The sequence below is a fragment of the Rhinoraja longicauda genome, chromosome 7 (genome assembly GCF_053455715.1).
Source record: "Rhinoraja longicauda isolate Sanriku21f chromosome 7, sRhiLon1.1, whole genome shotgun sequence".
NCBI lineage: Eukaryota > Metazoa > Chordata > Chondrichthyes > Rajiformes > Arhynchobatidae > Rhinoraja > Rhinoraja longicauda.
Window position 1 is genome coordinate 52,720,605 of NC_135959.1, and position 121,102 is coordinate 52,841,706.

Genomic DNA, 121,102 nt, shown 5'->3' on the forward strand with positions numbered 1-121,102 from the left:
TTTTGGTCTCCTAATTTGAGGAAGGACATCGTTGCTTTTGAGGCAGTGCAGTGTGGGTTCACGAGATTAATCCCTGGGATGGAGGGACTATCATATGAGGAAAATTTGAAAGACTGGGTTCGTATTCACTGGAGTTTAGAAGGATGAAAGGGAATCTTATAGAGACGTATAAAATTATAGAAGGACTGGACAAATGAGGTGCAGGAAAAATGTTCCCAATGTTGGGGGAAGTCCAGAACCAGGGGCCACAGTCTAAGAATAAAGGGGAGGCCATTTAAAACTGAGGTGAGAAGAATCTTTTTCACCCAGAGAGTTGTGAATTTGTGGAATTCTCTGCTACAGAAGGCAGTGGAGGCCAATTCACTGGATGAATTTAAAAGAGAGATAGATAGAGCTCTAGGGGCCAGTGGAATCAAGGGATATGGGGAGAAGGCAGGCACAGGTTACTGATTGTAGATGATCAGCCTTGATCTCGATGAATGGCGGTGCTGGCTGGAAGGGCCAAATGGCCTCCTCCTGCACCAATTTTCTATGTTTCTATGTTTTTATGTTTATACGTTCTTCCCGTTAATGCATGGGTTTACTCCGAGACCTTCGGTTTCCTCCCATACTCCAAAGACGTACAGGTTTGTAGGTTAATTGGCTTGGGTTTATATACTTGGTAAATTGTCCCTAGTGTGGTAAGGCTTGTGTTAATGTGTGAGGATCGCTGGTCGGTGCGGACTTGGTGGCAACGTTTCCGAAGGGCTCGTTTCCGCGCTGTATCTCTAAACTAAACTAAACCAAACTAAACCCTGCAAACCCAATCTGCCATGATAATGATGGACTGATTATACTGCTCCCTCTTCCTCGTTGCACCCTTCTGCCATCCAATGTATAGTGAGGACACCAAGAAGTAGCTTTAAAATATGTCATTGACACTACCTGGTAAGAAGTGGAAAAATAACATTGGCATAATTCCATATGTTTCATTTATAGAGACATAGATATAGAACTGTACAGCACAGGAATGGGTCCTTTGGCTCACACCCCGCCTCGGCAAGGCCAGCAGCATAATCAAGGATGAGTCTCACCCCGGACAATCCCTCTTCTCCCCTCTCCCATCTGGCAAAAGATATGGAAGTGTGAAAACGCACACCTCCAGATTCAGGGAAAATGTCTTCCCTGCTGTTATCAGGCAACTGAACCATCCTACCACAACTAGAGAGCGGTCCTGAGCTACTATCTACCTCACTGGACACCTTCGGACTATCTTTGATTGGACTTTATCGTGCACTAAACGTTGTTCACGTTATTCCCTTTAGCATGTACACTGTGAATGGCTTGATTGTCATCATGTATTGTCTTTCTGCTGACTGGTTAGCACACAACAAAAGATTTTCACTGTACCTCGGTACACGTGAAAATAAATTAAATTAAACTAAACAATGTTTGTTACGAACATGATGCCAAGTTAAACTGATCTCATCTGCCTGTACTTGATCCATATCTCTCTATTCCCTGCACTTCCATGAGCCTATCCAAAAAACCCTTAAATGCCACGATCATATCTGCCTCCACCCCCATCCCTGGCAGTGCGTTCAAGGTCCCCACCACACTCGGTGTAAAAATCCGTACCCCACACATCACTGTTAAACTTTCCCCCTCTTACCTTATAGCTATACCCTCTAGTGTTGGACATCTCCACCCTGGGAAAAAGGTTCTGACTGTCTACACCATCTATGCCTCTCATCATTTTATATACTTATATATAGTCTTCTCTCAACCTCCAACATTCCAAATTTATCGACTTTATCTTGCACTGCTGGTCTATTGTTTAAAGAATGAACCTCATATTAGTTTTTTACTTTGCAAGACGTTTTCGATTTCCAGGAAGAATTTACTGGCTGGCTTCAAGGTCGCTGGCAAAATATTCTCTCAGTCTATTATTACACACTCAGCTGGATTTTATATCTAGAAAGTGCAACTCATTCTACATTTTTTAGTGAAAAATTACATTAAAAATCATGTACACTGAGGATTGTCATCTGATAATTACTCTTGTGTTGCTTTTGTCTTGACGAAAATAATGTGCCTTTTAAAAAAATTATGTTGTGCGTTTTCAGGAAATATTCAACACAGACCGTTTGATGAGTAAGCAGGAGATTTTTGAAAGTCAGTTCTTTGTTGTATTAATGCTTCTTTCATCTGTTTGCTTATGAAGATAAATGTTCAAACACAGGAGTTTTATGGCTGCAAATTCCAGCAGCAATTTATGTGAGGGATACTGTTAAGCAAAAACATTTTGTTAGACTGACGTTCAGATATCTTTCAAGCCTCAGGTACTACATGACTCAAATGCTGCTGCACTTTTATCTTGTTTTAGCCATGCTGAAGATTGTAATGAGAAATTACCGCATATAAAAGCAAAAAAAATCTTACAAGGAGGTAGAGGTTAATAATAATGTCTGTAGTTTGCAGATTAAATATTTTAATTCACTTTCTATAACAAGAACTTCTTTCCTATTTCGTCTAACTCTCATCAACCCCGTACATATTTATTTCCTTGTTGCAACTTAAGCAATAAGGAATACAAATGTTTAGAGATGCAAATAAATGTATTGCTCTTTTACTTTCAGCTATCAGTATGTAAATAATTTTCACTGGCTTGACTGATTTCGCATCCTGTTTCGGAAATGCAGAGGCTAAACTGAATGTTCAATCCGTAAGCAAATTTGTTTATCTGGGAGAAAATAAACTAGTTTAAAAGAGTTTAAAAGTGCTTGTTCCATGCACGCAATTTGGCCACAACGAGATGCAATATTTCTGCATGGTGTTGATTTTGCCAGACAATAAAAGTGTCATTGGAGAATAATGTTTTTAGGGTCTGGAACTCTTGGGGGTTCATGCTCCCAGAAATATAGCAGGGGTCAGTTGCTGCTTGCCAGCATAAAGATATTCAAGTCAAGTCAATTTTATGTGTATAGCACATTTAAAAACAACCCACGTTGACCAAAGTGCTGTACATCTGATTAGGTACTAAGGAAAAAAATGAAACATACAGCAAACATAACAGCACATACAAAACAGTTCACAGCGCCTCCTCAATGAGCCTCAAACGCTAGGGAGTAGAAGTAGGTTTTGAGCCTGGAAGAAGTAGGTTTTGAGCCTGGTAACAGGTACAGCCATCAAGGTTATCTGTTTCATCTGCAACTCCAAGGGCTATCACCAGTACCTCCTTTTCATCACAAACAGAATGTCCAAGCAGCATTATTGCAGTTATGATAACTGATAGGCACACTGATAAATTGCCTTGGAGTAAAAGAGTATGGAAACAGGTCGTTCAGTTCAACTTGTCCATGCGACCAAGTTTATACTGGTGGGTAAGGAAAAGCAGCGCCTTTACCACCTTAGACAGCTGAGGAAATTCAGAGTGTCTCTGAGGATCCTTCATTGCTTCTACTCTGGGGCTGTAGAGAGCATCCTGTCCGGCAACATTACAGTCTGGTTTGGGAACAGTGCCCAGGACAGGATGGCCCTGCAGAGAGTAGTGCGTTTGGCAGAACGCACCATGGGAACTACACTCGTCCCCCTGCAGGACCTATACATCAGGAGGTGCAGATCCAGAGCAAGCAAGATTATGAGGGACCCCTGCCACCCCAGTAACGGACTGTTCCAGATGCTACGGTCAGGCAAACGCCTCCGTCAGATGCTACGGTCAGGCAAACGCTGTGAAAACGGAGAGGATGAGACGGAGTTTCTTCCCACAGGCCATCAGGACTGTCAACTTTTATAACTCCAGAGACTAATTTTTTGTCTACACTATAGTAACTTATTAACTTTATTTATAGGCTGTAACTGTAATTCTTTTTTGTGCACAATCCGCAGGCATTGCCACTTTCATTTCACTGCACATCGTGTATGTGTATGTGACAAATAAACTTGACTTGACTTGACTTTAGAGATACAGTGTGGATCAGGCCATCTGACCCACTGAGTCCACGCTGACCAGGGATCACCTCGTACATTAACACTATCCTACACACGAGGGACAATGTACAATTTTACCGAAGCCAATTAACCTACAAATCTGTACGTCTTTGGAGAAAACCCACGCAGTCACAGGGAGAATGTACAAACTCCGTACAGATAGCATCCGTAGTCTGGATCGAACCTGGGTCTCTGGGACTGTAAGGCAGCAACTCTACTGCTGTGCCGTCACTAATGTTGTCTATTTTGTCTACCCCATTTGCCAGCGTTTCACCTCTACCCTTCTAAAATGTATCTAACCATGTGCCTCTCCTAATGTCTTTAAAACCTTGTAATTGAACCTATCTCTATCTATTCCACTGGCAGCTCGTTCCATGCACTCACCACCCTCTATATGAATATGTTTTCCATCGGCTTCACTTGAAATCGTTTCCTTCTCACCTTAAATGAATGCCCTCTAGTTTTAGACTCCAACACCCTGTGAAAAAGACTGGGAACATTCACCTTCTTTTGATTCCTCTTCTCCCAATATTGTAGGCATTCCAATTGAAAAGTAAAGTTCTGGGCTTTTTCCCAACCCTGTTTCTGATATGATCTGAGCTCTTTGTGGAAATCATGGATGATGGACATAGCCCACATTGACACCTGACTTCCCCAAGACATGGTAGAATATAAAATTAGGACATAACAAGGTTCCAACCCATTTCCTGGGTCCACAAAGGACAATTACCAGGACACTCCTGCAAATCTACAAATGTAATTTTAATATTCATTTAATGGTCAATCTTTCTGACCAAAGCACAAACATTAAGGGCCGCATTGCAATATCTTTAATAACAAACATGGCAAAGCTAATGTACAGAATGGCACCAGGAAAAACAGATCAGGAAATAATAAATTTAAACACAACATAAAATCAGACATATCTTCAGCTATTTCTCTTTTATCTTACATTTTTTGCAACTACAGAATTTTGATTTTGCTAGAGAGGAAAGTGAGGTACTTTGACTGTATTTCCCTGTATCCTTTATACAATGTAGGAGTGTTCTTATCACCAGATCATACTTAATACAAAATTAATAATATTACTGTGAAGAACAGAAATCATGGGTATGTTAGCCTAGTGGTTTGGAGATTGGAAAAGAAAAATAGGTTGTAGATTCAGATGTGTGCATGTGCGTGCGTGTGTGTATTAACCGATATTGTGAAGTAGTTTGCGTTGAGTCTGAGAAAAGAAAAGAGCCATCTTTGGGTCTTCTGGCCCCACAATGGGGACAGGACCATTCTCATAGAGCCATACAGTGTGGAAACAGGTCCATCGACCCAACTTGCCCATGATGACCAACATGCCCTATCTACACGAGTCCCACCTGCCTGCTTTTGGCCCGTATCCCTCTAAACCTCTCCTATTCCTGTATCTGTCGAAATGTTTCTTAAGCATTGAGATAGTTCCGGCTCCTGACATTTATTTCACTAAAAATCTTCTGAAAGTCTATGAGCCTTCTCCTTCTCATTCTCCTATCTCCCTCTCCCCTTTGCAACTAAGGGAGTATGCCTTTAAGAACTGATGCCACATGACATGGGTACAGAAAGGTGAAGGCACCTGTGCTAAACTGAGTGAACTTGTGCCATCAGCAAACATGTAACCCCTTTGTTAGTGCTTATTTGGTGGGGTAAAGCACTCCAACTCTGTCATATGAATTTTAGAGCAATTTTACAATTTAATGAGGGGGATCCAATTTTAACACCGCTGCAAAGCCGTTTTAAGATACCAAGAAATAAGTGAAATCCAATTTCTAGCCATATTTTCTGGTTCCTTCTTGTCTTCCAACATTTTTATATTTGTATCTCTAATAGTCCCCCTGGGTCTGTATACTCATATTATATCTTTTGAGCGCAACTTTAATAATTAATAAATATATATGGCTGGGATCAATTGTGGAACGCACACAAATATAGAACTATCATACCTGAAATAAATGTATTTCCTGTCCCCATATTTATTTCATTACTTGAGTAGAAAAGTAGCTCATGCTGTGAGCCTAAAGCAAATGTTAATGTGCAGTTTAAAGCCAAGAGTACATTTAATGACATTTTTCCAGGAGGGAAGATTAAAATGCCTTCATGCCTTCATGTTCATGCAGACTACAGGTTCAGTCAGTAATTGTTTCAGATAGAGAAGTTTCAAGGATGCAGAATTGGATTCAAAGACAGTCAGATACTAAAAGGAATAAAAATTAAAGAACTTCACAAAAGATGTGTAGGAAGGAACTGCAGATGTTGGTTTACAATGACGATAGACACAAAATCCTGGAGTTTATTAATCGTTTATTAATCGTGATAAAGAAGAATGGAGCAACACAGTTGGACAGCGGTAAAGTTGCTGCCTTGCAGCGCCAGAGACCTGGGTTCGATCCTGACTATGGGTGCTGTCCGTACGGAGTTTGTACGTTCTCCCCTTGACCGCGTGGGTTTTCACTTTCAGTTTCCTCCCACACTCCAAAGATGCACAAGTTTGTAGGTTAATTTGGTTTCAGTAAAAATTGTAAAATTATCCCTAGAGTGTAGGATATTGTTAGTTGACAGGGATCGCTGGTCGGTATGCACTCAATTGGCCGAAGGGCCTGTTTCCACGCTGTATCTCTTCTATTCTAAAGCTAAATCTGTTCCACTCCTGTTGTTGTGAAAGGCATGCAACAGCTCCCTCTAGTGTCTATATTTGGATTATATTTTGAATTTCATTTGCTATTTTAACTTTATTTGAAATCTTCCCTTGATGTAATGTATTAATGTAATGTAAGAAAAGGCCTACAGTATGAAAAGCTTAAATGTACCATAGTTGCAGCGTGCAAGAAAATTGAACCAATGTCAAACGTCTCTTTAACATTCTCTATTGCGACATGTATTTTAAACAGATTAACATTATGTGAATATTTACTTCTAAATCCAGAGTTTTGCGGTGGCACAGTGACACAGCCCTGCTTGCGACTGCGGATATCCAGACCAGACCAACCCATCCCAAAGAGGCGGAAAGACTCTAAGGGGAGTAAAAGACACCTGTGGCTGACGAGGGAAGTCAAGGACAGCATAAAAATTAAGGAGAGGAAGTATAACATAGCAAAGAACAGTGGGAAGACAGAGGATTGGGACTCTTTTAAAGAGCAACAAAAGTTAACTAAAAAGGCAATACGGGGAGAAAAGATGAGGTACGAGGGTAAACTAGCCAATAATATAAAGGAGGATAGCAAAAGTTTTCTTAGGTACGTGAAGAGGAAAAAAATAGTCAAGGCAAATGTGGGTCCCTTGAAGACAGAAGCAGGGGAATTTATTATGGGGAACAAAGAAATGGCAGACGAGTTAAACCGTTACTTTGGATCTGTGTTTACTGAGGAGGATACACACAATCTCCCAAATGTTCTAGGGGCCGGAGAACCTAGGGTGATGGAGGAACTGAAGGAAATCCACATTAGGCAGGAAATGGTTTTGGGTAGACTGATGGGACAGAAGGCTGATAAATCCCCAGGGCCTGATGGTCTGCATCCCAGGGTACTTAAGGAGGTGGCTCTAGAAATAGTGGAAGCATTGGAGATCATTTTTCAATGTTCTATAGATTCAGGATCAGTTCCTGTGGATTGGAGGATAGCAAATGTTATCCCACTTTTTAAGAAAGGAGGGAGAGAGAAAACGGGTAATTATAGACCAGTTAGTCTGACATCAGTGGTGGGGAAGATGCTGGAGTCAATTATAAAAGACGAAATTGCTGAGCATTTGGATAGCAGTAACAGGATCATTCCGAGTCAGCATGGATTTATGAAGGGGAAATCATGCTTGACAAATCTACTGGAATTTTTTGAGGATGTAACTAGGAAAATTGACAGGGGAGAGTCAGTGGATGTGGTGTACCTCGACTTTCAGAAAGCCTTCGACAAGGTCCCACATAGGAGATTAGTGGGCAAAATTAGAGCACATGGTATTGGGGGTAGGGTACTGACATGGATAGAAAATTGGTTGACAGACAGAAAGCAAAGAGTGGGGATAAATGGGTCCCTTTCGGAATGGGAGGCAGTGACCAGTGGGGTACCGCAAGGTTCGGTGCTGGGACCCCAGCTATTTACGATATACATTAATGACTTAGATGAAGGGATTAAAAGTACCATTAGCAAATTTGCAGATGATACTAAGCTGGGGGGTAGTGTGAATTGTGAGGAAGATGCAATAAGGCTGCAGGGTGACTTGGACAGGTTGTGTGAGTGGGCGGATACATGGCAGATGCAGTTTAATGTAGATAAGTGTGAGGTTATTCACTTTGGAAGTAAGAATAGAAAGGCAGATTATTATCTGGATGGTGTCAAGTTAGGAAGAGGGGATGTTCAACGAGATATGGGTGTCCTAGTGCATCAGTCACTGAAAGGAAGCATGCAGGTACAGCAGGCAGTGAAGAAAGCCGTTGGAATGTTGGCCTTCGTAACAAGAGGAGTTGAGTATAGGAGCAAAGAGGTCCTTCTACAGTTGTACCGGGCCCTGGTGAGACCGCACCTGGAGTACTGTGTGCAGTTTTGGTCTCCAAATTTGAGGAAGGATATTCTTGCTATTGAGGGCGTGCAGCGTAGGTTCACTAGGTTGATTCCTGGAATGGCGGGACTGTCGTATGTTGAAAGGCTGGAGCAATTAGGCTTGTGTACACTGGAATTTAGAAGGATGAGGGGGGATCTTATTGAAACGTATAAGATAATTAGGGGATTGGACACATTAGAGGCAGGAAACATGTTCCCAATATTGGGGGAGTCCAGAACAAGGGGCCACAGTTTAAGAATAAGGGGTAGGCCATTTAGAACGGAGATGAGGAAGAACTTTTTCAGTCAGAGAGTGGTGAAGGTGTGGAATTCTCTGCCTCAGAAGGCAGTGGAGGCCAGTTCGTTGGATGCTTTCAAGAGAGAGCTGGATAGAGCTCTTAAGGATAGCGGAGTGAGGGGGTATGGGGAGAAGGCAGGAACGGGGTACTGATTGAGAGTGATCAGCCATGATCGCATTGAATGGCGGTGCTGGCTCGAAGGGCTGAATGGCCTACTCCTGCACCTATTGTCTATTGTCTATCATGAATGACTGCTCACTGAGGCTTTTCCCTGGTGGCATCAAGGCCATCCACCCAGCAACTAATGCTGCCCTGGCCTGGATATCTACCCTTGACCTACAACTTTAGGCTGTGCACGCCATACACAAGAGGATGAAGAAGAAGTGGCACAGCTGGTAGAGTTGCTGCCTCACTGCACCAGAGACCCGGGTTCAATCCTGACTTCAGGTACTGACTGTGTGGAGTTCTCCCAGCGACTGCATGTTTTTTTGGGGTGCTCCAGTTTCCTCGCACATCACAAAAACATGGGGGTTAGTAGTTTAATTGGCTTCTGTAAATTACCCCCAGTGTCTTGGGAGTAGATGCAAAAGTGTGATAACATAAAACTATTGTGAATGGGTGATCGATGGTCGGCGTGGACTGGGTGAGCCAAAGGGCCTGCTTCCAAGCTGTATCGTTCAATTCATCAATTTGAAGATTTATGGTTTCAGAGGAAGGGTCTGAGGAAGGGTTCCGACCCAAAACATCACCCATCCTTTTTCTCCAGAGATGCTGCCTGACCCGTTGAGTTACTCCACCATGTGTATCTCAAGGGTTTTAGAGAATGATTTCAAACCTGCTACAAATGTATTTCGTGGGAGAATGCGTGTACTGAATAAGTTCTTTCTGCCAAATTAAAGGGGGTAGTCTTTTGAAAGATACAAAATGGAAAAAGGCCCTTCAGCTCACCCACCAAATTCAAGCCAACCATCGACCAATTAGCGTACAAACCTGCACATCTTTGAGATGTGGGAGAAAACTGGAGCACCCGGGGAAAACCCATGCGGCCACAGGGAGAACATGAAAACTCCACGCAGACAGCACCTGAGGTCAGGACCAAACTTAGGTCTCTGATGCTGTGAGGAAGCATCTCTACCCGCTGCACCATTATGCCTCCCTAGTCTTCCAAAATGTATTTTTTGCCTCATTTCTTGGTGAAATTTGGTGTTGGTGGGAGAGAACAGTTTATGGGGATTTTGTTTAATGTGTTTCATAATTGTGTGGAAATTATTAGGAGAATTGTCTGGGAAAGACCTATCGGTTCATACAGAATGAAGAGTTTAATTTAGTTAAGTTTAGTTTAGTTTAGTTTAGTTTAGTTTAGTTTAGTTTAGAGATACAACATGGAGACAGGCCCTTCAGCCCAGAGTCCGTACCCACCAGCGATCCCCGCACATTAACACTACCATACACACACTAGGAACAATTTACATTTATACCAACCTAATTAACCTGCAAACCTGTGCGTCTTTGAAGTACGGGAGGAAACCAGAGATCTCGGATTAAACCCACGCAGGTCATGGAGAGAATGTACAAACTCCATACAGACAGCACCTGTAGTCAGGATCAAACCCGGGCCTCTGGCGCTGTCAGGCAGTAGCTCTACCACTACTCCCCCCAAGAGATTGAACACAACCCCCAATTATCTTGCTGTTCCAATTGTAAGTGTTAATTCTACTCTTACACTGACAGGGTGGCTCAAGTCAACTTGCTGTTATCTCTCTGCTTATGTAATGTTTCATAAAGAATTGAAAGAAATAGGCAAAAAAAGAACCCCAGAGTCAAACCTCAAGATCACTTCTCATTTATTAGAAACATAGAAAATAGGTGCAGGAGGAGGCCATTCGGCCCTTCGAGCCTGCACCGCCATTCAATGTGATCATGGCTGATCATCCAGCTCAGTAGCCTGTACCTGCCTTCTCTCCATACCCCCTGATCCCTTTAGCCACAAGGGCCACATCTAACTCCCTCTTAAATATAGCCAATGAACTGGCCTCAACTACCTTCTGTGGCAGAGAATTCCACAGACTCACCACTCTCTGTGTGAAGAAATGTTTTCTCATCTCGGTCCTAAAAGACTTCCCCCTTATCCTTAAGCTGTGACCCCTGGTTCTGGACTTCCCCAACATCGGGAACAATCTTCCCGCATCTAGCCTCTCCAACTCCTTAAGAATTTTATATGTTTCAATAAGATCCCCCCTCAGTCTTCTAAATTCCAGCGAGTATAAGCCTAGTCTATCCAGTCTTTCTTCATATGAAAGTCCTGCCATCCCAGGGATCAATCTGGTGAACCTTCTCTGTATTCCCTCTAAGGCTAGAATGTCTTTCCTGTAGGCATACTGGTGGTGGATACTGCAGTTAACATTCCGCATCTTCTTTGCACAGTTAAAAATTCAGATATGCTTACACAGTTGTACTTGAATAAATGAAACAGACATGAGTTTTCATCCTCATAAAAAGAATGACATTTTCTTGTACAATGGGCTCCTGCCCCAGGCATTCCACATAACAAAGCCATGGTGGCAGACCCATGCTAAAGCTGGATTCTAGTTTATTGCCATTATGTAGAATTTCAATAGGAAACTGCAACTATTGGTCTTACTACTTGTCTCTGTTTCCTGACACACCAAAACAAGGCCACATTTCACTGGCATCTCTTACATTTAATCACATACTGATACATTCATTAACAGCCTTCAGAACCTGCCTTAAGTGTTGTGATAATTCCTACTGATTTATTATGTGCACTTAATGGGCCATTGTTTACAGTTAAAATAAATCTAACTTTGTATCTTCAGTAAAATATGGTAAACAAATATTAAAAGACCCACTAAGAGGGACGTATATTATCACGTTGACCTGGCCATTTGGATTCAGAACAGCCTTGCTCATAGAAGACAGAAGGTTATGGTGGAATGACAATATTCAGGCTGGATGTTTGTGGCCAGTGGAGCTTTGCAGGGATCTGTGCTGGAACCTCTGTTGTCTGTATGCACATGAATGATCTGGGCATAAATGTAAAAGACACAAAATGCTGGAGTAACTCAGCAGGTCAGGCAGCATCTCTGGAGAGAAGGAATGGGTGACGTTTCAGGTCTAGATCCTTCTTCAGATTGAGTCTGAAGAAGGGTCTCGACCCGAAACGTCACCCATTCCTTTTCTCCAGAGATGCTGCCTGTCCCGCTGAGTTACTCCGGAATTTTGTGTCTATCTTCGGTTTAAACCAGAATCTACAGTTCCTTCCTACACTTCCTGGACATAAATGTAGATGGATTTGTAAGTTTGCAGTCGACACCAAGATTGCTGGAGTTACGCACATTGAGGAAGGCTGTCAAAGTATACAGCAGGATATAGATTTACAACACGAATGGGTGGAGAAATGATAGTTGGGGGTTTAATCTGAGCAAGTCATGATACAACTCTGTAAGAATTCGAAAAAAGACAAAGTGCTGGAGTAACTCAGTGGGTCAAGCAACATTGCTGGAGAACATGGATCAGTGACATTTCGGGATGGGACCCTTCTTTAGACTGATTGTGGTTGGTGGAGGAGAAAGCTGGAAGAGAGGAGGGTACGACAAAGCCTGGCACATGATGAGGGGAGACTTCTTAGTCGACACAGGAGACAACTTTGCAGATGACACTAAAGTGGTGATACTGCAGATGGTGACGATGGTTGTCAAAAGAGCCCGTTCCTGTGCTGTACTTATCTTTGTTCTATGTTCAGTTGCAATCTAATTAACACCCCTCATTTTTTTCCAGAAAGATTCTTTCCTGATTCTTTCTTCCAGTGCACCTTATTGGATTATAACTTAAATCTCGTTCATCTAAAGATGAGAAGCGGCATTTTCTAACCTGAAGATGAACTGCTGATGTGTCGGGGAGTTCCTCGGTGCATCTGTGGATTAAATGAAAATAGCGATCTGGCAGCTGAAACAGGAGTCTCCAAAGTGGCAGGTACTAGCTGACAATGTCACGGCTATCAGCTCTCCCGATTTTGATAACCAGACACTGGCTGTTTCACGTGGGAGAATGGTCTGATACCTGATGAGGTCTCGAGAGATCACATTGGGTCAAGCCACAAAAGATAATCAGATTTATGTTGACCTTTCTTTTGGAACCAGCATGGAAATTTTCCAGAAGGCAAGGTATAATAAAGCTGAAGAACTATGGAGACCTCTTCATTGCCAATGAAGGTCGACATCCCTTCGACATTGATGGCAGGCCAGTACTGAATGGAAATAAATTGAAATTGAATAACATAGGTTTAAGGTGAAGGGAAAAGAGGGGTAACTTTTTCACACAAAGGTTGGTGGGTGTATGGAACGAGCTGTCGGAAGAGATAGTTGAGGCAGGTACTATTGCAATGTTTAAGAAATAATTAGACAGGTACATGAATAGGGCAGGTTTAGAGGGATATGGGCCAAAGGCAGGCAGGTGGGACAAGTGTAGATGGGACACGTATGGGCAAGTTGGACGAAAAGGGCTGTTTCCACACTGTATGACTCTATGACTATGACTCATCAGAAATAAATCATAAAACATAATCAGATTGCTTCCAGTGTAAACTGTGGCCAAAATTGCTATCTAATAAGTATCCCAAACCAAATTACAAATAGAATATAATCAAATAGAAAAATTAAAACTAAAGCATTATATGTTGTGGCAAACAATGCAGTCGTTTATATTTATAACATTCTGACCAAAACTGATTGTTACCATCATTCTTCATCAAAATTCAACTATTCGTGTCAAACCAAAGTATTTAATTATTGAAGGTAGACACAAAATGCTGGAATAACTCAGGGGGTCAGGCAGCATTTCTGGAGAGAAGGAATGGGTGACGTTTCGGGTCGAGACCCTTCTTCAGACTGATCACATGGGAGGGGCAGGACAAAGATAGGATGTAGGAGGAGACGGGAAGACTAGTGGGAGAACTGGGAAGGGGGAGGGGAAAGAGAGGGACAGAGGAACTATCTGAAGTTAGAGAAGTCAATGTTCATACTGCTGGGGTGTAAACTGCCCAAGCGAAATATAAGATGCTGTTCGTCCAATTTGCGCTGGGCCTCACTATGACAATGGAGGAGGCCCAGGACAGAAAGGTCAGACTGGGAATGGGAGGGGGAGTTGAAGTGCTGAGCCACTCAGAGATCGGGTTGGTTAAGGCGGACTGAGCGAATGTGTTGAGTGAAACAATCGCCGAGCCTGCGTTTTGTCTCGCTGATGTAGAGAAGTTGACATCTGGAACAGCGGATACAATAGATGAAGTTGGAGGAGGTGCAGGTGAACCTGCCTCACCTGGAAAGACTGTTTGCATCCTTGGATGGATTCGAGGGGGGAGGTAAAGGGACAGGTGTTGTATCTCCTGTGGTTGCAGGGGAAAGTACCTGGGGAGGGGGTGGTTTGGGTGGGAAGGGACGTGTGGACCAGGGAGTTATGGAGGGAACGGTCTCTGTGGAAAGCAGAAATCGGTGGAGATGGGAAGATGTGGCCAGTAGTGGGATCCCGTTGGAGGTGGCGGAAATGTTGGAGGATAATTAGGTAGTTGCTGATGTGGTTTGTGAACATGCTTGAGCATTGGAGGCTGCTCTCTGAGCTTTGATTACACACATATGAATTGTTAGCAGGCCATCATTCATACCTAAGTGCAAATCACACACTGTTCTTTTGTTAAACATTATCGAGAGAGAAAAATCCAGCCTTACTTTACTCTGCTCGTGGAATTCGCTGTCAAGATTTATTTTAAATCACAAAGTTTGATGACTTGAAGGTTAATTGACAGTAGGCTCCATTGTTAATTCTTGAGTGTCCTACATTAGTCTTTCGTTTTAACTTGCCATGTAACAATTAATTCTGACAGGACTCGTGCAGTACAAATTAAGCGAGCAGGAAAAGTATTGCTGGTGTGTAGTGGTGGGTGAAGAAAGGAGCAAATTATGACTGGGTCTCTTCTGGGTCAGTCGCCACTTCATTGTGAAAAACATAAGTGACTATCCGAGCTGGCACATGGCAAATGCTCACTTGATGTATTGTAATTTTACATTACACCAGCATTTGTGGGCATGAGCACATCCAGCCATTGTTTCCTGCTGATAGGACCATCACGTCAAGATTGACATTAGCAATCTGATTATCCCTAGTGGGCCAATTTGGAAATGAAGCTGAATTCACACCTGACCAAGCTGAACGTTAGATGGCACTGTTCACTAGCAATTTGAGCCCAGAATAACAAATTCCAATGGGCAATAATCGCAGTCAAACTCTTTGGGCATACCAGAGTTTACCTTCACTGAGGATTTAATTTTTCAGCTGAATTACCTGTCTCAGGATAGTCAATTAGATGTCACCAGGATGGAAAGGTAACAAGAATAAAAAGATTCAATACAGCTTTATACAAATAAGTAACCTTGAAATGTAGATGACAAGAATTGATTTCCATGAGCAACTTCACCTCTTCAAAGCATTGTCTTGAACTCTCAAAATCCCTTTCTCCAATCCAATGGACCCACAGACTGTAGCTCGGTACATGTGACACTAAAGTACCACTGAACAGACTTTCATCATTTGCTTCAGTCCCACCAACCCCACCAAGGGGTTACGGGGAGAAGGCAGGAGAATGGGGTTGAGGGGGAAAGACAGATCAGCCTTGATTGAATGGCAGAAGAGACTTGATGGGCCGAATGGCCTGATTCTGCTTCTATAACATATGAAATGAAGTCGGCATGAGCTTGCAAACGCCTCTGTTCATACAATTCTTATGGAATTGAGACACAAGAGATTCCGATGCTGTAATCTGGAGCAAGAAACAAACTGCTGGAGGAACTCAGTGGGCCAGCACCATCTGTGGAAGCAGAAGGATGGTCAACACTCCGGGTCAAGACCTTGAACAATAAAATTATATCTTTATATGAATATTACTTCTCCTTGCTCTTCTTACAAGAACCTTTGATCTTCAGTACTAAACTTCAGCTTCTTCCCTCAATTACTCTGCTGGGGGGATTGTTTCTGGAATGAGGTGTTCCCACTCAAGATGGACATGGGAAGAGTATCTTCTCTCAGAGATTTGGGAATCTTTGAAATGTGTTACCCCAAAGGGCAATGGAGGCTGTATTATTGAATAAATTCAAAGCTGAGATGGATAGATTTTCAATCAAAAAGGTTATGCAGAATAGGCAGGAAATGTGATCAATATGAGTTATCATCTCTGATTTTATACACTGGCAAAAGTAGCATGCAGCAAAAGCTTTTCACTGTACTCCGGTACATATGACGATAAACGGCTTGATATGCTTTTTTTATGTTCTATTATTTTTTGCCATTCTGCTTATGTTAGGCGGTTTAAATTTCCTATAGATCGCTCTCTTCTTTTCACTAAACTAAATCCTTTGCCACTTACTTACCCTTGATGTGAGTACAAGGGGCAGGTGGAGCTCATCCCATCAGCACGGCTCCTTCCATTAAGTTACACATAGCAGCACGGAAACAGGCCCTTCGGCCCACTGAGTCCACATCGACCCGCGTTCACCCGTACACTAGTTCAATCCTACACTCTAGGGACAATTTATAGAGGCTAATTAACCTACAAACCTGTACGTCTTTGGGGTGGGGGAGGAAACCGGAGCAGCCACGCAGTCACAGGAAGAAGATACATACTCTGAACGGTCAGCACCAATAGTCAGGATCAAACCCAGGTCTCCTATCCCAGAAATGTGCCAGGGTCCCTCAAAAATGACTCTCTTTTCCACATCAAACCATTACTGTAGCCACAAGCTAATTCCCCTCATCAATTTATTCACAAAATGCTGGAGAAACTCAGCAGGTCAGGCAGCATCTCGGGAGAGAAGGAATGGGTGACGTTTCGGGTCGAGACCCTTCTTCAGACTGACCCTCATCAATTTGTTTGTAGCACAGCTCACACACAACTAGGGCAATAATCCAAAAAGGAAAAATAACTCCGTCATATTCAGTGCAGAATTATGCAGATATATATAATCTGTGTAAGAGATCAAGTGTAAGAGGACCAATGAATGGAAATGTAAGTGCTGAGTAATATTTCCCAGAGGTATTTCACAAATAATTGCAAATATTCAGCAATATATCTCTATTGTCTGTATCAGTAAGCCACCATTTGTCAAGTTCAGGCACAGATTAATGGAGGTCTCCATAACAATTCTCTTAATTTCTGTTGTACGTAACCACAAAGAGCCTGAGAAAAATAATCTCTATGGAGCTACCAACGATGAATAAGAATGTTCCATTTCTATCAACTTGGACAGAGGAAGTTAGAACAAGATGCCTGAGTAATCACATTTGTATTATCTTGCAGTGACAGTGGTAAATACTTTAACACTTAGTAGGCATTGCAAAGTTTGAACTTCTCCCACAAGTTTTATCAGAAACCAATTTTAAATGTATTTCTTATTATGGATGGTGATGTACTGGGTCAATTGAAACATTCAGTATTAAGGAGGAGAATACTTGGGTGCAGATAGAGAAAAAATGCTGGAGTAACTCCATGGGTCAGGCAGCACCTCTGGAGAAAACATAGAAACATAGAAAATAGGTGCAGGAGGAGGCAATTCGGCCCTTCGAGCCAGCATCGCCATTCATTGTGATCATGGCTGATCGTCCCCAAGCAATAACCCGTGCCTGCCTTCTCCCCATATCCCTTGATCCCACTAGCCCCCTAGAGCTCTATCTAACTCTCTCTTAAATCCATCCAGTGATTTGGCTTCCACTGCCCTCTGTGACAGAGAATTCCACAAATTCACAACTCTCTGGGTGAAAATGATTTTTCTCACCTCAGTTTAAAATGGCCTCCCCTTTATTCTAAGACTGTGGCCCCTGGTTCTGGACTCGCCCAACATTGGGAAAAATTTTCCTGCATCTAGCTTGTCCAGTCCTTTTATAATTTTAGGTTTCTATAAGATCCCCTCTCATCCATAACCTCCCCCCTCCTCTACCGCCCCCCCCCCCCCCCCCCCCCCTCCCTCCTCTCCTGGGAACAGACATTGCGACCTCCTCAATTCACTGTCGCACCGAACACCACTGCACCACCCAGCTCCGACATGCCCTGCAAGGAGTGGTTCGCCCTGAACCGGCTCCGCACAGGGGTCAGCCGGTTCAATGCCGCGCAGCAACGGGTGGTTGTTAGCAGCAGCAGCTGTTGCTGCTGTTGCTGCTGCTGCTGCTGCTGCTGCTGCTGCTGCTGCTGCTGCTGCTGCTGCTGCTGCTGCTGCTGCTGCTGCTGCTGCTGCTGCTGCTGCTGCTGCTGCTGCTGCTGCTGCTGCTGCTGCTGCTGCTGCTGCTGCTGCTGCTGCTGCTGCTGCTGCTGCTGCTGCTGCTGCTGCTGCTGCTGCTGCTGCTGCTGCTGCTGCTGCTGCTGCTGCTGCTGCTGCTGCTGCTGCTGCTGCTGCTGCTGCTGCTGCTGCTGCTGCTGCTGCTGCTGCTGCTGCTGCTGCTGCTGCTGCTGCTGCTGCTGCTGCTGCTGCTGCTGCTGCTGCTGCTGCTGCTGCTGCTGCTGCTGCTGCTGCTGCTGCTGCTGCTGCTGCTGCTGCTGCTGCTGCTGCTGCTGCTGCTGCTGCTGCTGCTGCTGCTGCTGCTGCTGCTGCTGCTGCTGCTGCTGCTGCTGCTGCTGCTGCTGCTGCTGCTGCTGCTGCTGCTGCTGCTGCTGCTGCTGCTGCTGCTGCTGCTGCTGCTGCTGCTGCTGCTGCTGCTGCTGCTGCTGCTGCTGCTGCTGCTGCTGCTGCTGCTGCTGCTGCTGCTGCTGCTGCTGCTGCTGCTGCTGCTGCTGCTGCTGCTGCTGCTGCTGCTGCTGCTGCTGCTGCTGCTGCTGCTGCTGCTGCTGCTGCTGCTGCTGCTGCTGCTGCTGCTGCTGCTGCTGCTGCTGCTGCTGCTGCTGCTGCTGCTGCTGCTGCTGCTGCTGCTGCTGCTGCTGCTGCTGCTGCTGCTGCTGCTGCTGCTGCTGCTGCTGCTGCTGCTGCTGCTGCTGCTGCTGCTGCTGCTGCTGCTGCTGCTGCTGCTGCTGCTGCTGCTGCTGCTGCTGCTGCTGCTGCTGCTGCTGCTGCTGCTGCTGCTGCTGCTGCTGCTGCTGCTGCTGCTGCTGCTGCTGCTGCTGCTGCTGCTGCTGCTGCTGCTGCTGCTGCTGCTGCTGCTGCTGCTGCTGCGTCCCAAATGGAAATGCTCGCCGCCCTCAAAACGCTCCCTTCTCCTCAAACACAGGTGTTCTTCTCTTCATCCATTACTTGCCCGCGGGTGGGCGTCTCTCCACCGCCCACGACCACGCCAAGGGGAGGAGGCTCATCCCTCCTTCAATCCACAAAATAACACTCTCACACTCCCTCACCTTCTTTTCTTCCACCGTCCCTTTTTTTTTGTTGCCCATTAAACATCATCACCATCTTTTTACAGGGGGGAGTGGAGGAACCCACCGGAAGCTGCGGCACCCACAGCACCCATGGCAACAGCGCTGTAGGCCGCAGGCTCCGGGTTGTTGTGAAAAAGGGAAATGATGCTGATGTTGAAAATTCCTGCATCAAGAAATCCTATTAATGTTCAAATTGTTATATTTTGTTATTCACATTTTAAAGTTTAATAAATCCCTTTTCTACTTGCTGTGCCCGTCAGCCGCCCATGCGCAGTAATACCTCCATGTTTGACGTCACAATGGAAACCCGACGGGCGGGAGGAGATAAGGGGGGGATGGAGTGGGTGAATGGGGTGTGGGAGGGGAAGGGGGGGAGTGGGTGGGGAAGAAGAGGGGTTGTGGGGATGGAGTGAGGGGGGGAGGGGAGGGTGCTAGACCAATGCAGAAAAAAAAACATTTAAAAGAAAATTTGCGATTTTTCCCAACATCACAATGGCAACCCAATGAGTTATGGGCCCTTGATCTAGCTTATATATATTATCTGCCAAGCATCTGCCCACTCACTCAACCTGTCCAGGTCACCCTGCAACCTCCTAACATCCTCTTCACAGTTTACACTGCTACCCAGCTTTGTGTCATCCGCAAACTTGCTAGTGTTGCTTCTAATTCCCTCTTCCAAATCATTAATATATATGGTAAACAGTTGCGGCCCCAACACCGAGCCTTGCGGCACTCTACTCGCCACTGCCAGTCATCCTGAAAAGGATCTGTTTACTCCTACTCTTTGCTTCCTGTCTGCCAACCAATTTTCTATCCATGTCAACTCCCTACCCCCAATACCATGTGCTCTAATTTTAGTCACCAATCTCCCGTGCGGGACCTCATCAAATGCTTTCTGAAAGTCTAGATACACTACATCCACTGGCTCCCCTTCATCCATTTTACTTGTCACGCCCTCAAAAAATTCCAGAAGATTAGTCGAGCATGATTTCCCTTTCTTAATCCATGCTGACTTGGACTTAACCTTTTACTGCCATCCAAATGCACCGTTATTACCTCTTTAATAATTGACTCCAGCATCTTTCCCACCACCGATGTCAGGCTAACTGGTCTGTAATTCCCCGTTTTCTCTCTCGCTCCTTTCTTGAAAAGTGGGATAACATTAGCTATCCTCCAATCCACAGGAACTGATCCTGAATCTATTGAACATTGGAAAATGATCACCAATGCGTCCACTATTTCTAGAGCCACCTCCCTGAGGACCCTGGGATGCAGACCATCAGGCCCAGGGGATTTATCATCCTTCAGTCCCATTAATCTACCCAATACTATTTCTCACCTAATGCAAATTTCTTTCAGTTCCTCTACCCCCCTAGATCCTCTGTCCTCCAGTACATCTGGGAGATTGATTGTGTCTTCCTTAGTGAAGACAGATCCGAAGTACCTGTTCAACTCTTCTGCCATTTCGTTGTTACCCATAATAATTTCACCCGTGTCTGCCTTCAAGGGACCCACATTTGTCTTTGCTACTCTTTTTCTCTTAACATATCTAAAGAAGCTTTTACTCTCCTTTATATTCTTGGCCAGCTTCCCCTCGTACTTCATCTTTTCAGCCCGTATTGTCCGTTTTGTTACCTTCTGTTGTCCTATGAAAGTTTCACAATCCTCTGGCTTCCGGCTACGCTTTGCTGTGTTATACATTTTTTCTTTTAGTTTTATTCCATCCCTAACTTCCCTTGTCAGCCACGGTTGCCTCCTACTCCCCTTAGAATCTTTCTTCCTTTTTGGAATGAAATGACCCTGCGTCTTCCGGATTATGCTCAGAAATTCCTGCCATTGCTGTTCCACTGTCAATCCTGCTAGGATCCGTTTCCAGTTTCCTTGGCCAGCTCCTCTCACATGCCTCCATAGTCCCCTTTGTTCAACTGCAACACTGACACTTACGATTTAACCTTCTCTTTCTTAAATTGCAGATTAAAACTAATCATATTATGATCACTACCTCCAAGCGGCTCCTTTACCTTGAGTTCTCTTAAAAGGAATAGGGTTGAAAACCTCCTTCAGGCGATTGATGGGTTTTGACCCAAAATGTCATGTATTCCTTTTCTCCAGGCTGACCCGCTGAGTTACTCTAACATTTTGTGTAAACCTTTGGTGTAAACTAGCAACTGCAGTTTCTTCCTACGTAATTAAACAGTTAGGTTTATCAGGCTAAGAAAGCACACCAATTCCACAGAATCCCACACCAATGACTTCTAATTTCGCACCAGGCAAATGATTGGTACCAATTTCTATGGATGCACTGTAGAATGCATGTTATCAGGATGCACCACAGCCGGTATGGGAACTCATCTGTCCACGACTGCAAGAAATTGCAGAAAGTTGTGAATACAACCCAGTCCACCACACAAATGAACCTCCTCACCATCTGATCATAACAAAACATTCAATCTTTAATCACTCTTTACAGAAGTCATTTGCAACCAAGTAATCTGTTGTTACCTGTATCTGTAATATGTAATATCTGTAATATGTAAGAACACCTGAATTTAAAAAAAATCCAATTTCTTTTCACTGCCTTGTAGAATGTATGTGTAAATAATGTATAATTTATGATTTTTTTTCTATGTGATCTATGTGCCTATGATGCTGCTGCTGCATGATTTTCATTGTACTTGCACCTCACCATACCTGCACATAAACAACAGACTAACTTGACTTGACTGTGTTTAACCCATTTTTCATTTAAATGCCTTTCTGCAGAGATTAATTGTCTCAGAAAATAGACTACAGGGCAGTTTATCTCCAAAGATGCCAAACAATCCCTTTCCTACATTCATTTCAGCATCTTTTTCATGAAGAAGTGTCCCGAACCAAAACATCACCTATCCCTGATCTCCAGAGATACTGCCTGACCCCCCGAGTTACTCCAGCACTGTGTCTATCCAATTAACCAAAAGCTTTTGTACTCTGAGAAAACATGGGATTTAGTATGAAGACATAAAATGTTGGATAGCACAGAACTTGCTACAGCTGAACGAGGGCAAGTCTGAAGTCATCCTATTTGGCCCCCCTGACTCCATCAAAGTGATAACCAACAACCTTGGTAACCTATCCACCCTCGTTAAACCTCATGTCAAAAACCTTGGTGTGATATTTGATTCCGCCTTTAAGTTTCACAAGCAAGTAAATTCAGTGGTACAAGCCAGTTTCTTCCAGCTTTGCACCATATCTAAAATCAAGCCATTCCTCTCATTCAAAGATCTGGAGAAAGTCATCCACGCCTTTATATCCTCTCGCTTGGACTACTGCAACTCCCTGTACACTGGGATCAGTCAGACATCCCTGTCCTGCCTGCAATTGGTCCAGAACGCTGCAGCAAGGCTCCTTACAGGTATCCGAAAGGGGGACCATATTACCCCTATTCTGGCCTCTCTCCACTGGCTGCCAGTACGGTTCAAAATCGATTTCAAGATTCTCTTGTCTGTATATAAAGCCCTAAACGGGCTTGCCCCCCCCTTACTAATCAAAAATCTGTCAATCTCCACCTTAAAAATATCCATTGACTTGGCCTCCACAGCCATCTGTGGTAATGAATTCCTCATTGTTCCAGTCTTCATCTATGATGTCCCACATGTGCTTGTCCTAAGCCAAACCTGATTGGCACCTAATTGGCAGCATCTGTGAGCATGGGCCCTGCTACAGTGGTCAGTAGGTGTCTGCTCCAAGAATCGGCATGCCACGTTTGACTGATCTGGATAGGGCCCGTGCGATAGGGCAACTTCAAGCTGGTGTTCCGCAAAACCAAGTTGCGGCATTATTTGGAGTGAGCCCTAGTACCATCTCCAAAGTGAAGGCCAAGTTCCATATAACGGGGGATGTCAGAGACAGGCCGCGAAGTGGGCGTCCCAAGAAGACGACACCCGAAGAAGACCGTTTCCTCACCCTGTCAGCACTTAGGAACCGTAGGCTGTCTTCTACAGATTTGCAGTCAAGGTTTGCAGGACGATATGGCCGACGGCTCTCTGCCCAGACAATTCGGAACAGACTGCACGCAGCCGATCTCCGGTCTCATAGGGCTGCCAGGAGGCATGCCATGACTGCCCTTCACCGTCAGGCCCGTTTGCGCTGGTGTCGGCAACACGTGCACTGGAACCTGAACATGTGGAGGAACGTTATGTTCAGCGATGAGTCCAGATTCTGCCTACGGCAGTTGGATCATAGGGTCAAAGTGTGGAAAAGACGCGGAGAACGCTATGCTGATTGCTGCACCGATAGAGTAACATCTTTTGGTGGAGGCAGTGTGATGGTGTGGGGCGGCATCTCCCTCACTGGAAAAACGAGACTTGTCATCATTGGAGGCAATCTCAATGCAGAGAGATATCGAGATGAGATTCTGCAACCAGTGGCAATCCCATATCTCCACAGTCTGGGACCGAACTCTATCCTCCAAGATGACAATGCTCGCCCCCACAGAGCAGGGTTTCTCAGAGACTACCTCCAGAATTTGGGAGTGGAGAGGATGGAATGGCCTGCCAGCAGTCCTGACCTCAACCCCATTGAACACTTGTGGGATCAGCTTGGGCGTGCTGTTCATGCCAGAGTGACCAACACAACCACGTTGGCTGACTTGCGACAAATGCTGGTTGAAGAATGGGATGCCATCCCACAACAGTGTGTGACCAGGCTGGTGACCAGCATGAGGAGGAGGTGCCAGGCTGTTGTGGCTGTGTATGGTCCTTCCACACGCTACTGAGGCTCCTGTTTATTAAATGAATAAATTGTTAAATTGCCAATATGTCTTGTTACTTCAGACTTCAATCATCCAATCCACCAAACAACACCGAACAAGAGTCAATGGCAGAATAAGCTGTTTGGCATTGGCAGAGAAGATTTGGCAGATTTTTCATGGGCGCAACCCACATACTCAGCTCTGCTGCTCATCCCACAAATGCATGTTCCTTACAAATGTGGCACCATTTAAAAGGGAAATAAACAGGCTTTCTAACGGTATAAGATTTATTGCCAAGAAGCATTGTTACAACAAAGAAATAATCTACCAAACACAAATTTCCTTACTTTTTGTGCTATGTTTATAACACTTGAATGCTCAAAAATGTACTTTGATTTACAGTGTATTTTTACATCATGAAGTGCCCCTAATTTCACATGGAACTTCACATTGGAATCTCAACACAAAAACAATTAGTACTGGGAATACAATCCCCTCAGATTCCTATTAAGGTATAAAAGCAGTGCTCAAAATCATGAAGGCTTCAGAGGAAGTGAATATAAAGGAATTATTTACACTGATGGGAAGGTGACAAACCAACAGACACACATTTAATTATATAAGCATTATAAAAATTAAAAAAATATTAAGCTTTGCTTTGCAGATATATTGTTATGTATTATTTCTTTGAAAAACAAGAATGTGTGTCAGAATCCAAATACTTTTCCAAATAGCAAGCACTGACAGAAAGACGTAATTCTCCATTGACTTTCTGTACTTCAAATAATAAGAATGATATTTTACACGTGATCACATTTACAATACAAACAATCTCAGTTAAAAGCCCCTATACACAAAACCACCGTATAACAGAGAAGTAGATAATACAAAATATCTGCATTTAACAAACTACATCTCAGGTGCTTCAGATTCCGTTTTCATCACTCAGACATCGAGAAAACCACAGCAATGATTTCTTCGAGGAGGGGTGAACCTCTACAGTGTGGAAACAAATGTTCCAAATCAAAAATCCTCCTGAAATGATTCAAAATGCTGCGTAGAAAATCAAAGTGGCCCCTTTAGCAAAAGTTGTTTATCATTCTCAGTCATTACAATTGGTATCTTAACAAGCAGGTAATACTACAATGCTCGCAACAACAAACTAATATTAGGTAACAGTGACCCGAGGAACTACAGATGCTGGTTTACCCCCAAAACCCCCACAAATTGTCCGAGTAGCTCAGTGGATCAGGTAGCATCTCTGGAGAACGTGCATATGCAACGTTTCTGGTCGGGACACTTCTATTCTCACTCCATCGGTCTGAAGAAGGGTCCTGACCTGAAACATCATCTATCCACATTCTCCAGAGATGCTGCCTGATCCACTGAGTTACTCCAGCACTTTGTGTATTGTGGAAGGAACATATCAGAATCTAAAAATCCTTAAGGGTACTTTCAGGAAGTAAACAGAAGCTGATTTAATAACAGCTTCCAAAAGGGAATAGATTATGAATTTAAAAAGGAGTCTTTGGCAGGTTGATGGGCAAAGGGTGTCAACTCTGGAGGGTGTTGGGATTGGAGGAACAGGGGGAGCTGTGCAAAGGGTGGAAGGGTGTCGAGGGCATGGGGTAGGGTGCGGGGATCCTGACAGAGGGTTTTCTCAGATATCTTCAAAGGGCCTCAAGAACAATAGAGCAAATCTGCTGTCTGGATCTATGACTTGCATCCGAGAGAAATAGCAGAATCTTGTGCACTATAGAGTTGTGTTGCCTTCAGCACATAACCCATTTGGAACTGATATTTACAATTCCATTCATTAGGTAAATATAATTTGCAATAATATTTTTAATATTTTTAAATGCTGATTATAACATTTTAAAAATCTAATACATTCAGAATTTCATTTGATGTATTTTTATTATGCACCAAATATCATGTTAATAATTACAAAATACAACTAAAACTAATTCCTCAACTAATGATAGTTTGCTTCTTGATTTTTTCGCTGTTGAATCGTGATAATATGGCAATTATTGGGAGTTATAAACTGGGAGTTACAATAATGAAGTAAATTAACCTGAGCTCTTGATTATTTAAAAACATCATTATTTTGGGAATTTGTTACAGACTTTTCGCAGAACCTGTCATCAAGCTACCAAGCCATTTCTCACTCAATGAAATAGAGCAGCTCTCTTCTCCCATAGGAAGAAACTGCCCCAAAGTAACTAATGCATTTTCCCCAGCTTTTTCGATTGTCAAAATAACAACTGTTTCTAAGAGTATGTTCCTTTCAGGAATCAAGGAAACGTTTAAGATGCAATAACATTTTCAAATAACATTTAATGCCAGTAATACAATATAAAATTACATTTTGAATGTAATCAAATGGAGTCCAAATTATCATGTCTCTTCTTTGACATATTTTGCCCCTTCAGCATACAATGACACTTTCCTCATTTAAAAAAAAATTGGTTGCACCCAAAAAATATTTAAATGATGCTGCCACTTTCACTGGGTTCAGTACTAGACAATTTAATGAAAAGAACACCTGCGATTACAGAGAATAACACCGCAAAAGGTGCTGCCATGAACGACCAACCGTAATCCACGCCATAACTCGCATTGCTATTTGCAGAACTGCAATTTGCTATTTCTTTTGCGAGCATCTGAGATATTGCTGATATCCAGAAGGCGTACATGATAATTGACACGGTGAAACAAATACCTAAATACAAAAGAGAGGAAATGTGATGATCAACATTAGAAACATTCTTTAGAGTTCTTTAGAGTTTAGAGTTTGAAGATGTGATGTTGAAACAGGCCCTTCGGCCCAACGAGTCCACGCCAACCAGCGGTCGCCCGTACATTAGTTCTATCCGACACGCTTGGGAACAATTTACAGAAGCCAGTTAACCTACAAACCTGCACGCCTTTGGAATTTGGAATCCCACTCAACAAAACACTGGAGAAAACCCATGCGGTCACAGGGAGAACGTGTAAACTCCGTACAGACAGTATCCATAGTCAGGGTCCTTGTGGCTTATGATCCTACACAGGAATTGAAGTTGGTATGTGATGCAGCAGGTTACAATGCAAGTGCAGTAAATCACATGATGAATGGTGGGCTAAAAGAAAAATAGAATATTTGTGTTCCCAGGAAGGAAAAGGTGGATATATTTTGCTTTGCGTGAGGACAAGCTTGGATATATCTGTACTCAGGCGTGCGAATGGTACTACCATAACATAGGGTACTGTCTATAAGACAATAACTGCAGATGCTGATACAAATGGAAGGTATTTATTCACAAAATGCTGGAGTAACTCAGCAGGTCAGGCAGCATCTCTTGCTGGAGTAACTCTAATTCACTGTCTAATTCACGTCTACCCCATTGTAGACTTTGGACTTTGTTTATGGAACCTTTGCACTACAATACCGAGAACTATAATCTGCACTCTTTGTCTTCCCTTTTGCTCCATCTATTGTACCTGAGATTAACAAGATTGTATTTATGTATAATATATAATATTATACATATGTATAATATATATATATATTACTAAAACTCTCATCTTGTTATTTATATATATATTTATTCTCGAAATACAGCCAAAACGGTACACGATACCGCAACAATTTTAGGCCCACCTTACTCACCATTGGCCTGCGATTCAAATGGTTGTTATATTTTTAAAGTTTTTCACTTTTTAAACTTTAAAAATCACCTCTTTAAACTTTAATAAATCCCTTTTTCACTTACCCTGGCCGTCAGCCGCGTTCGATGTCACAATGGGAACCCAACAGCCTAAAGTGGGCCTAAAAGTAAGGTGGGCCTAAAATTGTCACAGTATCGTGTACCGTTTTGGCTGTATTTCGGGAATAAATATATATACAAATAGTACAGTATTAATAGTATTAACTAGCCGGGCGTGGACCTGTTGGGTCCAAAACTCTCCTGCGGGCCCGGCAACCCTCCATGCAAACCTCTCCCACTCACCCACTCCATCCCCCCTCAATCTGGGCCGAATGGCCTACTCCTGCACCTATTTTTCTATTTTCTATTAGCCTGTCCAGCTGAGTTACTCCTGCATTTTGTGTCTGTTATCTGATCTGATTGGATAGCCTGCAAAGCAATGATTTTCACTGTACTCTGGTACATGTTACAATAATAAACATAAATATTGTATAATTATGTAAGTGGACTTGCATGGATATATTGTTCTTCATAACCATGTGCATGGGCATAGTGTACTTTTGCACGGTGGCTCAGCAGTAGAGCTGCTGCCTTACAGCGCCAGGGACCCGGGACCGATCCTGACTACGGGTGCTGTCTATATGGAGTTTGTACGCTCGTCCCATGACCACATGAATTTTCTCCGGATGCTCCGGTTTCCTCCCATACTCCAAAGACATACAGGTTTGTAATTAATTGGCTTCGGTAAAATTTGAAATTGTCCCTTGTGTACAGGAGAGTGCTAGTGTGCAGAGATCGCTAGTCGGCGCTGACGCAGTGGGCCAAAGGGCCTGTTTCTACGCTGTATCTCTAAAATAAACAGAGTTGTGGGGTTTACCTGCTTTGGAACAACGGTACTGGATGAGGTACATGGTCAGTAGCAGGAACTTGGGTCAAACATACATATCTATATTCATGTTCTCCATGTTCTTTGGAGTTTAGAGATATAGAGTGGAAACTGGCCCTTCGGCCCACCAATTCCACCCCGACCAGCGATTGCCCGTACACCAGTTCTATCCTACACACTAGGGACAATTTACAGAAACCAATTAACCTACGAACCTGCACATCATTGGAATATGGAAACCGGAGCACTGGTATTGTCCAAATAAGCCACATCATTTTTTGAAATATATGCACTTTGCCTTAAAGCATTCGTGAAGACATTATAAATCCCACTCAAGAGTTTATTAATGGAAAGAAAGGAAAATGGGCTCCATTAATGATGTTCAACAGACCCCTAGTTTAATTGTCCTCTTGCAACTATCCAGACACAAAATTAAAAAGCAATGCAGGCGAAAACCTCTCAAAATGTCTCCATTCGTCATTACTCTTTCCATTTGAAATAAAACAAGTTCAGTAGAATTCGAATATCCAGCATGCTCCGGATTTTGGTGGTGCCAGATTGGCAACATTTCCAAATTAATTCATGCAATTAAATATTACAATATTACCTAGTGCATTTTAATTCACTTTACTACACAATATTGCACAGTATTGTTATAAACTGACCAGTATTCCAGGTACGTAGTAGAAAGGGAGCTTGGACATAGAGAGGAGGGGGACACTAGTCAGTCCAAAGAAAGCATGGGAATTGGTGCCTCAGAGGGTGGGAATAATGGATGGAAGTGCAGGAAATGGGGTCTGCAGGTTGGATGAAACATTGGGCCTGGGGCCCATGCAACAGAAGGGAGCACTACAAACATCATCTGCTGAGTCAGATGCTGAACGATTGACCGGGATAGCACAGTGGTGCAGCGGTAGAGTTGCTGCCTTACAGCGCCAGAGACCCGGGTTTGATCCTGACTAAGGGTGCTATCTGTACAGAGTTTGTACGTACTCCCTGTGAACTGCATGGGTTTTCTCCGGGATCACTGGTTTCTTCCCACGTTCCAAAAACATACAGGTTTGTAGGTTAATTGGCTTTGGTAAAATTGTAAATTGTCGCTTGTGTGTGTAGGATAGTGTTACTGTGGGGGAGGGGGGGTCGCTTGTCGGAGCAGACTCAGAGGATCAACAGGCCTGTTTCCGTGCTGTATCTCTAAACTAAACTAAAACTGAACTAAACTTCCCATTGGTCAGAGAGCAGATTATAAGAATTTCACTCGATGACTACTGTTCTAAATAAATCAGCCACCATAATTAATTTAATCTAGTGACAATTCAAATCGGTTGTATATGCTCATGATACATTGTAGAGACCTGACTTTCCAGGAAATATTGCAAAGGGCAGCACACTGGCGCAGCGGTAGAGTTGCTGCCTCACCATGCCAGGGACCCAGGTTCGATTCTGACTACAGGAGCTGTCTGGACAATGTTTGTGCATTCTCCGTGTGACCGTTTGGGTTTTCTCTGGGTGCTCCGGTTTCTTCCCACACTCCAAAGAAGTGCAGGTTTGTAGGTTAATTGGCTTCTGAAAATTGTGCCAAATGTGCGGGATAGAACTAGTGTGCGGCTGATCACTTGTCGGCACGGACTCGGTGGGCCAAACGGCCTGTATCTTTAAACTAATCTAAACATGAGACAGAAGGTAATATTTTAAGACTTAGGACTTAGCCTGGTAGAATAGGTAGATCTATGACAAATTAAGGTCAGTATGTAAGTGTGATGCGATTTGATTATATTTTGGCAGGAAGATAAAGGACAGATAATACTAACCAATATTTAAAAAATCAACTGGTGGCAAGTACTAATAAATGGGAAAAATATACAAAGATTTCACTCACCACCAATGAGGAAAATTGCTCCCACTGTTTTATATGTCCTGTAATTCTGACAGAATGCTTTGTAAATGATGCATATGAATCCAATTGTAATAACAATCACTCCCAAGAACATCAGTGCAGTCCAAAATTCACGATAAACTGGAAAAATAGAGCACAAATTGGCATTAATCTAATAAAAGTGCTGGTATGGGTAAGGTAGCAACTAGCAAAGTTTCATTAATCCCTAACAGATGCATTTACCAGGCAAAAGAAATGGATTATCTGCTATAAACAACAGCTGCATGTCAGTTCATAAGACCATAAGACATAGGAGCAGAATTGGTCCATTCGGCCCATCGTGTCCACTCCGCAATTCAATCATGGTCAATCAGTCTGAAGAAGGGTCCCGACCCGAAATGTCACCGATCCATTTTCTCCAGAGATGTTGCCTGACCTGCTTAATTACTCCAGCATTTTGAATCTATCTTTGGTATAAACCTGTATTTGCAGTTCCATGTTATTAGATACTAGACCAAGTGGACCCGTTGGGCCCAAAACTCTCCTGCATTGGTGCAGCACCCTCTCCTCCTCTCCTCCCCTCCCCCCTATCCACCCATCCCCTCCCCCTTCTTACCCCCTCTCCTCTCCCCCCTCCCCCCCTTCCTCCACCCCACTCCACCCCCCTCTTCCCCCCCTCCCTCCCCCATCACGGAGGTTGTCTCCCAGCCCGACAACCCGCCTCCCAGCCCATGCAGCCGCCATTGGTGGAGCAGGGTGGGGGGGGGGGGGGGTCGCAGGGAAAGAGTCCTGTCCCGTCCCAGTGCGGGGATGTTTAGTGCGATGGGTAGACGGCAGCAGCTCTCCCACTGTTGCTGCGCCGATGCCGCTGGAATTTGGGCGGCGTGGGGAAGGCGCTGAGGCGGCCGGGGAGAGGAGTGGGGACGGCGGAGCTGAGGGCAGGCCCAACGCCAGGCCCAGGCCTCGGCCTCCAACAACACCCGGCCTCACCGCCGCTGCTGCTGCCGCCGCCTTACCCCTTGGCCCACCTCAGGCTCACGGTTACCCGGTCACGTCCAGGCCCAGGCCCAGGCTGCTTCCCCGACACCAGGCCTGGCTCTCCCGCCATTACGGAGCCGGCAAACCCGCCCCCAAGAGACAGGAGGCCAAGCCCTGCTCGTACCCGAGATCAATGGGCCCCATCTGCGCAGGTGCGGACGCATTTGTTCTGCACACATGTGGATGCAGTGGCCATCTTAAGTAAGTGTGCATGTGCGTTTTTTTTAACTTTAAAATGTGAATAACTTAAAAAATATAACACCAATTTGAATGAAACTTCATCCACAGCACAACAGGACAATGGTGAGTAAGGTGGGCCTAAAATTGTTGCACTATCGTGTACCATTTTGGCTGTAGTTCAGGAACAAACAAACAAATGAGAATTTTAGTATATAGATGTAGATTTGGAAGTTCATATCACGGAAAACTCCATTGATAAGTTTTTAAATTGCAGATAAACACAAGCTTTTCTTCCAAAAAGCATCTTTGTCATGCACAAAAAGCTGCAGATTGCAAATTAAAAGTGAAGTTTGTGTCAGATTGTTGTTGGTCAAGTTTTGAATGAAAAAGCAAAGAATGAAAAGGAAGGGGACAAGTTGCAAAAAGCTCTTGGCAGAGCACCCTGTAGGTCTGGCATGGTGAAATCTCCCTAAAATTATTTAGTTAAGAACAACTCTACAGTTCACAGTTGGAAGAATACCTTGCAAAGGAACTGTAAATGAGAGAGTGAGATGTAGTTGCAGAAAATGTCATTTGTAGGTTTTGTTTTTCATTTATATTATTTATTTACATTATTTTACTTGTGGTACGTCCTTGGATTTTAATAAATGTTTTACGTGCCCTGGGTTATGCTTTTTTTTGAGAATTACCTGATTTTCCCATCTGCAGATTTCAGGTCAAACTCAGAGAGTAAAAGTAGATGAAACTGCAAGCAAATATGACTACAGAGTAGTATAATCATCTTAATTCTTAAATGAAATATGTCATATAAGGTTTATATTAAGCGATTGAATAAATGCATCAAATGTTGCTCCACCCTGTAAAACCTGAACTAAGCAGCAAATATCAGTGGGTTAATAACATAAAAATACTTTTTTATTGTGTGCAATAAGTTGCAAAATGTTAAGCACTTACCAAGTGAAGATTGAAATTCGGCATTAATGAACTCTGGTTCGCTTGGAAATGGGGAATAAAAGGCGTGCACACAACACTTTATAGGTGGTTGATTAACTAAACAGAGAAAGCAAGAAATTAATTTCTGAATCAGTTAAACAATATGCCCATAATAACAATGATAAGCCATATAAAAAGGACTAGACGCTCCCACATCAGCAGGCATTTTCTTTGCCACTCCAAATATGCACACATTTTAAATGAGCACTTCGGAGCGATCAAATATAGACACATTTTGTCATTGAGTAAATTCCTCCTTGATATAGAGCCTTTCTTGTATTCCACATCTTTCAGCAATATTGACCACAGATATATGTCCTTCAGAGATGGCTGCATTTGGTATATCCCTCTAAACCTACCTGTTGTGCCACATTATCAGACCTATAACCTAGAGCGCAAGCACTCCAGGCATGAGTGAGATGAAGCAGGATTCCAGAACATTCTTGATAATCATAGTCATACAGCATGGAAAATGCAGAAAAAGGTTTATCAAAATGGACCCAGATATTTGAAAAGACTAGAAACGTTGCAGATTTTCTTTTAGTAGCAGAGAAAGTCGAGTCATAGTCAGTGATACAGCATAGAAACAGGCCCTTCAGCCCAAATTGCCCACACCAGCCAACATGTCCCAGCCAGACAAGTCCCACCTGCTCGTGTTTTGTCCACATCCCTCCAAACCTGTCCTATTCATGTACCTGTCTAATTGTTTCTTAAATGTTGCAATAGTCCCTGCCTCAACTACCTCCTCTGGCAGTTCATTTCATTCACCCACCACCCTTTGTGGGAAATCATTAAACCTCTTCAAAAAAGCCCCCTTTTAAAGCTGTTCAATACCACACAGAGTACCCTCCTAACATGAGGATATAAAAGTCAGGCCAAGAGTCCAGCAGGGAATTTATGCCATGAGCAGGTAGTACAGTAGGGGGAGATAGCAGCCCTGCATTAACCTTGTGGTGCCACAGAACACCACTCACCATCTGACAATCAATCCTCCCCTCATCTGTATCCACCTATCACTTGCCAGGATTTGTCCCCAACTTCTCCCCCCTCCCCACTACTACAGTCAGTCTGAAGAAGTGTCCCAACCCAAAGCATCATCTATCCCTGTCTTTCAGAGATGCTGAGATACTCCAGTTCTTGTTGCCTTACTAACCACGTACAGGAAACACAAACGGTGTAGCGAGCGAGTACCTAGGCCCCAAAAGCCCAGAGCTGCGTCACATTATCCGATGAGCCCCAATCAACCAAAAGACAAAAGATTATAACTCTACAAAATGTAAGTGTTCACTCACTGATAATAAATTTTGAGAGTTGATTGACCGCCTCTTTATCAGTAAATGTGCATCTCCAGAAGAAGCCCTCATGATGGTAAATTAACCTGTGATCCTTCTGTAACATCACACAAAAATAAAGAAAGCCATTTACTAGTTCAAAGATATACAACACAAATTCACTGAAACGATTACAGAAAAGTCACTTCATTCATTTAGATAACTCATTTGCAGTATCATCATAGAATGCCTTGCTCCTTGAATTCTTTGTATTATAGAGCAGAAATTTAAAAGGATTAAGCTGGAGAGGGTTGCAGGATAGGCCTATTTGCTCCAGGTAGGCATTTCTGTATTTTAACTAGGTTTCTGTATACCAGAAAACACTTGGAGTGGTTTGAGAAAAGTAACCAGTGTCCAGGGGGTAATTGAACACAAACTCATTGGGTGTCAATGGGGTTATTACTGTTGTGCAGAATACATCACTCTCAACTGAAGAAGGGCCTTGACCCAAAATGTCACCCATTCCTTCTATCCAGAGATGCTGCCTGCCCCGCTGAGTTACTCCAGCATTTTGTGTCTAACTTCGATGTAAACCAGCATCTGCAGTTCCTTCCTACACATTTTCTGGAGCTGGAGTCCCCTACTGTTCCTCATTTAATAAAATATAGAAATGTGTAAAATGTATAATTTATTATTTGGTGGCTTTATTTGTTTGCCATATAGGTCTTTGATAAGAACACTATTCCTCCATCATTTTCTAAATGGTGCATGAGAGCAGAGAGAGAGAAGAGCCAGTTCACCTCTACCTATAGCTTGGTTTCCATTGTGTCAATGGAGTCAAACTACATTCTCACAAATAGGAAAAGAATAAAGGACATTGAGACAGTCTCAGCCAGCAAAACAAATGCTCATTTGTGATGCTTTCAGATTGTTATGGTCACCATGTCTAATGAGAAGAATGTTAGAGAAAATTTGAAGCAACTTTTAATTTGTTTGAACATATTACTCACCAATAATAGGCTATATTCCGAATAAATATATCTTTTTTTCCTCTGATGTTGTAAAGCTCCATTTTCAGGCATTGATGAGCCCATCGGACTTGATTCGTTTCTTCCAGTCAAAGATCTCTGAAACAGAACCATGTGTATTTTATTGAGCTCGGCAATACAGTCAGTCCCATTCACAAACGGAGACCAGGTGTGGGGGGAGGGGGGTCACCAGGAACAAAGGGGGAAATATTGGGGACTAAATGGAATACTTTGTTACTTTGTCCATGCCCTATATGTGGCCTCTTTGCATGCTTGTGTGTACAAAACAAAGAATCTCAATATGACATTCCACACCTGACACCTCTCACCCTGGCCACAAACACTTTGAAGCACTTCCCTCTGGAAAGCGACTCCGGACTGTCAAAGCAGCCACAGCCAGACATAAAAACAGCTTTTTTTCCGCGAGTAGTAGCTCAACTCAATAACCAAAAGTCTGTAGTCTCTTTTTGCTCTGGTTTATTTCACTCACATGTTTAAACCGTAATGATGTATTCTTAATGTTTTAATGTTTAACGCTTTATTCTTAATTGTTTATGTATATTCATGTTGTTACTTGCGAGCGGAGCACCAAGGCACATTCCTTGTATGTGTATATACTTGGCCAATAAACTTATTCATTCATTCATTCATTCAAAGATTTGTAGGTTAATTGAACAGTAAAATTGCAAATTATCCCTAGTGTGTAGGATAGTGCAAATGTACAAGAGAGATCGCTAGTCAGCATGGACTCGATGGGCCAAAGGGTCTGTTTCCGCACTGTATCTCTGAAGTTTCTATATTTATTGAAACATCTTTGAAACCGAATGCACTGTTTGAGGTTGGAAGACTATTTTGTAAAGGTGGCTCAAAAATTGATGTGTGAATGAAGAATGAAGATGTGTGAATGTCAGATGCCATAATACAGACAATATCCAGTGTGCAGGAAGTTTTTTTCAATTGACTGTATGATTCATTGATAGATACAGCGTGGAAACAGGTCCATCTGCCCACCATGTCCATGCCAACCATTGATCATCCGTTCACATTAATTCTCTGTTTTTCAACTTTCTCATTAACTTCCTATACACAAATGGCAATTTACAGAGACCAATTAACCTACAAAACTACACAGCATTGGGATAGAGAAGGAAACAGGAGAACCCATAGAAAACTCACTTGACAGTGAGGACATGCAAACTCCACAAAGGCAGTGCCGAAGTCAAGATCGAACCCAAGAAGCCGGCACTCTGAGACAGCAGCTCAACCTAGATCAATTTTTCTTTATCAGAATTACCCATGAGATGTACTCTGCAAATTGTTTCTCTGAAAGTGACCAAATAGCAAGAGATGGCCGTGATCAAGTAGAAAACGACTTCTTTGTATTAAAACCTTCCAGGAAACCTAAGAAAATATTAGGTAGCCAAAATTAAATGAGATTTGAGGTAGTGATGACTGGAGAAAATATGACAAGGTCTGATCTGCATGTTGAGGTCTGATCTGACCGAAGAGGGCAGATTAAAAATGAAATTGAACCCTTTCTGAAAGATGTATAATTGAGGAGGAGAGGACTACTAAGCACTGTGATATTATTAAGACTCAGTTTCCCTCTGGGATACTTTTTGCATTCAATATCACTGTTTAATTCACCTCTACCCCATTGAGGACATTAGACATTGGCTCTGGAACTGGTGCACCACAATGCTGAGAACTATAGTCTGCATCTTCCCCTTTGCTCTACCTATTGTATTTAGGTCAGCCATGATTGAATGGCGGAGTAGACTTGATGGGCCAAATGGCCTAATTCTACTCCTATCACATGAACTGATGACCTTTGGTTTGATTGTATTTCTGATTTGATTAGATAGCATACAATGCAAAGCTTTTCACTCTACCTTGTTCATGTGACAATAATAAAAACTAAACCTAAACATACTGACAAAGATAATTTGCAAAGCTTCAAGAAGACAGAAAGGGTTAGGGATAGGTACAGTGCTTGAAATGTTTAAAGTCCTCTTCATGCATTGTAATAATTCTGTGCTTTAAAGAAGGTTGAAACTGAGCATGCATAACTGACACTCCCTGCAGTTTACTTTAGTCAGATTCTGTTATGTTGTCAAACGACAAATGGCAATCAAAAAACAATAACATAAGGTCGAAAGGGTGACAAGACATTTGCTTATCTATAATGGGGTGATTCCCATTTGGCTGTGATTCCCGTTCTGTGTTTTCCGGAAGTGAATGGTCTGTGAGTGTTGTAAAACCATTTGGGAAGAGGGAAAATTCCTAAGGTGCTTGCTATGGAAAACAGAACATCAAAAGGAAAGTCTGTTTGTAAGGAGCAAGTCAAGTCAAGTCAAGTCAAGTCAAATTTATTTGTCACATACACATACTCGATGTGCAGTGAAATGAAAGTGGCAATGCCTGCGGGTTGTGCACAAAAAGAATTACAGTTACAGCATATAAATAAAGTTAATAAGTTACTAAACATAGCACAAAAAGTGTCGACAAAAATTTAGTCTCTGGGGTTATAAAAGTTGACAGTCCTGATAGCCTGTGGGAAGAAGCTCCGTCTCATCCTCTCCGTTTTCACAGCGTGACAGCGGAGGCATTTGCCTGATCGTAGCATCTGGAACAGTCCGTTACTGGGGTGGCAGGGGTCCCTCATGATCTTGCTTGCTCTGGATCTGCACCTCCTGATGTATAGGTCCTGCAGGGGGACGAGTGTAGTTCCCATGGTGCGTTCTGCCGAACGCACTACTCTCTGCAGGGCCATCCTGTCCTGGGCAGAGCTGTTCCCAAACCAGACTGTAATGTTGCCGGACAGGATGCTCTCTACAGCCCCAGAGTAGAAGCAATGAAGGATTCTCAGCGACACTCTGAATTTCCTCAGTTGTCTAAGGTGGTAAAGGCGCTGCTTAGCCTTACCCACCAGTGCGGCAATGTGCGTTGCCCACGTCAGATCCTCTGCGATGCGGACTCCCAAGTATTTGAAACTGCTCACCCTATCCACAATAGACCCATTTATCTCGAGTGGCGTGTACGTCCTTGGATGTTTAGCCCTTCTGAAGTCCACAATCAGCTCCTTTGTTTTAGTGACATTCAAGAGGAGGCTATTGTCCTGACACCAGACTGCCAGATCAGCCACCTCCTCCCGGTAAGCCTTCTCATCGTTGTTGGAGATCCGGCCCACCACCACAGTGTCATCAGCAAACTTGATGATGGAGTTTGAGCTGAACCTGGCCCCACAGTCATGTGTGTACAGGGAGTACAGTAGGGGGCTAAGGACGCAGCCCTGGGGGGATCCTATGTTCAGGGTGAGGGAGCTAGATGTGTGTTCCCCCATCCTGACCACTTGGGGCCTGGCAGTGAGAAAGTCCAGGACCCAGGCACACAGAGGGGTGCTAAGCCCCAGTTCCAGCAGCTTCTCAACCAGTCTGCTGGGGACTATTGTGTTGAATGCTGAACTAAAGTCAATGAACAGCATCCTCACATAGCCCCCCTGGCTGTCCAGATGAGAGAGAGCGGTGTGTAGAACCTGGGAGACCGCATCATCCGTGGACCTGTTCGGACGGTATGCGAACTGTAGTGGGTCCATGTTGCGAGGAAGGAGGGCGCAGATGTGCTTCTTGACTAGCCTCTCAAAGCATTTCATGACAACCGAGGTGAGGGCCACCGGTCGGTAGTCATTTAAACACGCTGGAGAGGCATTCTTTGGCACCGGTACAATGATGGATCTTTTGAAGCATGCAGGGACCACGGACTTTGCCAAGGAGAGGTTGAATATTGTGGTGAGCACTGGAGCAAGTTGAGTAGCACAAGACTTTAGTACTCGCCCAGATATACCATCTGGGCCTCCAGCTTTCCTCGTGTTCACACGCGTCAGAGCCCACCTCACCTCATGCTCGGACACCGAGAATGTGTGCACATCCCCGGCGGTGGATCCCCCTCCAGCCTCGCTAGCCAGCGCCCCTTCGGTGCTGTTTTTAGACGGCGAGCTGGTGGTGTTACCCGTCTCAAACCGTCCGTAAAAAGAGTTCAGGTCATCAGCTAAGGAGGAGCCGGCACTTCCGGTTGAGGGGGTGCTGGACCTGTAGCTAGTTATAGTCCGCAGCCCCTGCCAAAGGCGCCTGGTGTCCTGCTGCTCCATCTGTGACTCCATCTTGTCCCGGTACCTTTTTTTTGCATCCTTCACTGCCCTTCGCAGTCGGTAGGACTCTCCCTTGTAGTCGTCCATGTTGCCGGATGCCAGGCCGGAGTTGTAAGCAGCGGTGCGATCATTCAAGGCCACGCGAATAGACCTGTTCACCCAGGGTTTTTGGTTAGGGAAGATACTGACCCTTACCGTGGCGGCACTGCCCTAGCAGCTGCCGCTCACCTGCGGTCCATTTGTCTTTGTGTTTTTGTTGTTTTTTTTTGTCTTAATTGTAGTTGTGATGTGGTGTTTTTGTGTTTGTGTTCTGTGTGTGTATGTGGGGGGGAGGGGGAAACTAACACTGTAAATATGTGTCCCTTCCGAACGGAGACCCGACCTTTGTTTTCTGGGCCGTGTCTCCGTTCCTGCTGCGGCCTACCATCGGCCCAACTCCTGGAGCTGTCAGCCTCCATCGGACTTACCATCCAAGTCCGTGGATCGGACTTACCATCACCGGAGCCGGCCGTCTTCGGAGGCTGCGGGAGCGGCTGCGACTTGCCTTAGGTTCGGGCCGCGTGGATTCCGACATCGGGAGCTCCGGCAGCGGCAGCGTGTTCGCCCACCCCGGATCGCGGGGCTTGGGGCGCGGACATTTCAACGTCCGGCGCGGCCTAAGATGGCCGCGGGATATTTCTCTGCTGGGCGGGGGTTTCAATGTCGGGAGCCACGACCGCCCCGACGTGCAGCAACAGCGGCAGCGACAGCGTGTTCGCCCGCCCCGGATCGGAATTATCATCAGCGGAGCCGGCCGTCCTCGGAGGCTGCGGGAGCGGCTGCGACGCGACGCGCCTTGGGCTCGGCCCGCTGTGGACCGTCCGGTGCGGCCTGCAACCACAACAACCTGACTGCGGGCGAGGACAGCAGGAGAAGGGAAAGACATCGTGGCCTTCCATCACAGTGAGGAGAGAGAGGACTGGAGGAGACTCACTGTGATGGATGTTTCTTTGATGGATGTTTCTTTTTTGTGTGTTTTTGGGGTTGGGTGGTTTGAGTGCCTGTTTGATGCTTTTATTGTTGGACTGTGTTCTTGGGGGTTTTGGGGTGTGTGATTTGAATGCCTATTTAATGCTTCTATTGTTGGACTGTGTTTTGGGGGGTTTTTGGGGTTGGGTAATTTGGGTGCCTGTTTAGTGCTTTTATTGTTGGACTGTGGGTGATTGAATTAACATTTTGTTCAAGATGGCCGCGCCGTTGTGTTTGGCTGCCTGCCACTGTATGTTTCTTTTTTTCCTAGTCAGATGTGCAGCACTTTGGTCAACGTGGGTTGTTTTTAAATGTGCTATACAAATAAATTGACTTGACTTGACTTGACTACCGTGGGGATGATGGTATCGGCTATTGTGGCAATGAAGTCCGTAACCGCTTCCGCAAACTCATTTACGTCTCTGGAACTTTCTTGGAACATGTTCCAGTCGACTTCGCTCAGTGCATCCTGCAGCATGGCCTCTGAATGGTCAGCCCACCGCTTTACGTCCCTCGTCACTGTCGCTTCCCGTACTATCCGTTGTTTGTACTCCGGCAGCAGGAAAATGGCAGCGTGGTCAGATTTCCCAAAAGGAGGGAGAGAAACGGCCTTGTAGCCTTTCCTGAACGGCGTGTAGCAGTGGTCCAAAGTTCTTTCCCCCCTGGTGACACACGTGATGTGTTGGTAGAAGTTGGGCATGACCTTTTTGAGATTTCCCCTATTGAAGTCTCCAGCCACCAGCACAGCTGCATCAGGGTTCTTGTTTTGGTGTTGACACAACACATCGTGTAGGATGGACAGTGCCACGTCGGTGTCCGCATGCGGTGGGATATAGACGGCTGTGATGATCACCGAGCTGAACTCCCGGGGTAGGTAGAATGGTCGGCATAAGATAGTTAGATGTTCCAGGTCCGGCGAGCAGGAACGAGAAAGCGTCTTAATATTCCCAGGATTACACCAGTTATTATTGGTCAAGAAGCAGACTCCTCCGCCCTTGGATTTCCCGGATTCTTCCGTTCTGTCCGCCCGGAAAACAGTGAAGGACTCGGATGGGCAGATCACCTGGTCAGGCACCAGCGGGGTCAGCCATGTTTCGGTCAGACAAAGGATGTTACAGTTCTTTATGTCCCTCTGGAATCTGATCCTTGCCCTCAGGTCATCCAGCTTCTTCTCCAGGGACTGGACGTTGGCCAGAAGTATGCTGGGCAGAGGTGGACGTAAGACTTGGGTTCTCAGCCTGTTCTGAATCCCCCCTCGCTTCCCTCTGTGTTTTTTCCGACTTTCCCACTGACCTGCGCTCCCACTGCTGCTGCCGCGGTGCGCTCCTTTGATGACCTCTATCGGTATATCGGTGAGTAGATTTCTGTTTAATAGTGCTCCTGTAGCGCTCGAGTTTAATTTTACGAGCGTTTCCCGGTCGTACATTGGTTAATGCTAAGTGCTAGCACACGCTAGAGCACTTAGGGATAATTTTAAAGTAAACATACCAGTTTAAAACGCACAGTTCCCGCAGAGCTATCACGACGGCGACTGGACTGGACCGCGCCATCTCTGAGCAGATTAGATTGCTCCCAGTGATTTCTGTCTTTGGTGCTTTTGAATAAAGACTTGATTGTCTTGCCAAATCATTGTGCTATGTTTTTAAGTTTTCTTTAACAATACAGAAAAAAAAATGCTAAACGTACTGTGGACTGTGGCGAATCCATGCCAGATTTCAGCTCCGTTCCATTGTCAGTCGGTGGTTTCTGCATCTGGCTGTGTTGTGGCCCTTGCAATCCATTGAACAACTGGGCCTCAGCAGACTAATGAGTGCAAGAGATAATTACCCCAATTAAATTAAACAGCAACAACATAATTCATTTTTAATACTCAGACCATGCATTTGGAGTGAAGACTGGGTTTCAAAATCCAACCGACACATTAAAAGGTAAGGAAATAATGAAATTCAACTCAGATGAAAGACACTCGCAGATGTTAAAATACTGTGCTTGGATTGGTTGAATAAGGTGACCATTCTTCAGACAAGAAGGGTCTTGACCCGAAACGTCACCCATTCCATCTCTCCTGAGATGCTGCCAGACCTGCTGAGTTACTCCAGCAATTTGTGAAATAAATACCTTTGATTTGTACCAGCATCTGCAGTTATTTTCTTACACTCTTTCAATTGAAAGTACTTTCAGGAGTATTGGAGGGAGTGGAAGGCACTTTTTTAAATGCCGGTCTAGATTCTGCAGCTCCTAGGGTAAGCTCAAAGACAACAAGTAACATCTGAGACACAAGAGACTGCTGGTGCTGGAATCTGAAGCAAAAAATAAACTGCTGGAGCTGATCCCAATCTCTTTACAACAACTACAATGTACACATCAGTCAGATGTAGTGTGCTAGTGTGAATTGTATACGAGTGGCGATTATGGAGTGTAACTCACTGTCCCCAATGCTGTTCCATTGCCAATGTATTCCTTGTCGTGCTTCAGGAGGAGCTTAAGGCCAATGTAAATATGTGCAAATCTGCACAAGATAGGCCAGATAAGGATGAATCTGTGCTGAAATGAAGGATACACAGCAGCTCAGCAAGCACCAAAGGGAGAGAGAAATCAAGTTGGAGACACAAGGAACCGCAGCAAGGAATATTGAGCAGTGCTGGAGTAAGTGTTGGAGTAAAATGGACACAAAGTGCTGGAGTAACTCAGTGGGTTAGGCAGTATTTCTGCAGAAAAAGGATGAGTGATGTTTCGGGTTGGGACCCTTCTTCAGACTGCTGCACTTTGTGTCTATCTTCAGTATATAGCAGCATCTGCAGTTTCTTTCTACACGAGTGCTGGAGTAACAGCTGGTCAGGCAGCATCGGAGGAGGGAATGAAGAAGCAACATTTTGGCTCAGGATCCTTCTTCAGACTGATTGTGGTAGTCGGGGGATCGCAGACAAAGGAGAGAAGACCGGGTGAAATGTAAAGCTAGAGGGAGGGATATAGGCGGAAGGGAACGATCAGGAGGGGGGTAGGGAAGGGAAAGAGGGCTGGGATTGTGGTTGTAATGGATGCGCATCAGGTTAGGGGGCATGGGAAAGCGAGATTGAGAAGGGAGATGCTACCTACAATCGGAGAATTCAATGTTCATACCATTGGATTGTAATCTACCCATGTGGGGTATAAGGAGCTGTTCCTCCAGTTTACATGTGGTCTCACTCTGGCAATGGCACAAACATCAGTATGGTAATGGATCAGAGAGTTAAAATTATTAGCAACCGGAAGTTCCAGCTGACCTTGGAGGACTGAGCGCAGGTGTTCAGCAAAACGGTCGCCGAGTCTATGCTTGGTCTCGCCGATGTAAAGAAGCTCATATCAGGAGCAATGAATACAGTATCAAGCTGATTGTGACGGGGCGATACCATAATCCAGGGGTGACCATGTATGTCTCTGGATGCATACAGCGTGGATGCTTTGGTAGAGCTTCAGGTAGGGAGTGGATCTTAATGAGAGCAATTGAGGTCCTACTCGAGCAGAATTGGGTGAAGGGCATGTCTTAGGAACAGTCAGTCAAACTGATGGCAATGATTTGATGTCTCTGGGATGAAATCTGTTTGGCAAAAAGGCAGAAGGGAAAGTTCACTCCAGCAAGTGCTCTATCAGATAACACATTTGCAGCGTTAATAAATGACCAAAGTCTGAAGAAGGGTCTCGACCCGAAATGTCACCCATTCCTTCTCTCCAGAGATGCTGCCTATCCCGCTGAGTTACTCCAGCATTTTGTGTCTACCTTTATAGACAATAGACAATAGGTGCAGGAGGAGGCCATTTGCCCTTCGAGCCAGCACCGCCATTCAATGTGATCATGGCTGATCATACCCCGTTCCTGCCTTCTCCCCATACCCCCTGACTCCGCTATCCTTAAGAGCTCTATCCAGCTCTCTCTTGAATGCATTCAGAGAATTGGCCTCCACTGCCTTCTGAGGCAGAGAATTCCACAGATTCACAACTCTCTGACTGAAAAAGTTTTTCCTCATCTCAGTTCTAAATGGCCTACCCCTTATTCTTAAACTGTGGCCCCTTGTTCTGGACTCCCCCAACATTGGGAACATGTTTCCTGCCTCTAACGTGTCCAACCCCTTAATAATCTTATACGTTTCGATAAGATCTCCTCTCATCCTTCTAAATTCCAGTGTATACAAGCCTACTCGCTCCAGTCTTTCAACATATGATAGTCCCGCCATTCCGGGAATTAACCTAGTAAACCTATGCTGCACGCCCTCAAAAGCTTTGGCTGCTGTCCAAGAAAACAAGTCAAGGAGTGCCCAGAACAGATTTAATATACACGGCCTTATTGGAATGGAAGATGGACACAAAAAGCTGGAGTAAATCAGCGGGACAGACAGCAACTCTGGAGAAAAGGAATGGGTGACGTTTCAGGCCGAGACCCTTCGTCAGACTGACATCTGAAAAATGGTCTCGACCCGAAACATCTTTTTCTCCAGAGATGCTGTCTGTTTCTATCTATCTTGGGTTTAAACCAGTTCCTTCCTACACTTATTGGAATAGAACCTACACAACATTTCCAGTAAAATGAAACTGCCTCCAGCCAACTTATGGCAGAAGATGTAACAAAAAAAACATATGACCTTAAAATCAGGTGGTGGGTGGAAGAAGGAGCAGAAAATCCAACGTCTAACTCACGAATCCTCCATTTCAGCACTGATTCATCTTTATCTCATTTTGTACAGGTCTAGTTTCGTTTAGTACAGTAAATCTAATTGTAGACAGTCCGAGGGTCTCCAATGACATAGTCACTCAGGACTGCTCTGTAGTTGTTGGCAGGATTGTCTGATAAGATCTGTATGAATTTATGTTGGTTTTGAACTCCCCTTAAAGGATATTGAGGAATACTCTGCATCCCATTTAAACAGTGTTGTGGAATGCAGTTTAAATGCCGACACTTTCCTTGCAGCTCTTTAGGGGGAGCTAAAAGTCAACACAGATTTGCAGAGCTGTACACAATACTCTTAAGTGCTGACTAACCAAAATGTTTTGTACCTTTGCAACACAACTTCCCATCCATTATGCACAATTCCTCAACTTATAAGGGAAAGCATATTGGAATACCTTCATCACAATCCAATCCATCTATGTCATTACTTTCAAGGAATCTATGAACATGCACTGCTAGGTTGCTCTAGACACCACAACTCCTAAGTTCCCTCCTATTTACTCAGTATATCCGCCCTGAATGTGATGTCCCAAAATGCATTATTTACTTTAGTTTAGTTTAGAGATACATGGCTACATGTCTCACAGATCGGAGAGTTTTAAGAAGTAACAGAAAATTGACACAGGCGGCACAGTATGAGTTATCGGCCAGTCAACTGGTACCTCAATGGCTCACAATGGTCTCCAGCAATCTCACAAGGTCACATGTTATAGGAGTAGAATTAGGCCATTCAGCCCATCATGTCCACTTCGCCATTCAATCGTGGTTGATCTCTGCCTCCAAATCCCACTTTCCTACTTTCTCCCCATTACCCCTTGACACCCATTCCAATCAAGAATTTGTCTATCTCTGCCTTAAAAATATCAACTGAAGGCCTCCACGGCCCTCTGTGGCAATGGGTTCCAAAGATTAACTACCCTCTGACTAAAGAAGATCCTCCTCACAACCTTTCTAAAAGAGCACCCTTTAATCCTGAGGTTATTTATTACCTCTGGTCCTAGACTCTCCCACCAGTGGAAACATCCACAATCTCCTCCCTTGCTTCAATTAGCATCCTGAGATAGATCCTGTCAACCCCTGGTGATTGACTCGCTTTAGTATACTCCCCTTGAACTTCCTCCTTGCTGATATGGATAAACTCCAGAATATCAATATAGTCCTCCCCCCCCCCCCCCCCCCCTCCCCTCCAACCCCCATTTCTTCAATACATTGAGAAATGTTTACTTAGGAACTACCTCATTTCCTGTGGCTCCACAAACAGATTACTTCCCTTAACTATTCTTGTTCTTTCCTTAACTACTCTCTTGGTTCTAATATACTTTTAAAAGATTTTAGGCTTCTCTAATTCTACTTGCCAAGGTCATTTCATGGTCCCTCTTTCTATTAATCTCTTCCTGAAGCTCTCTCCTATATCTTGTGAATGCAGAGTATGTTACCCAAGAGTAGAGGAATCAAGAACCATAGGTTTACGGTGAGAAGGGCAATTTTTAATGGGAACCTGAGGGGCAACGTTTTCACTCAGTGGGCATATGGACGCCTCATGAGCTTTTGAGCCAAGTACTACAACACATTTAAAAGGCACTTGGACAGGTACATAGATTGGGAAGGTTTAGACGGATATGGAACAAACGCGGGCAAATGGGACAACCTTGGATGGGGGACCTTAATCGGCATGGACGCTTGAGCCGAAGGGCCTATTTACCTGCTGTCGGACTCATTACCGCCTACAAACCTCGAGACTCATTCCTTGTCACTTATCCTGACGTGCACACTCTGAACTCTTGCCTTTGTGGGTTTTAAATACCTCCCTCTTATTTCAATCTCTTTTCTCCCTTCTCTCACCAACTTTATCGTAACTTTTCCAATGCGACGTGGGTCGGGGTCTCAACAAGTCAGAACTCATTCATTGCCAACTCTGTGGAATTTGCAACGCGGCCAACTTTTCGGTGCGCTCAAAGGAACTTGTGCAGAGAGAAGCGAGCTGCCTGATGCCCCTCGCTCTAAACACCGCCACACCAGCACCCCACACACACACACACCACAAACACGCCACATACATACACACACACACACACACAAACATGCCACATACATACACACACCACATACACACACCACATACATACACACACCACATGCACACACACAAACACGCCACATACATACACACACCACATACACACACACAAACACCACACACACGCCACACACCACAAACACACCACATACATACACACACCACATACACACACACACGCCACAAACACGCCACATACACACACACCACAAACACGCCACATACATACACACACACAAACACCACACACACGCCACACACCACATACATACACACACCACATGCACACCACATACATACACACACCACATACACATACACAAACACACACACACACACACACCACAAACACGCCACATACACACACACACGTACACACAAGGGATCGGTTGCGTATTAAACAATCTTTAAAGCGAAAAGAGTAAAGCGACCTGTCTGAAGAAGTGTCTCGACCCAAAACGTCACCTATCCGTGTTCTCCAGGGATGTGTAGGAAGGAACTGCAGATGCTGGTTTACACCGAAGAGAGACACAAAATGTTGGAGTAACAGCGGGACAGGCAGCATCTCTGGTTAAAAGGAAGAGGTGACTTTTCGGGTCGAGATCCTTCTTCACCGCCCAGTTACTCCAGCATTTATGTATATTCACAATTCTCTTTCGCCCCTCTTCTCTGTCTATCCCCCCCTCCTCTTCCCCCCCTCTCTCCCCTTCACTCCCTGTCCTCTCCCCTCTTCTCTCCTCCCCTTCTCTCCTCCCCCTCTCCTCTCCTCTCCCCCCCTTTCTCTCCCCCCCTTTCTCTCCCCTTCCCTCTCCACTCCCCCTTTCTCTCCCCCCCTTTCTCTCCCTCCCCCTTTCTCTCCCCTTCCCTCTCCACTCCCCCTTTTTCTCCCCCCCTTTCTCTCCCCCCCTTTCTCTCCCCCCCTTCTCTCTCCACTCCCCCTCTTCTCTCCTCTCCCCCCCTTTCTCTCTCCCCCCCTTTCTCTCTCCCCCCCCTTTCTCTCCCCCCCTTTCTCTCCCCCCCTTTCTCTCCCTCCCCCTTTCTCTCCCTTCCCTCTCCACTCCCCCTTCCCCTCCCCCTTTCTCTCCCCTTCTCTCCTCCCCCTCTCCTCTCCTCTCCCCCCTTTCTCTCCCTCCCCCTTTCTCTCCCCTTCTCTCCTCCCCCTCTCCTCTCCTCTCCCCCCTTTCTCTCCCTCCCCCTTTCTCTCCCCCCCTTTCTCTCCCTCCCCCTTTCTCTCCCCCCTTTCTCTCCCTCCCCCTTTCTCTCCCCCCCCTTTCTCTCCCCTTCCCTCTCCTCCCCCTTTCTCTCCCCCCCCTTTTTCTCCCCCCCTTTCTCTCCCCCCCTTTCTCTCCCCCCCCTTTCTCTCCCCCCCCTTTCTCTCCCTTCACCTTTCTCTCCCCTTCTCTCCTCCCCCTCTCCTCTCCTCTCCCCCCCTTTCTCTCCCTCCCCCTTTCTCTCCCCCCCCTTTCTCTCCCTCCCCCTTTCTCTCCCCTTCTCTCCTCCCCCTCTCCTCTCCTCTCCCCCCCTTTCTCTCCCTCCCCCTTTCTCTCCCCCCCCTTTCTCTCCCTCCCCCTTTCTCTCCCCTTCTCTCCTCCCCCTCTCCTCTCCTCTCCCCCCCTTTCTCTCCCTCCCCCTTTCTCTCCCCTTCCCTCTCCACTCCCCCTCTTCTCTCCTCCCCTCTTCCTCCTCTCTCTTCACCTGCGTTTTGTTGTCGGACCCGCAGGTCACAGCGTGGAGCCAGTAGTTGGTGCAGGAGGTCAGGTAGAAAAAGATCAGCGCCGCTCCCGCGAACAGCCGCGCATTGATCAACATCAGTCGTTGCCGCTTCATGGTGAGTGTGGGTGGGTGAGCTGCGCTGCGCTGCGTTGCGGATGAGAATAAACCAGGGTCCCCACCGGCTTCACACCCTCAAGTCAGGGACAAATTCCCCACGCGTGTCCGTCCAAGAAGTAAAGTCAGTGATCCAGCGGACAAAACTCTTGTGCACTGGCTAGGAAGAGAGAGAGATCCGAGTGGCAACAGCGGCTCTGGTTGCAGAAGAGAGTGAGAGTGAGATGTTTGGGAATGTGATACTAACCAGCTGATTGGATATGTACAAGGGGCACTCCCATTTCCACAAAGCTCTTTAACTACCCTGGGGCTTCGGCTGTGCATCTGCGGCCACGTGGGTCAGGACAGGTCGGCAAAGATCCCCAGAGATATACACGACCAGGAATTTGAATTTTTTGACTCTCTCCACCACCGTCCTGTCAATGAAGACAGATTTGTGGACCTTGGTCCTTCCTCTTCCAAAGCACACAATTAGTTCCTTGGTCTTATTGACATCCGGCTTATCCTATACTCTGGCCCATCTCCCTCCTATACTCTGGCCCATCTCCCTCCTATACTCTGGCCCATCTCCCTCCTATACTCTGGCCCATCTCCCTCCTATACTCTGGCCCATCTCCCTCCTATACTCTGGCCCATCTCCCTCCTATACTCTGGCCCATCTCCCTCCTATACTCTGGCCCATCTCCCTCCTATACTCTGGCCCATCTCCCTCCTATACTCTGGCCCATCTCCCTCCTATACTCTGGCCCATCTCCCTCCTATACTCTGGCCCATCTCCCTCCTATACTCTGGCCCATCTCCCTCCTATACTCTGGCCCATCTCCCTCCTATACTCTGGCCCATCTCCCTCCTATACTCTGGCCCATCTCCCTCCTATACTCTGGCCCATCTCCCTCCTATACTCTGGCCCATCTCCCTCCTATACTCTGGCCCATCTCCCTCCTATATTCTGGCCCATCTCCCTCCTATACTCTGGCCCATCTCCCTCCTATACTCTGGCCCATCTCCCTCCTATATTCTGGCCCATGGTCATCTGCAATTCGTCCAACAATGGTGGGGGTGTTGGCAAACTTGAAGGTAGAGTCTGAACTGTCTGGCTTCAATTTACAATGTTGTAAAACTACATTCAACACTCTGATATTTCTCTCATTGCACTTTACCCTTTGTACTTGTGTATGGCTTGATTGTGTTCATACTTTAGATACTTTAGAGATACAGTGAGGAAACAGGTCCTTCGGCCCACCGAGTCCACGCCTATCAGCGTACACTAGCACTATCCAACACACAAGGGACAATTTACAATTTTACCGAAGCCAATCAACCGATAAACCTGCATGTCTTTGGAGTGTGGGAGGAAACCAGAGCACCTGAAGAAAACCTACACAGTCACAGGGAGAAAGTACAAACTCCATTCAGACAGCACCTGTAGTCAAGTCAAGTCAAGTCAAGTTTATTTGTCACATACACATACACGATGTGCAGTGAAATGAAAGTGGCAATGCCTGCGGATTGTGCAAAAAAAGAATTACAGTTACAGCATATAAATAAAGTTAATACAGAGAAGACAAAATTTAGTCCCTGGAGTTATAATAGTTAACAGTCCTGATGGCGTGTGGGAAGAAACTCCGTCTCATCCTCTCCATTTTCACAGTGTGACAGTGGAGGCGTTTGCCTGATCGTAGCAGCTGGAACAGTCCGTTACTGGGGTGGCAGGGGTCCCTCATAATCTTGCTTGCTCTCGATCTACATCTCCTGATGTATAGGTTCTGCAGGGGGCGAGTGTAGTTCCCATGGTGCGTTCTGCTGAACGCGCTACTCTCTGCAGGGCCTTCCTGTCCTGTCAGTATCGAATCCGGATTTCTGGCGCTTTACCGTTTACCGTTTGGGCCACAGTGCCGCCCAGTGTATACGCTGTGCCATAGTGCTGCCTTAATGGTGTATACACTGTGCCGCTGAGCTGCCCTGCAGGTGTATACGCTGTGCCATTGTGCCGCCCTACAGGTGTATACACTGTGCCACTGAGCTGCCTACAGGTGTATACGCTGTGCCATTGTGCTGCCCTAAAGGTGTACACACTGTGCCTATGTGCCGCCCTACAGGTGTACACACTGTGCCACTGTGCTGCACTACAGGTGTATACACTGTGCCTATGTGCCGCCCTACAGGTGTATACACTGTGCCATTGTGCTGCCCTAAAGGTGTACACACTGTGCCACTGTGCTGCACTACAGGTGTATACACTGTGCCTATGTGCCGCCCTACAGGTGTAGTATACACTGTGCTACTGTGCTGCCCTACAGGTGTATACACTGTGCTGCCCTACAGGTGTACACACTGTGCCACTGTGCTGCCCTACAGGTGTATACACTGTGCCACTGTGCTGCCCTACAGGTGTATACACTGTGCCACTGTGCTTAACATTGCCCGAGTAAATGTCTGTTTAGTCCAAGAAGGCAGAATTATTGCCTGTAGATCCTAATTAATGATCTGGTTCCAATCATAACATGCTTTAATTCCAGGAACTCATGCCAACTATTTCTTGTTTTGTTAACTGTCGCTGAGTATGAGATAATAAACAGATGTTAAACAGATTGCACGAACTTCAGTGAAATTGGGGGATTTCAGCAATTTTCATGTTAAAGAGGTGCTTTTCAGATCAACTGGAGTAGGACGTTTCCAGTAATTGGTAACACATTAAGGAAACGATGAACAGAGGGACTCTGGGGTCCAAGTTCATACTGTAGATCCTTTAATAAGCAACAAGAGGTAATTAGGCCAGGACAAAGAATATAAAAGTTGGGGGGTTATGTTGCAATTTTACAAAACTGGTTGAACTGCAAATGATGTACTGTTATGTTCCTGTTCTGTAAATATTATCTTGGGCTGCATGTTAGTGCAAATCAGCCAATGTTATTGATAATTAGGCAGAGGCAGTAAGAGACAACAGAACAAAGAATAAAGAACAGTCCCAGAGTAGGTGGACACAAAGTGCTGGAGTAATCCAGCGGGTCAGGCAGCATCTCGGGAGAAAAGGATGGTGACATTTCAGGTCGGAACCCTTCCCAGAGTGGACCCTAGTGTAAGCATGAGAAACTACCAGCATGTTTGAATAAATAAGTAAAAAGGGGTTTTGAGCTGGTTTGGTCACACAAACCTCGCACCAACATGCCAGAGAAAGGACCCTGAATTTGAGAGCAAGTTGCCAGCTCCGGCTCGGGTGTTTGTACGGAATTTGCACATTCTCCCTGTGACCACGTAGGTTTCCTCCGGGTGCTCCCGCTTCCTCCCACACTCCAAAGACGTGTAGACTTGAAGGCTAATTGGCTTCTGTAAATTGTCCCTAGAGTGTAAGATAGAACTAGTGCTCAGGGTGATTATTGGTTGGCTCGGACTCAGTGGGCCGATGGGCCTGTTTCCACACTGTATCTCTAAACTGAACTAAACGGTCTTTGACCTAAAATATAAGCTCTGTTCCTCTTTCAACCAGTGGCCAGACTTGCCAGAACATATTGAGGCAGGTTGCAAGTGCTGTGTGTCTGCAGATCTATGAATATATGTTGTAAATCGTCTGTTTGTTTTCTCATGTCATTGTTTAAGTACCAAAGTTTGATAAAAAGCAAGTTCTAAGGAAAGGAAGCTACCCATGGCTGCATGCAAGGAGGACAAGGCAACATTCAGGCACGAGCTGATAAAATGGGAAGCCCAAACAGTTCCAGGCAATGATAATTTTCAACGTGATATCCTCCATAGACACAAAATGTTGGAGTAACTCAGCGGGTCAGGCAACAACTCTGGAGACAAGGAATAGGAGACATTATGGGTCAAGACCCTTCTTCTGACTTTGGGTTCAAACACAAAACATAACCTTTTCCTTTCCTCCAGAACTGGTGCCTGATCGGTTGAGTTACTCCAGCCTTTTGTGTCTAGCTTTGGTAAAGCAGTCTGAAGAAGGGCTATATATTAGGAGTGGGAGGATTGATTTTCAATAACCATAAGCATCTAATTACATCAGGTGTAGGAAGGAACTGCAGATGCTGGTTTACACCAAAGATAGACACAAAATCCTGAAGTAACTCAGCGGGTCAGGCAGCATCTCTGGAAAGAAGGAATGGGTGATGTTTCGGGTCGGGGCCCATATTCAGATTCAGGGGAGAGGGAAACTAGAGATATGGAAGGGTATGGTGTGAAAATAACAGAACAAAGCAGATGCTGATCAAGGAAATGTAGAACGGTTCATTGTTGGTTAAGGACAATTTAATTTTTTTACCAAAACCAATTAATCTACAAACATATACGTCTTTGTAGTGTGGGAGGAAACTGGAGCACCCGCAGAAAACCCATGCGGTCAAGGGGAAAAGGTAGAAACTCCATACAGACAGCACCAGGATCGAACCGGGGTCTCTTATCTTTCCATCTTATAAAATTACCTTTTGAAACCATGCCATTAGTTGCAGTGTAATCATTCCATGAATTTCCACCTTTATTAAACTAGCACTTAAGCAAGAAATAATAATAAAAAATAATCAACTTATGTTATTGCAAAGTAGTATTTATTGACAATCCCAAACAGGTTCCTATTATTACATTGTATGAGCATCTTTTTTTACAGGAGTTACAGTCTTTCTGTTCTCTTTTTGGATTGGCAATCTGCATATTAGTACATTAAATGTTTATTCAATTCCATTCCACATGTTACAGAGAAGTTATTTTGCTTTGTGCCTTTAGTGTTGCTTGTCCTATTGCCAAAACCACAGAGTTTTCTTGGCCATCAGATCTTGTTGCATTGCATAATGAATGTCTCAAATACCGAGAAAATTCTGTCTTCCGCCAAAATTGTGTTAAATGAATTTAATCTTTCAAATAAGCTCGTTTTTAATATGCAATATATATTTCACTCAAATCTGTGTTGGCAAATGACCTTTGAATTTCCTTCTTTTTTCAAGCATTAAATTTAATCGTGCATTAATTTAATAGTGATGATGAGTGAACCAGGAGTCACCTTATGCACCTACCTTTATTTCATTTCATTGTGGGGTCCATCAGTCCTAATGAGGCTTGTTTTCCCCTCCCAACTGTTTATTTTGACCCAACTTTATCGTAAGAGGTGTGGGAAAGGAGGTATCTGAAGAGGGGTCTCAATCCGAAATGTCACCTATTACTTTTCTCCAGAGATGCTGCCTGACCCGCTGTTACTCCAGCATTTTGTGTCTTTCTTCATCTTATGAGATTTAGATGGGGTAGAAACTCTATCCATAAGGATGGAGAAGCTATCAGTCTGGTGGCATCGCTGGAAGATTTTCTTATAAATGCCTTTACCCCTTGTTTAAATTACATCTGCATTCATCTGCTTTCAGTGCTGCCTGTAATTCAGTGCCTTAATAATTTCAGTAAAATAGAGTTAGGAATTAGTTTATTTCAAACAAAGATTCAATCAAGTTTACAAGAAATGGAATGGTGAGAATGAAACTAAAGGGAACAATTTATTGTAGATACAAGGAAAGACGCAAAATGCTGGAGTAACTCAGTGGGTCGGATGGCATTCCTGGAGAGATGACACTTCAGGCCGGGATCCTTCCAGGAAGCTGGATAGACGGTCAATTAAAACAGCAAGTTTGTTGATTTTTGGAATTCATGAATGCATTATTCCCGATTTCAGCTTGTTCCACTGGACGGAAAGCAAGAAGGGCAAGCTGAGAGGGTCATTTTTCCATGTGCATGTAACTGGAACTTGACTACAGTAAGGTGGGAATAATGATGGGGTTTCTATGCCTGAAGAGTCAGACTGAAGAGAGATAAGGGCAAGGAGTGCTCTTGCTCTCCTTGGTCCCTATAGATAAGAAAACCACCAACTATTGATACCACAAAGAACTATGTGCTTGCCAAACTGTAGAAACAAGCTGTTTTAGCAAAGTAAAGGAATCTTCAACTAACACCGTAGATCAAAACTGCAGTCCTGCAATATCCAGTCAAGAATGGCAAGGGAAGGAGGAGATCCAAGAACAGAACTGGTCTTACTGAAGGCAGGGTCCTAAGTGCAAAGTACAACATGGAAGCATAAGAAATAATCTTCAGCAAGGACTGCCAAGGATGAACCATGGAGACACAAGGAACTCCAAACGGTTTTACCTTGAGTAAAACATTAAGTGCTGGAGTATCTCAGCGAGTCAGGCAGCATCTATGGAGGGAATGGATAGATGACGTTTTGGATTGGGATCCTTTTTCCATTGGTCTAGGTAATCAGTCTGAAGGACAAACTCCACCATCACAGATGCAAATTTTGACTTGTTCGATTCATTCCTCGTGATGTCAAGCAACCTCTGAGCAAATTGTGAACAGTAACACTATGGGTTCAAACATCATCCTCGCTCCAATGATGGCACTTCTCCAGCCAAGTTGACCAGGTGCAATGGCATCAAGGACATTTAGCCAGCCTCGAACTCACCCATGCACTTCTCCACTCAGAGTCTTACTACCAAGTAGTTCATATTAAAACATATGAGTGTTTTAAATCCTTCACTATTGTCTTGCTGATGGATAGGAGAGCCTTATGGTTTTAGCTGTCGGCCCACACAGTGAACACAATAGACAATTATTATTTTGTAAGAGTAGGGGGGAGGGGATGTGAATCAAGAAACGAATCAGAAACTTAACTGGACCAACCACGGCAGCATGGTGGCGTAGCAGTACAGTTGCTGCCTTACAGCGCCAGAGACCCGGGTTCGATCCTGACTGGGGGGGCTTGGCTGTATGGAATTTGTACGTTCTCCCCGTGACCTGCTTGGGTTTTCTCCGGGATCACCAGTTTCCTCCCACACTCCAAAGACGTGCAGGTTTGTAGGTTAATTGGCTTGGTATAATTGTAAATTGTCCCTAGTGTGTGCAGGATAGTGTTAGCGTGCAGTGATCGCTGGTCGGCACGGACTCGGTGGGCTGAAGGACCTGTTTCCTCTCAACTAAAAAACAAACAGAATTAAACCACATAAACACAGTGGCGGCAAAAACATGCCCAAGACCGATACTCTGCGGTAACTTTGTTCAGAAATTTGTTTTATCCAAAACCTCGTCACCGCTGGCGAGGCACAAGTCAGGAATAGGGTGGAATACTCTCCACTTGTCTGGATAACTGCACTCCAACAATCAAACAGCTCTATATCATCGAGGATAAACAAACAGTCGCTTAATTGGTGCCTCATCCAATGACTGAATTGTTAACTTCCTCCACCTTCAACAGACCATGACTCGTTGAGATCCAAGAGGGAGGTTTCTCCCACAGTGACCCATGATTGTGTGGAATCAGTTTCCAGATCAGGTGGTGGAAGCTGATACTGTCACAATATTCAAAAGGCATTTGGATGGGCTCTTAGATAAGAAAGCTTTTGAGAATAGAGGGCCAAATGCAGGCAAATGGGATATGCGTGGACAGGCATCATGGTCGCCATAGACAAGGTGGGTCAAAATAGCCTGTTTCTGTGCTGTGCAATTCAATAACAGTATGATTAGAAATCAAGGCTGGATCAATCCGAAGTGTATGCAAATCTCATAACAGAACATTGCTTACTAATAGTGTATTTGAGCCATTCATTATGGAGATAACAACATGAGATAAAATCACAGCCAAGCTTCCAACTCTCTTCACATGTAGTTTTTCACTGAGGTAACAGGTGGTTATTCTTATATACACAGAGGCAAAACTACACCAGTTTAAGGATACCATCAGTACTTTGGAATTATATTAGTTACTTGATGATATTATTTTGTTAATTTTAGTGCTTAGTTAGAAAATCACACAGGATACAAAAGGTTTGATTTATTCTTGGCTTCACTAGCCCTGGTGATATGTGATTGAATTAAATTCTGCATCTCTCTCAATGGATTAATTCACATTGTTCAGGAAAGTGCAAAACAATCTCAGGATATTACAATGTTACTCACATGAATATCAATCAAAATAACATGAAGCATCTAAGTAACTGCCAAGAGGAAATGCATGTAGATAAAAAATAAACTGAATGGGAGCTTTAAAAGTTAGTAAGAGGAAACAAATTAGATGGTGGAAACTATAGATATTAACTGAAATTAAGCTTTGTTATCATAATTTGCCCCAAAAATTGAAACAGCTCATAATTTTTTCATTTTGGGAGCAGCTAGGAAGTCACTAAAGCGATGTGGAAAGCATTACTGTTCTGAATGTCTCTTGTAAATGTCAAACACTCCATGTTAGATATAGCATAATTAAATGCAGAATAAGGTTTATTGCTCTAAACTGCTGAGCACTTCTTCCACTTCGGTGCTTAAGCTACAGAGATTTATGTGATGGGGGCACTTGTTGGAAGACGGAATGCTTAACGTCTTCCATTAACTTAAGTTTACAGAGCAAAATGCATTTCAAATCTGAGGCACAGCTTTCCCAAAAGGTCTGAAAGTAGTATAAAGCTGGCTTCCTTGTGTTCCGTGAGGGAATACATAACCATGAATGATGCAGTCTAAGAAAAAATAATTAGTACAGGTGTCAGGGGTTATGGGCAGAAGGCAGGAGAATGGGGTTGAGGGGGGAAGATAGATCAACCATGATTAAATGATGGAGTAGGCTTGATGGTCCAAATGGCCTAATTCCGCTCCTAGAATATGAAAACCTATGTTTTGACGCAGTCTACACTGAGTAAACTAAGGGACTCTACAAACAATCCAATTTACTTCCATGCTCTTGGGCTTATAGAGGCAATCAAGGCAAGATACTCCAATCTGATTACTGAGCAGCACCTATATGGATGCAGTGGACAAGTAGCACATCAACAATCATACCCTACACTCGTGTAGTGGGATTAGGACCAAGAGGGCTGCAGATACTCAATATATGTGATTACTGGAGAAACGGGAAGAAAATGGAAGAAGTAGGAAATCACAACATGGAAATACAATCAGAGGTCATCATCACCAACTTTTTCAAATGGCACAGAATACATTATGTCCTTTTTTTTCTTTTGGACCATCCATCCAGCCTGAAAGAAAAGCAAACCTGCAAGTATGGAAAAGAGTGTGCCAACAGGAGCCATCATGAAAGACCAACCAAACTGAACTTTAACCATCGGGTGTAGACATGATTTATTTGGTTCAATGATCTGACCCATCACAGCAATGAGAGCTTGAATCCAATAGATGTACATAATAATGGAAAATGTGGACAAAATACCTGAAAATTTAAAAAAAGATATGTGTCATCAGTACTGTTGGAAGGTAGAACATACTATCTAGATGCTAGACACAAAATGCTGGAGTAACTCAGTGCATCAGGCAGCATCTCTGGGGCTATTCGGAAAAATGGCCTATTCCTTTTCTCCAGAGATGCTGCATGACCCGTTGAGTTACTGCAGCATGTTGTGTCTATCCTTGCCAAAAAAAACAGCATCTGCAGTTCCTTCTCACGCATGCTATCTAGCAGCAACTGGCGATGCAAGATTTTATGACAAAGCTTCAAGTGAAGAATAATGATCTCAACCCGAAAAGTCACGTATCCATATTCTCCAGGGATGCTACTGGACCCACTGAGTTACTTCAGCATTTTGTGTCTTTCCATGTAAACCAGCATCTGCAGTTCCTTGTTACTCAAAGTGAAATTTATCATTTTTACTAAGAAGATTCAATTGCCATTTTGTTTTATATTTTTGATAGACTAGTCCATTTGCCCACGCAAAGTTCTACTGACTTTACCACTCTTGAAACATTGGCTGGTTACGAGGATGACAATCTGGTCTTGCAAACTGGTCTTTTAAGGTTAATAAGATTATTTAAACACAAGAGAGCACAAAATAAACTTCTGGAGGAACTCAGAGGGTCAGGCAGCATCTGTGGAGGAAAATGGACCGTTGATGTTGATGTTGATGCTTAATCTGGACTGCAGGCACTTGTATCTCTATTTTAGACACAAGAGAAATGGGTTTTATACAATCAATTGTAAATATATAATTTTTCACTTATCACTTCTGTTCATTTCAGTCTTCACAGCAATTTTTTACCAGGAGGTTAACCACTCGATAATCAGGGTCTAATGAAGAGAGCATGCATATGTTCTTTAAAGTTGCTCTCTGCTTTCTGTGGGCACCTCCTTAGTTTCCAGAAGCAGTGACCTTATAAGCACCATGGAGCTGCTCTTTGATGTCTTCTTTTTAAAAACATCCCCCTTCAATCCTCACGAACATATTACCAAATGGATGAATGTGGCACCCAAATATAATATATACACTACTACAACCTCATCTTTCTTGGATTTAAGCCAAAAGAAAGATCATAAAAGTGCAAACCAGCAGAAAGCCAAGAATTTTTGATAAAACTCCAAAACTAATCCCATAACCAACAGTCCAACTTTTTATTAAGTCAAATCTGGTCAAGGCAAGAGTCAAGTGCCAAGAGAGTTTAATTGTCATATGCACTGGGTCTAAAACATTGAAATTGTTGCTTGCTGCAGTGTGACAGACACATTAACACAGCAATACAACAAGTAAATTTACAATAAACAATAATTCAATACATTTACAGTTATACTAAGTATCAAGTCAAGAGCATCAAGGATATTTAATTGTATTATGTACTGGGAAGTGAACAATGAAATTCTTACTTGCTGCAGCTTTACATAGAAACATAGAAACATAGAAAATAGGTGCAGGAGTAGGCCATTCGGCTCTTCGAGCCTGCACCGCCATTCAATATGATCATGGCTGATCATCCAGCTCAGTAACCTGTACCTGCCTTCTCTCCATACCCCCTGATCCCTTTAGCCACAAGGGCCACATCTAACTCCCTCTTAAATATAGCCAATGAACTGGCCTCAACTACCTTCTGTGGCAGAGAATTCCACAGACTCACCACTCTCTGTGTGAAGAAATGTTTTCTCATCTCGGTCCTAAAAGACTTCCCCCTTATCCTTAAGCTGTGACCCCTGGTTCTGGACTTCCCCAACATCAGGAACAATCTTCCCGCATCTAGCCTCTCCAACCCCTTAAGAATTTTATATGTTTCAATAAGATCCCCCCTCAGTCTTCTAAATTCCAGCGAGTATATGCCTAGTCTATCCAGTCTTTCTTCATATGAAAGTCCTGCCATCCCAGGGATCAATCTGGTGAACCTTCTCTGTACTCCCTCCATGGCCAGAATGTCTTTCCTCAGGTTAGGAGACCAAAACTGTACACAATACTCCAGGTGCAGTCTCACCAAGGCCCTGTACAACTGCAGCAGAACCTCCCTGCTCCTATACTCACCTCACCTCACCTCACCTTCTGTCTCCTTTCTCTGTTCGTTTACTTATTTATCTATTTATTCACTTCCCTATGTTCTTTAAAATCCCTGTAAAGCGTCTTTGAGTGTATGAAAAGCGCTATATAAATGTAATGCATTATTATTATTATTATTATACTCAAATCCTCTTGCTATGAATGCTAACATACCATTTGCTTTCTTCACTGCCTGCTGCACCTGCACGCTTGCTTTCAATGACTGGTGCACCATGACACCCAGGTCACATTGCATCTCCCCTTTTCTTAATTGGCCACCATTCTGGTAATACTCTGCTTTCCTGTTCTTGCCGCCAAAGTGGATAACCTCACATTTATCCACATTATATTCGAATCTTTCCTCATATGACAGGCTCATTAACGTAAGAACACAACAAATAAATATACTATAAACAATAATAAATAAATTATTAGTTATGCTCGTTAACTAGACCATGATAGTGCAAGCCTAAGTATGTAGTGCAACCTCATATAATGTCCATAGTGGTTCAGGGCTGAGGTATGGTTGTGTTTAGCATTGTGCAGAGCCTAACGGTTGATGGGATGAAGCTGTTCTTGAACCAGGAGGTAACGACTCTCAGGTTCCTGTCCTTCCTTCTCGATGTTAGCAGCAAGATGAGAGTGTGGCCAGGGCAGTGTGGGTCCTTGGAGATATTACTTCCTTCTTGAGGCATATGGAAGTGCAGAAAATAGAGGGATATGTACATGGAAACATAGAAACATAGAAAATAGGTGCAGGAGGAGGCCATTTGGCTCTTCGAGCCAGCATTCATTGTGATCAAGGCTGATCATCCACAATCAGTAAACTGTGCCTGCCTTCTCCCCATATCCTATGATTCCACTGGCCCCTAGAGATCTATCTAATTATCTTTTATATTCATTCAGTGAATTGGCCTCCACTGACTTCTGTGGCAGAGAATTCCACAAATTGGATGAAAAAGTTTATTTTCACCTCAGTTTTAAATGGCCTCCCCTTTATTCTTACACTGTGGCCCCTGGTTCTGGACTCCCCCAACATTGGGAACATTTTTCCTGCATTGAGCTTGTCCAGTCCTTTTATAATTTTATACGTCTCAATCAGATCCCCTCTCATCCTTCTAAACTCCAGTGAGTATAAGCCTAGTCTTTCCAATCTTTCCTCATATGACAATCCCACCATCCTAAGGATTAACCTCATGAACCTATGCTGCACTGCCTCAATAGCAAGGATGTCCTTCCTCAAATTAGGATACCAAAACTGCACACAATACTCCAAATGAGGTCTCACCAGGGCCCTATACAACTGCAGAAGGACCTCTTTACTCCTCAATTCAAATCATCTCGTTATGAAGGCCAACATGCCATTAGCTTTCTTCACTGCCTGCTGTACCTGCATGCTTACTTTCAGTGACTGGTGCACAAGGACACCCAGGTCTCATTGCACTTCCCCTTTACCTAATCTGACACCATTGAGATAATAATCTGCCTCCTTCTTTTTGCCCCCAAAGTGGATAACCTCACATTTATCTATATTATACTGCATCTGCCATGCATCTGCCCACTCACTCAACCTGTCCAAGTCACCCTGCAACTTCCTAACATCTTCTTCGCAGTTCACACTGCCACCCAGCTTTGTATCATCTGCAAACTTGCTAGTGTTACTTCTAATTCCATCATCCAAATCACTAATATATATTGTAAATAGTTGTGGCCCCAGCACCGAGCCTTGCGGCACTCCACTCTCCACTGCCTGCCATTCTGAAAAGGAACCGTTTATTCCTACTCTTTGCTTCCTGTCTGCCAACCAATTTTCTATCCATGTCAATACCCTACCCCCAATTACCATGTGCTCTAATTTTGCTCACCAATCTCCCGTGTGGGACCTTATCAAAGGCTTTCTGAAAGTCTAGATATACCACATCCACTGGCTCTCCTTCATCCATTTTACATCCTCAAAAAATTCCAGAAGATTAGTCAAGCAGGATTTCCCCTTCATAAATCCATGCTGACATGGACCAATCCTTTTACTGCTATCCAAATGCACCGTTATTACCTCTTTAATAATTGACTCCAGCATATTACCCACCACCGATGTCAGGCTAACTGTTCTATAATTCTATAATAGTCTATAATTCTATAATAATTCCCCGTTTTCTCTCTCGCTCCTTTCTTGAAAAGTGGGATAACATTAGCTACCTTCCAATCCACAGGAACTGATCCTGAATCTATAGAACCAATGCATCCATGATTTCTAGAGCCACCTCCCTGAGTACCCTGGGATGCAGACCATCAGGCCCTGGGGATATATCAGCCTTCAGTCTCATCAGTCTACCCAATACTATTTCTCGCCTAATGCAAATTTCTTTCAGTTACTCTGTCTCCCTAGATCCTCTGTCCTCCAGTACATCTGAGAGATTGTTTGTGTCTTCCTTAGTGAAGACAGATCCGAAGTAGCTGTTCACTCTTCTGCCATTTCCTTGTTACCCATAATAATTTCACCCGTTTCTGCCTCAAGGAATCCACATTTGTCTTTACTAATCTTTTTCTCTAAAGAAGCTTTTACTATCCTTCTTTATATTCTTGGCCAGCTTACCCTCGTACCTCATCAGGCAGATGAGATCAATTTAACTTGGCATCATCAGCACAAACATTGTGGGCCAAATAGGTTGGTTCTGTGCTGTACTGTTCAATGTTCTGCAGTCTGCTTCGTTCTTGGATGTCTGAGTCATCAAACCAGGCTGTGATGTAGCCAATCAGTATGATCTCCACTGTAAACCTGTAGGAACTTGAGAAAGTATTTGGTGACTTGCCAAATCTCTTCAAACCCCTGAGGAAGTAGAGGCATTGATGAGATTTCTTTGTGTTTGCATCGAAGTGCTGTTCCTAGGACAGAACCTCAAATGCCCATGAACATGAAACCGTTGTCTCTCTCCACTGCCATTCTGCCAATGAAGACAGGTTCATGGAACATCAGCTTGCCGCTCCTGAAGTCAACAATCAGTTATTTGGTCTTGCTAACATTGAAAACAAGATTGTGCAATGACACCACTCAACCCGATTATCAATCTCACCCCTGCACTCTGACTCTTCGTTACCCATCGTTATTCATTGAACAATGGTATCATCAATGAATTTAGTGATGGCATTGAAGCAGTGTCTGGCTACACAGTCAAAGATATGTAGGGAGTAGAAAATGGGACCGAGCATGTTGCCTTGAAGTCCCGTGTGCTGATGGTTAACAAGGAGGAAGTACAGTTGATTGGTATGGGAGTCAGGGATTATGGGGAGCAGGCAGGAGAATGGGGCATAGGGGAATAGAACAGCATCAATGGTCAGACAGGGCAGTGTCTTATGCCCAACCATCTTCAGAGCAACGATGGGATGTTTAGAAATAAATGCACAATGTTCAGTTTCAATTGCAACTCTTCAAGAATTGCCTGCATGCAGAAAATCTCACCGAGGCAATATTCAGACACGGGCTGAATGCAGCAAATGATATTTGATCAGACAAGTGTCAGACATTGACTACCTCAATATGACCATTGACAGCGAATGGCATTACCATCACTGAGTGCCAAATCATCAGCAACCAAGGGTCCCCAGTGACTAAATATTTCACTGGAAGAGCCACGTTAAATACTTTGAATACGAGTCAAGCATTGTATATGCTACAGTAAGCGACTCACCTCCTGATTCTCTGACACCATTGCACCATCTATAAGGCAGGTCTGCAATGTAATATTATTCACTTGGAATTAAGAACGTCTCGATGTACTCTCCAGCAATATTTCATCAGAGAGTGGTGAATCTGTGGAATTCATTGCCATAGAAGGCTGTGGAGGCCAAGTCAATGGATATTTTTAAGGCAGAGATTGAGAGAATCTCGATTAGTAGGGGTTGTCAAGGATTATAGGGAGAAGGCAGGAGAATGGGGTTTAAAGGGAAAGATAGATCAGCCATGATGAATGGTGGAGTAGACTTGATGGGCTGAACGGCGTAATTCTGCTCCTATAACTTATGAACATAAACATATGGATATTTAAGAGGTTTAACACTATACAAGACGAAGCAGCCACTTGACTGATACCTGCTCACTCCTGTAAACATCCAATTCTTCCACCATCGGCTGCAGTAGGGTGCACCATCCATAAAATGCACTGGAGTTACTCACCTAGGCTCCTTCGACAGCACTTCCCAAACCTACTACCTCCGCCAACAAGAAGGACAAAGGCAGCATATAAAAGAAAAGACCACCTGTAGATTTCCATCCAAGTTAGAAATCTTTCTGTGTTGGAAGTGTATCATGGTTTCCTCAATGCCGCTGGCTCTAAATCCTGGAATTCCCTTCCCAACAGTGTTGTTGGTATTCAATGCTTCACCACCCATGTTGCCATCATTTAAGATGACAATTCAGGACCAGCTTCTCATGAGCAAGTTAGGGTGGACAGTAAATCCTAGCCTTATCAGCAATACCCCCATCCTGTAAATGATTTAATAAGAAATAAAGATTAACACTCGAAATGGCTTGCAGTGCAAAGCAATACGCTTTCCAAGATAAACAGGATACGTTTTTTAGATGAATTGATGGCTTGCATTTCGCTTTCAGTGTTCAAAGTGCAAGATTCTGTAGGAGAATGCCCTGATGGTAACAATGCCAAGCATAAGTGATTGAGGTTTAATGTTATGGGCAAGGATAAAAAGTGCTGATTAAGAGATTCTTCACATAGGAAGATAATTGACAATAATGACTGCTCTTCAAGGAAATTTAGAACAGCCAAGTCAGGAAGTGTCTAAAAGTAGTAGCTTTGGTGCAAGCACGTGCCATTGTTTGCATAATTAGACTGTCATAAAAAAGGATTTTGGAATAAGTTCATTTCCCTGATGCGTATACTATGCAGTCTGCATTGCAAAGGCAAAATGCATGGCAAGGAGCATGGCTTTCAATGTATCTACAAAAAATCTGTTAAAGCCGCATTGTTTAGGGAACGTCCTCTAATGGTAAGAATCTATCACACAAGAGCTTCAATGCATCATATGCATGAGAACAGATCTGGCACAATGGTCTCTCCTTCCTTAGCTTTTCCATGGCGACACTGTTGAAGGACGTCAAGTAGACAGGTGGATTGGTAGAGGGTGGATATAGGAACACGGGAGTATGCAGTGATCAGGGGAATCTCTGAAATGGCAGTAGAGCAGCATCAATGGTCAGACAGGGGACAGAGGAGGCAGTCATATAGTCTGATGAGGTTTAGGTTGATGGAAGGTTAGGTCAGGCACAGAATCAGTGAGAGAACGGGGGATGAAGGGACCGCATCACTTCAAACTCCAAACCTGTGGATCGTGTAACACCAAAGATCCCCATTCAGTTGTGGACTTGGTACACGCAAATAAATTCTTCACTAAACATACAAAATACACATTGTGTGCTGTTTTCAATAGCTGCACATATCCAGAGACCTCTAAATGTGCATGAAGAATCCTGGCCAAGTTTACCAAAGTGTGTTAAATTGCAAAATGTGCACAACCAGCTGTATCTAATTTAGTGAACAGGCATTCGATTAAATTCAATCATACAGCACACAAATTGACGTGTTATGAAAATGTAATTTGCGCATACGGAAGCATACGGAAGCCGAAAAGCTACTTTGTATAACCATTAGACCTATAACTGTGCTGTATATCAATAAAGGTTGTACTGTATAATGCTCCACCAAATATCCTCTCCCAATTGATGTGGTTGTCAAGAACCAGAGAAGGACGTGATGTTGAATAATAACATTGAAATGAACAGTACCACCAAAAAAACAGCTCAACTCCTTTCCAAAACAAAGTGCCATTTCACACACAAGAGTTTTCATGCATGCATCCCCTAGTGTTCAATGCATTAAATCCCAAGTTTCTTTACCAGCCAACAGGAAGAATCCTCCTCCCAGTATGTACATGGAGTCACGCGCTTGGAAAGCTTCATAAACAATGAGCCCAAATCCGATTCCAACGGTTAGTACAGACAATACAATCAGTACACTCCAGGAATGGCGATAACCTAGAAAAAGCAAATAACAGCATTGGTATCATGCCGATTATAACAGTTACCAGCTAAGTAATAGCGTGAAAGTAGACAGAAGAAACTGCAGATGCTAGAATCTTGAGCAAAAAACACAAAGTGCTGGAGTAACTCTCGAGACTATGTTTATGCTGGGTCTGAAGAAAGGTCCCAACCCAAAATGTCACCTATACATCCAGAGATATCACTCATACATCCAGCACCTCCAGAGGTGCTGCCTGACCCGCTGAACCACCTCTTAAATACCATTATCATGTCTACCACCAACATTCTTGGCAATGCGCTCTCTGTGTAAAGAAACGCCCAAATCCATTCAATCTTTCCCCTCTTACCTTATACCTTACTATAGACTAGTAGGATACAAGCGAGGTAGATCACTATACTATAAACCCCAATTAATTATCAAGGAATTAAGTCAAACATGAGAAGTAACCATCTGATTTGTACCTACTATCATTCCTCAGCTGTTGGTTCATAAGTTTTAGGAGGAGACTAGGGGAGTAGCTGGGGCCCGCTGGCAAAAGGGGAAGGGGAAGACCCAGTGGAACCTCTGCTGAGGATCCCTGAAGGAGGGGGGAAGCAGTAGGATCCAGCACAGCCAGGCCCCATGTTGGAATCTGCATCGTGGAGACTGTGGGCCCGGTGCTGAGCCTGGGACTCAGGTAAGGCGACCTCCGCTCAGTCCATCTTCACCTACCTGATCTCCCGGTGGCTCAGCACTTCAACTCCCCCTCCCATTCCCAATCTGACCTTTCTGTCCTGGGCCTCCTCCATTGTCAGAGTGAGGCCCAGCACAAATTGGAGGAACAGCACCTCATATTTCTCTTGGGTAGTTTACAGCCCAGCGGTATGAACATTGACCTCTCTAACTTCAGATAGTCCCTGTTTTCCCTCTCTATCCCCACCCGTTCCCAGTTTGTACGTTCTCCCGTTGACCACGTGAGTTTTTCGCGGATGCTCCAGTCTCCTCCCACATTCCAAAGACATTTGTAGGTTAATTGGCTTCTGTAAATTGTCCCGTGTGTAGGATTGAACTGGTGCATGGGCGATTGCTGGTCGGCGAGGACTCAGTGGGTCGATGGGCCTGTTGCCATGCTGATTCTCTAAACTAAACCAAACTAAGCTAAAAAAACAATCCTGTTTCAGTTAGGAATGTAGAAGAGTCCACTAGGTATAGCAATGTAGGTACCTTAAAATGAGGTGTCAATCTTTTGAAGCTCCAGCTCAGGACCACAAGATGTCAAGGAATAGATGAGAGTTTAGATAGAACAAAGGTAATGGGACAAAAACCTCTCGGATTTAGAGTTGACTGTTTCTATCTTGCGGTCCTACAGCTCCAGGGTCCCAGATTCAATCATGACATCCTGTTAGTGAGAAAGAGTTTCCGCTTTCCGTGATTGTGGTTACCACAGGGTATCCGATCAAAGGCCAAATACATGCTATGGGTTAACATGCTATGGGTTAATGGTGGTACAGTGGCTCAGCGGTAGAGTTGCTGCCTTGCCCAGCAGGTAGACCCAGGTTTCATCCTACGTGATCCCATTTTAAGGTACCTACATTGCTTTCCCTGTGACCGCGTTGGTTTTTCCCCGTGTGCTCTTGTTTCCTCCCGCACTCCAAAGACTTGCAGGTTTGTAGGTTAATTGCCTTTGTTAAAGTTGCAAAATTGTCCCTTGTGTGTAGGGTAATGCTAGTTTACGGCGCGGACACGGTGGGCAGAAGGGCCTATTTCTGCACTGTATCTCTGAAGTTTAAAGTCTAAATTGGCTACTATGTGTAAGTTCATGGTAACAGGAATCAAAGGGGAAAGCCTGAGATCGATTGGAGTCATGGAGTCACAAAGTGAATGCAGCTGAAGGGAAATGCGATCAGAGGGAGGCAAGGGTGCAGAGGGACAAGCCTGAGTGTTGGGTCACATCACGTTGTGACTTCGTGCTAAACTGGTGCGTAAACCACAACCTGAATCACGTCCTGAATTGTTAAATCCTGGATTGTTGCAAATGAAACTGATGCATGGCTGACATGATCACGGTGTCCCCTCTTAGAAGTGCTGAACATTTACATGGCACTCAACATTGACCGTTTATGATTATTTACCACCGGTGGAAGAGAAAGTGGGAAATCAAGATGCAAAAGATAGAGAATATATGACCAAACACTTGGAGGAAAAGATTAACACCGGTAAATAGAAATATTTGCAGATGATTAGGGGGATAAAATTAGGTTGGAGACCTGTAAATACAGACACAGTCATAAATTCATAAGTTATATGAATTCGGCCCATCAAATCTACTGCACAGTCAAAGGGAGAAACGTAGCCTATTGGATTTGAAACTGGGTAACTAAAACAGGAAATTATATCTGACTGCATAGCTTAATTTTACAGCAAGGAGTACAATTACATACCTAGACTCAGAGTGAGGATTAGGATTAATTTGCTTTTCTCATTCATTTGCATTTCTCATTACCTGACTGTCCCATTTTTGACTTTGCTGTGTGGAATTCATAACATATTAGAACATAACTCTCTGTGAGATGTGGCCCATGGAGCACTAAGATGGAAGTAGTTGGATTTGAACACCACACACACCATGGTTTAGTGTTCCAAGGCTGGAAAAGGATCAAAATGTGTTACTAACCCAGTGACGTACACAAATAGATCAATAACGGCTGTGAGGCACCAGAGCAAGTCACAACTGTCAAGGTTATTAGTTGCAATGCGTTTTTTAAAATGTGGTCATCTGCCTCACTTAAACCAATGTAGATTAAGACTAGAGATTGCAATCAATAGTATTATTGTTAGACAAATTATGAGTGCTTAACACACCCACATGAAATTACCTTGCGCTTTATTTTAAATAATTCAGTTTAATGAATAATTACAGGTAAAAAATAATGAGATCAAATAATATTGCACCAAGTTTAGTTTATTGTTTAGAGATGCAGCGAGGAAACAGGCCCTTTGGCCCACCGAGTCTGTGCCAACCAACAATCACCCATACACTAGTTTTATGTTATCACAGTTTTGCACACTACACACGAGGGCCAATTTACAGAAGCCAATTAACCTACAAAGCTGCACGTGTTTGAAATGTGGGAGGAAACCGGAGCACTCGGAAAAAACCCAAGTGGTCACAGGGGGAATGTGCAAATTCCGCACAAACAGCACCCATAGTCAGGATCGAACCAGAGTCTCGGGCACCGTGAGGCAGGATTTCTACCTCTGTACCACTGTGCTGCCCACCAGACTGATAATGAGGAGGGGGAAGAAAGCTGTAAGAGGGGAGGGGCAGGACAAAGCCCGGCAAGTAATGCATTTATATGGGTGAGAGGGTAACCCTATTACCTGCCAGGTGTTGTCCTGCCCCCCTCTTCTTTCCAGCTTTCTTACCCCCCCCCCACCACAATCAGTCTGAAGAAGGGTTCCGATCCAAATGACACCTATCCATGTTCTCCAGAGATACTGCCTGAACTGCTGAGTCACTCCAGCACTTTGTGTCCTTTTTAGTAAACTAACATCTGCAGTTTGTGATATCAACATCAATGACTGCTTATGTTAGACCACTTTGCAATTATGCTTTCCATATCTATGTAATTATGCTTTAGTCCCACATTCATACCTGTGATTTGAATAAATGTTTTTTCAGGTCCAGTATATAAAGTCCATTACTACACTTACCAGTGGCAGAGTCATAAGCAGAGCTGTTCTGGGACAGTCTTGTTGGGAAAGGAAGGTGGTAAGCTCCGATACAGCTTTTCGATACTTGGTGCTCAACTAAATAAGACAGAAGTTTGAAACACATTTATTCAGATCAAACACATACCTTAAAAAATATATAAAGTTTAAATGGAGTTGATAGTAATCTCCATTGTATATTTTAAAGTTTCTTATGCTATTAACTCTGACGCCCTCCCACGAGTGGCACTGCGGATGAATGCACCACGAGATGTGGTACCAGACTCATTCCGGATATGAAGAAACGTTCCCAACTGCAGTACAGGCAATGGTGGTGTCTGCAAAGATGAGGGTTGCCCACCACTGGCCTTTGAGGCCCAGTGGAAATGCAGATAGTTGACAGCAAGTTAAACCACCACAACATCAAGCTGCCAACTAGGATGAAAGTCTACAGAGCTGCAGTACTCTCCAGCTTGCTGTATGGATGTGAAACAAGGGTGGCACGGTGGCGCAGCGGTAGAGTTGCTGCCTTACAGCGAATGCAGCGCCGGAGACTCAGGTTCGATCCCGACTACGGGCGCTGTCTGTATGGAGTTTGTACGTTCTCCCCATGACCTGCGGGGTGTTTTCTCCGAGATCTTCGGTTTCCTCCCACACTCCAAAGAGGTGCAGGTATGTAGGTTAATTGGCTGGGCAAATGTAATAATTGTCCCTTGTGGGTGTAGGATAGTGTTAGTGTGCGGGGATCGCTGAGCGGCGCAGACCCGGTGGGCCGAAGGACCTGTTTCTGCGCTGTATCTCTAAATCTAAATCTAAATCTAGTACAGGAAACACATCTGCCAGCTTGAGCAATTCCACAAGTGCTCTCTGTGGTCCATCATGGGCATTCGCTGACAAGACAGGGTGACCAACGTGGAAGTGCTGGACCGGTCTGGCTTCACAAGCATCGAAGCAATGATGATAAAGGCCCAACTTCAATGGACAGGCCATGTGATCCGGATAAATCCCACATGTCTGGTCAATTCCTGTACGGAGTTCTGTCACAGGGTCAAAGGCACCTAGGGCGCCCAAAGAAAAGGTTCAAAGACTGCATCAAGGACAACCTCCAGCACGCAGGCCTAGCCCCAAAAGAACTGGAAACCCGTGCCAGTGACAGGACTGGCTGGCGTACAACCACTAGGAAGGCGGTCAGCAGTTTCGAAGAAAATCACCAGCCAACTCGTTAGTCGGGGACAGGAGGAAGGCTGCAGCCCTAAATCCCTCCACAGCGGCCTTCATGTGCCCCCACTGCGTGTGGCTCATGCATCGCACTGGTGAGCCACATTCGATCCCACCTGACATGAGGGTGCACAATAATGCTATAGTCATCTACGACAAGCCACCACCGAGAGGCAGCAAGGAGTGAAGTGATAATCTCCTTGCAAGATAAAAGTGCCCCCATACTTCATTGTCCTGGTTTTCATATGAGGAAATGGATACAAACAAAGTAATAAATAGTTAGTATCAATAAATGAAATTATCGCAGGCTGGGTTGTTACGAAAGTAAATCAGTATTGTGAAAGAGCTATCCATTCATTACTATTCCTTCCTATAACACCAGCTCAGATTATCAAAATTAGATGGCCATCAAAAATTGTTTTTCAACCTTTGGATGCAATCAAACCACACTGGTCAATGAATGGCAAATATTTTAAAAAGCTTTTTTGTTTTGTATTGCTATGAAGGAACCGGCAACCTTTGGGTGCAATGTATCATCTGACCAATGGAATTTAAAATCTTGTTTTTTTAAGCCATTCTTTCAACAATTATCACTTCACTCAGCAGATTATGGAGATGTTTGCCATGGGAAAGGAGAGAGATTACAAGGGAACATAGAAACATAGAAAATAGGTGCAGGAGTAGGCCATTCGGCCCTTTGAGCCAGCACCGCCATTCAATATGATCATGGCTGATCATCCAAAATCAGTTCCCAGTACAAATGGCCTTCTTATAGTTGACAGTTCAAGTGATTATTACAAAATTATTTGTCATGACAGAGGGGAGAAGCTAGAACAGAAACCAATGGCCATCTTTATAATCTGACAATTCATGTGGCTTATTTCTAACCCATCACAAAAAAAGCCTAACTTAACTTCGGAGCATGAGATAACAATTCTGCTGGTGAAAATGCACAAAAAAACAAAAAGTAAGAAGTAGCTTGCATAGTTCATGCAAGCCAAGTTAAATATGTTGAAACACGTCTTTCCTCAAATGTGCTAAAAGTGTGTCCAAATGCATCCTCCTCTCCCTGAAACTCTACACTCTCCCTGCACTTCTTTGTGCTTCTTGCTGTTATTTATCCAAGGCGTTTCAATAAAAGGTTTTATTTGAAACTAGACCGTGGACCCGTTGGGCCCAAACCTCTCCTGCATTGGTGTAGCACCCTCTCCTCTCCCCTCTCCCCCCTCCCCTCTACATGGATGGCCTAGGCGACTGCAAACCGTCCGTGCTCATGTACGAAATGCTCACCCTGAAGGATGGGTACAAGACCTGCCTCCTTTTCAAACAGATTTTCCTCGAGCAGATGCCTGAGGACATCCGCCTGCTCCACGGGGATGACGAGTTCATCGACCCCTGACGGCTGGCAGCCTGTGCGGACGTGGTGTGGCAGGCCAAACAGCAGGGTGGAGCCACCATCAGTCGGGTGACGGCGGTGCCTCGGCAGGTCATACGGGCAGTCCCAGCCTCCACGGAAGGAGCGGCAGTGACGTCGGCCACGAACGGCGCCAGCAAGGACAAATTTCACCGACCACAAGCCACTCACGTTTGCCTTTGCCAAAGTGTCTGATCCTTGGTCAGCCCGACAGCAGCGCCACCTGACCTACATCGCAGAATACACGGTTTGCATCCAGCACATCGCAGGCAAGAGCAACCGGCTCGCAGACGTGTTGTCCCGCACCGCCATCAATGCCATGCACGTTTTGGCCCCAGGTGTCAACTACACGGCCCTGGCGGCCGCACAGCGAGAGGATGAGGAGATGCTTGCCTACCGCACCGCCATCTCAGGCCTGTTGTTGGAGGATGTGCGATTCAGGCCCACTGACACCACACTCCTCTGCAACGTGTCTACCGGACGGTAAGGCCCATCATTCCCGTGGCCTGGCGTGGCCGGATTTTCGACATGGTTCATAGCCTACCTCACCCTTCCATCCGGGCAACAAGGGCACTGACGGCAGCCAAGTTCATGTGGCACGAGTTGCGCAAACAGGTCGGCAACTGGGCCAGGGTGTGCATCCCCTGTCAAACCTCCAAGATTCAGCGACACATCAAGGCGCTGCTGCAGGACTTCGCCCTGACACACAAGCGTTTCGACCACATCCACGACAACATCGTTGGACTGCTGCCCCCATCCAAAGGTGTCATCTGCATCTTCACCATCGTGGACAGATTCACGAGATGGCCGGAAGCCGTCCAGCTCTCAGATACCTCTGCTGCGACGTGTGCACGTGCCCTCACTGCCCACTGGATCGCCCGCTTTGGCGTGCCGGCGAACATCTCCTCCGACAGAGGTGCGCAGTTCACCTCTGAGCTGTGGTCAGCAATAGCTGTGCTGCTTGGCACTAAGCTGAACCACACAGCGGCCTACCACCCGCAAGCAAACGGCCTCGTGGAGCATTTTCACCGGCACCTGAAGGCATCTCTCAAGGCACGGCTCACGGGCCCGGACTGGATGGACGAATTGCCATGGGTCATGCCGGGCATACGCACTGCCCCGAAGGAGGACTTGGTAACTTCCTCAGCCGATGTGGTGTACGGCGCACCGCTTACGGTTCCAGGGGACTTCATCCCAGCGGCGTGTGGACATCAAGAACCGCCCACGACCATGCTGACGCGCCTCCGTGAACAGGTGGGCACGCTCTCTCCAGTGCCAGCGTTCCAACATGGTCTTACCCGACCTCCAGGACTGCCAGTACGTCTTCCTTCGCCGAGATTCCCACCGTACACCACTGCAAAAGCCTTACGACGGACCCTTCAGAGTACTGCAAAACGACACCACGACTTTCATCATCGACATGGATGGCAGGCACGAGACTGTCTCCGTGGACCGTCTTAAGCCGGCACACTTGGATGTTGACCAACCAGCGCAGGTGGCACAACCCCGTCGCAGAGGGCGTCCACCATCACGACCAAACCCGCCCTCAACTCAACCAGCTGCAACCCCGAACACAGGAGACACGTACACAAGTTCAGGCTGCCTCACTCGACAGCCTAACCGCCTCCAATACTCCGGTTCTGGGGCGAGCCACTTTGGTCTCGAACCGTCGTTCGTCGAGCTCGAGAAATCGCGCGGACCTGGCGTGATCTGGGCCGACCAATCAACGCTGACCTGGGTGGTCTGCTGGCAGTGTGCAACGGAGCTAGTCTTCACCTCACAGTCAACACGTTAACATACACCTTGCCCTCTTGTACAAATTGTTGAGCTGTAACGTTTAAATATTAAACTGTGTGTTTATACAACACATGAACATCTACAATGTGTAAAACATGAAGGGTTGCATTGTGTTTCTCTCCTATAGCAACTGCTGGTCTCAGACTGATGAGACGATTCATACTATATAAAAGGAGTAATACCAAATTACAAGGTCATCATGGAGATCCAAAACTGTTTTAGGACTTTGTTAATTGTATGCATATGTTCAGTTAACAACTGAGTCGGTTAAAAGGTAAATGGAGTAAAACTAAACTGAAAGACTGGACTACAGCAGGTACATGGACTGATTCTTCAGATGCGTCCGCTGAGTGGACACACTCGAATCATGGTTAATCAAGCTCACTGGTCAATGACACATGCAGAAATTGGTAAAGAATGTGTAACTGATAAACAGAAAGGATGAACTATTCTGGAATCTCAAGAAATTAAAGGTCAAATTCGGAAAACTGAACTTTAGCAGCCAACACAAGATTTCCATAAATACTGAAGCAATCCCCGAACAGCATGGAACAACAAATTTAGTCCCAATATTTAAAACAGGTTAAACCTGATAACCCAGGCTAACCATAGTTTGCCTAATACTCATTGCAGACAAAAAATCATCAGGGTATTCTGCTAGATAAAGGAAGAACATTGTATTTCGTCTTCAGGACACTGCAAAGCACATCTAATGAAGTAATCTTAGGTATAGTTATCTGTTTTGTATACAAACAGAAGAGCCACTCGCTTGTAAGAACACTTGAATAATTGTGTGTCTAACTTGAATAATTGTAATACTACAAATGTGGCCAGTACTGCCTTATGGCATTGTCATGCCTGTCAAAACTTTGATGTTAGTTACTCTGACTATAAGAATTTAGCATCATAAAGTTTTCTGAAAGTGTTATTATCTACTGGATTTCAGAGGTTTAAAATTTGTTTTCTATGTGGATGGGACTGTTAAAACCCAATGCAATGTAAAAGGTTAAATTCACTCACAAAATACATATGTTGAAAAACTGTCGTCAATACGTGGTACTTTCATTGCACAACTCCAGAAGAAACCTTCATAGTGAAATATCTTTGCGAATGCCTGGGGAAAAACAACTACAGCTTCATAAGACAATAAAAATATACACTCTGCAATTGAAGTGAAAATGTCCGGCATTACTTTTCCACCCTTCATTGAGCATTAAACAATTTACTTAATCGTCTTTTGTATTAAAATGAAAAGTTTCATTGTGTTAAATTTCGCACAAAACAATTCTGAGTAAAAAGTGACATAAGATGTGGGTGTTTTCTCTGTCTTGACAATTCATCACCAAGCATTGCAAAGATGTAGTTTGGAAAAGATTGAAAAAATAAAAAAAAATGTTGCATAGCCTTAAGGAGGAAGGTTTAATGGAGATGCACGAGGCATGTTTTTTTATACAGAGGGTGGTGGATAACTGGGATGGAGGTAGATACAGTAGTGTTCAGTTTTTTTAGTGTTGTGTGTATGGAATTTGTACGTTCTTCCCATGGCCTGCGAGGATTTTCTCCGGGAGCTCCGGTTTCTTCCCACATTCCGAAGGCATAAGGTTTGTGTATTAATTGGCTTTGGTAAAAAATTGTAAAATTGTCCCTAGTGTGTAGGATAGTACTAGTGTATGGAGATCGCTGGTCAGTGTGCACTCAGTCGGGTGAAGGGCTGTTTCCGCGCTGTATCTCTACACTATCTCTACACATTAAATGCTTGGATTGTCATCACAGAAGCTACGGACCTAGTGCTGGGAAATTAGCATCAATATAACTTGACGGATGGCGTAGACATGGTGTGCCAAAGGGCCTGTTTCTGTGCTGTGTGACTCTATGACCAACATTTCATGCCAGCTTTTACACTTTCTGCTAAAGTTATAGTGATATCGTCATAGAGATAAGAGCTAACTCTGGCACCAAAAATCTAGTGAACAGCTGGAAGAAATTGCCTCCACATTGAACTTTCACATCTTCACAAAACGAGTCATTTGGAGGGGACTAATTTTAACCAGAAGAGCCTCCCATCTTAACCAGAAGCTCAATATTCAAAAAACAAGAGAAACCAATTACATCTTGTTTGGTTTCTATATCATGCAGAATTCATTCAAACTTCTGCCACCCTGACTGTTAGGAGTTTACTTCTTCCATCACTCTTGTCGTCCAGATCTAGATTAATTCTTGGGATAGCGATGATTCCCCGATAGAAATTCTCCTCCCTGTATTCAAATCTCAACATAGCCTTGCTCTAACCATTTTTGTAGCCTCCTCGAGTCCTTTGTAATGGCTGCATTCCTCCATCTGCTCTCTGTTTTAAACCTCCTTTAACAACTGCAGCTAATTAATCAGCAATAATTCTCACTCAGTGAAGTTGGCTGAGCAAATGAACCTTCTCACTCTGGGTCCCACACCTTGAAATTCCATCATAAAACGTTTCCATCTCTCTGCTCTTTACTCTCCTCCTTTAGGATATCTGTATAATATCTCATCGCTCCCAATTTTGTAGCTGCATAAAAAGCCTATCTACAGTTATGGTTAACACACTGCAGGAAGGATTGGGAGGCTTTATGGTGAGTGCAGAAAAAGTTCATCAGGAAGTTACCTGGACTGGTAACTTGGAAGGAGAGGTTGGAAAAAGTTAATTTTTTTCTCTGTAGCATCGGAGGTTAAATCGCGACCTAATGAAAGAACATAACATTGTGAGAGGTATAGATAAAGTGGACAGTCAGAGTCCCACAATGGAAATGTCAAGTAGTTGAGATCACAGCTTTAAGTTGAGAGAGGTAACATTTAAAGGAGTAGTGTGTAGGAAGGAACTGCAGATGCTGGTTTACACTGAAGATAGACACAAAACACTAGAGTAACTCAGCGGGTCAGTTAGCATCTTCCAGTCAGAAGAAGGGTTTCGACCCGAAAGATTACCTATTCCTTTCCTCCAGAGATGCTTCCTGACCCATTGAGTTACTCCATCATTTTGTGCCTTAACATTTAAAGGAAATTTGTTTTACAAAGAGAACGGTAAGTGCCTGCAATGTGCTGCCAGAGGAGGTGATAGAAACTGATACAATGCAATGTATAAGAACATTTAGACAGTGACCGGAACAGGCAAGAAATAGAGGAAAATGCACCATGTGTGGGCAGAAGGGATTTAAGCAGATTAGTATCATGGAGGGCCAAAGGGCTCTAACTCCTAACGTAGTTAACTTGTCTATTAACTCATTGTACATATGCTCACAATGTGCAAAAGAACTGCTGATAGTGGTTTATACCAAAGATAGACACAAAGTGCTGGTATAACTCAACGGGGCAGCAACTCTGGAGGAAAAAGATGTTTTGTTTCAGAACCAGTCTTCAGAGTCCAAACCTGAAATGTCACTCATCCTTTTTCTCCAGAGATGCTGACACTGAGTTACACCAGCACTTTGTGTCTATCATGTGTATTCTCACAGTGGTTTACCACGGTAATAGCATCATATAAATATACAGTGATTTGGCCAACTATATGATCGCAACTGAGAAGAAAGATTGTGGTATAAGACAATATGTGCTTTGCTATTTGGCTGACCTTTTTGTTTGATTGTAAACCATGATTGAATGGCAGAGTAGACTTGATGGACTGAATGGCTTAATTCTACTCCCGTCAGTTATGATCTTATGATTGCAAGCTCGAAGTAGGTCATTCACTGCCGCTATTTCATCATTTTATTTATTCCCAACGTTGCTCAAGGTGAGAAGAATGGAGCCCAGCCCACACCCCTTTCATCCAAGACTTCCACTATTCAAATAACCTATATGCCAAATTCATTTAACTTGAAAACATCTTTCAATGGGCCTGAGCCCAGGCCAATAAATTCCCAATGTGGGGATTTTACACCTTTTTACTGTGGTGGAACCTGTGTGATGTGGTCTAGCACATGAAACATTCAGGATTGTCTCCAGATAACTACTAGACAATTCTTTGTAAATGACCTCTGTTGCAGAGCTGGAATGTGCTACTGAACCTGTGAAATTTCAGAGCCCAGAACTTTTATTTTATGGTTTATTTGCACTTTTGATGAGTAAAAGGTGAATTTATTTCCCCTAACATTATTCTTCACATTAGGGGAATCGTGAACCAAAGGATGCAGGTTTAAGGTGATGGGAGGAAGATTTGATAGGAACCCAAGGGGTAATTGTTTTCACACATACGGTGGTGGGTGTATGGAATGATCCACCGGGGGAAGCAGGTACCATCGCAATGTCTAAGAAACATTTAGACAGGTACATGGATAGGATAGGTTTAGAGGGATGTAGGCCAAATGCAGGCAGGTGAAATTGGTGTAGATGGGACATGTTGGTTGTTGTGGACAAAGGGCCTGTTTCCATGCTGTATGACTCTGACTCTATGACATAAAGATGAAAACTATTTGTTTTGCCACAATAAAGTCCACAATAAATTTATCTTTTCCTGTTTTACACATTGTGTAATTTAAGCGCTTCTAAGGAGCAGTGACTTGTTGGGCCAACACGTCTGCCAAAAACACAGCTCATTATCTTAGGATATCACTCATTCTATACAGTCATTTGAAGTCCTATCCAAAAAAAAATCACCCTACAACATAACAGTTTATACAATGCAGATTAGTTCTTACTTTGCTGTGGAAACGATATATTTCAGGAAAATGATCGACTTTCCTCATTGTTTCAGCAATACTTCGTCGTTGAATGTGTCGTTCAAGCTGGTCTCCATATCCACTTTGATTCCACGAGGTCTTTGGCAGCTGATTTACTTCATCTAATATTTGAGTTGTTTTCAATTCTGTGCCAACTTGAAACCCCTGTAAAGGATACATCAATTTTCAAGGATTTTTTCCCATTGAGAAAAGGTTTAGGTTTATTATTGTCACATGCAGTGAAAAGCTTTGATTTGCATGCCATCTAAACAGATCATATATGCCATACATAAAAACCATGAAATCAAAGTCAAGTACAATCGATAGAGCAAAGAGGAAGAAACTTAGTGCAGAATTGTTTTTTAGCATTGTAGCAAGTCAGTTTCATAGACAAGGTCCAGTCCACAATGGGGTAGATGTAAATCAAACAGTACTCCAATCTATGGAAGAACTGTTCAGAAGCCTGATAACAGAAGGGAAGAGGCTGTTCATGTGTCTGGCAGTGCGCCCTTTCAAGCTTCTGTACCTTCTGCCCGATAGGAGCAGGGAGAAAAAGGAATGACCAGGATGGAATCAATGATGGGAATTCTGGTCTGTGTTATGGACTGAGCTATATTTCCAACTCGGCAATTTGTTGCAGTCTTGGGCATTGCAAAGCCCATTATATCATTAATTTAGGTCATTCATCAAGTCAATTAAAAGTCGTCTGAAAAGTGCAATGAATTTGTTTCATTGAGTTTGTTTCCTTATGTTTTGAAAGTTATGAATACTGTTCAAAATTTTTACATGTAGGAATATTCTCCATTTAATATTTCCACAGCAGTCGAAGGAATGCTTAATTGCCAAGACGGTGCAAGGTCGCGCAGCAGTAGAGTTGCTGCCTTACAGTGCCAGAGATCCAGGTTCAATCCTGTCTATGGATGCTTGACTGTACGGAGTTTGTACGTTCTCCCCGTGACCTGCATGTGTTTTCTCCGGGATCTCCGGTTTCCTCCCACACTCCAAAGACGTATTGGTTTGTAGGCTAATTGGCTTGATAAAATTGTAAATTGTCCCTCGTGTGTGCAGGATAGTGTTAGTGAGTGCGGTTTTTTGGTCGGCGCGGACTCGATGGGCTGCAGGGCTTACTTCCACTCTGTGTCTCCAAACTAAACTAAACTAGTCATCATAAAATGCAAGTTATTTACTGAAGGTATCACTTCCCTTTCGTGAGGGTATTTTGCAAAGCTGGGTTGCAAGACAAATGTTTTTGTCGCATTGCTTTGTCTTGCTATCGCTGTGATTCCTCTTCTTCACCCAGCGAGTTGTGAATCTGTGGAATTTTCTGCCACAGAAGGCAGTGGGGGCCATTTCACTGGATGTTTTCAAGAGAGAGTTAGATTTAGCTCTTAGGAAAAAGGCTAAAGGAATCAAGGGATATGGGGAAAAAGCAAGAACGCGGTACTGATTTTAGATGATCAGCCATGAATGGCGGTGCTGGCTTGAAGGGCCGAATGGCCAGCTCTTGCACCTATTTTTCTATGTTTCTATCAGTACCTGTTTCTTCTCCCAAAGCATCTACTTGAAGAATGTAATACCTTCTCTTTAATCTTTCCCTTCAAACTCAGAGTCCTAAACATTGTCTCAGTGAGTCTCAGGGAGAACGTGCAAACTCTGTACAGACAGCACCTAAGTCAGGATCGAACCCGGGTTTCTGGCAGCGTAAGGCAACCACTCTACCGCTGTGCCACTGTGCTGCCCCAGGTAATGTAGTGACTCACTACTTTTCAATGTAAACGTCTGCATTGCTTCAATGAATTTAAATGGAGAACGGTACTACATTTTCCAGCTGCTACATTATTGCCTTTGGGGGTGAACACTGAGTTCAACAATCTCAAATAATCAACCATTCCAATCTAGTCGCGGATCTCATTGTTCCAGAACTCAATTTTTTCTTATTTGCTCTTCTCAAAAAAACCCGCTTTTGTTTGTCTTTTCGCATCTGCATTTTTCTCAGAAGTACCTTTTGTTATCCATAACCTAGTTTCATTCAGCCACTCCACAATGTACATCATTCAATGTCTCATGGTCTTTACTCCATTATCCAGCCTACTTCTCCCTGCCCCTTCCCCCTTTCCCTACAACTTATTGCTTAAAGTTTTTAAACACCAACTTTTCCTATTTACAAGATCTGAAACAGTAACTGTTCTTCCTTTCTCTGTGGACACTAGCTGACCGGCGGAATATTTCCAGCCTCTTCTTTTGCTATAAAAGAGGTTGTGTTTACAGAATGCAGCAGATTCAATTACAAATGATTAACAGAAAACAAATCGACTAACAGAGATTTTAAAAGCATCTGAGTGTATAACTATAGTTCACCATTAACTGAATCATGGACCAGTAAATTTGTTGTTTAAATTGACTTTTCCAAATTGATGTACTTAATGTTATATCTCCAGAAAGCTGACAAATTAACAGCATTGGCCAATTATTTAGTTGAAATACTTCTGGTTAACAATTGGTCCTCAGCTTCTACAGGTTTTCTCTTGTGAGTGATGCTCTGTCGGACTTTGGTTAGGCCGCATTTGGAGTATTGCGTGCAGTTCTGGATGTCCCATTACAAGAGGGAAGTGAAGGATTTGGAGAGGGTGCAGGGCACGTTTACCAGAATGCTGCCTGGATTAGAGGCTTTCAGCTGCAGGGAGAGGTTGGATAGACTTGGACAGACAACATACTAAGGGCAATTTACAGAAGCCAGTTAGCCCACAAACCCGCATGCCTTTGGGATGTGGGAGGAAACTCATGTGGTCACAGGGAGATCGTCCAAACTCCGCACTGACAGCTCACAAAGTCAGGATGGAAACTGGGTCTCTGACGCTTTGAGGCAGCGACTCTACCTGCTGAGCTACTGTGCCATATTGACCAGGACAATTGGTTCTTTCTCCACCCATACTGTTCCTTCCCATCCAGGATGAGGTGCATTAAGGTTGCAACCAGGGCCATAGACAAGAACACAACCTCAGGACTCAAGGTCACAGAGAGCAGTCCTTATCACCCTAACTATAGTGGCTCTATTACCATTACATTCGTTTTCCCACCTTGAAATGGAACGGCCTACTATATCAAGGAAGCTGCGATTAGTTTGTTTGTTAAGCCAGGACTCTCAGCTCGTTCTACAAGAGTGCACCCGTGCCCTGCACCATCCCTGCCATTTTTATTTATACAAATCCTCACTATTTTTTTCCCCATCCTGTCTCTTAGCTCCACCCAAACGGACTTTGATTTTCTGAGCCAAGATTCTTCTCTGTAACTTTTTTGCATTCTTTAGTATCTGTATTAATCCATATTCTCTTCCATGATGTCCATCTCTTCTAAATGTTGAATATTCTGGAAATTTTCATTGCCAAGCCTTGATCACGTTCCATCCCTAAAGACTGTTGGAAGCTCGTATCCGTTGACACGTACAAACATTGAGTCTTCTCCAGTGCTACTCTCTGGATTCCTTTTCCAGCTCAACTCAAGCCTGTCCCCTCCTCTACCCCCTGACTGTTAATTCCTATGTTACTTAATCTAGGGAGTCATAGTCATAGAGCGATACAGTGTGGAAACAGGCCCTTCGGCCCAACTTGCCCACACCAGCCAACATGTTCCAGCCAAACTAGTCCCACCTGCCTACGCTTGGTCCATATCCCTCCAAACTTGCACTATCCAAGTACCTGTTTAACTGTTTCTTAAACATTGGGATAGTCTCAGCCTCAACTACCTCCTCTGGCAGCTTGTTCCATACATCCACCACCCTTTGTGTGAAAAAGTTACCCCTCACATTCCTATTAAATCTTTTCCCCTTCACCTAATGTTAAAATTATGTTTTCTGACGCATCCCAAGAGAAGGACTGTTGAATTGGAAGAGCCAGGATGAGTGTTTGTCAATTACGCACTTGAATCTTTCTGCAATGTGAAGCAGTGAACATGATGAAGGTTGCTAATCCTTGTGTGAGTAGCAGACAAATCATCTGTCAGTGAGAGGGGTTATCTGGAGTAACTCAGTTATCTGGAATAACTTATCTAGAGTAACTGGCGAACTTACTCCAGAGATACTGCCTGACCTGCTGAGTTACCCCAGCATTTTGTGTTTATCTTCGGTATAAACCAGCATCTGCTGTTCCTTCCTACACAAGCTCTGCTTCTCGTTTGATAATTATCTTGTTATCTTGTAATCTCCATATTTCCTAATGGTGTACACTTCAGAAGCAATGCTGCAGTCAAGTCCAAAAACTCAATTGAATCAATTAAAGCCTCTTCCTGTGCCTCTTCAGCTTTCCCCAAACATTTTCCGTCAAAGAGTAAGGCTCAGCATTTTGTTTGAAGGTCAAGGGTGTTCAATTCTCCTCCAGATTAACGTTGGTGTTCATTCCTTGAAAGTTTCCTATCAAGAAACACCTCACGAAACACCTCAGGGTACTTAAGCACAAGTGTTTCCATCCATTGCATGATACAAATGAACTATGAACTATGATCATCAGTGAAATTCATCTCAGTAAACTTGTTGTTCCATGTTTCAGAGGAAAAAAACAAAAAGAGTTATCAGTCAAATAGCTCTTAGTCTTTCAACCATCCTAGTTAATCTCCATTCACCTGCATTTCCTATTATTATAATGTAATATTTTTTAGAAATGTAGAAACATAGAAAAATAGGTGCAGGAGTAGCCATTTGGCCCTTGGAGCCAGCAACACCATTCAATATGATCATGGCTGATCATCTAAAATCAGTACCCCCGTTCCTGCTTTTTCCCCGTATCCCTTGATTCCTTTAGCCCTCAGAGCTAATTCTAATTCTCTCTTGAAAACATCCAGTGAATTGGCCTCCACTGCCTTATGTGGCAGAGAATCCCACAGATTCACAACTCTCTTGGTACAGAAGTTTTTCCTCATCACAGTCCTAAATGGCCTACCCTTTATTCTTAAACTGTGACCCCTGATTCTGGACTCCCCAAACATTGAGAACATTTTTCCTGTATCTAGCCTGTCCAATCCTTTAAGTATTTTATATGTTTCTATAATATCTCCTCTCATCCTCCAGTGAACTCTGGAGGGAATAAACTCCAGTGAATACAAGCCCAGTCGACCCATTCTTTCATCATATGTCAGTTCCCCCATCCCGGGAATTAACCTGGTGAACCTATGCTGCACTCCCTCAATAGCAAGAATGTCCATCCTCAAATTAGGAGTCCAAAATTGCACACAATGCTCCAGGTGCGGTCTCACCGGGGTCCTGTACAACTGCAGTAGGACCTCCTTGCTCCAAAACTAAGATCCTCTCGCAATGAAGGCCAACATGCCATTAGCTTTCTTCACTGCCTGCTGTACCATCATGCTTACTTTCAGTGACTGATGTACAAGTACACCCAGGTCTCATTGCACCTCCCCTTTTCCTAATCTGACACCATTCAGATAATATTCTGTCTTCCTGTTCTTGCCACCAAAGTGGATAACCTCACATTTATCCACATTATACTGCATCTGCATGCATCTGCCTACTCACCCACCCTATCTAAGTCACCCTGCAGCCTCATAGCATCCACCTCGCAGCTCACACTGCCACCCACCTTTGTGTCATCCGCAAACTTAGAGATGTTACATTTTTAATGTGTAGGAAGGAACTGCTGATGCTGCTTTACACCAAAGGTAGACCCAAAATGCTGGAGTAACTCAGTAATGCTGGATTTTAACAAGTTTTAGCCTACTTTTAAAATGTGTTTCTACATGCACAAAAACATTTCATCTTGTGATGTTAGCTGACCACAATTAAGATTTCCCAACAGTGGAATCTCAGTGTCTCTTAAAGCATCCGCTTCTGACAGAACAAAACTAAATATGTAGGAAGAAACTGCAGATGCTGGTTTAAACCAAAAATAGTCTGATGAAGGGTCATGACCCGAAACGTCACCCATTATAGCGGAGTCAGGGGGTATGGGGAGAAGGCAGGAACGGGGTGCTGATTGAGAATGATCAGCCATGATCACATTGAATGGCGGTGCTGGCTCGAAGGGCCGAATGGCCTCCTCCTGCACCTATTGTCTATTCTCTAGTGTCCTTCTCTCCAGAGATTCTGCCTGATCCACTGAGTTACTCCAACTTTTTGTGTCTATCTTCAACGAAACTGAATGATCTCTGAAGCAAAAGATTTACTGACTTCACATGGCCTACCACTGGAAGGGAGAGAGCCATCTTGATAAGACCCAGTAGTTATCTCCACCCCTCCTCCCACCACTGGAAGCAGTTTAGTTTAGGTCAGTTTAGTTTATTTTGTCATGTATACCGAGCCACTGTGAAAAGCTATTCAATCAAAGACTAAACGTGAATACAATCAAGCAGTCCACAGTGTTTAGTTTAGTTTGGTTTTGTTTATTATTGCAATGTGTACTGAGGAACATTGAAAAGCTTTTCTTTGCGTGCTATTCAGTCAAAGAAAAGACTATATATGAGTACATTCAAGCCATACATAGTGTTTGGTTTTATTCAGTTTAGTTTATTATTGTCAAATGTACCGAGGTAAAATGAAAAACTTTTGTTTGCGTGCTATCTATTCATAGAACAGACTATACATGAATATAATCAAGCCATCCATAGTGTATAGATAAAGGATAAAGAGTCGACATTTAGTGCAAGAATTGACATTGAAGACCAATAATGTCCGATTAAAGACAGTTCAAAGATCTCCAATAAGGTAGATGGGAGGACAGGACCTCACTCTAGCGCATGAATCCTTCAAAATTAATGGAAAGGAAGTTGACCATAAAAACAGGGTCTGTGACTGAAACTGTGAAAAGGGAAGTAGTTGTGAGGAAAATGAAAGCAATTCAGTCATGGGGCTTGACTGTATGGGGCTTGCAAAGGGCAAAGTGTGACGAATGCAGCATTTACAGCCTGCTTTGATGAGCAAGGAGCTTTGGTAAATTAGGGCAATGGTGAATTAATTAAATTAAATTAAAAAACAGCGAATATGCTTATTGGCTGCTGTAAATTGTCTGGGTGTCCTAGTGCATCAGTCACTGAAAGGAAGCATGCAGGTACAGCAGGCAGTGAAGAAAGCCAATGGAATGTTGGCCTTCATAACAAGAGGAGTTGAGTATAGGAGCAAAGAGGTCCTTCTGCAGTTGTACAAGGCCCTAGTGAGACCGCACCTGGAGTACTGTGTGCAGTTTTGGTATCCAAATTTGAGGAAGGATATTCTTGCTATTGAGGGCGTGCAGTGTAGGTTTACTAGGTTAATTCCCGGAATGGCGGGACTGTCGTATGTTGAAAGATTGGAGCGACTAGGCTTGGAATTTAGAAGGATGAGAGGGGAACTTATCTTATCGAAACATATAAGATTATTAAGGGGTTGGACACGTTAGAGGCAGGAAACATGTTCCCAATGTTGGGGGAGTCCAGAACCAGGGGCTACAGTTTAAGAATAAGGAGTAGGCCATTTAGAACGGAGATGAGGAAAAACATTTTCAGTCAGAGAGTTATGAATCTGTGGAATACTCTGCCTCAGAAGGCAGTGATGGCCAATTCTCTGAATGCATTCAAGAGAGAGCTGGATAGAGCCCTTCAGGATAGCGGAGTCAGGGGGTATGGGGAGAAGGCAGGAACGGGGTACTGATTGAGAATGATCAGCCATGATCACATTGAGTGGCGGTGCTGGCTCGAAGGGCCGAATGGCCTACTCTTGCACCTATTGTCTATTGTCTAAGTGTGTAAGCCAGTGATAGGATCTGGGGGTGGGGGGGGGGGGAGTTGATGGGAATGTGGTGAGAATAAATATGGGATTAATGTAGGATTTGTGTAATGGTGGTGGACCAAAATGCCTGTTTCCGTTCCTAGTCTCTCCATGACCACTATGATCTAAATGAAATAATGAAAGGGAGATGAGTGGCCCTGACAAAGCCTGCACTTAACCACAGCAAACACATTGCCCCCTAATTTATTACTGAACACATGCCACTTAAAAGCGCAAAGACTCGAATAACTCAGCAGGTCAGGCAGCCTCTCAGGAGAACATAGACAGGTGACGTTTCGGGTTGGGTCCCGGCCACTTTCCCTATGGATGCTGCCAGACCCACTGAGTCGCTCAAGCACTTTGTGTATTTGTGTCTTTTTCCGATGATGATCCTATATGATGCGTTATTGTCACTTGGACCTAGGTACAGTGAACCAGCATCTGCCATTCCTTTGGTCTCCACTTAAAAGCACACTTGATAACATTCTCTTTCACTCAGTTGATGATTTAAAATAGCCTGTGTTATTATCTGTTCTCCGCCGAACTGCATTTGTCCTGCTTTTCGTGGCCAAACCAAGTCAGTTTCTCATGGTTAGTTCTGGACCACTAGTCTTTGACAATACAACCTTCTGCGATTTCTCCTTTTTTGCCGATTCTGGCACTATCAGCCATATTGTGAATTCATGTGAAGTGAATTGAACGGGCTGAAGATTAGCTTCTGCAGTGATGGGCACATGAAGAGGAAGTATATCGTCATCATTCACAGTGTAGACATTATCACTGACAATGCACAAATAGCAGTCAGTCTGAAAGCAGAAGAATTACCCAACAGCATCAGACGACCAATTCACTGAAAAGCCAATTGCTGGAATCTAAAAGAAAAGAGAAAAACTGGAATTGCTCATCAGTGAGGAATTTGATGATGGAACTTCCTTTTTCTGTCGATGCTCCGTGGTTAGACCCTCTCTCCTTGTGTGTGATCGTGGTGCTGGACTTCTGTGGAGTCCAGGAAACTAAGTTTTAACAGAAATGTTGTCAGATCAGCAAGATGAAAAATTAACTCTGTTATTCCCTCTAGAGATGCAGCTTGGGCTGCTGAGTATTTCCAGCAGTTAAGGTGGATCAAGAGTAGCCTGCAGCAGGAGCAGAGAGCGGTGATGGAAGCAGCCGACGGCATCATACTGGGCCAGGTCAATCCTGCCTCATTGATCCAATGCCACAAGTCTTTAAGAAGCAGACAAAATTTGGGGGAATCAGGATGACAAAAGATGTCAAGCATTTGTTTCTCCACTCCCATTCTTGCCTCTTGGCCCTCAACTTCCTAAACCATTTCAGTGAAGTTCAATGTAAGCTCAGGAAATTGCATTTCCTCTTTTGATCAGACACAGTATAAGAACTAGAAATTTTGCAAAAGTTTCACAATTTAAATTAATATCAATATTCCAACTTCTATCTCCTTTAATCCCCTTCTTTACTCCTTATACATCCACAATATGTCAGCCAAGTGCAAATCCAACCCAATGTGCAAATTTCACAGACGTCACCACTGTAGTGAGCTGGATATCAAATAATGACGAGAAGGAGTATGGCAGGAGATTGAGAACGTCATAACCCAGTATCAAGACAACAACCTTTCTCTCAATGTCAGCAAGATCAGGAATCAAAGTGGTACACATTGACAGTGCCGAGGTAGAGATTATTTAAAGCATCAAGTTCCTAAGAGTAAATATCAACTTGTCCTGGACTAGCCCTATCGAAGCAATGGCCAAGAAAGCACACCAACACCTCTACTTCCTTAGAAGGCTTAGGAAGTTCAACATGTCCCAAACAATTCTCACCAACTTCTACAGATGCGCTGAAGAAAGCATTTTATTTTATCGGGATGCATCACAGTATGGTTTGGGAACAGCTCCATCCAAGACTGCAAAAAATTGCAGAGAATTGCCCAGACCATCATGCAAACCAACCTCACTTCCATTGACTCCATCTACACTACATGCTGGCTCGGCAAGGCCACCAGCATAATTGAGGATGAGTCCCACCTCAGTTACTCCATCTTCATCCTTCTCCCATCATGCAAGGGGTACAAAAGTGTGGAAATGCATACCTCCAGATTCAGGGACCGTTTCTTCCCAGCTGTTATCAGGCAACTGAACCATCCTACCATCATCTGGGACTCAAAAAATGTTGGGGAAATAATGAAATGACCTTGGCTGGTCAAATGTAGAATAAGGATTCTGCAGCACCTAGTCCATTGGGAATTAAAATAATATGGTTTTTCTTTACATTCTTCTGCAAAACTTCAGGAAATGAAAGTGGCAGAAGCACAAATGGGAGGGACAAAAAAAATTACTACATGGACTCAAGGATGTTGCAAGGACTCGAGGTTCTGAGAGATAGGGAGAGATTGAGCAGGCTGGAACTCTATTCCTTAGAGCACAGGAGGATGAGGGGTGATCTTATAGAGGCGTATAATATCATGAGGAATAGATCGATTAGACACTCTTGTCCAGAGTTGGGGAATTGAGAACCAGAGGACATAAGTTTAAAGTGAAGGGGAAAATATTTTATAGGAATATGAGGAGTAACCAACCTTTTCACACAAAAGTTGGTGGGGAACAGCTGCCAGAGAAGGTAGTTGAGGCAGAGACTATTGCAACGTTTAAGAAACAATAAGACAAGTACTTGGATAGGACAGGTTTAGAAGAATATGAGCCAAACGCAGACAGGTTGGACTAGTGTAGATGGGACGTGTTGGTTGGTGTGGGCAAGGTTGGCCAAAGGACCTGTTTTCACACTGTATGACTTTGACTCAAGAGAGGGTTAGAGTTAGAGCTAGATTTAGCTCTTAGGACTAAAGGAATCAAGGGATATGGGGGGAAAAAAGCAGGAACGGGGTACTAATTTTGGATGATCAGCCGTGATCATATTGAATGGCGGTGCTGGCTCGAAGGGCCGAATGGCCTACTCCTGCACCTATTTTCTATGTTTCTATGTATGACGCGCAAGCAATGTTCAGTTCTGTCATGCAATCCAAACTAGGGTATCTTCAATCAGTGCCGTAATCTGCCAAACTTTACAGTGGTGCAAGTTTCTTAAAGGTTGGCACATCCTGTGAGACCTGTCTGTTTCTACACAATTCTTATCTGTACTTCACCCTGAAAGTGTCATATGAGCATAGAGTATTGGTATAATTTATATCACATTCCCAAAATATTTAATACACTGGATAACATAACATTCTAGTTATATGCAGCAGACAAATTACCAGTGGAGTTTATTTGCGATGGATTGCATTTTATTGTTTGCGACTTATTGACTGTTAGCAAAGATGTTTTTAGAGCAGCAAAACTTATGTAAGTTAACTAGACGCAAAGGCCTTGTGAGTAATGATAAAATGTAACCATATTATGCAACAATATCAGAAAGGATCATCTGTGGATCCTTTCAGATGTTTAGAATCATAGTCATACAGCACAGAAACAAGCCCTTCAGCCCAACTTGTCCAAGTTGACCAAGATGCCCCATCCAAGCTAGTCCCATTTGTCCGCATTTGGTCCATATCCCTCTACACTTTTCTGTAAGATTTTGCTACAGTGAGCATAATGCGAACTGATCCCATGATATAATTTGGGGAAAAGATTCACGTGAATAATGTGAAATAAATGTAAGCATGTGAATTTTTCAGGTTTCTAGATATTGTACACTATTTGAGCACTTGCAAATTAGTAATAAAATTCACATTGAACTGAATATAACAATATGAACAGTAAGGAGGTGGCAAGGTGGCACAGTGGTAGAGTTGTTGCCTTGCAGCACCAGAGACCCAGGTTCGATCTAGAATACAGATGATGTCTCTATGGAGTTTGTACGTTCTCCCCATGACCTGCGTGGATTTTCTCCAGGAAGCTCTAGTTTCCTCCCACACTCCAGACGTACAGGTTTGTAGGCTAGTTGTAGGCTTGGTAAATTGGTAAATTGTCCCTAGTGTGTGTAGGATAGAGTTAATGTGCAGGGATCGCTGATCGGCGCAGACTCGGTGGGCTGACGGAACTGTTTCTGTGCTGTATCTTTAAACTAAACTAAACTGAGTAAGGTCCATGTCATTATTTACAAAGTAATTATGATTACTTTATACAATTTAAATTTCATTCCCAGGATTCTTTTTGAAATATATTTCAGTTTAATTATAAAGACGATTCAATATAAAGGTGGCCCTGAATAAAAAAGCTTCTAAATTTTACAATCAAGTTACTCCATTACTTTGAGCGTCACTTGGTATTCTCATGCTAAACAAATGGCCCATTACTTTTGTTCATGTTACAGGCCCAGCCTGGCCTGGTGCTAAAAAGAGGCAGGGGCTTCCTTCTTTTTCTTAACAAAGCTACATTTAACGGCTTGTGCATTGAATCTTAACAGACCAGGCACTCTTTTGAAGCAGGAAACTGGATTTTCTCCAGGGGCTCCAGTGAATTATAAAAGCTAGCATGGGCCCCATGACTTTGGCTGACCTCCAGCTGAGGGAAGAGAATTCACTATTGAGCAGAGATTGGAGAGGTATTAAGAAAACGGCTGCTTTAAATGGGTGTTACAGTCACACAGAAGTATGGAGAAGTATTGGTATGTGGTTCTGTGTGGCACAGTTTCTCGGCCAAATGAACAGGTACACTTCTGATTCGGGAGGTGATAGGGTTGATGAGTGCGGTGGGGTTGGAGCCAATATTTTGGGTCAGAACATAAGGACGCAAGAATCAAGAGTGGAAATAGGCCATCCTGCTCATTGCTGATCTACTTTCTCAATGCCACTTTCCTGCACTCTTCCCAACGCTTGATTTCCTTACTATCCAGAAATCTAATGATCGCCGTTATAAATAAACTGAACTTCCACAGCTGTCTGTGGTAGAAAGTTCCCAGATTCCCCACCTAACTAAAGAAATATGTCCTCTTAGCTGGAGAGCTGCCTTGATGGTCGGAGCACGTGTTCAGCAAAGTATTTGCCTGGTCTGACACTTGTTCTCACTCAAGTAGAGGGGGCCACATCGGGAGCACAATGCAATAAACAAGGTTGGGTGAGGTGCTTGTAAGTTTGACCTCACCCGGAGGTTGCTGCTAGGGTCCTTGAATGGATGGCAAACTTGCAAGAGACGGAATGGAAGAAGGTGGCGCTGCCTTGACTCCACCTCCTCCCCGTGTCCTGCAAGGACGCCACCCCTTTCCATCTCTGCCACGTCTACTCTTAACATGAGAGTTTTATTCCATGACATCTCTGATGTTCTCATTCTTTCTTTAGCAAGTGTGGTTTATAAATCCCAATAGTCACCCAACAGCCTCCTACACTCCAGAGGAAAAAAAACAGCCTATCCAGCCTCTCCTTTTAAGTCAAACCCTCCATTCGCTGTAATGTTCTTGTGAATCTTATTAAACTTTCCAGTTTAATGATAACTTAAACAAATGGGAAGGGTATAGCCATGGCTGGGCTGAGAGAGATGGGGCAAGAGTTGGCTCATAGTTGGGGTTAGAGAGGAGGGGAAAATTCATGGCTGGCGAGAGAGAGGAGGGAGAAGTCATGGCTGGGTCAGAGGGGAGGGGCAGGTCATGGCTGGTGTGAGAGAGGAGGGGCAGTAAAGGTTGGTGAGAGAGATGGGGCAGTCAAGGGTGTGGTGAGAGTAGAAGGGCAGTAATGGGTGGGATGAGAGGAGGGGAGGAGTTACAGCAGGGGTGAGATAGAAGAGGCAAGAGTCATGGCTGGGGAGGGAGGAGGGGCAGTCATGGGTGGGGTGAGAGGAGAGGAGAAGCAGTTGAAGGGCAAAGACACAGGAAGAGAAGAAGATGCATCACAGGAGGACTTAATCAACATTCAATGCTCAGGACAATCCATGGCTGGCACTTTTGAGTAAAATACCACCCATGTTCTGCAGGTAAACTATTCACCTAGCACTCTATGGATTAACATGCTATTTCCTTGTCTGTTAATGGACGGCCCTTTGGTAATCTGTGGATAAATGTGATTACAATCTTCTGAAGTATTGAAATATGAAACCCAATCCAGGCTAGTACCTGAATATCTGCTTTATGTGTGGCTTTGTTTCTCCCTCACAAATGTAAATTTCCATTTGAAAATTAGTTTTGATCTATGTTATTGCTGGACTTCAAATCTAGCTTTATTTTCACTTTCCAGCTTTTGCCAAGCAAACATGGAACTATTCAATAAACACTCTGTTATAATTTGCCCTTCTAACTGACTTATTGTACCATTCATGTAAAATTGCAGATAATGCCAATAAAATTGTTCCATGGTTAATGGGGCCACAAAACAATTATAGCGAACACTACAATTACTGAATGCTCCATGGTTAATGGGGCCACAAAACAATTAGAGTGAACACTACAATTACTGAGTGAAAACTATTGTACAGTTATTGAGCTCACTTCCATAGAGTGAGAAAAGGTGGAGAGAGAGCGAAAGATAGAGAGCACAGGAAAGAAAGAATGAGAAGAAATAAAAGAAAGAGGGCAAGAAATAAAGAGAGGGCAGGAAAGATGTAAGGAACGAAACATATTAGAAGGAAAATAACAGAGGTAGAAAAAGTAACATTTTTAAAGCTAAAATAATAATAAATATCTGAAAGAAGTCGACACTAAAATTGTAAAAGTCAACTAAGAGTGATATAAGAGTCCACTAAGAGAAAATATAACAAGCCAATAAAATTTAATTTAAACTACAATAGACAAGCCCTAACTTTTTCTGGTGAGGTTACTTTAACTTTTCATCAAGTAACTATCCCAACTTTGTGCTGTCTTATCTACTTCAGTATCAAGTGATTTGATATTATACTGCCATGGCTCTTTCTGGAGGAGACCATTTGTCCATTATCTTCCTAACTATTGTATAAATGAACATATCCAACAAACAAAAGTCCCCTTTTTAATCTAAAATTTAATGTAAATGTAATGTAATGTAACTGCAATCTAAATGTAATGTAAGTAAAATCTAAAGGTTTATTCTAAATCAATCCAAATCATTTGAATGAGTTGTAATGTTTAGAGATGAAAACTCAGAACAGGGAAAGATCAATTTTGTAGATTGCCCATACAAAATCTTGCCCCAGAGTGCCCAACATAGGTCTTCAACACAGACCTTTGTAGTTTAGTTTAGAGATACAGAGCAGAAGTAGGACCTTCGGCCCACGAATTCAACACCGACCAGCGATCCACGCACACTTACACTATCCTATACCCACTAGGGTCAATTTATATTTATATCAAGCCAAATAGCCTACAAACCTCTAGGTCCTTGGGGTGTGGGAGGAAAACGGAGATCCTGGAGAAAACCCATGCAGGTCACTGGGAGCACATACAAACTCCATACAGACAGCAGCCATAGTCAGGATCGAACCGTCTCTGGCGCTGTAAGACAGCAACTCAACTGCTGTGCCACCATGCCGATCAAGCAGACATGGTCTCAGAAACACACATGTGTGAATGGATGCATGAGTATGTACGTGCTCATGTGCATGAATACACATACTCTACACCAATCCTCTTGGCCAGAACCCTCTCAAATACCAGCATTGTATCCATTCATTCTAACAGTATATAGTTACCACATTGGAAAATTACTTCCTTTCCAGGCAGAGGCTTTGAAACAGACACATATCAAGTTTTAAACTAAAAGCTCAAGTTATCTTTATCTTGGCCAGTCAAGTAATTTAACACTGAAATGGGCATGGGCTACTCAAGATAATTTGGGTCTATATTTTGTTTGCAAATAACTTGGCATTAAATTTTAAGATGTTTGCAAATTCCATCACACCCTAATGTCTTTATATGTAGGAATCAGAATCTCAAGATATGGACATGGCAAAATAGTGCTGTGATATTATCGAGAAATTATATCTAATTGGAAAAGTCTTTTTTTTACTCGAGATATGACCGTCTCAGCTTACTCTGAAAGCAACCAGTCATGTCCCCAAGTTTGTTTGATAATTATGTTGTCCGAGTGTTATTCATTAACTATTCTTAAACAGTAAACCTGAAACTTTGATTGTTTTCTCCAAAGCATCGGAGGCTATGGGGAGACCTGATAGAAATTTCTAAAATAATGAGAGGTACAGATAAGGGTGGACGGTCAGAATCTTTTTCCAAGGGTGGAAATGTCAAATACAAGAGGGCATATCTTTAAAGTGAGAGGGAAAGTTTAAAGAAGCTGAGCAAAGCAATTTTCTTTGCACACAGAGAGTGGGAGGTGCGTGGAACTCAATACCAGGGGTGATGATGGGGTAAGCACATCCGACAGTGAGGTCTAAGGCTTTTACAGTGCCCTGCATAATGTTTGGGACAAAGACCAATCATTTATTTATTTGCCTCTGTACTCCACAATTTGAGATTTGTAATAGAAAAAAAATAACATGTGGTTAAAGTGCACATTGTCAGATTTTATTAAAGGGTATTTTTATACATTTTGGTTTCACCATTTAGAAATTACAGCTGTGTTTATACATAGTGTATACATAGTGGACAGATGAGATGAAAATTAACTTATGTTAGAGTGATGGCAAGAGCAAAGTATGGAGGAGAGATGGAACTGCCCAAGATCCAAAGCATACTACCTCATCTGTGAAACATGGTGGTGGGGGTGTTACGGCCTGGGCATGTATGGCTGCTGAAGGTACTGGCTCACTTATCTTCATTGATGATACAACTGCTGATGGTAGAAGCATAATGAATTCTGAAGTGTATAGACACATCCTATCTGCTCAAGTTCTAACAAATGCCTCAAAACTCATTGGCCGGCAGTTCATTGAACAGCAAGACAATGATCCCAAACATACTGCTAAAGCAACAAAGGATTTTTTTCAAAGCTAAAAAATGGTTAATTCTTGAGTGGCCAAGTCAATCAACCAATCTGAACCCAAATGAGCATGCTTTGTATATGCTGAAGAGAAAACTGAAGGGGACTAGCCCCCAAAACAAGCATAAGCTAAAGATGGCTGCAATACAGGCCTGGCAGAGATCACCAGATAAGACATGCAGCAACTGATGATGTCCATGAATTGCAGACTTCAAGCAGTCATTGCATGCAAAGGATATGCAACAAAATACTAAACATGACTACTTTCATTTACATGACATTGCTGTGTCCCAAACATTATGGTACCCTGAAATGGGGGGACTATGTATAAACATTGCTGTAATTTCTACATGGTGAAACCAAAATTTATAAAAATGGCCTTTATTAAAATCTGACAATGTGCACTTTAACCACGTGATTTTTTTTCTATTACAAATCTCAAATTGTGGAGTACAGAGGCAAATAAATAAATAAATAAATGAAGTTGACTTCTCTAACTTCAGGTAGTCCCTGCTTTCCCTTCCTATCCCCTCCCCCTTCCCAGTTCTCCCATTAGTCTTCCTGTCTCTGACTACACCCTATCTTTGTCCCACCACACATCAGTCTGAAGAAGGGTCTCGACCTGAAATGTCACCCATTCCTTCTCTCCAGAGATGCTGCCTGACCTGCTGAGTTACTCCAGCATTTTGTGTCTACCTTCGAAATAAATGATGGGTCTTTGTCCCTAACATTATGGAGGGCACTGTAGATGGGCACATGGATATGGAGGGATTGACAGTCAGAACTTTTTTTTCAGGGTGGAACTTCCAGACTGGAGGTGAGAAGGGCATAGTTGACACAAGATGTAGAAGGCACAATTTAGACACAAATAGTGGTGGGTGCCTGGAACACACAGCCAAGGATGGCAGAGACAGATATAATGGTGGTGTTTAAGAGGCTTTTCATTGAAATACAGGTGAATGAAGGGATATGTACCATATGCAGGCATAAGTGATCAGTTTAATTTGACATGTTCAACACGGACATTGTGGAGTGAAGGGCGTCTTCCTCCGCTAAACAGTTCTATATATACACAATATCTTATGTAGGAAGGAATGGCAGATGCTGGTTTACACCGAAGATACACACAAAATTCTGGAGTAGCTCAGCGGGTCAGGCAGCATCTCTGGAGAAAAGGAATAGGTGGCGCTTTGGGTCGAGACCCTTGTTCAGTCTCGAGCCGAAACGTCACCTATTCCTTTTCTCCAGAGATGCTACCTGACATGCTGAGCTACTCCAGAATCTTATTGTTTGTTTCTTCTTCTTGGGTGTTACACAGATCCCGTGCCTTATGTCATCTATCTTCATTAATGATAACATTACTTGAGTTAGAAATTCTGCTTTAAAGTCCTTTTCTCTGTAGGTTTTGTTGCAGGGGGTGAGCTCTATGCTGATAGGGAGGACACTGAGTTTTATTGTGCACCTAGTTACATTTTCTCTCCTGCCTGCATGGCCAACAATGATAGCTCATCCTTCCATTTCCAAATCACTTCACCCACCAGCATTTTAATAGTGGGGGGAAAAAACCCACACTAAATGCTGAAGTAACCAATGCTCTCCAGAGACGCTGCCTGGCCCCCGCTGGGTTACTCCAGCACTTTGTGTCTTATTGTTTAATAAACCAGCATCTGCAGTTCCTTGTTTCACCACTTTAACATTCTCACGATCCCAAGGCACGTCCCTTCCAGTGTCGCCTACATATCTTAACTCGGTTATTAAGTGTGGATTAACGGATCATTAACGAAAATCAACGCTTGCTGCCTGAGTCTCTGGATACTAAAGTAGAGACAGGCCACCCGTAGTAATGTGCAGCTTGGCAGTGCCTTCAGTAGGGAATGGTTTGCAAACTTGAGCCTAGCAATGGATTAACTCTGATTTACAGGGACCCAGTAAACAGTAACACATGCTCCATGTTAAGTAATGGTAAACACACACCCAACTTTTGTTTTTTTAATTTTAAGACTTTAAAGTTCCGAATCTATTCTAAGCGCTCATGCTGAATGCATATCTTGGACATAACTCTCCTTGCGCTCAAACTGCGTGCTTAGATTACAAATCGAGCTGTAACTCACAGACCTGATTGAACTCCGGTTGTGTGTAATTTTTTGGCAACGCGCAGATTTCGGTAGCGAGCAGCCAGTAGTTGGTGCAGAAAGTCAACAGGGAGACAATCACGGCCAGAGTACTCAGCAACCTGGCGGCGGCGGCCACAACCTTTGAGCTTGAATTGGACATGACTTCCCCGAGGAGAGAAGGAGGCCACAGCATCCACTCCGTCTTCAGCGCAGCGCAGAGTGGCCGGGGCTGGCGCTGGGGCTGGGGCTAGGGCTGGCGCTTCGCTTGGCGCTGCGATCAATAATAAGTCTGAAGATTGATGGGGCGCTGGAGCGAGGTGGGGCGTGGGGTCGCTTTGGTGTTTCAGTCTATTAATAATTGTGAATACAAAGTGCTGAGTTTACGTTGGATGATCTTAAAGGTTATTTCTGTTTTGCAAGAATGAGGGGGAGGGGGAGGGAGAGGGAGAGGGAGGGGAGGGGAGGGAGAGGGAGGAGGGAGGGGGGAGAGAGGGAGGGGGAGGGGAGGGAGAGGGAGGAGGGAGGGGGGAGGGAGGGGGAGGGAGGGGAGGGGGGGGAGAGAGGGGGAGGGGGGAGAGAGAGAGAGGGGGAGGGGAGGGAGAGAGAGGGGGAGGGGAGGGAGGGGAGGGGGAGAGAGAGGAGAGGGAGGAGGGGGAGGGGGGAGGGGGGAGAGAGGAGGGGGAGGGGGGAGAGAGGAGGGGGAGGGGGGAGAGAGGAGGGGGAGGGGGGAGAGAGGAGGGGGAGGGGAGAGCGAGGAGGGAGGAGAGGGAGGAGGGGGAGGGAGAATCATGCAGGGACAACATGTTACCATTTGTTGACCTTTGGAAGATGATGCAGAATTTGGACTATTTTCGGCATCTCTTTCCTGCTCTCCTTCACTTATTTAATTTTACTTGTTGCGATTCTCATTAATATATTTCTTTCATTCTTCCTAGTCCTTCTTAATTCATGCCATTATACATGTGGCAACCCTTCTTAATTACTTTCATTCTACCTGTTCCTTCGCTCCTTAATTTTATTCACTGTACCGGTTCCTGTCCTTAATTTATTTCGTTGTTCCTGCTCCTGCTTTCTTTAATCCTTTTTCATTGGTCCTTTTTCACGGTATCTTTACACACCCTTTTTTAATTTATTTTGTTTTAACAATTCCTGCCCTTAATTTATGTAATTTATTGGTGTCACGGGTTATGGGGTGAAGGCAGGAGAATGGGGTTCGGAGGGAGAGATTGATCAGTCATGATTGAATGGCGGAGTAGACTTGATGGGCCGAATGGCCTAATTCTGCTCCAATCCCTTATGCCCTTATGTAATTGTTCCTGTTGCAACCCTCATTAATTTATTTCATTGTACCTGTCCCTTCTCTCCTTAATCTTTTTCACTGTATGTGTCCCAGCCCTTCTTAATTTCTCTCAATGCACTTGTCCCTGCTCTCCTTAATTTCTTTCACTGCACCTGTTTCTGCCCTCTATAATTTCTTTCACAGTATCTGTTACGGCCCTTAATTTCTTTAACTCTACCTGTTTTTGCCCTCTATATTTTTTTTCATTATACATGTTTCTGCCTTCTATAATTTCTTTAACTCTCCCTGTTGCTGCCCTCGATAAATTCTTTCAATGTACTTGTTGCTGCCCTACTGCACTGGGAGAGGTGCCCCGCTCCATTGCCTTCAGCAGATCTGTCCTCACTCTCTCTAATGTTGAACATATCGGCTGATGGCTGGAGGACCCTGCAGATTCCAGGGCCTTTAAACAGCTGCCAATGTTGATTTACCCGTGGCTGTTCATTAAATCGGAGCACAAAACTGCTGATGCTTGAAATTTGAAACAATTTTTAAAAAGCAGAAAATATTGGAAATACCCAGCAGATCAAGCAGCATTTTATTTGGGTACAACAATGGGGGAAATAATGGGGCCTGGTCTAGATGAATCACTCGGCCCATCATTTCTACCTCAATGCAAGAAAATATGTTGGTGTAAAATATAACTGACTAATTTGATCAAACCTGGCCTTTGTGTTCATCAATTATGGTAACTGAAATAATTCTGTACACATCTATATACTCTTGTTTGTTTGTTTATTCCTGAACTACAGCCAAAACGGCACACGATAGCACAACTATTTTAGGCCCACCTTACTCACCGTTGTCCCTTTGGTGTTATTGGAAGAAGTTTCATTGAAATTGGTGTTATATTTTTGAACATTCACATTTTTAAGTTTAAATCTATCTCCTAGGGAGGGAGGGAGAGGGTAGAGGGAGGGGGAAGGGAGGGAGTGAGGGGAGTGGAGATGGGGGGAGGGGGTGGAGGAGGATAAGGGGGTTTGAGAGGGATGGAGCAGGGGGAAAGGGGGAGGCAGGAGGGGAGGGGGTTGGGAGGGATGGGGAGGGAGGGGGGAGGAGAGGGTGCTGCACCAATGCAAGTTTGGGCCCAACGGGTCCACTTGGTCATACATATTAATTTTATTATGTCCCTACATGTATATTTAAGTCAAGAACGTCATCAGTTCAGCTCTTTGAGAATTTGAAAAGGAGATTTATATCTTCACATAATGCTTTCGCACGCGGCCATACCCATAAGATATTTTCACGGAAGTAATTAATTTGGGGATTGAGGGGGAACATAGACGGTAGGAGAGAAAAGGGTAGTTCAATGAGAGCAAGTGTGAGTTGTGGCATTTTGAGAGGTCGAACGTAAGGGGAAAGTATACTTGTTCATGGCAGGACCCTTAACAGCAATAACATACAGAGGGATCTTGGGGTCAACGTCCATAGCTCCCTGAAAGTGACAGGGGTTATGGGGAGGAGAATGGGGTTAGGATGGAGAGATAGATCAGCCATGATTGAATGGTGGAGTAGACTTGATGGCCAATTGGCCTAATTCTGCTCCTATCACTTATGACCTTATGAAAGTGACAACACAAGTAAGTAGAATGCTAAATAATGTGTAATGTATGCTTACCTTCATTAATCGGGGCATTGTGGCAAAGAGCCAGTAAGTCATCGTGCAGCATTATAGGAATTTGGATATGCTGCATTTGGAGTATTTCTCTAGTTGCCCCGTTAGAGGAAGGGTGTGAAGGCTTTGGAGAAGGTGCAGAAGAGGTTTTACCAGAATGGTGCCTGTATTAGAGGGTATTAGCTATGAGAAGTTGGACAGACTTAGATTGCTTTCTCTGGAACCCAGAGGCTGAGGGGAGATCTGAGAAGTATATAAAATTATGAGAGCTAAGATAGGGTAGGCAGGCAGAAGTTTTTCCTGGGGCGGAAATGTCCAAGGCATGAGTGCATAGCTATAAGATAAGAGGGGCAGAGTTTAAAAGGAGATGTTTGGGGCAAGTTTTTTACATAGTACCTAGAATGCACTGGGTGGTACTGGAGGCCAATACAAAAGTGGTGTATTAAAGGCTTTTGGATAGGCGTATGAATGCAGGGAACAGAGGGGGTAAAGATCATTTGAGGGTAAATGAGATTAGATTATTTTGGTATTATGTTCAGCATAGATATTGTGAGCTATAGGGCCTGTTCCTCTGCTGTACTTTTCCTGCATTCTAAAACAATTTGAACAATTCCACAACTGTGACAGAACATGGAACAGCACAGTCCAGGAATGGGCCCTTCGGCCCACCTTGTCTGTGCCGAACATGATGCCAAGACTAACCAAACTCATCTGCCTACACGTGATCCACATCTTTTTATTCCCTGCAGAGCCATGTGCCTATCTAAAAGTCTCTTAAAAATCACTATCATCTCTGCCTCCAGCACCACTCCTGGCAGTGCGTTCCAGATCCCTACCACTCTCTAAAAATCTTACCCCGTACATCTCTTTTGAACTTTGCCCGCCTCAATTAATCCTACGCCCTCCAATCTTTGCAATTTCCACCCTGGATACAGAATACAGAGCTTTATTTGTCATTCGGTACCGAGGTACCGAACAAAATTACGTTACCAGCAGTCACACAAAAAAAAAGAACCCAAGACACATAACCCCAACACAAACATCCATCACAGTGACTCCAAACACCCCCTCACTATGATGGAGGCAACAAAACTTCCACTCTCTTCCCCACGCCCACAGACAGACAGCTCGTCCCCGACCGACCCGCACAGTGCCCGCAAGGGGATGGAAGTCCCCGCGGCCGAGCCGCACCGGGCGCTGAAACATCCTGCGGCCGAGCCGGGTGATGGAAGGCCCCGCGGCCGTACCGTGCGCAGCTAAGTCCCGCGGCCGAGCAGCGCCGGGCGATGGAAGGCCCCGCGGCCGAGCCGCACCAGCGATTTAAAGTCCCGCGGCCGAGCCGCGCCGGGCGATGTTAGGTCCCGCGGCCGAGCCGCGCCGGGTGATGGAAGGCCTGACTGTCTACCCTGTCTATGCCGCTCATAATTTTATATACTTCTATCAGGACTCCCCTCAACCTCTGCCGTTACAGAGAAAACACGTTTGAAAGGGATCCACTATCTCTGATGGCTGCTGAACATGCCTAGTTACTGTTTGGATATATATATAAATATATATATATCTGAAGTCTGCTAAAACTCATGCGCCACATGTGCTTGTCTCATACTTAGTATGGTATTGTAGGATTGCTTTTGATTGTATTGAGTTTACTCTGAACCACAAAGGTATTGGCAGTCAAATCCTGATACATGCAGAATCTTACAATGTTAAGCCCTTCTTGATTTATGGTATTAACAGTAAATGAATAAATGTGGAAAGTCAACCAGGGTGAAGCCTCAGAAAGGTAAAACAGCAGCAATGCCATTTCTATATTAATTATATTTGGGACTATTCTTAATAACAAAGTCTGACATCCTGTTTAAATGCCAGTGGAAAAGTGTAAATATTGTGTCCCCTGGTGTAGGATAGGACTGGATGAAGAAAGGAGTTGATGACGAAGAGTGTGCTGTAGAAGGCAGGAGATACATAGCATTTGCTACAAAATGCAGCAAGAAATCGTTGACTGAATTAATAACAGAGAATTGTTCACTGATATCAGAAGAGATCAGATGTCAGTGAGCAAGTTTGGAATACTGTAATGATAAAAACACAAAGTGCTGGAGGAACTCAGTGGGTCAGGTGCAGGAAATGGACAGCCAACGTTTTGGGTCAGGTCCCTTCTTCAGAATTTGTGTTTTGCTCAAGGTTCAAGAATCTATAATTCCTTGGGTCTCCATAGTTTTATTACAGCAGCTTTTAACTAACCACAACTGATATGCATCATGACCTGGTACTGCAATTCCCATACACACAGGTGTAAGAGGCTGCAGAGATCCAGCTTGGTGCATCATGGGTACACAGCCCTCCTCACCATTGAAACCATCTACATGAGGCTTCCCAACCTGAACCACCACCTATCCATCTTCTCCAGAGAAGCTGCCTGTCCCGTTGAGTTGCTCCAGCACTTTGTGTCCTTTTGTGTATTAACCAGCAGAAGATTGCAAAGTCTGGCACTAGAGGGTGAGAAACTGAAATGAATGCTGGAGTGTGGAAGAAGTAACTTGCTGGATATTGGTGAGGCAGCCACAATATTGCACAGATAAAACTCAATGTGTGTTTCAGTTATTAGAAAAAAAGAAGTTTGGCTGAAAGCAGGAACTTGTTTTTATGAATGTAGGTGACAACGGGGAAAGCAAAGGTAACATTGACGGGGAATATATAGCCTGGGAAGAGGCTGTAACTTTGGTCCATTCCCTCATCCAGTTAACGATACGATATGATACGATACAACTTTATTCATCCGTGGAGGGAAATTGGTCTTCTAGCAGTCATAACACACAACAAGGAACACGAAAACTTGAAATTAAAAGTGAAAAAAGGAAAAAGACAAGCGACTGTTAGCTGGCTGCTGGGTGCACAGCTCCTTCATCGGAACAAACAAACAAACAAACGTAGGCTTATCCCCATGGCAGAGGATTCTAAAACTAAAGTGCCCCCCCCCCCCCGTGTCCCCCTTTGTTCTCCCACCGTCTCTCACGGCAGTCCCCCCAGGCTGAGTCCTCCATTGTTCTTCACAACCGTCCCCACAGGCTGGGTCCTCCATTGTTCTTCACGGCGGCCCCCCCACACTGGGCCCTCCATTGTTCTTCACGCTGTCCCCCCCCCCACGCCGGGTCCTCCATTGTTCTTCACGGCGGCCCCCCCATGCCGAGTCCCCCATTGTTCTTCACGGCGGTACCCACAGGCCGGGTCCTCCATTGTTTTTCACGGCGGTCCCCCCACGCCAGGCCCTATTGTTCTTCACGGCTGTCCCCCCCATGCCTAACCCAATATTTGTAAGTATATTACCATTATTATTTTGAAAAATCCAGTTAATTGAGTGACTTGTTGTGAAGGGCGGCATGGAGGCGCAGCGGTAGAGTTTGTGCCTTACAGCGCCAGAGACTCGGTTTCAATCCTGACTACGGGTACTGTCTGTACGGAGTTTGTACATTCTCCCTGTGACCATGTGGGTTTTCTCCGGGTGCCCTAGCTTCCTCCCACAGTCCAAAAACGTACAGGTTTGTAGGTTAATTGGCCAGAACAATTCTAAAATTGTGCCTCGAGTGCTAATGCATGGGGATTGCTGGTCGGCGCGGACTCAGTAGGCCAAAGGGCCTGTTTCCATGCTGTATCTCTAAAGTAAAATCTAAAATCTAACGACTCAGTCATTCCACAAGGGTCAGTGCCACATGTTGATGGGAGAACTGGAGCCAATACTGTGGTACCAGCTTGATTGCTGGGTCTCACTGGCACTCATTTCTTTTCATTGTTGCAAAGACATCTTCTATCTACTCTCATGATGCAGCAAAGAAAACTGGACGTGCATTTCAGCGAATGTTATGCAGTCTCTTTACTTCACTTTAAGTAATAGATAATATTTTTTTCTGACAAGCTGCAGCAATGGTTGTCGATAAAACAGGTTTTGAATAAAGTGATTATTTATACCTGAGGTGATTATTTAAAACAACCCTTACTTTATTTTAGTGAATATCTTGGTGAGGTCTGGTTGTTTGAAAGTCAAAATAGATATAGAAATATTGCTGGAAAGTGGAATATATTCTGGTTAAACATTCTGTTACAGAGGTACTAATTTAACTGGAGAAGGCAGAAGACTGACAAGTCAACTGACCAGCATGGAACGGTATTGCAAAAACATGCTGAAGGTTGTGAGTCATGCGATTAAAACACACAAATTTCTCAAAGGTCCACTTGTGCTTCAAAGTGCGAGCACAGAATAACAGGGTGAAGATTGCTTTGAGAAACTGACTATCCTTAGAGGAAGCAGAGGGGGGTTTGTCAAGTGGCAGAGGTCATGGAGTGTCCACTTACAGTCCCCCGTGCGTTCCTGGGGCAGAATGTGAGTCCAGTGGGCAAACCCAAGGAAATCTCTAAGGTGGAAAGAAAGAATGGTTATAATTAGGGCTAAAGAGGCCAGATGGACATGATCATGGTGGAGAATTGTGTCCAATAAGCTTTCCACAAAGTAAGAAGAGTGGTCATTTTCCAACCAAATGCAGTGACAAGAATCATCTGATAATTAACAGACAGCCAGAACAATTGATGAGGGCCTATGATGTTTGAAACACCAAAGTCACCCAAGCCTCTGGAATCAAGCTGCAATTGGCAGATTATGTTTATACTTAAACTTGCCCTTGCTCAGAGACCTAGCTCCAAACCATTGTCAACTCATTCACTGAAGTAAATAAATGGATGAGAAAAGGTCCTCTACCAACCTAACTCTGCTGCTCTAATTAAGGTTTCTTCTGACATCTCAAGAACCTGCTCTGGTTGAAGATGAACACGTGATGAAATTCATCAATGGCTTTAATGCACCAGGACGGGAGTTGAAGATCAAAATTTCCAAACCAGTACACATGGTCTACAAAGCAGCAGTGACCCTTGTCCTCCTGTACACCCCTGAGATTGGGACCACTTACGACGGCATCTCAAGATAATGAAGAAGTGCCAACAGGTGAAGGAAAACATGATGACGCTCTCAATGAAGGAGTAGTAAAACGTTATGAAGATGTCCTTGCTGACCCCAAAGGAGTTGAGCTTCCTCAGGAGATACTGCCGCTGCTGGCATTTCCTGAGGATACCCTCTGTGTTGGAGGCAAATTTCAGCAGGTTGTCGGACTATGCCCAAGTACTTGGAAAATGGCTCATTAAGTATCATGGATGAGTTTCCAGCATCTAGATCTGCGTAATATTGGTGCTGCTAACTGCTGCTTGAACAGTTCTGAGGAAATTATGATCTCAGCTTTAACAATGACAGTCCTTCCTGGATAAAAGCATAAACTCTTATGCACAAGCTAATGACTGTAAAATGTGTGGAATGCTGGAGGGAAGTTTAAGATCTGATCTAATAAACTAACCATCTGGTGTTTGTTCAGAGAAACGGAAAAGGATATAGAATAAAACTAGAATATTAGTACTAAATCAGTAGCTGTGGCTGCAAGAGTCAAGAGTGTTTGATTGTCATATGTACTGATAACAGAACAATGAAATTCTTATTTACAGCAGCATTACTGACCTGTAAACACAATACACATAGATAATAGATGGTCTGAAGAAGGGTCCCGACCCAAAAAGTCACCTATGCATGTTCAAATATTGATCAGATCGCAAGCAAAATAAAGCTTTTCACTGTACCATGGTGAACATGACAATAAGAAGCCTAACCCTAACCAATGGCGGCTCAACAGATGGAGCAGATGGTCAGATGAACTCCATCTGACCGTCAGGACATTTAAACTTCCATCTTTGGCAATCCATGCACATACACTCCATGACTTCCTGAAATAATAGTAACTAATAACCAACAATTTCTTGTGGAACAAGTAACCCAGCATGGTTTGGCCCACAGGAAGTGAGTGATAAGTAATATGTGAAGTTGTGTATAACAGGCTGAGTGTTGCTTTTGTTCAGACTAGAATGAGACAGAGATCAACAAACATCCTAAATGCAGGCGGCTGTAAGTTTAGTTGGTATCAAAATGTTTGAAAACATTGCATAAACTGGTTAAAAATTTATCACATTTCTTTAATTAAAGTACAGAAATTACAGCGCAGGAATTGGTGCTTCAGCCCATAATGTTTGTGCCAAACATGATACCAAGTTCAACTGATCTCCACTGCGAGTATGTGATCCATAATCGCCATTCCCTGCATATCCATATGTCTATCCAAAAACCTCTTAAACACCTCTATCATATCTGCTTCCACTACCACCCCTGGCAACACATTCCAGGCGTGAATCTCTGTTTAAAAAAGTGCCCTGCCCTCACCTTTAAACTTTCCCTCGCTGATCTTAAATCTGTGCCTTCGGATCTTTAACATTTCCACCCTGGGGAAAAGGTTCTGACTGTCTACCCTATCTATGCCTCTTTAGTCCATAGAGCTCAGAGGACCATCGGAACACAGCTACCAGCCTTGGAGGGCATCTACAACACACGATGCCTCAGAAAAGCCACCAGCATCCACAAAGACTCTTCACACCCCTGCAACAGTCTGTTCCAACTCCTTCCATCGGGCAGACGATACAAGGCCTTCTGCGCCCGCACCTCCAGACTCAGGAACAGCTTCATCCCCAGGGCCATAGCTGCTATGAACCGGTCCTGCTGAGCCGGATGGTCACAACGCACAGTGATCTGGCACAGATCTACTTGCACTTTATTCTGTCTTAAAACTGTTACAATTTGTTTCGTGGGGTTGTTGTTGTTTAAATTAATACTGACTAGCTAATTAAATTATTGCATCGTATGGGAGGCGCATTCCCAATCTCGTTGTACCCCTGCACAATGACAATAAAGATATATTGTATTGTATTGTATTAATTTTAAATACTTCTATCAGGTCTCCCCTCAACCTTCGATACTCCTGGGAAAACAATCCAAGTTTTTCCAACCTCTCCTCATTGTTAATACCCTCTAATCCAGGCAGCATTCTGGTAGACCTATCTGCATCCACAGCATCCACACCCTTCCTGGGTGATCAGAACTACATACAATATTCAAATTAAAGCCCAACTGAACTTCTACAAAGCTGCAACATGACTTCCTGACTCTAAAAATCAATTCCCATACTGATGAAGGCAAGCATATCATCTGCCTTCTTTACCACTTTGTCTGCTTATCATTGCCACTTTCAGGAAGCTATCGACTAACACTCCAAGATCCCTCTGTATGGAATGGAATGGAATACTTTATTGCCACATGTGACAAGGCACAGTGAAATTCCTTGCTGGCATACCCTGGGTATACAAATAGCGGCCACCAATGGTGCTGACAAAGTTACAAAGTATGCCAGCTGCTTTGTTCTCCCTCCCTCCCCCACCCCCTCAGGGTGGTTCACCCATGCTCTCATCGACCGCCGACCGCGGGTTCACCGCCGCCGCCAAGGTCTCAACACCGTCGAGGCCCCACCACTGCCGAGACTCCACCATTGCCAAGATCCACCACTGCTGAGACCCTACCTCTGCCGAGACCCCATCACTGCCAGGACCCCACCGCCACCGAGACCCCACCACCGCCGAGACCCCACCACTGCTGAGACCCTACCTCTGCCGAGACCCCATCACTGCCAGGACCCCACCGCCACCGAGACCCCACCACCGCCGAGACCCCACCACTGCTGAGACCCTACCACTGCCGAGACCCCACCACTGCCGAGGCCTCTGCTGCCGAGACCCTACCACTGCCGAGACCCTACCACTGCCGAGACCCCACCACTGCCGAGACCCCACCACTGCCGAGACCCCACCACTGCCGAGACCCCACCACTGCCGAGACCCCACTACTGCCGATACACTGATCAGCCAAAACATTATGACCACTGACAGGTGAAGTGAATAACATTGGTTATCTTGTTACAATGGCACCTTTCAAAGGGTGGGGTATATTAGGCAGCAAGTGAACAGTCAGTTCTTGAGGTTGATGTGTTGGATGCAGGAGAAATGGGCAGGAGTAATGACCTGAGCAACTTTGACAAGGGCCAAATTGTTATGGCCAGACGACTGGGTCAGAGCATCTCTGAAATGGCAAGACTTGTGAGGTGCTCCTGGACAGCAGTGGTGAGTACCTACCGACAGTGATCCGAGGAGGGACAAACCACAAACCGGCGACAGGGTGTTGGGCGCCCAAGGCTTATCAACGCACAAGGGCAACGAAGGCTATCCTGTCTGGTCCGAACCGACTTTGGGAAGACGACAAGCCGATGGAGGGAATGTTATGCTCTGGGCAATGTTCTTCTGGGAAACCCTGGGTCTGGCCATTCATGTGGACGTCAATTTGGCACTTGTAACTTACCTAAACATCGTTGCAGACCAGGTACACCCCTTCATGGCAATGGTATTCCCTGATGGCAGTGGCCTCTTTCAGCAGGATAATGCGCCCTGCCACACTGCGCACATTGGTCGGGAATGGTTTGAGGAACATGATGAAGTGTTCACGGTGTTTCCCTGGCCTCCAAATTCTTCAGATCTCAATCCGATTGAGCATCTGTGGGATGTGCTGGATCGACAAGTCCCATCCACGGCGGCTCCACCTCGCAACTTACAGGACTTGAACGATCTGCTGCTAATGTTTTGGTGCCAGATACCACAGGACACCTTCAGGGGTCTTGTAGAGTCCATGCCTCAGCGGGTCGGCGCTGTTTTGGTGGCATACGGAGGACCAACAGCATATTAGGCAGATGGTCATAATGTTTTGGCTGATCGGTTTATATATTTTGATAAAGGGAGTTCTTTCCCTTGAATTATTACATCTGTTCCTCATATGAATAAATCTTCAGTTGCAAACAGGAATGAATTGTGTGATATGTTGGAATCTTTGATTGTCTGCCCTTTCCCAAGAACTCTGTAAATTGGAATGATTATGATTGGTTGAGCAATTTAGCAGTGCTTGAAAATATGACCATGAAAATAAAGAGAACATTGTGCTTTTTGAACAACATCATCTGGCAATGCAGCTAGGAATCAACGTCTCCCTCTGCTTGACTTTCTGACCCACAGACCACAGTATGTGAAGCTAGCTAACACCTCCTTTAGTTTTAGATTGTGAAATACAGTGCGAAAATAGGCCCTTCGGCCCACCAAGTCCATGCCAACCAGTGATCCCCGCACACTAACACTATCCTACACACTAGGGACAATTTACAATTTTACCAAAGCCAATTAACCTACAAATCCATACGTCTTTGGAATGTGGGAGGAAACCACTGCACCACCATGCTGTCTTCTACAATAATTCAATGCTTTTATTGGTACCATGTGCAAAGTGCTAACATTGAAATTGTTTTTCTTACAAAGGTTCTGAACACCAGTGCAAGGATGCATTCTCAATCGCCTACTATACTCCCTATATATACATGACTGTATGGCCACATTCGGCTCTAACTCCATCTACAAGTTAGCAGATGACTCCACTGCGATGGGCCGTCTTAGGAATACTGATGAGAGGGAGTACAGGGAGGAGATAGAGAACTGAGTAACATGGTGTCTGGACTATAAGCTCCCCTTCAAAGTCAGCAAGATGAAGGAACTAGTTATCGACTAGTTCCAATCATCTATGTCCCAACTATGTCCCAATCAGCATCCATGGTGCCGAAGTGGAAATGGTTGAGAACTTCAGGTTCCTTGGCGTTAAAATGACAAACAATCTGTTGTGGACCAACTACATTGATACAACAGACGAGAAGGCACACCAACACCTCTATTTCCTGAGGAGACTGAAGAAATATGGCATGTCTTCAATGACTCTTACAAACATCTGCAGATGCACCCTAGAAAGTCTGAGCTTCTTTACATTTAGTGTGACAGAAACAGGGAGGAGAAGAAATGACCATCTTAGATCACCATAGAAAGCATACTGTCGGGTTGCATCGCAGCTTGGTTTGAGAACAGTTCTGCTCAAGACTGCAAGAATCTGTCGTGGATGAAGCCTGTCCATCACATAGACCAAGAACAGCTTTTTTTGCTGCAGTTATTATGTTTCTAACTGGTCCTTCCCTAAGCTAGGGTACTGTTCAGTTCACCTCTACCCCATTGTGGACATTGGACTTTGTCTCTGGAACTGTTGTACTACAATGCTGAGAACTATATTCTGCACTCCGCATATTTCCCTTTGCCCTACCAATTGTACTTCATGTGACTTGTATTTATGTATTGTACTATCTGATTTGATTGGATAGCAGGAACAACAAAGCTTTCCACTGTACTTCAGTACGTGTCACAATAATAAACCGAACCTAAACTTAAAATACTGAATTGTTCTTCATAATTGTTTATGCTCACCAAGAAATCTTGCCTTCAAAGACTATTTATCCAGGCAGACAAATGCTCTTAGCTCACTGCAGCTGATGTTGAATTTCATCATCCGTATCTGACTTTGCCAAGACTTGGTTTGAGAGAACTGAGAGGTGGTTCATGATGGACCACCGCAACAATTTGCAAAACATCTGTTTTCAATCACATTAAAAAAAGTTGTGAGGCGCATTCATCCTTCTCTGTATTATACATTCCTTTTGTAAAGGAAAGCTCTTTCTGCTGGTTTATTATAAAGGGAGACAATAGTAAAAGGGTTATTTGTGGAATTGTGTTCAAGGTTGGAGTGCAGGAGGATGAGGAGTGATCTTATTGAGGTGCATAAAATCATGAGAAGGATAGATCAGGTGGATGCCCAGAGTCTCTTGGCTAGAGTAGGCAAATTGACGACCAGAGGACATAGGTATAAGGTGAAGGGGAAAAGATTTAATAGGAATCTGAGGGGTATCTTTTTCACACAAAGGGTGGTGAGTGTATGGAACAAGATGCCAGAGGAGGTAGTTGAGGCTGGAACTATTCCAACATTTAAGAAACAGTTAGACAGGTACATGGATAGGACAGGTTTGGAGGGATATGGACCAAAAGCGGGCAGGTGGGACTAGTGTATCTGAGACATGTTGGCCGGTGTGGGTAAGTTGGGCCGAAGGGCCTGTTTCCACACTGTATTACTCTTGACCCTTTTACAATCAGTATAGTAAGCCCAAGAACAGAGAGATCAGTGGTGGAGTTAGGAATGAGATTGGGCATATGGAAAGGGTTATGGAGAGAAGGCATTTTGGAACCAGTAATCATAATTCAATTGCACATGGCATATAATTGGAAAGGAACAAAGGTAGATCAGGGGAATAAAAGTTCTAAACTAGCATCAGCCCAACTTTATCAGATTGAGCTTTCTTTTAGCAAAAACTGATTAAAAACAATGATTGATAGGTAAACTCGTGTCAGGTTAGTGGATGGCTTTTAAGGACTTTCAACCAAAATTCTCCAACAGAAGGAAAGGGAAAATTCCTGGGTCTGAACCCCAATTGAGTTGTGTTGTGTTGAGTTGAGTTTAGTTTATTGTCAGGCATACCGAGGTACAGTGAAAAGCATTTTGTTGCGTGCTAACCCTGACAGCGGAAAGACAATCCATGATTACAATCGAGCCATCTATAGAAAAATTAAGAGGGTGGGCGGAGGCAAATAACAGAAGATGCAGAAAAAATATCAAGATTATAGAAAGCCTTGAGATGTAGAAACACTGTTAGGAAATCAACATTTAGAAAGGCGCATGAGAAAATACTGGCAAGAAAAATGATGTTCTGAAAGGAAAGAGGCCAAAAAAGTATTGAGCAATTCCTACTGCTGACCTAAACAGTTGTGCGTATGACAAGGCAAAAGACATGATTGGAAAATTTACATCTGTTTTTACAAAACAGGAGAAATTATGTTGGCATTGACATTTCATAAATACATAAACAATAGGTGCAGGATAAGGCCATTTGGCCCTTCAAGCCAGCACCATTCAATGTGATCATGACTAATCATCCCCGTTCCTGCCTTCTCCACATATCCATTGATTCCGCTAGCCTGAAGAGCTCTATCTAACTCTCTTTTGAATGCATCCAGTGAATCGGCCTCCACTGCCTTCTGTGGCAGAGAATTCCACAAATTCACAACTCTCTGTGTGAAATGGCACCTCTTCTTTTCTCCAGAGATGCTCCCTGACCCGCTGAGTTACTCCTGCATTTTGTGTCTATCTTCAATGCTCCATGGGGCTTAGTTCTGCGCACAAGCCTTTCAGGATCTACAGTTATGTAAAGGACTTCATTGTTAGAGCCATGATTAAGGAGCTTGCTGATTAAACCAAACTTGGGTGGAGGGTTTGATAGTAAGGAAGAATATTCTAGGCTTCTGGAAGGTAACAATGGAATAGTTTGGTGGGCACGAGATGCAAATATAAAGCAATCCAAACAAGGTGAGCTAATATGGGGAAAGCAAACAAGATGTGGAAAAAATCTGAATGAATGGCTGCAGGTGAAGAGGAAAAGAGAGGTTGTCAGGACTTGAGGGCCTGGGCTATAAGGAGAGGTTGAGCAAGCTAGGACTTTGTTCCTTGGAGTGCAGGAGGATGAGTGGTGATAGGATCATAAGGGGAATAGAAAGGGTAAATGCACAGTTTTTTTACCCGAAGATGGGGAATCAAGACCCAGAAGACAGGTTTAAAGTAAGAGGGGAAAGATTTAATAATTGTCGTATGACCAACTTGCTTGTGTACCCGACCTCTTGCAATGAACCCTAATGTACCATTTGCCTTTTTAACTGCTAGCTTTATCTGCTTGTTTGTTTTCAGTTTTCCCTCCTAAAGTGAATAACTTCACATTTATCCCCATTATATTGGACCTGCCATTTATTGACCCACTCACTCAGCTTGTCCTGTGTCTTGACTGTGAAGGAAAAGGCTGCAAACAGCATAGCCTGCGGACTTGCACTGTGACACCGACAGCAACATCAAGATGTTTCCTTTAAGCCACACATCAACGGAAGCTCAGAAGTTGTTGCTAGTTTCACAGTATTGTATTCATCGCTCGTGCAAAAATCTAAGTCAACACGCTTGCCTTTGACTGCAATGTCTCATGCTGTTTTAAATGTTTGTACTTGGTCGACATATTAATAACTTACTAGTGAGCCTTTTACAGAAGGAAAACAAAATACAAGTAAAATGACCTTTGTACAGAGCATATTGATGAACGCTGATGTAAACAGTGGGGACAGGAAGGCACTGGTCCCTCAAGGCCGGGCTACTGTTGGAGGTGGACATTTTGTCCGCATTTTTTGTCCTGCCTTAGTCTAGGGCAGCTAAACTAGTTTAGTTTACTTTAGTTTATTATTGTCATGAGTACGAAAGTACAGTGACAAGCTTTTGTTTGCGTGCTATTCAGTAAAGGAAAAGACTACACATGAATACAATCTTGCTGTCCACAGTGCACAGATAAAAGATAACGGGTACAGCATTTAGTGCAAGAGAGAGCTTTGAAGTCCAATAAAGTCAGATTAAACATAGTTCAATACTCCACAGGTCTCTCTGTTACTACTGTGATTCACTAAACCTTGAAAGTAAAGAAAATTATTTGGGATAGTCAAGTTGGCTTTGTTCGTGGGAATTTGTGTCTCATGGATTTGTGTGAAACTTTTGAAGAAGGCTGGGTTTTTAGCAAGCCCTTCGACAAGGTCCCGCATGGTAGACTAGTCCAGAACGTAAGATCACATGGGATCCAGGGTGAGCTAGCCAGTTGGGTACAAAATTGGAGAAATATAAGGAGTCAGAGAGTGGTAGTGGAGGGCTCCTTTTAAGATTGGATTCCTGTGATCAGTGGCCTGCATGGTTTCCCTATTGTTTGTCATATAAAGTAACAATTTGGATGAGAATGCGTTTCATGAGCGGTAGATCTGCAGATAACATCAACATTGATGGTGAGGTAGACAGTGAAGAAGGCTGTCAAAGATTACCACAAGATCTAAGCAAATTGGAAAGCAGGCAAAGGAAAGGCGGATAGAATTTAACTCAGAAAATTACAAAATGAGGCAAAGAATTGCAAAAGTCCGAAGAAGGATCTCGACCTGAAACATCACCTATCGACGTACTGCAGAGATGCTGCCTGATTTACTGAATTATTCCAGCACTTTGTGTCCTTTTGTGTATTAGCCAGGGTCTGCAGTTTTTTGTTTCTTCAAAAAGAGGCATTTTGGGATGTTAAACCAGAGCAGGTCTGGTACACGATGAATGGCAAGATCCTGGAGAGTTCTGTAGAACAGAGAGAGCAAGGGGTACAAGTACATAGTTCCCTGAAAGTGGTCACGCAGACAGATAGGGTGATAAAGGAGGTATATGGCACGCTTGCCTTCATTGTTGAATACAAGGACATTGGTGAGACTGCACTTGGAGCATTGTGTTTAGTTCTGATCACCATACTATAGGAAATACGTGATTAAGCTTCGAGGAGGTGCAGAAAAGATTCACGAGGATGTTATTTGAACTGGAGAGCTTGAGTTACAAGGAGATTCTTATGTCCTCTGGAAAGGCTGGGACAGTTTACCCTGGAACGAAGGAACCTGAGGGGGAAGGGGTGGGTACCCTAAAAATCATGAGGAACGTGGATGAGGTGGACTGTGACAGTGGTTTTCCAAAGGTAGGGGCATCTAAAGCTAGGGTTGGGGTGAGAGGGGAAAAAAAGTAAAGACAACCTGAAGGAAAGTATTTTACATGGAATGCGGTGGGTATATGGAACAAGCTGCCAGAGGAAATGGTAGAGGTAGGCACAAATACAACATATAAAGGACATTTGGACATCTACCTGGATAGGATAGGTTTAGAGGGATATGGGCCAAACGCAGACAAATGGGACTATCTTAGGAAGGCACCTTTGTACACTTGGGCGAATTGGGCTGAAGGGGCTGTGTTAGATAGCTCCACGATTCAATGAAATTCCCCAAAAGCCACGTTGGATCAGCAGTGATAAATATACTATACAGCAGAAATAATGCATTGCACTTTGATGCCAACAGTGAATGCCAAAGGCAGAATGCATTGCACAATGTAGAACCAACGAACTGCAGATGCTGGCTAATGCACAAAGTGCTGGAGCAACTCAGTAGGTCAGGCAGCATCTCTGGAGAATATGGATAAGGTGTCGAGACCCTTCTCTACCCATTTTCTCCAGGGATGCTGCCTGACTTGCTGAGCTACTCCAGTACCTTATGTCCTTTTGGGGGGGTTTTATATACATTGCACAACCACTGAGATGAGGCATGTTAAAACATGTTTCTAACCATGCAATTTTTCAGTGTTGTGAATGAACACACTTTCACATCAATGGATTAAAAAAAAAACAGTATTTATTGCAGAATATCCAGTTGTTTGACTGCTGATGAATTTGTGTCTTGCCTTCAGTGATAAGTTTCAAAATGTCAGTAGGAACTGAACACTGTGTCAAATATGATAGACAGTTCAAACATTGCTGCAACTGGGCAATTAGCTTGAGCTAATGGGGAAAGCCACCTGTTCTGAGAGGCTTGCAAGCAAAGAGCTTAAAATACATCAGCTCAGGATGGAGGTCAGTGGGTTGAAAGTGGTTGATGTTTCTGCAAGTTAACTCCCCGCCTCCATGTCTAAACTATGTCCTTCTCCCACGACTTCCAAATATTTTAGTCGTATAATTTGCCACTTGCTCTCTGAAGCAAACGCCTTGGGTAAACAAGTAAACTGTAAACAGCAAATTATTATTTTTAATAGAGTTATTAAGAAGGCTATTTAAATTTTCTCCAGAGATGCTACCTGACCAGTTACCCTGGCATTTTATGTCTGTCTTTATTAAGAAAGCTATCTTAATAGTAAATTATTTTAAATATTTGATTCATGAACCTGTCTCTCCCAAGATGCTTTTAAGATGCTTAAAATGCCGCAGTTAAATGCAATAGGTGGTAAAATGAAGCTGGCTTCCCAAAATACCTATATTTGTGTTTTTTTGTTACCTTCTGCTCCTGCAGTCAAACCAGAAGACCATAGGGCATGGGAGCAGAATTACACTATTCAGCCCATCAAATCTTTTTTTTAAATTTAATTTTTTTTTTTATAATTCTATTTTGATTTTGATTTTCCAGTTCCATACATTCCGCAATGATACACATTCTCATTCACCTTAAACCCTCCTTAGTTAACAAATACTGCATATCCCAAAATAAAGCATACCACAGGTATTGGAAGCACTACAAGGATGGGTAATGACTTACTGGACATTTGATCATATCCAAAACTTAACTACACACAAAAACAAAAACAACTAAAACCAACATTTGGGGTATACCTCTATAATATTTCATCACTACTTCTGGAGCGGTATGAAATCAAGGAAAATTAGATAGGACACGGAAGTAGGATACAAAGATCCGCTTTAAACGAATGATGGCCGTACGGGCATGATGTACAACATCCATTTTTCCCACCTTTTCAAAAATATTCCCTGTTGCAATCTTAAAGCAAAAGTTATCCTTTCCATTATAAAAATATCATATACAATTGTTGTAATATATAAGACAAGGGGGATGTTGTGATATTGCTGGGACTACTTTGTGTATCCAAGAACTACTTTGTATGGCTGTGTATATAAGTGATGGGTGTGATTAGGCGGTCACTCTGGATCCAGGCGGCCTTGGAATAAACAGCCTGGAGTACAAGCTGCACCATGATAACATCTTAAACATGTGCACTCGTGGTCCGTCCAGAGTCACAACAAAGGTACAACAGGTACCGGACCACGAAGAACAACATGGTGGCAGCGGTTTGGTGTTTCGCCTAGGGAGGGAATGAAGCATGCCCGAGCAGAAAAGGTTAAAAAGAAGAAAAAAAAGAAGAAAAAAAAAGCCCTGAAGGGAAACAAAACAAAAGAAAAGTTTCCAGCTCAGTACGGGACGTTTGGAGTGCATCCCGACAGGGTCGGTGTGAGTTGGTATAGTTACCTGCTCAGTAGTCGGCGCCGAGTTGCCGACGTGACGCTGCAAGTTGTTGGGGGCGGTGCGTGTAGGCCCACGTCGCGCCCCAGCACCTGTGTAGGCCCGAGATTAGAAGCCTGCGACTGCTTCGCGGGGGAGAGACCGGGAGACCCGACACACACGGAGATGTGCGGTGACCGGGGAAGACCGGGAGACCCGACACACACGATGTGCGGTGACCGGGGAAGACCGACACCCATGGAGGTGTGCGGCAACAGGGGAAGACCAGGAGACCCGACACACACGGAGATGTGCGGTGACCGGGGAAGACCGACACCCACGGAGGTGTGCGGCAACTGTAGGAGACCGGGAGACCCGACACACACACAGAGATGTGCGGTGACCGGGGAAGACCGACACCCATGGAGGTGTGCGGCGACCGGGAGAGCCCCGGAGGAGACCGACACCCACGGAGGTGTGCGGCGACCGGGAGAGCCCCGGGGGAGGCTGACACCCACGGAGGTGTGCGGCGACCGGGAGACCCGACACCCACGGAGGTGTGCGGTGACCGGGAGAGCCCTGGAGGAGACCGACACCCACGGAGGTGTGCGGCAACCGGGAGAGCCCCGGAGGAGACCGACACCTACGGAGGTGTGCGATGACCGGTGGGGGTCGGCGACCGGAGGGACCGACCACCCGCGGAGGTGCGGCGGCCGGTAAGGCTGAAGCACTGCGTACTTACCCAGGCGCGTCGACCATAGAGTCGGGAGGCCCTGGGCCCGAGGCAGCGGCAGCGCGTTCGAATTTGAGCGGCAGCTGCCGGGAGCACCTGTGGGCGGGGCCAGCGGCAGCGCGTTCGAAAAGTTGAGCGGCAGCTGCCGGGAGCACCTGTGGGCGGGGCCGGGGAGCACTGCAGCGGAGGCGCGATCGCACCGCGATGACAGCAGTGCCAGCCCAGCAGTGGGAGCCCAGCAGTGCCAACCCAGCAGTGGGAGCCCAGCAGTGCCAACCCAGCAGTGCCAACCCAGCAGTGGGAGCCCAGCAGTGGGAGCCCAGCAGTGCCAGCCCAGCAGTGGGAGCCCAGCAGTGCCAGCCCAGCAGTGGGAGCCCAGCAATGCCAACCCAGCAGTGGGAGCCCAGCAGTGCCAACCCAGCAGTGGGAGCCCAGCAGTGCCAGCCCAGCAGTGGCAGGCAAATCATGGTGGTGGAGCATCTAGAACCTACACTACGATTGATCTACACAGCACGTCTTCATGAGGGGAAGATATGGAACAAAATGAATATTTTGTGTTTAATGACCTGTGTAGTGATCTGTGTAATGAAAGCTTAATGTATTATATTTGATGCTTTTGTATAAATGTATATATCTGTGGAGTGACCACACGGAGTGAGTGACCACACGGAGATGAGTGACCACCCGGAGATGAGTGAAATTCCACAGAGGAGTGACCACCATGATGGCGAAAAAAAGCAATTGTGTTTAGTTGTGTTATTGGTTTTGTTTGCAAAAAGCAATGGTGTTTTGGTTTTGTTTGTTAAATATATTTTAGCCCTCGAATGGTAAAGAAAACAATTTTATATAAGACAAGGGGGATGTTGTAATATATAAGACAAGGGGGATGTTGTGATATTGCTGGGACTACTTTGTGTATCCAAGAACTACTTTGTATGGCTGTGTATATAAGTGATGGGTGTGATTAGGCGGTCACTCTGGATGCAGGTGGCCACGGAATAAACAGCCTGGAGTTGAGCTCCAGCAATGTAACCTTTTATACACGTGTACTCGTGGTCCTTCCAGAGTCACCACAAAGGTACAACAAGTACCGGACCACGAAGTATAACAACAATGTTAATCCAGTCATCCACATTAGGTTTTCCAGGTTTCAACCACTTCCTTGTAATAGCTTTCCTGCTGGCAGCACTTAAGATCTGGAAAAGATACTTATCTTTAATAGAAGCATTTTGTACTGGTAAAGCACCAAAATATAAAAACTCAAATTTAAATGGAATATCCATATAAAAAACTTTTTGTAAAACTTTATGAATCTCCTGCCAAAATGGGATCACTGATACACAAGACCAAAATATGTGAAAATGGTTTGCCTCAAGGCACCCACATTGTCGCCAGCATGAAGAAGAATTTGTGTAATGCCTTTTTTGAACTGGTGTAATAAAAAACCTAATAAGGGTTTTCCAGCAAAACACCCGCCAAACATTTGACAGCCCATCAAATCTATTCCACCATTCACTCATGGCTGATCTATATTTCCCTCTCAACCCCATTCTCCTGCCTTTGATGTCCTTACTCATCAAGAACTTATTGTGGTCGGTGAAACCTCCACCTTAAAAATATCCAATGTCTTAACATCTACAGCCATCTGTGGCAATGAATTCCACAGATTCATGCCTTCTGACTAAAGAAATTCCACCTCTTTGTCCTTTTATTCTGAGGCTGTGCCCTCTGGTTCTTGACTCACTCATTACTGGAAACATCCTTTCCACGTCCATTCTAGGTAGGCCTTTCATTAACCGGTAAGTTTCAATGAGATCCCCCCACATCCTTCTAAACTTCAGGAGTATAGGGCCAGCACCTTCAAACGCTCCTCACACGTTAATCCACTCAACCCTAGGATAATTCTTGTAAACCGTCTCTGGACCCTCTCCAATGCCAGCACATCCTTCCTCAGATACAGGGCCCAAAACTGCTCACAATATTCTAAACGTGGCCTCACCAGCACCTGATAAAGCCTCAAATATCGCTGCCATGCTTTGCAAATATTTTAATAAGATGCTTTATCGATTACTACCTGGACCAATTGCAACACAAAAATTCAGCAGATTTTTGCCTTACAGACCTTTAGGCCGGCGTTTCTCAACCTTTTTACCCTTGCGGAACCCTTGAAATAATTTTCATGTCTCAGGGAACCCCTACATAAAAATTATTATATATCTTTATTAATCTCTTTCTTTCTCTTTCATAAAAAAAGTTCATAAGGCAAACATAATATATTTTTCTGATAACTGGTTGAAGCAAAAAATAACTTACGTTTTTCTCAAGTTTATTAACAAAAACATAAATAAACACAAACTTTTCATAAAGTAACAAAAATAAACATAAACATACTTACATTTAAAAAATTCATATAACATTCCTAACTGATGGGCAAAAATGACAAAATAACGTGGGTGAATGAGGAACTATACCTGCACACCAGGAAGCACAGACAGGACTGATGGAGATCATGCATGCGTCTGTACTCCAGTGAGTCACGTGTGATGATACACGAATCCGTCACTTACAGCTCCTGTCCACAAGCCGTTTCACACTGGCGCCATATAGACATCGATAAATATATTCCCTATTATTCCCTATTATTATTATACTTTTAAATGATATAACAGGTTGAAGACCTTATTAGAATACCCAAGAATTTTCCAAGAATATGCCGTACGTGTATAATAAAATCACGAATATGAATTTTTTACACAAAAAAAAGACTCAAAAATGCATTTACATATGATTAGCTTATTTATCACAATTTTTCCCCCAACCCCTAGCGACCTCTCGCGGAACCTTAATGTCCCCGGGAACCCCGGTTGAGAAACGCTGCCTTAGGCAGACACATCAGATGGCATTTTAATATCAGGACAGACATAGAACAGTACAGCAGAGGAACGGATCCTTCAGCCCATAATGTCCGTGCCAAACATGATACCAAGTTAATCTATTCTCCTCACCCTGCACATGATCCACATTACTCCATTCCCTGCATATCCATGTGCCTATCTAAAAGTCTCAGAAATGTCACTGTCGTATCAGCCTCCAGCA

At 44.1% G+C, this 121,102-nt stretch overlaps 2 protein-coding genes across 4 annotated transcripts; both read right to left on the reverse strand.

Annotated features, from left to right (window-relative positions):
* Positions 1-24,234: 24,234 nt before the first annotated feature.
* Positions 24,235-49,081, reverse strand: LOC144595287 (transmembrane protein 182-like). 3 transcript variants are annotated; one of them, XM_078402592.1, is made up of 7 exons: positions 48,549-49,079; positions 41,761-41,877; positions 34,902-35,018; positions 33,913-34,009; positions 32,582-32,677; positions 30,413-30,550; positions 24,235-26,680 (listed from the first exon to the last, which is right to left on the reverse strand). In XM_078402592.1, exons 1-7 carry the CDS (start codon positions 48,678-48,680, stop codon positions 26,445-26,447), a joined length of 933 nt encoding a protein of 310 aa, XP_078258718.1. In that variant the 5' UTR covers positions 48,681-49,079; the 3' UTR covers positions 24,235-26,444. The 3 variants fall into 3 exon arrangements, with proteins under 3 accessions (XP_078258718.1, XP_078258720.1, XP_078258719.1); XM_078402594.1 differs by lacking the exon at positions 48,549-49,079 and adding an exon at positions 47,285-47,492; XM_078402593.1 differs by lacking the exon at positions 41,761-41,877 and having other exon boundaries at positions 48,549-49,081.
* Positions 49,082-53,224: 4,143 nt separating this feature from the next.
* Positions 53,225-97,749, reverse strand: LOC144595286 (transmembrane protein 182-like). Its single transcript, XM_078402591.1, has 6 exons — positions 97,512-97,749; positions 78,781-78,966; positions 75,134-75,227; positions 69,688-69,783; positions 65,850-65,987; positions 53,225-57,870 (listed from the first exon to the last, which is right to left on the reverse strand). Exons 1-6 carry the CDS (start codon positions 97,701-97,703, stop codon positions 57,599-57,601), a joined length of 978 nt encoding a protein of 325 aa, XP_078258717.1. The 5' UTR covers positions 97,704-97,749; the 3' UTR covers positions 53,225-57,598.
* Between the last annotated feature and the right edge of the window lie 23,353 nt (positions 97,750-121,102).

Bases quoted from the DNA above. Each gene is read 5' to 3' on its own strand.
- LOC144595286 (XM_078402591.1), bottom strand. From the start codon at position 97,703: ATGCTGTGGCCTCCTTCTCTCCTCGGGGAAGTCATGTCCAATTCAAGC. The intron at 78,967-97,511 runs GTCTGTGAGTTA...TATCCTTTACAG, and splicing joins CACAACCGGAGTTCAATCAG to GGGTTTCAAGTTGGCACAGA. The intron at 65,988-69,687 runs GTAAGTGTAGTA...TGCTTTTTCTAG, and splicing joins TGCTTATGACTCTGCCACTG to GTTATCGCCATTCCTGGAGT.
- LOC144595287 (XM_078402592.1), bottom strand. From the start codon at position 48,680: ATGAAGCGGCAACGACTGATGTTGATCAATGCGCGGCTGTTCGCGGGA. The intron at 35,019-41,760 runs GTACGTTTAGCA...GTTCTGTTTCAG, and splicing joins TGGATTCGCCACAGTCCACA to AGATCTTTGACTGGAAGAAA. The intron at 34,010-34,901 runs GTGAGTAATATG...GTGATGTTACAG, and splicing joins CGGAATATAGCCTATTATTG to AAGGATCACAGGTTAATTTA.